At 49.7% G+C, this 115,236-nt stretch overlaps 2 protein-coding genes and 1 long non-coding RNA gene across 11 annotated transcripts; 1 reads left to right on the top strand and 2 right to left on the bottom strand.

Moving 5' to 3' along the window:
- Positions 1 to 2,004: 2,004 nt before the first annotated feature.
- CORO2A (coronin 2A) lies at positions 2,005 to 67,179 on the bottom strand. 4 transcript variants are annotated; one of them, XM_006063448.4, is made up of 13 exons: positions 66,067 to 66,114; positions 65,914 to 65,992; positions 27,206 to 27,406; positions 14,624 to 14,740; positions 13,535 to 13,684; positions 10,896 to 11,075; positions 10,085 to 10,201; positions 9,277 to 9,381; positions 8,455 to 8,551; positions 7,376 to 7,488; positions 6,965 to 7,055; positions 5,922 to 6,196; positions 2,005 to 4,899 (listed from the first exon to the last, which is right to left on the bottom strand). In XM_006063448.4, the coding sequence occupies exons 3-13, from the start codon at positions 27,404 to 27,406 to the stop codon at positions 4,768 to 4,770; spliced, it is 1,578 nt and encodes a 525-aa protein (XP_006063510.1). In that variant the 5' UTR covers positions 65,914 to 65,992; positions 66,067 to 66,114; the 3' UTR covers positions 2,005 to 4,767. The 4 variants fall into 4 exon arrangements, with proteins under 4 accessions (XP_006063510.1, XP_006063507.2, XP_006063509.1 ...); XM_006063445.4 differs by lacking the exon at positions 65,914 to 65,992 and having other exon boundaries at positions 66,067 to 67,179; XM_006063447.4 differs by lacking the exons at positions 65,914 to 65,992; positions 66,067 to 66,114 and adding an exon at positions 65,548 to 65,687.
- A 3,413-nt stretch (positions 67,180 to 70,592) lies between these two features.
- On the bottom strand, positions 70,593 to 113,294 carry TBC1D2 (TBC1 domain family member 2). 6 transcript variants are annotated; one of them, XM_006063439.4, is made up of 13 exons: positions 112,675 to 113,294; positions 109,892 to 110,033; positions 105,319 to 105,466; positions 99,879 to 100,012; positions 95,835 to 96,019; positions 87,535 to 87,909; positions 82,882 to 82,992; positions 81,070 to 81,263; positions 79,234 to 79,710; positions 74,849 to 74,969; positions 72,553 to 72,738; positions 71,704 to 71,825; positions 70,593 to 71,121 (listed from the first exon to the last, which is right to left on the bottom strand). In XM_006063439.4, the coding sequence occupies exons 1-13, from the start codon at positions 113,047 to 113,049 to the stop codon at positions 70,914 to 70,916; spliced, it is 2,778 nt and encodes a 925-aa protein (XP_006063501.3). In that variant the 5' UTR covers positions 113,050 to 113,294; the 3' UTR covers positions 70,593 to 70,913. The 6 variants fall into 6 exon arrangements, with proteins under 6 accessions (XP_006063501.3, XP_006063503.3, XP_044796007.2 ...); XM_006063441.4 differs by lacking the exon at positions 87,535 to 87,909 and having other exon boundaries at positions 112,675 to 113,288; XM_044940072.2 differs by lacking the exon at positions 79,234 to 79,710 and having other exon boundaries at positions 112,675 to 113,281.
- On the top strand, positions 94,367 to 101,019 carry LOC123332869. Its single transcript, XR_006550003.2, has 3 exons — positions 94,367 to 94,493; positions 96,430 to 96,522; positions 100,775 to 101,019. It is a non-coding gene; the product is annotated as an uncharacterized LOC123332869 (long non-coding RNA).
- Positions 113,295 to 115,236: the final 1,942 nt, after the last annotated feature.

Here is a 115,236-nt window from a genome sequence, read left to right on the forward strand (position 1 = left end):
GCCCCATGGCATGTGAGAATACTCCAGGATCAGGATTGAACCTATGGCAGGCAGATTCTTACCCTCTGGACCACTAGGGAAGTCCCCCTTGGCTCTTAGTACCCATGATCTCTGCCCTGTCTATGCTACCCTTTGCTTGTTTCCAGACCAGAGAGTAGGTACTTTTCTCTGTGTGGAACACTGTTTTCCTCAAATGCCCTTTGCCTTGTTTACTCCTATTTATCCTTCAGGTTTCTGCCTAAATATCGTTTCCTCCAGGAAGCCTTCCTTGCTTCCCTTCCAAAAGCAGCCTGCAATGTCCCCTACCTTGGCCCTCCCTTTCCTTCCAACCACAACAGAGGACTCTTTGGAGGCCAGGAACCAAATCTGTCTTGCCTGTTTCCCAGGGTGGTTTCTGGCCCAAACAAGTAGGTGGTGGTGGTGTTGTTGTTTGTTGTTTAGTTGCTAAGTCGGGTCTGACTCTTTGCAACTCCCATGGACTATAGTCCACCAGGCTCCCCTGTCCAGGGGATTTCCCAAGCAAGAATACTGAAGCGGATTGCCACTTCCTCCTCCAGGGGGATCTTCCTGACCCAGGGACTGAACCTACGTACTTCCCTGGTGGCTCAGACGGTAAAGTGTCTGCCTACAATGTGGGAGGCCTGGGTTTGATTCCTGGGTTGGGAAGATCCTCTGCAGAAGGAAATGGCAACCCACTCCAGTACTCTTGCCTGGAAAATTCTGTGGACGGAGGAGCCTGGTAGTCTACAATCCATGGGGTCACAAAGAGTCGGACACGACTGAGCGACTAAACTTTCCAAATTTCTCCTGCATTAGCAGACGGATTCTGTACCTCTGAGCCACCAGGGAAGTCCCACCTGTCCTCTAGTCTCCCATAATTCCCCATCTACCAGTCTCAATAACACAACATGGTTAACACAGGGATTCTCTACATAACCTTGCACTTGGTTCCTGGAAGGCCAAGATCACATTTCTTCATTTCTGCACCTCTAAGTCCTTGTGCATGCAGATGGCTCTCAGCAAAAGTTGGTTGTTTGAAAGAATGAAAGGATTTATTTTGGCTGTATGAAACAGTTTCTGAGGCTGTTGGCTTAGCTGATTCTAAACTCTGAGAAAGCAATGACTGTCTTGCCTACCTGATATTATTCCCAGAACTTTGCCTGGAACCTGGCACTTAGTGGGTAAGTACAAGGGCAGATGAGAATTCCAGGGAGAGCCCATTCAGTATAAGGAGAAGCACTCCTTGTTGCCAGAAGTGGGTGAACCTCACTGGTCCTCTTTCCTCTGGACTGTGGGGGGCAATTGGCGCTACTCATCACATCTCCCTGAAACACACTTTTCTCTAACCTTCCAAGATCCCACATCCCCTGGATTTCCTTGCACCCATAGCCACTCCTCTGATGTCATCTCATCCTCCTCAATCTCAAACTGTCCAAAGAGCTCATAGTCATCTCTGCAGGACACTCCCTAGGCACTGCACCTCTCCATCCAACTGCTTTCCTGGCTTTTCAAAACAGATCTCTCCTGCATCTGTCCCTACAAAATATACTCCTCTCCCAGGCTCCCTCCAAAAGTTCACTGTATGCCATCTTGCTTTCACAAAAGACCTACATTAGTATTTGTTTTCACTAACAGAAAACTGAAGCAGATTTTCGCTTTTATTAAAAAAAAAAAAAAAGGCAAAAAAGCAAAAAAAAAGAAATTCAGCATTTGTTTTGCGGAGTGATTATAGAGGCATCAGGCACCTCCTAGCACCCCAGGCAGTGAGTGCGGCATTGGCAAACTCCTGCGGGAATGACACTCAGCATTCTTAACATTAACTGTCTTAGCTTTGAGCTGTGTCTGTGAACATCTGTGCTTCCCCTTGACTTATTTTGCATTAAGATAATTGCTTCTTCACTTTTTAGCCATTTTGGCTTATGAAAGGTTTCATGAGCACCTTCTCCTTTCAGATAGCGAGCGAAACCTGTATTTGTGAAACAAGTCAAAGAAAACTCCATGTACTAAAATGTATAGGCAGATGTTTATTATTTTGTTACCTTCTTTCCATTGCACAATTCCACATCTACTTATTTGCACTTTTAGTTTTTTTTTTTTATAAAGGTACAAGGAATTTCAGAAACAATATTAAAACAATCAAAGGATTTCAGGCACGGTTTTGTATTAAAAGCATAGCTCAATTTCTGACTTCCTGCTTCCCTCTATGATACAATCTCAAATGATTGTAGATACACCCCAGAGCTCATCTCCCAGTGCTGTCTTCACTCTCAGAAAGTTCCTGAGTCAAGAGTCGGGGGTTCTTAGGGTATGGAGTAAGGAGATGAGTACACAGTCTGCTTGTCCTGAGCCTGAGGGCCCTGCAAATGCTGGGCAAGTCCTACTTCATCAGCCAAGAACAAAAACAATTTTTTTAAAATGGCTTAAAAAAATATCTGATAAAAATTACCTATCCCTCTCCCTTGCTGTGAAATAATTTAAATAATTTATTGTAGATGTAAAAAAAAAAGGAAAAGAAGTTTGTTCATGGATACCTTCATATTGTTTTTAAGCACGAGGTACGGGTCCCTTAGGGGTGGGAAGAGCTTGAGCAGGAAGGCTCCGTGTGGAGGAGGCATGTGGGCAGCTCCCCAGACAGGACCTCACCTTCCTGTCTTTCAGCTTGTGCCTTGGGCTTGATGATTCTTCATTCTCTGAGGCTAGGTATTCCCTTTTGAACTTGGGGATAACAGAGCCTAGCTCACCTGTTTAAAGAGTAGGACAGGTCAGTGAGTGGGGTGAGAGGGCTTTGTAAACTGTGAAGTGCTGGTCACAGATGAGGTGGGGGGAGATAACCCCATTCAGTGGAGCTCTGCTTCCCCGACAATGCCTGAGATTCGGCCTTTGGCAAGCTTGGCAGAACCCAGCAACTTAGTAAACACGACAGGGAACGTGGGCATGTGGTGTGTGTGTGGGCAAATGAGGGGACTCAGCCATGGCAAGGGGAAGGGGGCCATCAGGAGCACACAGCCTTCATCGTGCTGCAGTCAGGGGTCCCAGAGACCCCCAGGATGATGTTTCCTACTTTTTAGGAGCTTTCAGCCTGGACTTAGAAGATGGGGTTGGAGTCCCAGATCCTGTCTGGCACTCACTATCCTCATCTTCACTGAAAATAGGTACAGATGCACCAGTCCACTGGGTCTCTGTCCTGTGTTGCAGAATCATCTGGGAACTTAAAAAACATATACCAGGCCAGGCCCTACTCTGGAGATTCTGCATCAGTGGTCTGGGGTTGGGCCTGTACATCTGTGGTTCCTGAAGGCTCCCAAAGGAATTCAAAGGTACAGCCTGGGTTGAAACATACCAGGCCTGAGTGGCCTCCTGCAGTTCCCATCTTAGTTCCAGGATCACCCTGTGCTTTGGGCAAAACTCATGGCTGGCACAGCCTTGGTAAGGAGGGGCACATTTAACTTCCAGCATTCCCTGCCTCTAGCTGCATTGTTGTACTGACCACTGTGAGAGAGAGCACCTTAGAGAAAGGGCTTAGAATACACAATAGAGAGACACAGAAAAACTGTCAGTCTGGAAGGGAAGTCAGGGTCATCCTTCCCCAGAAGCCCTCCTGGGTGGGTGCCGATGGGGCTCTCCTGCCACACTTCCAGGGCGGGGGCTCCCCACCTCCTGGGGACCTCTTCTGTTACCTTGGGCTGAACTCTACCTACATCATCCTGGAGGAGGCAGGCTCTATGACCTCAGGGCTTTGGTGGTGGCAGTCAGTGGTCACGGGCACCACTCTGCTGTCTGCATCCCCACCTAAGGGACAGTGTCTACACATATTTGGCTGATTCTGGTTGAAGGGAGAGAGGATGGCCTTCTGTCTGTGTTCCACCATTAGGCGGAACCTTGACTTACTTCCTGGAAATTAAACTTCCTCTGCCCCTATGTCGTTTGAGTTCCTGCAGCAAACCCAGATCATCACCCTGCAAAGTAGCTTTCCTCAGGTCAAGGCCAAGGTTTTTTCATCTCAGGTGGCAGATCCTCTAAAGGACAGCACATTCCAGGGGCCTCCTTGCTCAGATGGAGAAAGTGAGACCAGAGAGCGAATGACTTCTGAGAGGTCACAGAGCAAGTCAGGGGCACAGATGAGGCCAAAACCAATGGATTCCTGCCCTGTGGGCTGAGAACAGCACATGTGCTGCCTCGCAAACAGCAGATGGACCCAGGAGAACAGGAGCTCAGCCCAGCCCAGCCATGGATTCTCTGGGGACCTTGATTACCTGCCTGTATCTGGGCCTCAGTTTCCCCACCTATGAAATAAAGAAGCTGGACCATGCCACTTCTTTGCAAACTTCTAATTTTTAGTAGGAGAATTATGTATTCCATAAAAGCCAATGTTACAAAACAAAACAGCCCTCCTGGCTTAATCTTCCCCACCCTGCCTTGCTATGAACCACAGCTTGAAAACCAGAGGCAGCTTCACCTCCTAGGTCCTTCCAGCTCTAACTTTGTACAGCATTGTTTTCCCCTTGAGAAATTATCGTGGACCCTTCAAAACAAGTAAACCGAAGGCAAGGTATCATCTAAAAAGAGTCAATTCAGACACCATTGTTTTAAGAAGGCAAATGGAAAATCGGCAGCAGGTCCCACTGGAATCTTTCAGCGACGAAGAGTTTCATTTCTGGTAAAAAATATAGAAATAGTAGCTGTTCTCGGAGGACCTGTGGTTTGATTCTGGACCTCCTCATGGAGCCGACTGGTGTCCCTGAGGGCGAGGAGGGCAGAGGACTCTGTTCAGAGCCTCGGTGAGCTCATACGCAAGTTTCTGATCTCCAGTTCCAATTGTTTGGCCTGGACCTCGCGCTGGGTCACCAGCTCCCGGAGCCTTCGGATCTCGTCTTGTTGCCGATAGAACATCTGCAGCAGCTGGGGCAGCACAGAGCAGAGCGGAGGGTCACTGGGCTGTCCTGGGATGCAAGGGTGCAGGACCCCAGCAGAAAGCACTGACATTGCCCCTTTGTCACTCAGAAAGGGGGGTGATGATATTAACATGGCTGAGACCTGAGGGGGCAGCCACAGTAGATCTTTTACAAAAACCTTGTTGTCTTCACCCAGGAAATGAAATTCAAAAAAGAACTGACGTTTTAGGTATTTCTTGTTTCCTTAGATTTCCCCATGGGTGGAGAAAAGGGTACTTGACCCTGAAGTTCCAGAGACTGGAGTTTTCACCACCACTAAACTGTGTGACCTTGGACAGGTTACTTACCCCTCTGAATTTCAGTTTCTTCCCCTGGAAACTGGGGGTCAGAAAACTAACCTCAGCATTATTACAATTGCTGCCAGTGTACAGGATGGCACTAGATGTTGGGTGTTTCCCCTAAGGATCTCTGTTATTCCACTGAATGCTGACAATACCCCATGAAGGCGGGAAGTAGTATTAATGCTCCCACGTCACCACTGTGGAAACTGAGGCTGGGGGGGATTCAGCCCCTGAGTCGCAGAATTAGCGCTCAGGAGAGCCAGACTCAGAATCCCTCCATGAGACACCAGCCCTTGTATCTGTTAGATGCTACTTACTCCCGGGGCTGTTGAGAAAACACAATCAGATGATACGAGTGCCTATCTAACTGGGACCCGGCACACGGTAGGCACTTAATAAAAGTTGACTCTAAGAGCACAGAAAATCCTAGAGAGTCAGAACCGGAGGGACTTTAATACCCAAGTCAAACCCTTGTCTTTTTACAGATGGTTCCTCACCATCTGTAAGTAAACCCACCATATCTTGGCATGTGGATGGTGCTTATGACGTGCTTGTTAAGTGAACCAGCAAGGTGAGTTAAGTGGCCAGGCCAGGCCACACCGTGGGTCTTTTTTCTCACCCTCACTTTCTCCCTCCCCTCCCCAGCTGCTCCCCTCCCTTGGTAGACCCAGCCCCGCCATGTTCGCACCTCATTCTCTGTCTTTGGTGGGGGGCATTCGAAGATGTCAAAGCCATCGGAAAGCCAGGTTTTCTTCTCCTCCTGTCTGTGTTCTGCCGCCCACCTTGGCGCCTTCTCCTCTAGCAGGGAGAAGGGCCTCCGGCCATCCTCTGCAACCAGGCTTTCTGTCTGGTTGAAGAGATGAGGCGAGGTGGGGGCCGTGGGCACGGAGAGGGTTCTCTCTGAGGGCAGAGGCTGCGGGCTCAGAGGCTCGGCACCAGGCCTAAGGGACATCAGGACGGGCTCTGGGAGGGAAGCAGAGGGCTGTGAGAGGCTGGAGAGCCCCTGAACAGACGGGCCTGAGGGGTGCTGACACACACGGAGCCGCACACAGACACAAAGATACATGCCACACGTGTGCCCCATGCAGACAGGCACAAGCCCACAGGCTAGAGTGGAGTGCAAGTGCACACTCATGTGATTAAGCAAGGCTTGGTTTGCAGGGGCTGCCCCAGAACACCATGAGCTCCTCCCTCCTGTGCTGCACTCTGCCATCTACCAGTTCACAAATTCTCCCAACACCCGCCTCCCACTGTGCAGGCCCTTGTGTTGGCAGACCCAGGAGGGAGGGGCAGGGCAGGCAGAGGGGGCAGAAGGGCCCGTGCAGGGGCCACTGCCTACAGGGTCTCTGGGGTTAAAGAGTAATTGCAGAAGTGGTGGGAGGATGGGCAGGGGATCCAGCTGGGACTGTCCAGTCACTCTACACGGCCCAGGGTATAAAGACATTTTCCATGGAGCAAAATTCCTTGAATTGGGGGGAGTTTCCTGAGCCACTGGGGGCAAGCCCCTTCCTGCCTCGATCCACGTATATGCATCCTAATGGCCAGAGTCTCACCAACTGGACCCCCAGGAAAGGCCCCTAGTCGCTCTTAACCAACTGTCAACCACCAATCCTCTGGGGTTATGGGTTACGGGAAGACACAAATATCAGCCAGACCCTCTCAGCCACTTGGGGCCACTGGACACTCCAGTGTCCCCCACATTCACCTGGGCCTTTTCCCTGCCTTCCTCACCTTTATTCATCCCACTGAGCCACTCCTGGGCTGTCAGAGAGGGCTGGGCACTGGCCGTGGGCGGGTAGATGTCCTCTTGGTAAGATTCTGACTGCAGGAGCAATCAGGACAGTGAGAGTGGGGATGGTTGGGGGAACCTCTTAGAGAGCCTGGGGTGCAGACTCTCCCCCCGACCCCTGTGAGTGGAGGAAACTGAGGCCCAGAGCAAAGGGACGTGCCCCAGGTCGCGGAGCAACTCAAGAGCAGCAGTAGGTGGAGGGCACACTGCCCATGAGAAAGGCTTCCCTTTGAGGGGGGCCATCAGCCTCCCGGTGGCTCCCAGGGGCATGGGCTCCAGCCTCCAGGTCCCAGGCTCCTCCTCCTCCAGGAGGGGTTCCTCCCTCCCTTGGAGATGGCTCCTACCGCCCTTACCCGTCGGGGTACAATCATGGATACGGGCTCGATGAGGCTTTTGGTTGTGATCAACTTGTAGAAACGGAAGATCTCACAGGAGGACACGTCGAGACCTCTCTTTGGCATAACACCTGTGGGTAGATGACGGAAGAGGGCCAAGGGATTCCTCAGCTGGGGCCTGGGGCAGCAGGGCCCCAGGGTGAGTGGCAAAGCCAGGCTGCACACCTGGATGTGAACAGAGACCACCCTCCTCCCACTGTTCTTCCCTCAACAAAGCGTCCTACATTGGGTCAGGCCCTGTGCTGGGGAGATGGGGTTGGAACCATCAGACTTTGCCTCCCATCTTCAAGGATTTTAGCCAGACTTTTACAGGAAGTGTGCTCTGCTCTAGGCCCTCCATCACTATCCCCACAGCTCCCAACCCAGATGGTCTTTATTAAAAAAAAAAAAAATTATTTATTTAGGTTGTGCCACTTTAAAAAAAAATTTAGGTTGCGCTGAGTCTCAATTGCAGCATATAGACACTTAGTTGCGGCACGTGGGGCCCGACCAGGGATTGAACCCAGGCCCCCTGCAGTGGGAGTGTGGCGCGTGACCCGCTGGACCACCAGGGAATTCCCCTAGATGCCCTTACTACAGCGACTCCAGCTTCCCTTTGATTAATGTCAGCACGCTCTTATCTTTCTCCATTTACTTTTAATCTAGCTGTGTCTTTATGTATAAGTGGGTTTCTTGCAGAGGGCGCAGAGGTGCATCCTGTCTTGTTTCTTACCCCTAAACACACTTAAAAACTAGGGCCTCTCTTAGGTCAGTGTCCCCCATCTTCTTGCTACTGTTGTAACTGCTCAACTTTCAGCTACGACACCTTCATACTCTCCCCATGCCTTGCTCGGCTTCCCTTTTGGCTCCTCAAGTCTTGCCTCCTCCAGGAAGCCCTCCCTGGCTTCTTCCTGTGTGCTCCCAGAGAACATCCCACATACCTCAAGTAGAGCTCCCATTGACTCAGAGTGTTGACCTGCCCTGCTTTTAGGGCAGGGCCTGCAGCTGACTCATCCCTGTCTCCCAGGCCCCCCGTGGCCTCCGTGTCCCACACTCACCGATCCCCTTCTGTGGATTATAGGACTGGTATTCCGTCAGGTAGTTCAGGTGAGGTTTGTTGGCACTGATCTCATAGTAGTGGATGTTCCTGTCTCCCTGCGGAAGAGAGGGTACCATTCATGGCCGGGTCCCACAAGCCCCCTGCCTGGCCCCACTGCCACACCTCAGAAACCTGATGCACACTATGAGTGATGAGTCGGCAGAGCCACCTCACACAGGGCACACCAGGGAACGGTCACCAAGGCAGCAGGGGGTCCTCACTTTAACACTCAATCCCCCCAACCATGACCCAAAGCCCACCCATGTGTCTCCAAGGCAGAGGCTTGAGGAGCACAGACCTGAACCCCACTCCATCCAAGAGCTGCACACGAAGGTCAAAAGTGCAGTGTCCTGAGACCATTCAGCGGGTCTTACCCCTGGGGCACTTCGGGTGGTCGTTGTCATAATGACTGGGTGGGCGGGTGGCTGCTGTGCCTGACACTGGGGTGAGGGGCCAGGGATGCCAAGTACAGGACAGTCCTACCCGGTGAAGACCCCCCTCTGCCCCAAATTTGAAGGTGCCCCTGTCAAGAAACACCAACTGGTCCCTCCTCATCTGGACCCAGAATTGCGGGGTGAGGGGGAGGTCAACTAGCTCAGGGTGTCCGGCCAAAGCCCTGGCCCCAGGTGTTCCTGTGGAGCCAGGAAGGTGGGAGAGGGCTGGGGGCTCACCACAGGGGTAGAGGATCCAGCCACTCTTGCCTGGCCCTGCCCCTGCCTTGCACTCCAAGGGCCCCAGGCCAGTGGGACCAGGCAGCGCCTCCCTCCTGTGCCAGACTGACCTTTCCCACCACGTAGAGCATGTTGGTGTCCGCATCATAGAAGGGAAATAGCACACCTGAGGAGCCATCGAGGTCCACCTCTGTGACAGGCACAGAGAGGTCATCCTGCAAATGAAGGAAGACCAGGAAGGCCTGTGGGTCACTCATGGAGGACCTTGGTGGTGCTAACATAAGAATTCCTGCCCCAGGGCTCTGTGTGTGTGTATGTGTGTATGTGTGTGTGAGAGACAGACCACCTCCTTTTGCCTTGCTGGCATTTTGCCTTTAACAAATCACTTCTCATATGCATGATGTCATTCCAGCCTTCCTCCTCCTGTATTATATCTACTATGAGGCAAGGAGATTCAGAGATAAAGAAGAAGTCTGTTCAACTCTGGACAAGAGCTCCTTGAAATCACTACTACTTGGCCCGGTCTTCACCCCCTTCCTCACCCCCACCCACGTTGAACAGGCAGCTCTTCTTGTTCACATGCCTCCCTATTTCATCCTAAGTCCTTGCTCCAGCTGTTCCCCCCATCCAGAAGGCCCTTTGCTTCTCCGACCCCACCCCGAGTCCTGGTCCCAGGCCCAGCCACCTCCCCTCCCTGACTTCAAGGCTTCTCCTAAGCCCTAACCCCTCCCCCTCCTCGAATGACAAGATGCACAAGGTCTGGGTGAGTGCCATCAGGCTGCTGGCACCTCCCTGGTTGTCATCAATCAGTTTGGTCAGTGAGTGAATGCATGAATGAATAGATGAAGCAGCACTCGGCTAAGGGGTACTGGGGAGGGTGCAGCGAGGGGCGCTGGTAGGGCTGCTCTGGTGACTCACCTGGTCCCAAAGGGCCATCTGCCGGTTGTTCCACCGGGATGTGCCTGTGGACAGCAGCTTCTTCAGGTTTCCCAGAAACAGCACTTTGTTGGCCCGGTGCCCTTTATAGTTGGCTTCCTGGAGTGACATGTGTGGTCAGGGACTCCTTGGCTTCCACCCAAAATGCCTTCTTTTCTCATCCCAGCTTTGCCTGGGGGAATCCTTCCAGAGGCACCATCTCCAGGAAGCCTTCCTGGATCTTTCCCATCCACATAAAGTTTCTCCCACTATTTTTGTTGCGGGTTCTTTTTTAAATTAAGACAGAGGCAGACTTCAGCCCAGCTCCATGTTTTTGCTAAGATTATTATTGAGCATTCACTACATGCAAGTGGGTACTGTCACCTGGGTTATTTCATTTAAACTTCCCAGAGGAAGGACTAATGTCCTATTGTTGCAGATGAGAAAATAAAGCCTCAGAGAGCAGAAAGCGCTTGTCTAAGGCCACACAGTGGTACCTTATGGTCTCCTGACTCCATGTCATGCCTCTTGACAGAGCCGAGGCATATTGACAGCTTTGGAGTTAGACCAGGTTCAAGTCTCCGCTTTCAGTGTGGGCAAGTCCCTTAGCCTTTCTTAAGTCTTACTTTTCTCATCTGAAAAATGGGTATGATATATTCAACACCTCCCAACAGATGGGGATAACATGCATAAAGACTTTGGCTAGAACACTGACAGCCTTACTGCTCTGTTCTCAGAAGCCCCTATGCTCCCCCCGTGCCCACTCCACTCCTTGCTCCTCCGGCCCCAGGCTGGACCCCAGGCTAGCACTAACCTGAAGGACAGTCCCTGCTCGGGGGTCTAGAACCCGAATCTTGCGGTCTTTACAGGCAGTGGCCAGCAGGCTGCCGTTGGTGTTGAAGGACATGGAGAGGATCACATCTTGGTGACAGTTAATTGTCTTCACGGGGCTCATGATTACAGACTCCTTTGAATCCAGGTTCCAGACCATCACCTGCACAGCAGAGAGCCAGCTCTGAACCCAGCCCCACCCCCAGCCCCGTCCCAGTCCCCACAGTCACACGCCAGCCAGGCTGCAGTGAAACATGGTATCCCCAGAGGGAAGCCACAGATGGCAGTCTGGCCAAAAGGCCTCGGGTGAGAGGATGGATCTGCCCGCTGAAGTGGCCACGTGGCAGGAGGGGGAAGTCAGCAGTCAGCCTGTCTAGCAGTGAAAAGAAAACACCATCTGCTTGGAGCAATGAAACATCCATGCTGGGAGGACCCCAGGGAATCAGCTAATCCAGGGGGTTTCAAACAGTCATTAGGAACAGTTTCCACCGCACAGTTAATAAGGGATGCTGTGTTTAGCTGCACACGCTGTGCAGTGCACAGCTCCAGGGCAACCCATTCCCATAGTCCAAGATGTGAACAGAGCCCCCTGGAGTTGTGTACAGATAAAACTGTACAACCATAAGCAGTGAAGTGAAAGGCGCTCAGTCATGTCTGATTCTTTGCACCCTATGGACTATAAGTCCATGGAATTCTCCAGGCCAGAATACTGGAGTGGGTAGCCTTTCCCTTCTCCGGGGGATCTTCCCAACCCAGGTCTCTCACATTGCAGGCAGATTCTTTACCAGCTAAGCCACAAGGGAAGCCCATAAGCAGCAGCACACCCTATCTAAACAGATAACAGAGCACTTCTGATCAGAATGGTGTAGAGGACCTTTCAACCACTCCCATCCCACCCTCTTATCCATCACAGAGGCTTCTGAGGTGCCTCTGTAAAGCCTTATAGAGTTGTGAAAGGAAGAGTTTAGAAGTTATGATGGTATAAACCCCATTTATGTACAGACTGAGGCCCAGAGAAGAACAAGGACTTTCCCAGGTCACACTGCAAGTCAGAGACTGAGTGGGAACAGAATCAAGATCTCCTATGCTGTGAATTTTCTCATTCCACAGGGCCCACAGCTTGCTAACTTGACAGTCAATGAAGGAGGGTGAGGCATCTCTGAGCAGGGTCCAGCTCACCCCCTCCAGGAAGACTAATGAATTGAATAGTGTCCCACACCAAAACTTATGTCTACCTGAAACCTCAGAATATGACCTTATTTGGAAATAGGGTTTTCACAGATTTAATGAGGTCTTGAGAAACCTATATGCAGGTCAGGAAACAACAGTTAGAACTGGACATGGAACAACAGACTGGTTCCAAATAGGAAAAGGAGTACGTCAAGGCTGTATATTGTCACCCTGCTTATTTAACTTACATGCAGAGTACATCATGAGAAATGCTGGGCTGGAAGAAGCACAACCTGGAATCAAGATTGCCAGGAGAAATATCAATAACCTCAGATATGCAGATGACACCACCCTTATGGCAGAAAGTGAAGAGGAACTAAAAAGCCTCTTGATGAAAGTTGAAAGTGGAGAGTGAAAAAGTTGGCTTAAAGCTCAACATTCAGAAAACGAAGATCATGACATCCGGTCCCATCACTTCATGGGAAATAGATGGGGAAACAGTGGAAACAGTATCAGACTTTATTTTTGGGGGCTCCAAAATCACTGCAGATGGTGATTGCAGCCCTGAAATTAAAAGACGCTTACTCCTTGGAAGGAAAGTTATGACCAACCTAGATAGCATATTCAAAAGCAGAGACATTACTTTGCCAACAAAGGTTCACCTAGTCAAGGCTATGGTTTTTCCAGTGGTCATGTATGGATGTGACAGTTGGACTGTGAAGAAAGCTGAGTGCTGAAGAATTGATGCTTTTGAACTGTGGTGTTGGAGAAGACTCTTGAGAGTCCCTTGGACAACCAGTCCATTCTGAAGGAGATCAGCTCTGGGATTTCTTTGGAAGGAATGATGCTAAAGCTGAAACTCCAGTACTTTGGCCACCTCATGTGAAGAGTTGACTCATTGGAAAAGACTCTGATGCTGGGAGGGACTGGGGGCAGGAGGAGAAGGGGACGACAGAGGATGAGATAGCTGGATGGCATCACCGATTCAATGGACGTGAGTTTGAGTGAACTCCGGGAGTTGGTGATGGACAGGGAGGCCTGGCATGCTGCAATTCATGGGGTCACAAAGAGTCGGACATGACTGAGCGACTGAACTGAACTGAACTGAAAGAAGTATCAATACAAGGAGGCTATACTGGATTTGGGTGGGTCCTACAATGACCGATGTCCTTATAAGAAGAGAAGACACATAGATACACAGAGAAGAAGACAGAAGATGGAGGCAGAATGCAGTGATGCAGCTATGAACCAAGGAATGCTTGGAGCCCCTAGAAGCTAGAAGAAGCACAGAAGGACTCTTCCCTATAGCCTTTGGAGAAAGCATGGCCCTCCTAACATCTTGACTTTGGATTTCTGGCCTTCAGAACTGTGGGAATACATTTCTGTTGTCTTAACCCACCCAGTGTGGTTCTATGTCAGGGTAGCCCCAGGAGACTAAATACACAAACCCACCTTGTAGTCGTAGCCAGAGCTGAAGAGGATGTTGGCAGCTGTGGGATGCCACTCCACCAGGCCCACTTTGCGGGCGTGGCTCACCAGCTCCTTCCTGAAGGCTGTGAGGTTCTTGGTCAGCAGCTGCTTGGGGATGTCCCAGATTTTAATCTGTCAGGAGAGACATGGCCCAAGGGGAGTATTAGCTGGGGTCCCCTCACACCCCGACAACCCTGAGCAACAACATTGGCACTGCCCCGCAGAAGGGCCAGGGCAAGTCTCTCTGTATCTACCTGTCATTCAGTGGAGAGGCAGCTGGGGCTCCTCAGAGGGACAGGGGCTTTCCCAAGGTCCTCCAGCCCAAGCAGGGGCTGGAGATGAGCCCAGGCTTCTGGGAACCTGTGCCATCCTAACCAGTAGGTGAGTGGATGGGCCATAGACCTGATTCCCAGGCTGGAGATCACAGCAAGTCCACCTCTCAGCCTATAGAGAATATCCCTCAGAGTACAGTGGTCCCAAAGGCTCAGGGGAGAGCTCTGAATGCCAAGAGGAAGGGTTTATGCTATATCCTCAGGGTACTGGGAAGCCAGCGCAGTCTCTGGAGCAGGACAGGGCAGGGACAACCCCCAACCCCTTCTGTGAGAGAGGCCCCCTTGGATGGCCCAGAAGAGGAAGACTAAAGATGAGAAGGTGGCATTTAATGCTCCCAGTCTTATCCTTTTAAATCTTCCATCTAAGTAAGATCTTCCTTCCCCACTGTCTATGAGATTATATGGCATAATATTTTCAAGCCACAGTAAAAAATGCCCTTCACAGCATTTTATAGTTTCCCCAGAAGATGTGCATTCCCATCAGGAAATGACACTGATCCGATTGGACAGTTGGGAGCTATTAGGCCCATTTTATAGATGGGGAGACCGAGGCCCATAGAGAGGAGGGGTGGCACCCCAAGTCCCATGGAGCCCAGAACTTCTATCTAATTCATGCCTTCCTCACACAGTGACCTCACCTTGTCAAGGATGGAGGAGTCAGGAGCGTCAGAGATGCATCCAGATGCCATTCTATCTCCCTCTACCCCAGCCCCACTCCTTTCAGGAAAGGGGCACTCACCGTGGCATCTTCAGAACAGGAGGCGATCTCAAAATCATTGAAAGGGTTCCATTTGACATCTAAGACATTCCCTCTGTGCCCGCAGACCTTCGGGTAGTGGGGGTCCAACTTTCCTGTCTGTAAAACAGTACCCAGGGAGGCTGAGGAGAGGATGCGGCTAATTCCACTTTAGCATCTGGAGGACGGTCACTAGGGCAGCCATCAATCACTGAGTGGACAGGAAGACGTAGAGGGCAGAGCTAGTAGTGAATCCAGGACTTACCACTAATCCCTGTGTGATCCTGGGGGAGTCACGACACCTCTCGGAGCCTCAGGAAAATGGAGGTAGTAATATATTTCAGAGAGTTCGAGTGAGGGTCATAGGAGGTGAGGGATGGGAAGGGTCTAGCTCAAATGTCTAGCACACAGTAGGTGTTTAATAAAAGGACATTTCTCTTCATATACTGCTGGCAGGAATGCATAAATGGTACAGCCACGGAGGAAAACAGTCTGGCAGCTCCTCAAAAGGTTAAACAGAGTTACTGTATGACCCCATAATTCACTCCTAGGTACAGCCCCAAGAGAAATAAAAACATAGGTCTACAAAAAAACGGTACACCAATGTTCACAGCAGCATTATTCAAAATAGCCCAAAGGTGGAAACAACCCAATTGTCCATAAATGGATAAATGGATATATAAAACCGTAGTGTATTCATACAATGCAATATTTTTCAAAAAAGGGAATGAAGTCATGTCCAACTCTTTCTGACCCCGTGGACTATAGCCCACTAGGCCCCTCTGTCCATGGGATTCTCCAGGGAAGAGTACTGGAGTGGGTTGTCATTTCCTCCTCCAGGGGATCTTCCCGACCCAGGGATAAGAACCTGCATCTCCTGCATTGCAGGCAGATTCTTTTATTGCTGAGCCACCCAGGAAGCCCCAGTATATTCATAAAATGAAATACGTTCAAAAAAGGGAAGGAAGTACGGACACATGCTACAACGTGGGTGAACACTGAAAACATCATGCTAGCTGATAGACACCAGACATAAAAAGCCACATATTGCATGATCTGCTTAGATGATCTACCAGATGTGGTTCTGCTGCTTGAGCAAAGAAGCACACTTCCTGGTACCTAGAATTCTGAACCCTGACTGATACATGTGAGAAGTCCAAGATAGCGGTAATTCCCTGGCTGTCCAGTGGTCAGGACTCTGCGTTTTCACTGCTGGGGGCCTGGGCATGTCTCAAGTTGGGGAACTAAGATCCCAGAAGCTTCTAGGTGTGACAACAATAACAAAAATCCAAAATAGTTAATCCATAGAGACTGAAAGCAGACTAGTGGTTGCCTAGGGCATGGGGAGTGACTGCTAATGGGTATGGGGTTTCTGGGGGTGATGAAGTTATTTTCAAATTAGTGGTGATGGTTAGACAGCATGTGAATATCTAAAACCCACTGAATTATACAGTTAAATGGTGAATTTTACAGTATGTGAGTTATGAAAGTGAAAGTCGCTCAGTCATGTCCGACTCTTTGGCGACCCCATGGACTATACAGTCCATGGAATTATCTAGTCCAGAATACTGGAGTGGGTACCCTTTCCCTTCTCCAGGGGATCTTTCCAACCCAGGGATCGAACCCAGGTCTCCCAGATTGCAGGTGGATTCTTTATCAGCTGAGCCACAGGGGAAGCATATGAGTTATACTTCAATTAAAAAGAAAGGGTGGGTTTTTCCTGGGGCACAGTGGATAAGAATCCACCTGCCAATGCAGGAGACACAGGTTCAATCCCTGATCCGGGAAGATCCCATATGCCATGGAGCAACTGAGGCCGTGCACGACAACTACTGAGCTGGTGCTTTAGGGCCAGGGAGCTCCAACTACTAAAGCCTGTGCACCCTTAGAGCCTGTGCTCCACAACCAGAGAAGCCACCACAATGAGAAGCCTGCGTACTGCAACTACAGAGTAGCCCCCATTCACCGCAGAAAAGCCTGCGCAGCAACGAAGACCCAGCACAGCCAAAAATAAATAAATCAAAAAAAAGAAAAAAGAAAGGGCATTTCCTCCCTTCCCCTCTTTGCTGCTGAGAATTCCTGTCTAGGGGCTGGGAGGACACACAAGTTTCACGGCCCTGCAGCTGAGAACTCCTGGGTCATAAGAAAACTACACCAGTTCAAGCACAGAAGCTGGCAGCTGGCAGGGACCAAGACACTGATTTTACGCATCACACTGCATGGCCCTGGCAGTACAGGGCCCAGAACGCCCTCTGCCTGCCAACGCAGACACCGCCCACATCCGCTACCCAGCCTCAGGTGTTAGAGCCCGCCTACCGGAAGGCTCCACCCTTATATCTAAGTGAAGGAGACAGGGGAGAAGAAAACTGGCTGACACCCACCCATCTGGCAGATCATTACAAGGAGCCTGGAGGACAGGCCCAATGCAAAGTGCTGGGTGAACATGAGACGCAGTACTTGACCTCACATAACTAATAGTCTCTGGGATATTTAAAAATGTATTTTCAAGGACAGAGTGAACTCAGGGAACATCCACAGGCTCTTCTTCCCTCACCTGCCCAACTCTGCAGAGCCCCCTGCACTCTTGTGGGATGTCCTGAGACCATGCCCAAGGGAGAGGAAGCAAAGACCAGGGACGCTCTATGGCTTTGCCTCCTAGGGCTACAGAGAGGGCAGCTGCCGTGACTACAGACATAGGACATCCTATTACCTCTGGCAAACTAGGAGACAGACACCTGAGCCTCTGGTTCATGCAGCTTAGCTCTGAAAATAGGCCATGGTCCCAGGCTCCCCTTCAGAAATCCTCTGCCCAATTCTGATCTCATTCCTTGGGAAAGGGTCTTAGACATCTCTCCCTAGACTGGATCCCTTCCAGGAGAGGGAACTCTATAAAGCACATTATTTGACAAATTGGGACTTGAATGGTAGACAAAAGTATTGTAAAGCTCAACTGAGTGAATTTGACAATGTACTGTGGGTATGTAAGAAAAAATTCCCATTTTTAGGAAACATACTAGTATTTAAGGATAAAGGGAAAAGATATAGGTAACTTACCATCAAAGAGTTTAGAAAATAAAAAAATACTTTCACATACATTGGAAAAGACCCTGAGGCTGGGAAAGATTGAAGGCAATAGGAGAAAGGTGGCAGAGGATGAGATGTTTGGATAGCATCACCAACTCAATGGACATTAATCTGAAAAAACTCTGGGAAATAGTAAAAGAGAGGGGAGCCTGGCATGCTGCAGTCCATGGGGCTGCAAAGAAGTGGACATTGCTGAGCGACTAAACAACAACAGACATTCAGAGACAGAGAGAGAAAATAAAAACTTTGGATGTGTCATTTGATAGTGCTGTGTGAGGAGGTGAGCAAAAGATCAATTTCTTTCAGATGGTTTAGCCTTCTTCTTGGATGAAGAAAACGGGCCCCTGGGCAGGCAAGAGAGCAGCAAGGCAGCACCTGGAGGGAGGGCCCTGCAAAGAGATCTCCGCACCCACAGGCCCAGCTCAGGTCTCCATGGGACCATCGCTCCAGCCACTACGTCATTCTCTACTGTCCTAAAATATGACTAATAATCTCTTCCTTGCAGGGTGATGAGGGTAAAATGATGTACTGTAGCTGAAAAGTCCAACAGTGATCTCCTATAGTAAGTGCTCAAATAAGAGCTTTTATTATATGTGCATGTGTGTGTACACGCACATGCATGAGTGCTAAGTTGCTTCAGTTGTGTCCGATTCTTTGTGACCCTAGGTACTGTAGCCTGCCAGGCTACTCTGTCCATGGGATTCTCCAGGCAAGAATACTGGAGTGGGTTGCCAACATACACATACATCTACATATGTGTATATATACATGTGTGTGTGTATATATATATATATATATTTTTTTTTTATAAAAGTTTTTGGTTGTGCCTCTTGGAATGAGGGATCTTAGTTCCTCCCTGACTAGAGATGGAACCCACATCCCCTGCATTGGAAGCACAGAGTCCTAACCATTGGACGGCCAGGGAAGTCCCACACATGTACACTAAAGTTGAGAAAAAAAGACTGGAAGGAAATGCATCAAACTGTTATTCATGGTTATCTCTATATGGTGAGCTAAATGGGTGTGGCTTTTTAAAAATCATCCTCTGTATCTTAAAATTTTTTTTTCTAAACTATAAAAACTGTGTAAAATTTTGCAATAAAAAGGTATTTAAGAGGGAGGTTCAAGAGGGAGGGGACGTGTATACCTATGGCTGATTCATGTTGATATATGGCAGAAACCAACACAACATTGTAAAGCAATTATCCTTCAATTAAAAATAAATAATTTTTTTTAAAAAAGATATTTAAGACAAGACTACAGACTTTCTGAAAAGATAAGGTCCTTGCAGGATTAGCTAAAAATTTCTGATAAAACTGCAGTGTCTGAGGGGCTCTGCGATCAGGAATGGTAAAAAACACAGCAAAGCTCAACTAGCATGCACCTATGGCAGGCATTACTAATGGATCACTGACCACCCCCACCCCCACGCCCAGGCTGGAGGAGGAACTTGCCCAGGGTCATGGGGAAGGTGAAGGGCAGAGTTGGGCTGGAGCCCAGGGTGAGCCTGTGGCATACTCACTGTGGTCTGAGGGAGCACCAGCCCTGTCTGAGTCAGTGTCCTGACCCCCTTCCTGCACACAGCCTTTCCCTTCTCTTGGATCATTTCCTGGGCCAAAGGGCCAAAGCAGTCAGCAGCACTGTCTTTGGCTGTGGCCTACCCAGGTGCTCTCAAGGCCTTGATCTCTGCACTCTGGCCCAGGCCAAGCCCCAGTTTCTGCCCTGAGAAAGGTTTCTCGAGAGAGCTGATTGTCCCTGGCCTTGGCTGACTGGAGGCAATGTGCCCAGGAGCCCTGTTCAGACTCCAGACTCCAGCTCTGTGAGCCTCAGACTCGGAGGTACCTGAGAGCCAGGCCTGGCTCTGGTGGGCACTCCTTCCAGGCCTCCAAGAGCAGAGGCCCCAGCCTCACACAGCTTCTCTTCCTTCTTAGTAAACAAAGGATGGCAGGTGGTCCCCAGAGGCTGGTCGGCCCTGTGCCTAAGAGGGTTTCTGTGGGAGGACCCACATTAATAGACATTAGCCAGTCTGATGGGCTATTGACCAGGCTGCTAAAAGCCCTGTCAGGACAGGGATATTTATAATCCAGAGGCCATTGCTGCCTTTCAGCCCATTAGGCCAGCAGTCAGCCAAGGACAGGACTCTGATTTATGGATGTGCGTGCGTGTGTGTGTGTGTGTGTGTAGGCTCTAAATGGAGGCTTCCCAGGTGGTGCTAGGGGTAAAGAACCTGCCTGCCAATGCAGGAGATGTAAGAGATGTGGGTTCGATCCCTTAGGAAGATCCCCTGGAGGAGGGCATGGCAACCCACCCTAGTATTCTTGCCTAGAGAATTCCCATGGACAGAGGACCCTGGAGGGCTATGGTCCATAGGGTTGCAGAGAGTCGGACACGACTGAAGTCACTTAGTGCACACAGCACAGACTAAATCAGAGGAGACACACCTGTCCCCCTCCTAGACGCCAGGGAGCTGCTCAGCCTGGAGAGACAGCACCTCCGAGTCTCTGAGGGGCTGTCCCGGGGCAGATGGGGTGGACGGGACTGTAGGACCCAGAAGGCAGGAGCCAGGTGGGGTGGGACAGGAGAGGCTGTGGGGTTACTGTCGTGACCTTAGGGCTCACAGGGAACCTGCCTCTCGGTCAGGTTCCTCATCTACTAAGTGGCAACAGTAGTAGAATCTCAGGGTGGATGTGAGGATTAAATGAGTTCATACACATACAGTGCTTAAGACTCTGTCTCGGGAATTCCCTGGTGGTCCAGTGAAGGACTCAGAGCTTTCATGGCCAAGGCCTGGGTTTGTTTCCTGGTCGGGAAACTAAGATCCCACAAGCTGTGTGGCATGACCAAATGAAAAAAAAAAAAAGACTCTACCTGGTACATGGTGAGCTTTCAGGAAATTCACTAATATAAGTTCATCAGAACTAATCACAATTACCCAGCTTTATTGTTGCTCAGTACTTTGCAGGGGCCAGGATGTACTTAGTGAGGCCAAGGGGTCCTCAGTGAATGCACTCAAGCACATTATTACATCTATAAGGAACATGTTTGCAAGTATTTTTCTTTAGGAACCATAATTTCAGGAGTCATTTATGTGCCAGGCCCTGTGCTAGGGGCTCTGCTCAATTATTTAATTTCCCTCCAGCCACCCCAGGAAGCAGTGCAAGAATCCCCATTGAGAACGCAGAAGCTGGGGATAGCAAGGGTTGATAATCAGAGCCACTCCAACCACGGCAGAGCCGTGAGAACTGGGAATGCTTTCTCTCACTCATGGTCTGTCTCTTGCTATCCTCACATCATAGTTATCATCACATCATGCAGGCCTTTCAGTGAGGACCTACTATGTGCCAGATCTTATGTCCCATGCAAGTGGCGGCAGAAGATGAATTACTCATGATCTGTGCCCTCCAGGAGCCGCCAACTTGTGGAGGAGGCAAGATATAGTTGTACTCAGGGCTCATAGGCAGAAGAAATGCCCTGGGGGGTCAATCAAAGAAGGCTTCCTGGAGGAGGATGCCTTTGAACTGGGCCTTAAAGACTTTGACCAAACTAGGATGAAGGGGAAGCATTGCAAGTCAGAAAGGCTGGGCCATACACAGATAGGTTTCAAGTAGAGAGATGGTAAAGCAAACAGGAGGAAAGGTAGACTGATGGGTAGGAAGGTAGAGAAGTCCAGACAAGAGGGGACAGGTCACCTTGCATAGAGAGAGATGCACATGGAGAGATGGACAAGTGGACAGATGAGACATGTCCTAACTAGAGTCGGTGAGACATAGCCAGAGGGCTGCCCAGAGGAAACAGCTGAGCAGGGAAAAGATGACAGGAGTGTTCCCTAATCTTGCGAATACACGTGCTGCTAAAATGCAAATCATGTTCCCAGGAGGATTTAGGGAACGCATCATTCAACAGCCCTCCTCTCACATGCACAGATGAGCCTGGGGAGGGTCCACTGTAGAACCCCACACCCAGGACTGGAAGTGGTGAACAGCGGAGGCTATCTGGTAACCTAGCTTGGTCACCTCCAGAGGTGGGGAGCCCATGTCCCCGCTAGGTGGCTTATTTCACTTTCAGACCTTGTTACAAACTGTGAGCAAACACTTCTTACTTGGAACTTAGTATAGCCTCCCTGTGGCCCTCCCCACTCCCCTTACTCTCCACTTCTGGTTCCAGCTCTGTCCTTTGGACCCCAAAGGACACCTCCACCCCACGCCACCTCCCTGGTCCCAGGCCAGCTCTGTTCCAGGCTGAACAGACTCTTAGAACTGGAAGAGACTTTCTCCCCCAAAGAAAAACAGTAAAACAGTCTAGCACACACCCTGCATCTCTACATCTCTAGAAGGGGAACCTGAGTATGGAGGGAACAGGTGTATGCTGTGGAGGGCTCTGAGGTTTACAGCGTCAACTGGGATGTGGATCAAGAGTTCTGGTGAGAAAGGCAGGACTTTGTGTGCAGGCAATGGGAGAGGGGGTGGGTCCTAGGAGTGACATGGCATGACACAGACTTAAGCAGGGTCTGGCTGGCCTTCAAGAGCACAGCAGTGAAGTGCTCCCCTCCCCCTGCTCCCAGGCACCTGTTCACCATGCGTCCCTTTGGCCCCCCAAGCCCATGCCCTCCTCTGGCCTGGTCTACTCCCAGCGATGCTGCAGGGCTTGACCCCAGAGCTCTGCCTGTTCTTACTGGCATTCTTCCCGACCTCCACACCTCATAGCAAAGTCCACCTCCCATCTGATCAGGTGGGTCTGCCATAGGCCTGGTGCCAGGGTCCAAAGCCCAACCTGGCATGTCCCCCAGGCTCAGGGCGGGCGTGTCCCCAGACCTCCCTCCCCACTGAGCCTTTGTTCCCTGAGCGCAGCCCTTGGTTGCCTAGGCTGCCAGCGCCACCCTGCAATGGGTTCACCCTGGGTCACAGGGTGGAAGAGAAAGGGACTGTGGAGTCACTCCCTTCGGGACACCTGACACCACATGGGGCAGCCTGGCCCTTCTGAGAATAAATCCCATACATGGTGGTAAAGCCAGGAATCTTCCAATCCTGTGCTAAAATAAGGAATTCGCTAGCTTGTCCCTTCCTTTCTTCCTTTACTGACATTCTCTGTGCCTGGATGGGACTTAAACCCTGGTAACTGACAAGGAACCGATGTAAACCAGAGCCAAAACTCAGGCGTGCAGGTCGGCTGAATGAGAGTGGGGCTCCAAGACCATGTCCAGGTCTGGGTCCACACCGTTCCTGCTCAGGGTCCTTCAGACAGTCAGCTCCCTGAGCCTCGGCATCCTTATCCATATAATGGGGCAATACGTCCCATAAAATGGGCTAATAAAGGTGCAGCATAAGCTCTGGTCCTGCTGACCACATGGAAAAGGGCCTGCAGGCCTGTCTGCCCAGGTAAGCACTGCACCATGGGACCAGCAAGGGTCCTTTTCCTCTCTCAGCCTCTCCCTCCTGCTCCGTCACACTGGATGTGGTTACTTAAGAAAATGTCAACCAGATGCAACGTGTGGACCTTCTTGATGCTGATTCAAACAAACCAGGAGCAAAGAGGCATTTATGAGGCAATCAGAGGCTTTTTCACATAATAGGAAATTGCTGTGATCCTGGCATTGTGGCATCATAACCACATTTGTTATGTCACATTCCGTTATGTCAATAACAGAAAATGTTATTATTTTATAGAATTGCAAACTGAACTCTGTGGGGGTAAAATGACAGTCTGGGCTTTGCTTTAAAATATTTCAGGAAAAAAAGGGATGGATGAAGCAAGCATGGCAAAGTCTTCAAAATTCTTGAATCTGGGTGTGAAGAGTTCACGATATTGTTTTTACCTACCTTTGTGTTCGAAAATTCTTTTTGTAATTATAAAAAAAAAGAACTGGAATAGAGCATAGCTGCTGAAAAACAGCAGCATTGGCATCACCTGGGAGTAGAGACGCCAGATTTAACAAATAAAAAGATGATCCCTGGTAAAATTTGAATTTCAGATAAACAGCAAAGGACTTTTTAGAAGTTATGTTCCATGTAATACTTTACTTATGCTATAAAACTATTTGTGAAAATAGCTTGGCAGTTTCCTATAAAATGGAACATGTAACTACTTTATGATCCAGAGATTGCACTCCTAGGCATTTATCCCAGAAAAATGGAATTTACTTATGTGCACACAGAAACCTGTACACAAATGTTTATAGCAGTTTCATTCCTAACAGCTCCAAACTGGAAACAGTCCAGATGGCCTTCAACAGCCAAGGGTTCAACAAACTGTGCAACCACACCACAGAATACTGTTGCTGCTGCTGCTAAGTTGCTTCAGTCGTGTCTGACTCTGTGCGACCCCTGAGACGGCAGCCCACCAGGCTCTCCCGTTCCTGGGATTCTCCAGGCAAGAACACTGGAGTGGGTTGCCATTTCCTTCTACAGTGCATGAAACTGAAAAGTGAAAGTGAAGTCGCTCAGTCATATTCAACAATTCGCAACTACAGAATACTACTCCGCAATAAAAAAGAACAAGCAATTGATACATACAACAACCTGGATGGATCTCCAGAGAATTCACTGAATGAAAAAAGTTAAGCCTGAAAGGCTACATACTGTATGGTTCCATTTGTATGATATTCTTAAAAAGCAAATGTATAGAAACAGAACAGATTTGTTCGATCAATGAAAATGTGTAAGTATCAACTGTGTGTGCCCACCGGGTGATATATGGGTAAGCAAAGAACTGGTTCTCCCCAACTCCTCCCACATTGCAAGTACATTAAGAAGTACTACCAGAAGAACACGTGACTCTAATTCAAAGCACTCAGGGCATGGTATCCTAAGAAAGCAATGTGCTATGGAATATATAATAAAAAGGAGAATGCTCTGGACATTTGGAGGAGGGGGGAAAAGTGACTATTCATGAACAGGGCACACATTTCCATTTACTTAGATCATCTTCATTATTAGCCTGTCAATGATGCTCTGTAATTTTCTTCTATTCAGTTTTGCTTATTAATTCCTGGGTATCTATTCTTTTCATTCTACTGGAAATATTTACATTTTTCTAAGCACTCTTGTTATGTAAAAATGCAATTCTGACTTGGATTCTGATTTTTCATCCAGTCACCTTCCAAACACTGATTATTTTTTCTAGTAATTTGACTCTATGTTCTTCTGGTTTTCTATGTAGACAATCACATCAGTAAATAATATCTTATTTTATCTCTTCCTTTTCAATCCTTATACCTTTAACTTATTTTTCTAGTCTTACTATGCAGGCCAGCACCTTTTATATTCTTTTTTTTTGGGGAGGGGGAGGTGTTAGTTCCCTGACCATGGGTCATACGGCATAATGAACTGAGGATACAACATCACTTATTTAATATTCTTGCCAAAAACATATGACATGAATCTAATCACAAGAAAACAATAGGTCAAATTCAATTTTAGCAACATCCTTCAAAACAGCTGGGCTTTACAGCTTTAAAATGTCAATATTATGAAATGAAGTAGACTAGTCTAATGAGTAAACTGACAACTAAATATAATGCATGATCCTGGGTTAGACTTGACCAGAAATAAAATTTTTTTATACACACATACAGAGAGAAAGATATTAAAAAAAGACAAAAAGTAAATTTGGCAGAATCTTAACAACCAGTGAATCTTGGTGAAGGATAATCATTTATTCAACTATTTTTGCAACTTTTCTGTAGGGTTGAGAGTCTTTCAAAACAAAACGTTTAAAAAATTCTGTTTTCTAGAAGACAAGAGCCAGGTGGGGTGGGACAGGAGAGGCTGTGGCGCTACTTCCCTAGTGGCTCAGTGGTCAAGAATCCACCTGCCAGTGCAGGAGATACGGGTTTGATCCCTGATCTGGGAAGATCCCACATGCTGCAGAGCAACTAAGCCAATGCAGCACAACCATTGAGCCTGTGCGCCTTAGAGCCCGTGCTCTGCAACAAGTGAGGCCACTGCAACGAGAAGTCCGAGCACCGTGACTAGAGAGAAGCCCATGCACGGCAACTGAGCACAGCAGAAAATACATAAATTAAAAAAAAAAATTCTGTTTCCTATGTTAGTGAAGATCCCTTTTCCTAGTTTGCAAAGAATTTTTATTTTGCTCATGAATGGGTACTGAATTCTGTGTGTGTGCTTGCTCAGTTACTTTAGTCATGTCTGACTCTTTGCGACCCCAAGGACTGTAGCCCGCCAGGCTCCTCTGTCCGTGGGATTCTCCAGGCAAGAATACTGGAGTGGATTGCCATTTCCTCCTCCTGGGGAACTTCCCAACTCAGGGATCAAACCCACGTCTCCTGAGACTCTTGCATTGGCAGGCAGATTCTTTACCACTGAACTACCTGGGAAGCCCAATATAAGCATTAGTACTGCAAATTTCCCTTGAAGCACCACTTCCCTGCATCCCCATAATTTTACTGATATATTTCATTTTCATTCATGTCCAAGTATTTTTAAATTTCCATTTTGATTTCTTATTTGATCTAGAAGTTGTTTAGAAAGGTGTTTTTATTTATTATTATTATTTTTTTTGGCCAGGCTGATCGGCTTGTGGAATCTTAGTTCCCTGACCAGTGACTGAACCTGTGCCCCCTGAAGTGGAAACATGGAGTCTTAACCAATGGATCACCAGGGAAGTCCCTAGAAAGGTGTTTTTAAACTTCTAAATGAATGAGAGTTTAAAATTTCTCTTTTGTTATTTATTTCTAACTCAACTGCATTGGGATCAGAAAACCTGATCTATGAATCCATTTTGTGTGGTTTTAACTTCTAAAGTCCTTTAGGGCTCTAAGTCTGTGGTTTGTTTCTTCAGCTGATGCTTACTCATGCTTACTTACATGCTTGGTAGCTCTCAGCTTATGAACTTGCCTAATCTTAATCTGTGGGAGTCCTGTTGACACTGAGATACTTTTCTCTGGAGAAACTTTCTATCCAAAAACCAGCCCTCCAAGTCCCTTCAGAGATGCTGCCTCAAGGCAGAGACTCAGGATCCTGAAAAGATCTGCTGTTAAATTAATCTATATGAAACTGCCATTTTGGGAATCAAAGTCTGTTAAATATCAGCAATTGCATACGTCCCAACTTTTGCTGTCAACGATTGCCACAAGACAAGCCTGTTCTTCCTGTTCACCTGCTGCTTACCTCTCCTACTTAGATTCCGCCTCAAGGTTCTTTTCTCTCTTGGAGAGAGGAGCTGGCTTTGGAGACTTCCCCAATGTCTTGTGAGCCCGGCAATGCATTTAATGTTATTCAGGAATGAATTTGCAGTGGAGTCCTAAACGTAAGACTCCCCATAGGAGTCCTAAACAATTGCAAGAAGCTGAAATCCCAGGAGAGGAATACTTTTCCAATGAAGAAACCAAGACTGAAAGGGGTGAAATGACTTATTCATGGTCACACAGCAGGGCTAGGACTTGAACCCATGTATGGAATCCAAACTGAGGCTCTTTCTACTTTCCCTCTGTCCTGTGCTGCCTCCAGAGAGCTGTTTGGGTCTGGGCCTAGCAGGCGTCCTTACCTGGTTCAAGGGGATGACGAGGAAGGCACCCCCACCAGTACACTCAGTCACGACTGCAATGAAGTGGGGGTTCACAGCGCAGAAATGATTGTCTTGGACGCTGTGGGTGATGGGTACAGAGTCGTAGCAGTTCTCCTTGCTGGCTGGTTTGCCAAAGACGTGGCGGAACTTGGAGCTCCGGTACTGGGGGTGCCATGACATCTGTGAGAGACACGTGGGACAGAAGAGACATGAGGTTCACCAACTGAGAACAGGACATATGGAGTCTCACCTCCTCTCAAGGTGAGGGTGTGAGCAGAACAGTGGTCAGTTCTATGAGGACAGTGGCATGCTAGGAAAGGTGCCCCGGTGAAAAGGCTAGAATTGTGGCTATTTGGAAGGGCCTGGTGAGATGGTGTACAGTTTGCTTTTCATTCCTTCGAGTGCAAACACAAAAAAGCAGAAAAACTGGAGAGAACTCACCCCACCCCTTTCCTTATCCAGCACCTTACCAGACAGCCCAGCCTCCCTACCAAGCCCAGCCCAGCTAAGTGGGTTAACACTGCATCCTCTGGAGCCAGCCTGCCCGAGGTTCCAATTCCAGTTCTGTGCTTACCAGTTGGGTGGGCAAATAACAATTTCTGAAGTCTTGGTTTGCTTATTTATAAAATGGAGATAAAGAAAGTATCTGTCTCAGATGCATCATGAGATTAAATGAGATGATACACTAAGATCCCTTGCTCAATAGTAATAATTACTACCACTATTATCATCCAGGCATCTTGACCTTCCCTCACTCCTCATCCAGCCTTCTATTTGTTCACTCAATGTGTACTGAGCACCACAGTGCGACTAGGCCCTGTGCCAGACACTGGGGGTTTGGAGAGAGCAAGCCTGAGCCCAGCCTTACAGGAGAGAAGAGTCCCATGAGTGAGGCCATTAGGGGAGTCTGAGCCACTGGGACCCAGTGTATCATAGGTAATAATGGAGGTTTGTACATGGCAGTCAGGGAGGACTTGCTGCCCTCAGAGGAAGTGACACGTGAGCTGTGATTTGAAGGATGGGTAGGAATTGGCCATGTAAGCTAGACCAGGGTAAGCTGGGGAAAAGGTGTCCTAGGCAGATGGAACAGCCTCAGCAAAGGCCCTGAAACAGAGGCCAAAATGGAATGTTTGGAGAACTATATATGCTATATATGTAAGATTAGCAAGATGCTAAAAAGAAAAATAAATACACACACACGTATCCATGTAAACTGGATGATGTGAATGAGGAGAACAGAAGCTGGAGGGGTAAGCAGGGCTATATCATGAATGGCCTTAAGAGGACCCAGGGCTCATTAGTGGCCAAATCTATGGTGCCATGTGGCCTCCTCTTGCCCCTGCTGCTGCTCAGTTCAAACCCCTTCCTCTTGGTCTTGTTGACCCACTGGGCCCTCCCACCCTCTCTCCCCATGCAGCCAGAAGGACTGTTCTGCACAGCAAGCCTGGCTGTATTCCTCCAACCTAGGCCCTAACCTCAGAGCTCCCTTTGATGCTCCCCATTCACTGCTGCTTTATAGGATCAAGGCCAAACTCAGCTTGGGTCCCACCTCATATTCCAAGATTCCCTTTTTCTTGCTCATCTTCTAAACGGCACCTTCCAGATAAAGAACACTACCCAGTCTCCCTGGTACCTAGTGCATTTTCAGTCCTCTGGGCCTTCATTCTTGTCTTTCCCTCTGCTTGGCTTGCTCTTCCCAGGCCCTGGTTGTCTGTACTCGTCTCTCCTCTACCCCAGCTCCCAGGCGGCCTCCACCAAAGCCAAACCGAGTAGCAGAGATCTCATTCTTCTGTCTCTCCTCCCTGCTCTGAATTGGAGTTTGGTGTCAGGGCTCCTCTACCAGCTTGCAGGTTCCTCAACGGAAGGCCTGGGGCTGCCCCAAGAATGCCCAGCACAGTGCTTTGCCCACCCCATGCTCCCAGGCACTTCTCAGGAAAAGGCATGTTTGACTGAGAGGTAAAGACAGGGCTGGTGCTGACCCAGCCTGGGTGGTCTGCCCTGAGGCTCTTCTCTGTGCTCAGTCCAAAGGCACAAAATTAGGCAGTTGACCTCAGGAGGTCACAGTGATCAGGGGCCTGACACATGAGCCAAGCCCCTTATACAGCACCAGGTAGCCCATCAGCCTCATGGCAGCAGGTCTGTCCTGTGAAGCTCAGACATTTCAACCCTCCTTTTGGGAGCTTTGCCCAAAACCCTGGTGGCATTTGCCAGAGCTACGGGAAGCAGCACAGAATGCAGGGGCTGCTTAATTAATGCCCATTTGATCCCAGAAAGGATGCGAGAAGCCTTACAGAAATAGAGAGAACACAGATAGAAGGAAATAAAAAGAAAAAGCCCTGGTGAGGAAATAGGGACAGAGGGAAAATCAGGAAAAAAGAGATCACTAGGAATGTAGAGGGAGCAAAGCTATGAATGTGGGTTGCCCGATCCTGTACACAGAGGAGGTGGGCCTGGGGGATTTGTGTCTGAGCTTCCTAGCTGTCAATTCAACACGGGCAACAAATCAAAAAGGGATTTATGTACTCAGTGCCTGTAAGACAAATGCCACCATTTGCTAAGGAGCCACATGGCTCTTCTCTACACCAGGTCCTGAGAGAAATAAGTCCTATAGATTGTCTTAGGAAAGAGGAGCAAAGATAATGGTCTCCCTTCAGTTCAGTTCAGTCCCTTAGTCGTGTCCGACTCTTTGCGACCCCACAGACTGCAGCACGCCAGGCTTCCCTGTCCATCACCAACTCCCGGAGCTTGCTCAAACTCATGTCCATCAAGTTGGTGATGCCATCCAACCATTTCATCCTCTGTCATCCCCTTCTCCTCCCACCTTCAGTTTTTCCCAGCATCAGGGTCTTTTCCAATGAGTCCGTTCTTCGCATCAGGTGGCCAAAGTATTGGAGTTTCAGCTTCAGCATCAGTCCTTCCAATGCATATTCAGGACTGATCTCCTTTAGGATGGACTGGTTGGATCTCCTTGCAGTCCAAGGGACTCTAAAGAGTCTTCTCCAACACCACAGTTCAAAAGCATCAATAGATTCAAGGGATTAGATCTGATACAGTGCCTGAAAAACTATGGACAGAGTTTTGTGACATTGAACAGGAGGCAGGTATCAAGACCATCCCCAAGAAAAAGAAATGCAAAAAAGCAAAATGGTTGTCTGAGGAGACCTTACTAATAGCTGTGAAAAGAGGAGAAGCGAAAAGCAAAGGAGAAAAGGAAAGATATATCCATTTGAATGCAGAGTTCCAAAGAATAGCAAGGAGAGATAAGAAAGCATCCTCAGTGCTCAGTGCAAAGAAATAGAGGAAAACAATAGAATGGGAAAGACTAGAGATCTCTTCAAGAAAATCAAAGATACCAAGGGGATATTTCATGCAAAAATGGGCTCAATACAGGACAGAAATGGTATGGACCTAACAGAAGCAGAAGATATGAAGAAGAGGTGGCAAGAATACACAGAAGAACTATGCAAAAAAGATATTCATGACCCAGATAATCACGATGGTGTGATCGCTCACCTAGAGCCAGACATCCTGGAATGCGAAGTCAAGTGGGCCTTAGGAAGCATCACTACGAACAAAGCTAGTGGAGGTGATGGAATTCCAGTTGGGTTATTTCAAATCCTGAAAGATGATGCTGTGAAAGTGCTGCACTCAATATGCCAGCAAATTTGCAAAACTCAGCAGTGGGCATAGGACTGGAAAAGGTCAGTTTTCATTCCAATCCCAAAGAAAGGCAATGCCAAAGAATGCTCAAACTACGGCACAATTGCACTCATCCCACATGCTAGTAAAGTAATGCTCAAAATTCTCCAAGCCAGGCTTCAGCAATACGTGAACCGTGAACTTCCTGATGTTCAAGCTGGTTTTAGAAAAGGCAGAGGAACCAGAGATCAAATTGCTAACATCCGCTGGATCATGGAAAAAGCAAGAGAGCTCTAGAAAAACATCTATTTCTGCTTTATTGACTATGCCAAAGCCTTTGACTGTGTGGATCACAATAAACTGTGGAAAATTCTGAAAGAGATGGGAATACCAGACCACCTGACCTGCCTCTTGAGAAATCTGTATGCAGGTCAGGAAGCAACAGTTCGAACTGGACATGGAACAACAGACTGGTTCCAAATAGGAAAAAGAGTACGTCAAGGCTGTATATTGTCACCCTACTTATTTAACTTATATGCAGAGTACATCATGAGAAACGCTGGACTGGAAGAAGCACAAGCTGGAATCAAGATTGGCGGGAGAAATATCAATAACCTCAGATATGCAGATGACACCACCCTTATGGCAGAAAGTGAAGAGGAACTAAAAAGCCTCTTGATGAAAGTGAAAGTGGAGAGTGAAAAAGTGGGCTTAAAGCTCAGCATTCAGAAAACGAAGATCATGGCATCCCGTCCCATCACTTCATGGGAAATAGATGGGGAAACAGTGGAAACAGTGTCGGACTATTTTTCTGGGCTCCAAAATCACTACAGATGGTGAGTGCAGCCATGAAATTAAAAGACGCTTACTCCTTGGAAGGAAAGTTATGACCAACCTAGAGAGCATATTCAAAAGCAGAGACATTACTTTGCCAACAAAGGTCCGTTTAGTCAAGGCTATGGTTTTTCCTGTGGTCATGTATGGATGTGAGAGTTGGACTGTGAAGAAGGCTGAGTGCCGAAGAATTGATGCTTTTGAACTGTGGTATTGGAGAAGACTCTTGAGAGTCCCTTGGACTGCAAGGAGATCCAACCAGTCCATTCTGAAGGACATCAGCCCTGGGATTTCTTTGGAAGGAATGATGCTAAAGCTGAAACTCCAGTACTTTGGCCACCTCATGTGAAGAGTTGACTCATTGGAAAAGACTCTGATGCTGGGAGGGATTGGGGGCAGGAGGAGAAGGCGATGACAGAGGATGAGATGGCTGGATGGCATCACTGACTTGATGGATGTGAGTCTGAATGACTCCGGGAGTTGGCGATGGACAGGGAGGCCTGGTGTGCTGGGATTCATGGGGTTGCAGAGTCAGATATGACTGAGCGACTGAACTGAACTGAACTGAATGAAGATAACGGTGACCTCCTTCAAAAGGTCCCATGCAGGCACTGCTGCTCGCAGTGCCCCCAACCCTGCAGCAGGCCACACCTCCACCAGGGACTCCTGGACACTCATGGGCAAGTCTGGGTCAGTCTCTTGTGGGGTCACTGCTCCTTTCTCCTGGGTCCTGGTGCGTACAAGGTTTGTTTGTGTCCTCCAAGAGTCTTTTTTCCCAGTCCTGTGTAAGTTCTGGGGGCTCTTTGGTGGGGTTAATTGTGACCTCCTCCTAGAGGCCTTATACCATACGCAGGTGTATTGCACCCAGAGCCCCTGCCCCTGCAGCAGTCCACTGCTGACCCATACCTCTGTAGGAGACACTAAAACACAGTTGTGTCTCAGTCTCTGTGGGGTCTCTGGGTCCTGGTGCGCACAGGGTTTGTTTGAGCCCTCTTAGCGTCTCTGGCGGGTATGGGGTTTGATTCTAAACGCTATTTCGCCCCTCCTACCTTCTTGCTGGGGTTTCTCTTTTGCCCTGGAACCTGCGGTATCACCTTAAAGTTGCTCTAGCACCATGCAGCCACTGCTCCAGTGCCCTGAAGCTGCCACTTTGGCAACCTGCAGGTAATTAGTGGCAGCTGAGGAGTTGCCTGGGGCCTGGGCTGGGGTTAGCAAGTCAGCAGGCTCAGCTCCTGGCCCACACCCCTGTCTTGAGCAGCAGTATCCACTCCAGCGTTCTTGCCTGGAGAATCCCAGGGACGGCGGAGCCTGGTGGGCTGCTGTCTACGGGGTCGCACAGAGTTGGACACGACTGAAGTGACTTAGCAGCAATAGCAGCAGCAGGGGAGGGAGGGGCATCTGTCTGTGGCCCTGATGCTCCAGACACTCCATCACTCCCCTTATATCCCAGCCGCCCTACAGTTAGTCCTAGCCTAGGCTTCCCAGGTGGCTCAGTGGTAAAGAATCTGTCTGCCAGCGCAGGAGAGGCAAGAAACTCCAGTTCGATCCTTGGATCAGGAAGATCTCCTGGAGAAGGGAATGCAACCCACTACAGTATTCTTGCCTGGGAAATTCCATGGCCAGAGGAGCCTGGTGGGCTATAGTCCTTGGGGTGGCAAAGAGTCGGACGCGACTGAACACATTAGTCCTAGCCAGTGCATCGTGGGCAGGCGTGATATGTCACCTGCCTGTGGCCCTCCAGAACTCTCGTCCTCGGCTGGAGGGATGAGCAGGCCACAGGTTCCAGATGGTGCAGATTCCCTCATCCTGAGTCCCCCAGGCACTCTGTGAACACAGTACCTCTTGCCAACTGACTCATGTTGGACACACAGCGTGACAGAGAATTACATTTGTGTAGTGAACCACTGAGAAACAGCAGAGGTATTTGTCACCCAGCAGACCCTACCCCCGGTGGCTCTTGGGCTTCCCTGGTGTCTCAGCTGGGAAAGAATCCACCTGCAATGCAGGAGACCTGGGTTTGATCCCTGGGTTGGGAAGATCCTCTGGAGAAGGGAAAAGCTACCCACTCCAGTATTCTGGAGAATTCCACGCTGTATAGTCCATGGGGCCAAAAAGAGTTGGACACGACTGAGTGACTTTCACTTTCACTATCGCTTACCACTCCTGACTAACGCAGAGTTGGATATGACTTAGTGACCGAACAACATGCACTGCTCCTGCGTGCATGTATTTATCAGTTCACGAGTGAGTTTCAGGACTCAGCAACTCAGAAAGCAGGAGCTTTACGTTCCCCACAAGCAGGTATTTGCCTGGAAATGAGTACTATAGTGGGCCCTTAGCACTGTGAGGCCTTGCCCACAGGCTGGGCCAGAGCACAGATCTGGGCCAGGTCTACCCCATGTCACTTGTCCCATCCTGCCTGGTCCCATCCAGCTGGGCCCACATCAAAGCCATGGCAGGCCTTCTCAGGTGGAGCAGGCCAGCTCCCTGGGGCACAAAGCAGAGGGTGGCTCCTTCTGCTGCTGCTATCCCAAGGGTGCTTAGCGGGCCAGATGCCACAGGATTAGGCTCTTTGGGCTGAGAATTCCCTGCCCTGCAAAAAGATTAGTCATCACCGGGTTTAACATCCTATTGAGGGTTTTTTTAAAAAAACAACAACAAACTTTTTATTTTTTGGCTGGCCACTTAGCATGCAGGATCTTAGTTCCCTGGCCAGGGATTGAACCCACACCCTCCCCCGTATTGGGAGCACGGAGTCCTAACCATTGGACCACCCGGGAGTCTCCATTGGGTTTCTTTCTTACTGCCTGACAGTGGACTAGCTCGATGCCCCTACAACCCTCCTGAGGCCTGTTGTCCTCATTCGGTGCCGAGGGAGCGACTTGAGCAAGATCACAGGAGTAGGAGCAGCGGAGCGGGTAAGCAGAAGCCACTACCTGGTCTAGACGCCCCTCTTCCCAACTCCTGCTCCCCTGGGACTTTTGAGAGAGATGGAGACATAGATAGGGCACAGAGACTCAGACATTGTCCTGCCTGGCCCCAAGGGCCTGTCCTCCTAGCCCAGCCCTGCATCATTGCAGGACAAGGGTTAGTTGCAGGGTGGCTGAAACCGAATCCAAACTGGGTGTGGTACAAAGCAGCATAGCAGATTATTCATTAATGGTGCTGATCCTGGCTGCAGAGAGAGAATGAAATTACCTGATTTGGTCTTCGAATGTCAGGGGTGGGGAGGGTTATCCACCGATTCCAGGCTACTATTGTCCCCTTAGTAAGCTTGTGTTCCACATCTAATATTTGGAATTACACTTTATTCTTTCCCTTAAAACCCAACTTTGTGGTCATCAAGCTGCCTCCAGACACACCTCCTGGGAGGGTATGAATCACCACACTTAACTTCAGCCACAGTTAATAGAAGATTAGAATCAAAAGTTTCTTAGCTTCACAAAGTAAAAAAAGATGATCATAACTGTATTTAAAGGTGATCTACAAAGACCAAGAATTAACACTAATTATGGATAGGTCCCAGATCTTGACTTCAATCCTGGGTTGACAGTTATGGAACAGGAAGGAAGAGGGCAGGGCACAACCTTTGAAATTATGTCATAGCCCAAGGGCACAACGTAAACTGATTAGATAGAACCAAACTTGTTCAAGGCAAGTCAACCTGACTAGACCTTGATCCTCAGGATACTCTCACTAACACATCAGCTAGCTGACACACCCAGAGGTGCCATGACAGTTCCAAGGTCAATCGTCAAAGACCAAAAAGTGGGCAGTGGCCCAACCCCGGAAATCCACACCCTTTCCCCAAAATAGTTGGAATAATCCTCCCACTCATCAACCTATGAAATTACTCAGCCCATAAAAGCTAACCACACTGTATCTCGAGGCTGCACTCACCCTCTGCAACGGCCCACACTCTGTGGAGCGTGTTTCTCTCTGAATAAAAGCCACTTCTCACCTACCAGTTTGTCTCTCACTGAATTGTTTCTGAGATGAGACATCAAGAACCTGAGCTTCATTTGGCTCTGAAACCAGGCCTGTGATCGCAGTTGGAAGACCATGGGTTTTGACTGGGTTCAAGTCCCATATATTGAGTTTTGGCTGGGTTGGAATCCCAGCACATGGGTTCAAGTCCCAGTCTGAGGTAAACGGTTTCAGCTTTCCATCACAGAGTTTATTTTGATCCTGGCTTTGACCCTAAACTTGACAGGAAGTTTCTAATTCCTTTCTAATTCACCCTCTCAGATCCCCCACCCTCACCCCCAGGACCGGGTGAGATATCTGGTTCAGGAAGCCTAGGCCCAGTTGAGGTCGAGGCCCCCCCTTGCTATCAAGACAGGTCTCTGCCTAACCACAGAGCCCTCCTTTATTACCAGGCAGAAAGAAGAAACCACAGGTCTCAGCTACTTCTGAAGTCAGGCCCTGGCTTAGCTGCCACTTCTTGGCACTAGGTGTCTTTATTTTTGCCTCCAACAGGCCAGTGACAGGGTCTGAAGTGATGGGGGAGGGGGGTGGGGATGGGGCAGAATCCAGGGAACTGGGACCTCAGGGTCTCACCCCACAGGCTTAGTTTTCTTCCCTCTTTCGAAACAAGGAGAGTCCTTGTTGCCCCCCACAGAAGCAGTGACACCAATTGTTCCAGTTTGTCCAGGTTGGGGTGTGGGGTCGGTATTCCTGGGATGCAGGACTCTCAGTGCTAACATCAGGAAACTTTTGGACAAACAGGGAAAAGTTGGTCACCTTGCCACCTACCGTAGAGGCCTCCAGAAAACTTTTATCCTATTCACATGCAACAATTCTACCATAAATCATGAGTAGCCTTGACTCTGACAACTTGCCTATGAGATGGAAGGCTCCAGAACGACTTCTTAAAGAGCCCATCATACTGAATCAAAGAACAGAACATCTCTAAGCAGAAAAAGCCAAGGTCTGTAAAGTGAAAGTGATGTCGCTCAGTCGTGTCCGACTCTTTGCAACCCCATGGACTGTATGTAGTCTACCAGGCTCCTCTATCCATGGGATTTTCCAGGCAAGAATACTGGAGTGGGTTGCCATTACCTTCTCCAGGAAATCTTTTCAACCCAGGGACCGAACCCTGGTCTCCCACATTATAGGCAGATGCTTTACCATCTGAGCCACCAGGGAAGTCCCAAGGTCTGTAAAGAGAGGTGAATATGGGTACATGCTGTATACTCAGTTGTGTTCCCACTCTTTAGCACCCCATGGACTGTAGCTCCTCTGTCCATGGGATTTCCCAGGCAAGAATACTGGAATGGGTTGCCATTTTCTTCTCCAGGGGATCTTTCTGACTCAGGGATGGAACCTGAGTCGCCTGCATTGGCAGGCAGGTTCTTTACCACCGAGCATCAGGGAATAATTTAATTCAATCAGCAGATTTATCCACTACTGACTTAGTGCTTATTCTGTGCCAATCCAAGGGCTGAGTGCTGGGGTAAGGGGGCAGTTCAGTCACTGTTCTCCACCTATGTGTACTTCTCAGGGACGTGGCTGAGAGCAGGAAAGGATGAGATGCCACGATCTTAAAAGGATGCTAGAGCACAGAGCAGTGGTTTGCAATTTTGAATGCACATCAGACTCACTTAGATCATCCATTAAGGGACCCAGGCACCAGCTCTGTCCAACATGGGAGTCTCTAATCACACATGGCTTCTAAATTAAAGTTAAAATCAATTAAAATGAATTAAAATATAAAATTGGCTCCTCAGTTGCACCAGCAACATTTCAATTGCTCAGCAGTCACACATGGCTACCAGGTACTCAACTGAACAATATAACTACAGAACATGTCCACTGTGCCTTTGTGACCTGGGGCCAGTTACTTAACATGTCTATTTCTCACTAGTAAAATCAAGCATAATAACAAATAACAGCTCACACATTGCTTACTATATGTGAAGTATGTTCCAGGTACTAACTTGATCCTCACCAGGTAAGTATAGCTGTTAGGGAACTATTGACTGAAGCTGCCCTCCCTGGCCAGGCACAATATTGACCGCTTTCAATAGTTATCTCACAACAGGAGGGCCCAATAAGGAACATGTTATCTCCAGACTGAAGAAATCGGGAGGGGCCAAAAGGAGGGCGCAGACGCCAGTCCCTAATATATCCTACCAACTTCCCAGAAACCTTTGCACATTTGGTTTCCATCTTGGCTGAGAGATGCACGTGACACTAGGAAGGATCTTGAGTCAGACCAAATATGGGCACAAGGAAGATGACTGCCCGGAGACAACCCAGAAAGTAACCATTACCATAAACCCTGAGACTGCCATCCATGTGGCAGAGCAGTTCTCCTGGGTTCCTTCACCCCACTGCTCTCCCTTCAGGTGCCCTTTTCCAATAAAGTCTTCCGCTTTCTCAGCACATGTGTTTCCTTGGACAATTCATCTTTGAGTGTTAGACAAGAGCCCACTCTTGGGCTCTGGAAGGAGTCCCAGAGCAACATTATTATCACTACATTATTACAGATGAGAAAACTGGTAGGTTAAGTAACGTGCCCAAAATCATGCAGCAAGTACACAGATGAGCTGGAATCCAGAACCCAGGAGTTTAGTCCTGGGTCGACACTCTCCTATGGGGCTGCCCTGACAATTAGAAGAAATAATCCATAGAGTACATGGACCAATGCCAGTGCACATTGTTCCCAACAAATGTTTGCTGTGAATGTCAGGGGAACCATTGACTGAAACCGCCCACACTGGCTAGGTTCCATAGTAACCACTTGCATGAGTTGTCTTAAACAGGAGGTCCTGGTAAGGAATGTGGAACTAACAAACTACTACCAAGTGGAAGAATTCAGGAAAGGTCAAAAGGAGAGAGGAGACGCCAGTCCTACCAACCTCCCAGAATTATTTCACTGGAATTTATCTTGGCTGGCAGATGTGCAAATTGAGACTGTTCACCTGATGCGAAGAACTGACTCGTTGGAAAAGACTCTGATGCTGGGAAAGATCAAAAGCAGGAGGAGAAGGTGATGACAGAGGATGAGACGGTGGGATGGCATCACTGACTCAAGGGACATGAACTTGGGCAAACTCCAGGAGATGGTGAAGGACAGGGAAGCCTGGCGTGCTGCAGACCATGCAGTCGCAAAGAGTCGGACACGACTGAGCAACTGAACAACAAAATGTGATTTAGTACATGACAGGGACGTGTTGAGGGCCCAACATTTTGGGGATGTGAGTAAAAATCCCAAACCAGAAAGGGCAAAGCAGCCTGCTAGGTGCAGAACTCTGACCCTCAGTAATCATCACATTGATGAGCCACATGAAAAACTAACAACCCCCGTGGATCCAGAAGAACCTGGAGACGAAAGGCATATATTCGTGCATGTCTCTGGCGGCGCTCTCTAGGGTACAAAAGCCTGCAGCTTCCTAGACTTCCCCTTAGCTCCAAAGGGCAGATTCAAACACTTATTAATCTTGGAGGTGAGGGAATGCAGAAAGAAAGGAGAGGCAGTCAAACAATAGCACAGTGATAAAGCAGAGTTCTGGTTCATCCTTAAGGGATATACGTAACAATATATCTTTGAGCTCTCCTACAGGAACTAAGGCCCCCCTACCTGGTTGAACCAACTTTTAGGCTGAGCACAAGATTCCTGGAACACCACTCAAGTGCCTCACCACCAACCAATCAGAAGAAAGTCACGCACCCTGAAGCCCTCACCCTAAATGTTGCCTATAAAAACTCTTCCCTAAACACCACTAGGGAGTTTGGGTCTTCTGAGCAAGGACCACCCATTCTCCTTGCTTGCCCCTGTAAGAAACCTTTCTCTGCTCCAAATTCTGACTTCTCGGTATGTCTGGCCTCACTGTGCATTGGGCACATTGACTTGGGTCTGGTAGCAGAGGCCAGCAGCCTAGTTTGCCCCTGTGCTGAGGGGACTGAGGGTCTTGGTGGGAGTGGGAGGGGAGGGTGGCAGGGCAGAGGAAGCCCTTTGGTTCTCTCCATGGGCACAGCCAGGGCTTCCCTGGTGTGGTTCAGCAGTAACGCATCTGCCTGCAGTGCAGGAGACCCAGGTTTGATCCCTAGGTAGGGTAGATCCCCTGGAGAAGGGAATGGCAACCCATCCCAGTATTCTTGCCAGGAGAATTCCATGGACAGAGGAACCTGGCGGGACTACAGTTCATGGGGTTGCAGAGTCAGACACGAGTGAATTACTAACACTTTCACTTTCACACGGGCACAGCCCAGGCCGGAAAGCAGAAAGAAGCTGCCTGGGGACGATTCCCTCATCAGCCAGTCCTCAGCTGCCTGTGTTCAACAGCAGCGGAGGCTGCGGAGCCCTGCAGCCAGCATGTAGACACAGTGCTGTCCCCGGGTCCGCTCTGCCTCAGTACCCTCCCGCCTCTGCCTTTGTCACCCCTCCTCCAGCTCTACGGTTCTTCTGGTCCACACAGATGCCTCCCCGCAGGCCCACAGGAAATGCAGATTGAGTCCGAGAGAGCCAAGGCCTTTTTCCTCTTGATGAGATTAGGCCTGAGCGAGTGCCTCCTCTGGACATCTGACACTGCCCAGAGCCAGGTCCCTGGGCCCCAGGGGGGAGCAGGGCATCTCCTGAGATGACCCAGCCTCCTGGCCCCACGGTGCCCTTACTCTTGACCCTTCGCTTAAGCTGTGCAAGGCCTGGTCAGCCTTTTTTCTCATTGACTCTGTTTCTCCTTCACCCCAGCCCAGGCTTCCTACTCTGCCCCGACCTTAACCCTGTCATTTCCCTTAAGAGCTCCCCCTATCCCCGCCTCACAGATCACCTCTGTCCTCAGGATAAAGCCCTCTGCTAGACTTGTGTTTTGAGGCCCCTGCTCATTTCCTGATAGCCTTCCCCTCTGCTCCACACACTGCCCTTTGAGCCACACTGATTTATCTGAGCTCCCCTCAAAGTGTTGGCTTTCCCAGACACCCCATCTTTGCTCACAGCCCTTCTCTCGGCCTAGACCCAAGTCAGCCCAGGTAATGCCAAGGTTGGCCCTCAGCTGGGTTCCTAGGATGCCCCCTCCTCTCATTCCACCTTTCTGGGCTGGTTCAAATAGGACTGCCCCCAGGGAGCCTCCCAAGCTCCAAGGCCTGGGCAGTATCTCTAGCCCATGAAGTACCCCATCCTGCTACTCAGGGAGGGGAAGAGGAGGCACCTGGTTCAAATCCTGGATCCCCATTTGTCTCTGGGTCTGCCTGCAATGTGAGAGACTCTGGTTTGATCCCTGGTTTGGGAAGATCCCCTGGAGAAGGGAATGGCAACCCTCTCCAGTATTCTTGCCTGGAGAATTCCATGGACAGAGGAGCCTGGTGGGCTACAGTCCATGGGGTCGCAAAGAGTTGGACATGACTGAGTGACTAACACACATGTCTCCCTCACGGGGCCTTATCTAGGATTAAAGGAGGTAACAGATGTAAAATGCCTTGCCCGTGTCTGGTACTGTAATTGGATACAAGTTCATGTGCCCGATGCATGGTGAAGCTAAACCAATGCAAAGTACGGAAACACTGGAGTTTAGAAGAGAGAAAGTTTTACTGCAGGGCCAAGCAAGGTGCTCATGCTCAAAAATCCCAAACTCCCCGATGGTTTTGGGGGAGAAGTTTTTAATAGGAAAAATTTGGGGTGAGGGCTGCAAGGTGTGTGACTTTTTTCTGATTGACTGGTGGTGAGGTAACAGGGAGGTGTTCCAGGAATCTTGGGTCCAGCCTGAAGATTCCATCCTCCCCCTGGGTGGGGGCCTTAGTTCCCACAGAAGAGCACAAAGGCATTGTTTTAGATATCCCTTGAGGAGGAACTTGGATCCTGCTTTAGCTACATGACAGCTAATTTTTCTTTTTTAAATATTTATTTATTTGGCTGTGCCAGGTCTTAGTTACTATACCCAGGATCTTCGATCTTCATTGCAGCTTGTGGGGTTTGTAGGTGCGGCATGAGGAAGCTTTAGTTGCAGCCCACGTGATCTAATTCCCTTACCAGGCCCCCTGCATTGGGAGCTGGGAGTCTAAACCACTGCACTCTAGTTTCTTGATCGTTTCTCCTTTGTTTCTGAATTCCTTATTTCCCTAACTAATAGCTTTTTGCATTTGCCCTTTGGAACTCTGGGAAGATCTAGGAGACTGAAGCCTTTATCCTACGAATAAGAAATGGGAGAGCCAGAAAGGCTTTTTGTGAGACCCGGGGGGCCTCACAGGGTCCTGCTTGGTTTCAGTACTAAGTAGAAGTTCAGTTGATGGATGTTTCATTCCATTTCTCCTGTCCTGTTCCCTGTGTCCCTTCCTTCTTTCATCCAAGCCATCCAAGCCCAAGTGGTCCTCTCCCTTCAGCTTTGGCCACCCACAGGCCAGACCCCACAGGCAGGTACCCAGAAGGAGACTGCCCTAGCTGCTCTTCTGAGCTTTCACTCACTCCACAGACCTCTCCTGAACACCCTCTCTCTGGGTACCAGGAGCCAGGGACTGGGCCTCTCACTTCCACAGGAGGTCAGGTTGGAGAGTCCTAATTCTGATGCCAATCTGCTACATGACCTTGGACAAACTTGTCCCCTCTTGGGTTCTGTTTGTCTACTCATAAAACGTAATGCCTTTGCCCTACCCACCTGTTAGAACCATCCGTTGAGGGTTCTGCAGCCTGCAGGCGCCAGACCCTGGGGCCACAAGGGCAGTGGGACTGTGAGCCTGGCAGCCACCCCAGTCCCCAGAGCTGTTCCTACCTTGACCTCCGGAGAAACAGAGCAGGGCTTCTTCCTGTCTATGCCCCCTGACCAGGCCCTGACCAAAACTCCACAAAGATTTATTGCCCCACAATTTCCTTATCTGGGAGTTTCGAGAGACAAGGGTCACAGAGACTTTTTAAAGATGCCTCCTGGAGGTTGAAAATCTGGTAGCTTCACTTCCTGCTCAACCATCCACTCTCTGGCACAGCCTCTGGATCTGTCTTTGGAAAGAGAGGGACACTGAGACCCCGAAAGGGAAAATGCCTCATTTAGAGCCCCAAGGTGACCCTGGGGGAGGACTGAAGCAGCCCTGGGATGGGCACCCAGCCAGGGGGCCTAAACTCTGTTGTCAGTGGACCCACACATCACCCTGCCCAGCTGCAGGGACCTGGGGCCCAGAGTGAGTCCAGGTAGCATCCCTGGGACCCTCTCTGAGCCCTGCCTGCACCAGATGCTGTAGGGCAGAGGCAGGAACAATCCTTACCCCCTGGGAGCCCAGATTGAAGGGAAAGGCCAGCGAGCTCAGTTCAGGGCAGTAGGGAGATTGAAACCCAGTGAGTGGGTGAAGACCACCAGGAGGCTCTGTTTGATCTCAGCCTTCAAGGCCGAGCAGAGTGAGCCCAGGACAGAGCAGGGCCAGCACTGCAGGGGGAGGGCTCAGTGAAGGCAGACAAGGGGCTCATGGTGGGGGGATGGGCAGGCAAAGGCATATTCAGGGCACCCAAGGGTCCAGTTCAGCTGGGGCCTGAGCAAATGCAGAGGAGCAATGAGGGCTGAGGGCTTCCCAGGTGGTGCAGTGGTGGAGAATCCGCCTGCTGACGCAAGAGACGCGGGTTTGATCCCTGGGTTGGGAAGATCCCCTGGAGAAAGAAATGGGAACCCATTCCAGTATTCTTGCCTGGAGAATTCCATGGACAGAGGAGCCTGGTGGGCTACAGTCCATGGGGTGACAAAGAGTCGGACATGACTGAGCAACCAACTGACTGAATGAGGGTCAGAAGCTGGCTGGGCGAGGCTCTGAACACCCGCTGAGCTGGCACTTGAGTCCATGGAGGGTCAGGTGTCAAAGTCTGTAACCAAGGTGTGGCCTGTTGGGGCTGAGGCAGATTAGGAGGGCAAGAATTTGCTTTCCTCAACTACGGGCTGTGTTCAAGGAAGAAATAAGTGAGTTCATTTCATGCCCGGCTCCTATCTGCTGGAGGGGCTGTGGAGCACGTTGAGATGAGGAGGATTCTGGACTCAGGAGGAGACGAGCCTCACTGACCAGAGAAGAGCTGGCAGGCAGTTGACCAGGGGTCAAGGCCTGACTGCCCCGCCGCCACCCCCTAGACCTCAGCTCTTTGAGAGAAACACTGAGTCAGGAGACCCTGCCTCCAGGTCCATTCCTGGGCCACTTCTCAGCAGCTAGAGTTTTAAATCAGAAAAATAGCTTCCTTTCATCATTTAACCCATCTCCCTGTGGAAAGAGTCCCCAGGTACGACTGAGGGCTGCTTGCTCCTGCCTGAGCCTGGGCAGCCCAATATTTCATTTCCTGGTCAAGCCACATACACACACACACAGGAGGGTGATGGGAAATTCCTACCTGCTTCTCCCCCACTTGCTTATCCACCTGGAGGTAAATGCCCCTGCACAGCCTTAATCAATTCCCCAGGCATTGTCTGCAACAGACACCAGGAGAGGATGGTGAGGCCTTCTCCCCATTTCCAGCCTCCCTGGACTCTGCCCACACCTGTTCAGGCTGGTCCTGCAGGCCAAGGAGGGAAGGAGGGTGGGATATCCAGTGTAGGACAAAGAGTAGAGGAGAGATGTCAGCACCTCTGGCTGAGGAGGCCCTTCTGCTCCGGGACTGACTCTGCCAGGACCTGTGACAGTATCTCATTTACACTTTGTAAGAATCTCTCCAGAGAAGGAAATGGCAACCCACTCCAGTGTTCTTGCCTTGAGAATCCTAGGGACGGGGGAGCCTGGTGGGCTGCCATCTATGGGGTCGCACAGAGTCGGACATGACATTTCCCTGGTGGTCCAGTGGCTGAGAGTCCACCTGCAGCACAGAGGACACAGGTTCAATCCCTGTTCCAGGAAGATCCCAAGGGCCAGGGAGAAACTGGACCCATGTGCTACAGCTACTGAAGCCCACAGGCCTAGAACCCGTGGGCCTGCAATGAGAGAAGACGACATCGCAATGAAAAGCCAGAGCACCGCAACAAAGACCAATCTCTCTTACAGTGGTTCTCAAGTTTGAGAGCACATCAGGGTTTCCTGGAAAGCTGATTACTACCCAGACCGCTGGGCCCATCCTTGAGTTTCTGATTCAGCAAGTCTGGGGTGGATCCTGAGAATCCTGCATTTCTAGCAAGTTCCCAGGCAGCACTGATGCAGCTGGTTCAGGGGCCACTGTGAGAACCACCGCTTTACAGCCCTGCTCTGTGATTTACAGAGACCTTCCCATTCACTGTTTAATTCACTCCTCACAACCACCTGGGGTGGGGAGAACTAGCCCCACTTCCTGGATGGAGCAAGCTGCACTCAGCTGGGAGCGATGAAGGCACTTTCCTGAGGTTACACAACAAGAGGGAACCTGATCTCCAATGACTCTGTGAGCACACAGCCACATCCTAACTCAGGGCTACTGGGGGCCGTGGTCCTGGGCTTTCTTTCTCCAGTATTCTTTCAATACACAAATGCAGTTCAGGCCAGCATTAAGAATTGGACAGGTGTTCTCACGACAGCTTCTGAACAGCTATCTGAATAACAGGCATCGAGGGCAGGTGGTCAAGACATTGGCTTCAGAGTCAGAGACCTAGCCACCAACCCAACTCACCTTCCCTGTGTCTCAGCACTACATGGCACCTCCCAACAGCCAGGCTGCTGTGAGATGAGGCAAGTAGTGGGACAGAGACCCTAGCCTTGGCACACAGTGAGGCCTCAATGAACCAGTGGGCACAGACAAGAGCAGTGAGGGATGTAAGGAAGATCCAAAATCTCTCTGTGTTTCAGTTTCCTTAACTGTAGACTAGGGTCAAAAACAAAAACTACCTTATAGGGGAATCATAAGGATTCCATGCATTTATCCATTCATGTTGCCTTAGAACAGTACCTGACCCAGGGCAAACTGCGTTAGTGTCCTACGTATGGTCCCTCTGCTAAGCATGATAGTTTAGCACTGAGCGCTCACTTTTCATCCACACATGGAAGCAAACCATTCAAGAATAGAACACAAAACAAAAAAGAAAACATTAAAAATCAAATCAAAACCAAACAAACAAACAGAGTAGGCTGTGAGTGCAGGCGTGCTAAGTTGCTTCAGTCGTGTCTGACTCTGTGGGACCCTATAGACTGTAGCCCATCAAGCCCCTGTGTCCATGCAATTCTCCAGGCAAGAATACTGGAGTGGGTTGCCATGCCCTCCTCCAGGGGGATCTTCCCCACCCAGGGATCAAACCTGCATCTCTTGTCTCCTGCATTAACAGAAGGATTCTCTACCACTAGTGCCACCTGGGAAGCAGGCTGCTGTTGCTGCTAAGTCGCGTCAGTCATGTCTGACTCTGTGTGACCCCATAGATGGCAGCCCAACAGGCTCCGCCATCCCTGGGGTTCTCCAGGCAAGAACACTGGAGTGGGTTGCCATTTCCTTCTCCAATGCATGAAAGTGAAAAGTGAAAGTGAAGTCGCTCAGTCGTGACCGACTCTTCTTGACCCCATGGACTGCAGCCCACCAGGCTCCTCCGTCCATGGGATTTTCCAGGCAAGAGTACTGGAGTGGGGTGCCATTGCCTTCTCCGCCAGAGCAGGCTATGTGCAGTCAAATGAATGTGCTTCATGACACACAACAGTACACTTAAAAATGGTTAAAACGATACATTTGATGTTTTGTGTATTTTACCACAATAATAATAATAATAATATAAAAAGAAACAGCAGCCCCATATTAGAGTGCCCAGCTCTCCTGCACTCCTCCACTGTCTCTGCCCCTGCTTCCATGCTTGTTTTCCCAGGGAGCTCCTGCTTCTTTCAACCCTCCCTGAACTCTGTCCTTAGAGTTAGTCCCTGGTGTGACTTCAGGGGGTGCAGGACAGGTTGGTTCCCCCCTCACCTTTTCATTCTGGGCTAGTCAGGGGCTCCTCTGCCTAGGCCTCCCGCAGAAGGGGCCCTGTGGGGGACGATCCTTACTACTCTTCCAGGCAGGTGCCTTCAGGACAGCCTTGCTCTGCTCCCAGGAAGAGGGTGGATCTTCCATCGACCTCCCTCTGGCTTGCTGACCCTCTCTGTGGAGCTGGCTCTGCTCCTCATGGTGAAGGAAGGGGCCCCTTGAGGGAGCAGTGCCCTCAGTGACCAGCACATGCTCCCACCGGCTTCGGCTGGAGCCCTGCTCTGTGCAGGGAAGGTACACAGTTACTGAGACCAGGGCTTGGGCTCCAGTCTGCTCTGCCGTCTTTTGCTGTGTGACCCTGCTCAAGTCATTGTCCCTCTCTGGGCCCCAATGCCCCAGCCATAAAATGCAAATGTGCATCCCTGCCTGAGACCCTCCTAAGGCTTTAGGGAAGCACTGAAGGGAGAATAGAGGCAAAGGTGCTTTCTTTCTTTATTATACGACATGACCATGTTGAAAGGTGGCAGAGCAGTGGTTACAGACACGGTTGGGAGCCCGTCTACTGGGGTTGAATAGCAGCACCTCCTCATACCAGCTGGAAGACCTTGGACAGGTTAGTCAATCTCTCTAGGCCTCAGGCTTTCCATCTATAAAATGGGGTGGTAATTAATAAACGAATTCATATCTGACAAGCACTTATAGTACTGCCTGGCACACGATAGTTAGTCACTAAGTCGTGTCCAGCTCTTTGTGACCCCATGGACTGTAGCCTGCCAGGCTCCTCTGTCCATGGAATTTCTCCAGGCAAGAATGCTGGAGTGGGTTGCCATTTCCTACTCCAGGGGATCTTCCCAACCCAGGGATCGAGCCTGGGTCTCCTTCATTGCAGGCAGTTTCTTTACCGGTAGTCTGAGCCACCAGAGAAGTCAAAAAAGTGCTAGTCGCTCAGTCAAATGCAAGATAAATTCAAAATAATTAACAGCAGCTCCACCGTGGGACAGATCTAGAGTACTATGCTAAAACACAAGAATGTATGTAACAAAACAGAAGCAGATTCACAGACATAGAGAACAAGCTAGTGATTTCCAGTGGGGAGAGGGAATGGGGAGATGGGGCATGGGATTAAGAGACACAAACTACTATGGATAACATAAATAAGTACCAGGGATATATTGCACAACACAGGGAGATATAGCCATTAGTTTTTAATAACTTTATCTGGAGTATAATCTATATAAACATATTGAATCACTATGTTGTACACCTGAAACTAATAAAATATTTTAAGGTGCATATACTCAATAAAAATAATTTAAAAAATAAGTAATAACTTCTATAGACTACTCACTGTGAGGAGGCACGGTTTTAAACTGTTTACCTGTATTAATGGATTGAAATGAACATTTAGCAAAAATGAGTCAGGACTTTGAACAGGGCTTACAGATTAAACCAGAAGCACAAAGAGCCCATGTTCCTTTTCTCTTCAAAGAGGCGACACCTAAAGACCTAAAGATCCAGGGATGGGAGGGGTCATCTGTGCTCAGAGCCAGGAAAATCTCCTTAACTGGAGGAAAACAGAGGAAGCCTTGCACCCCTCCCCCACCCTCAGCAAAGATTTCGAATCTAAAGCTCTAATTCTTATCTAATCTAATTCTTAGCCAGGCCCACTAACTCCCTCTGTCAAATGATCTTATTACATCTGGAGGCAAGAAACAGACGCAGCATCCCAGGACTGCCCAGGGTCAGGGACCCAGAGGGGCACGCAGCCCACATCTCCGCTCTCCTTTTCCACACCATTCCATCTGAAAAGTCTGCAGATCTAGGCTTGCCCCATTCTACTGTGGAGAAGCTCACCCCTTCCAGGGACAGAAGAGCTCAACGATTAGACTTCCTCCTTTTACGAAGCGGAAATCTACAGTTTCCTCCACGGCCCTGTCTCCATCCCTGGAGCCCCACCAACCACATCCGTTTCTCTGCCCCACAGTGGCCCTTCCAGAGACCTGAGGCACCTGATCACCTGTCCCCAGGGTGGCTCTTCTCCAGGTTGGGAGTTTCTTGGGTGACTTAGTTTCCCATCTCCCCATTTTAGTTACCTCCCAGTAATGCTCCAAGCTGTCCCCATCTCTTACCCAGTTTGGAAGGATCATAGCCAAACCCTCCAGATGGAGGCTAAGAACCACTCAGCAGAGCAGGTCTCCAAAAATAACCCAGATTTTGCATCTCAGAGAAGCAGAACTGGCCAGACCCCACAGAGATCATGAGGTACAGATGGGGAAACTGACTTACTGTGCCCAGGGCCACCCACACAGGGCAGAACCAGGAACAGGATCCAGGTCTCCAGCCCTCAAGCCTAGGAGAGTCCTCTAAGATGGGGAACAAAGTTTCCTTTGATCCTGCGTCTGGATACAGCATCAAATATTTTATTTCTTATCTGTGTTGCTGTTCTTGAAGGAACAAATTCCAAGGATAGCTGGGGAAGAAGGTCTTCTAATTAGAAGGCCGAGGGTCATATCCCATAGCTAGGGTCTCCCAAGGCTTAGCCCTTTGGAAGGTGGGCTGTCTTTCTCCAGAGTAAGGTTCAGACTGGGGGAGATGGGGCTCCTTAGGAGAAGGAGAGGAGACAGACCCCAAGTCTTTGCTGCTAGAAAGTCCAGCAGAGCATGAAGGGTAAACTAAAGCACATCAACTCAACTCATATTTTCTAAGTTCCTAGTTGGAGACAGGCCCTTATGTTGGGCTCTGTGGGCCCAGAGGGAGTCTCGGAGTCTCTGCCCCGACACAGGAAGAAAAATGAACAAATCGCATCCCACTCAAACAAAGGACGATCACAAACGTGGTGGTATGTCAGAAGTGGCAGCAGCAACGAAAAGACCAGGAAGTTAGAGCAGTGGCACCCAAAATGTTTTGATCATTTACTACTTTCAAAGGGAAAAAGATTGAGCTCACCCACCCAAATATATTACATACAAGTAAACATGGGCTTCCCTGTAACTCAGATGGTTAAGAATCTGCCTGCAAAGTGGGAGATGTGGGTTCGACCCCTGGGTAGGGAAGATCCCCTGGAGAAGGGAATGGCTACTCACTCCAGTATTCTTGCCTGGAGAATTCCATGAACAGAGAAGGCTGGTAAGCTATAGTCCATGGGGTCCCAAAGAGTTGGACACGACTGAGTGACTAACACTTATGCACTAACAGACATAAGGCACAATCTATACAAGAGGCAAGATTTAATATTAACCAGAGTGACTAAATCTCTACTTCAAATAGGGTCCTCCCCCTCAAAAAATCTTGGACTAACTTCTTGCCTCATGGTTGTTTTTTTTTTTCCCTTTCCTTGTGGGTGATGAACTGATTGTGCTAAAAATCCAAGTGTTCATTCTCCCATTCTCTTATCCTCATGCACTAGCATTATCAGAATTACTAACAATTCAGTGACCTGGTAGGAATCTTTTAAAATCGCTTGTCCATTTATTGAGGGTTAGTTTAGTTAAAACTAGTCAATATAATCCACAAATCCAATCTGGATTAATTAATCTAGATTGACCTGAACTGACGGACCAGGTTAATTAGTTGAGATAACCTGCCTAAAATGAACGAAAGAGTGGGGTATCCTTATCACCCCTTTCTCAGAGACTTCTGGAGACATGAGACATGAGGCTGCCTGACCCCTTCCTGGAGAGGGGGTCAGTGTGTCTACACCTGGCAAATGATGGCAAACTTGAATTATTTTCTTGTTTAGATAATATTTTTTCCTGCACTGCACTGAGCATTTTGCGTACCTTCTTGGATGCCATCAGAATAGAAAACAGGGAGATGCTCAGAGAAGATATTCAGGCTGCAAGGGCCGGTAGGGATGAACCAGTTTAACCCCTCATTTTGCAGGTGAAGAAACAAAGACCCAGGAAGGGCTATAACTGGTCCAAGGTCACCAGGCTAGTCAGTGGCCGATCCCAGAGGGATTGCAAATCTCTAGTTGTTGATGGTAACACCTCTCTGTTCTGGCCACAGTCAGCCCCTTCTGGCCTCTCTCATTGGGCCATAGGCAGCTCCTTGACCTCTCACCCTTGGGGCTGCCTCTCTTGTGATGTAAGATCACCTGCTGGGCGGCAGGGAGATGTGCATCTCAGCAAAGGTTACAAGTGCTACCAGGATGGAGGACATGGTGTCTCAGTAGGCCACGGTTCTGAGAGTCACTCTGAAGCCTCGCTTTTGTTATCTGTGAAATGGGACTAATCAGGTTCAGCTGTTGTCTGAGTGCCCATGTGGTCCTGGCAACATGTCTATACAGGGAAGTAACCCCAAAGGCTATTACTACTGTCCTTATTACTACCGCACAATTGCACTCATCTCACACGCTAGGAGAGTAATGCTCAAAATTCTCCAAGCCAGGCTTCAGCAATACGTGAACCGTGAACTTCCTGATGTTCAAGCTGGTTTTAGAAAAGGCAGAGGAACCAGAGATCAAATTGCCAACATCTGCTGGATCATGGAAAAAGCAAGAGAGTTCCAGAAAAACATCTATTTCTGCTTTATTTACCATGCCAAAGCCTTTGACTGTGTGGATCACAATAAACTGTGGAAAATTCTGAAAGAGATGGGAATACCAGACCACCTGATGTGCCTCTTGAGAAACCTATATGCAGGTCAGGAAGCAACAGTTCGAACTGGACATGGAACAACAGACTGGTTCCAAATAGGAAAAGGAGTACGTCAAGGCTGTATATTGTCACCCTGCTTATTTAACTTATATGCAGAGTACATCATGAGAAACGCTGGACTGGAAGAAACACAAGCTGGAATCAAGATTGGCGGGAGAAATATCAATAACCTCAGATATGCAGATGACACCACCCTTATGGCAGAAAGTGAAGAGGAACTAAAAAGCCTCTTGATGAAAGTGAAAGAGGAGAGTGAAAAAAGTTGGCTTAAAGCTCAACATTCAGAAAACAAAGAGCATGGCATCCGGTCCCATCACTTCCTGGGAAATAGATGGGGAAACAGTGGAAACAGTGTCAGACTTTATTTTGGGGGGCTCCAAAATCACTGCAGATGGTGACTGCAGCCATGAAATTAAAAGACGCTTACTCCTTGGAAGGAAAGTTATGACCAACCTAGATAGCATATTCAAAAGCAGACATTACTTTGCCAACAAAGGTTCGTCTAGTCAAGGCTATGGTTTTTCCTGTGGTCATGTATGGATGTGAGAGTTGGACTGTGAAGAAGGCTGAGTGCCGAAGAATTGACGCTTTTGAACTGTGGTGTTGGAGAAGACTCTTGAGAGTCCCTTGGACTGCAAGGAGATCCAACCAGTTCCTTCTGAAGGAGATCAGCCCTGGGATTTCTTTGGAGGGAATGATGCTAAAGCTGAAACTCCAGTACTTTGGCCACCTCACGCGAAGAGCTGACTCATTGGAAAAGACTCTGATGCTGGGAGGGATTGGGGGCAGGAGGAGAAGGGGACGACAGAGGATGAGATGGCTGGATGGCATCACTGACTCGATGGATGTGAGTCTGAGTGAACTCTGGGAGTTTGTGATGGACAGGAAGGCCTGATGTGTTGCGATTCATGGGGTTGCAAAGAGTCAGACACAACTGAGCGACTGAACTGAACTTAACTATTACTCTGGAAGGCTCTGTTTAGGAGGGTGAGATCTGGGGTGCCCTTAGAGCCCAAGCATTCTGTCTCTGACCACCAACTGCAGCCCAGAACACCACAGGACCTGGAGTTCTACAGCACAGTGGTCCCCAGGGTGTGTCAACCCAGGCCTGGTAAAGTGGTGGGCATTTGTAGGCATGGATCCTGGGCCTTCTGAGGTATTGGCTAGAATCCTGCTCCTGTCTCTAGGGCTCTCTTCCCTCCTGCTGTGAAGGGGAAGCTGGGGGTGGGGAGACAAAGGCAGTAGGGAGCTGAGCAGTCAGCTGGGTGCAGAAAGTAAGAGGGGCTTTTTCTATAGAGAGCTTAAAAACAATAATAAAATCAACAAAAAGCCTGGCTTCATTATCATGATGTGCCTACAGTTCTAAACAATGTCAGTGATAAAACATTCCTTCCTGCCAGGGTAGGCTGCTCCCACCTCTCTGCCCTTGGTGTCTGGCCAGCATCTGATACTATTCCCTTTAGATTGAGCCAGACCAGACTGTATGTTCACCACATCCCAAACAGGCTCAGTGTGCTTCCCGTGCCAGCCCTTGGCTTCTGCTGTTCCTTTGCCAACATCTCCCTCCTTACCACTCTGTATGTCCAGCTGCTACAAGGCCCAGCTTAGATGCTTACTCTTCCAGGAAGTCTTCCCACATGCAGTTCCAGCCATCCCCTAGCTGGCTCTGACTATCCTCCCAAGATGCAGACTAAATGGTGCCATGTTCTCAGCTCGAGATCAAGATAAGTGAAAGGGATTACCCTCTGAAATCTGGAATCCACAGCACAGAAAACCATACCAGGGAGTCACTTCTCAGCTGTGTGACTTCAGACGAGCCCCACGACTGAAACAGTCTGACCCGCTTCCAGAGTCACTAGTTCAAGCACCCCTTGCTGACCACACCCTCCCTGCTTCCAGCTTACTGGCACTTCCAGATGTGATCCACCCTCTGTCATCACCCCTGAAAAGTGAAAGTGAAGTCGTGTCTGACTCTTTGCGACCCTGTGAACTGTAGCCTACCAGGCTCCTCTGTCCATGGGATTTTCCAGGCAATAATACTAGAGTGGATTGCCATTTCCTTCTCTAGGGGATCTTCCCAACCGAGGGATTGAACCCGGGTCTCCCACATTGTAGACAGACGCTTTACCATCTGAGCCACCAGGGAAGTCTCACCCCTGATGGATCAATAAAAAACAGGTTCAGGCTCAAGGAGCGAGCTTTGGACCAGAGACCCCTCTCCAGGACAACATAATCCCTCAGGCTTGGATCCAGTTTTTCTGAAAGGCCAGCTTGTAGGATGGTGTCTGGGCCATGTGATATTTGCATACCATGATGCCCATTCCTTGTCCCAGCAACCCAGGAGATCAGGCCAGGCTTCACCCACTGCAGACACCTTCCCCCGTGAGAACTTCCACCACTGGCTTCCTCTGCCTTCTCTCCCCTACCTGCCCATTCTCTCTTCACTCTCTTTCTTCCAGCCAGTTCTGTGGTCTGTTGTCTCACTCTTAAGAACACCATAAAATCTTTCTTCCTCCTGACTTCTCTCATTATTATCTGGCAAAACCCTGATGCTGGATGAACCAGGATATCTAAACACTTTGGGGGAAAAAAATTGACGGAAACCCACAGGGTGAGATCCTTTTCCGCTACTGCCTGTATCCCCCCAGCACCCTTCCCTCTGTGAGTCAGGCCTTGCGAAAGGCACAGTGGGCAAGTGAGATCCCAGCCGTGTGCTCCACGTGTGTGCGTGTGCAGTCGCTCAGTCGTGTATGACTCTTAGTGACTCTGTGGACTGTAGCTTGCCAGGCTCCTCTGTCCACGGGCTCCCCCGCCCAGGGGATTCTTCAGGCAGGAATACTGGAGTGGGTTGCCGTTTCCTCCTCCAGGGGATCTTTCCGACCAGGGATCCAACCCACTTATCCTGCATTGGCAGGCGGATTCTTTAACACTAAGCCATCTGGGAAGCCCCTTTCTCCTTGTATCTAAAGCCAATCCATCATTCACCCCTCCCTCCTCTATGTCCTAAATATCTCTTAAACCATGCACATTGGCTACTGTTCCCACAGCTACCACCGTGTTCTTACCTGGTCACATAGTCTTCGATAGCAAACACCTTGCCCCTGATCTTTTCAAAAGATGGAAATTCAAACTTCCCTGGTGATTCAGTGGTTTAAGAATCTGCCTTCCAATGAAAGGGACATGGGTTTGACCCCTGGTTGGGAAACTAAGATCCCATATGCCACAGAGCAAATAAAGCCTGTGTGACATACCTAGAGAGCCTGTGTGCCACAACCAAGACGAGGCCCAACCGAAAAGAAAAAAAAAGATGGAAGTCTGCCCACGCCACTCCAGTCCATTGCTGCAAGGTCTGAAGGGTCTGGCCCACTCTTATCTCTCCAGATTCACCTTGGGCAGGGATCTGAGCTACAGACACTTGGGGCTTTGAATTCCTCAACAGCCCATTTCCTCCAGCCTCAGGGCCTCTGCACAGGCTGTTACTCTGGTCTAGAATGTTCCATTCTCATGGAGCATATTCCACCCTCACCCAGCTACTCCCCTGCTTATCTTTCAGATCTCAGCTCAAAAGTCCTTCCCTTTACAACAGCCTTCTGCAGTGATCCTGGACTAGGAACATTTCTCCTCTCTGCCTGCTCCATATGCCCTCTCTTTTCCAGGTTTTGTGGGACTCTCTGGGTACTGCACAACTCTCCTTTGATCTGTGAGCTCACTGAGGCAACCCCTAGATTATCTGTTTTGCTCCGTTTGATATCCCTAGCACTGAGCTGTGTGATGCGGAAAGTGATCAATGTGTGAACAAAGGTCTTGTTCAAATAACTCAATTGAAGAATTACTTATTTAGGGAATGAATGAGTGGGCCAGTCTAGGTGAGGTTGTAGGATTATCTGTGCTGGACAGGCCTCTGCAGTCTCTCTCCAGGGCAGGCCATGGGCCAACCTACTCTTGGAAATGGTCATAACAAGGATGAGATTAATGACTCAGCCAGTAAGCTCTCAAGACTCCCTCCTGTCCATGAGCTCCTCAGCCCTCCTCCAGGCCCCCCATTACTCAGAGCACCTGGCATTTAATGGCCAGTCCACCGGGGCATTTCTGCACTGACAATATGTTTACGCTGCTGAACATTATTCCCAAGAGTCAGAGCTCAGGAGCTGGTCTTTGGAGTTGGATTAGGAGCAAGTGGTGGAATCCAGTGAAAACAGGGTTCGAATCCTAGCTTTACCTCTGGCTGACTGTGTGATCTTGCAAGCCACTTCGCTGGGCCCTGGTTTCCTCATCTGTAGAAAGAGGCCAAGAATATCTAGCCACAAGGTTGCTGCACATATTAAATGAGTGGATATACAGTAAATTAAGAATCTAGGTAGGGGCTGGTCACATGTCATATTTAGCTGATTCTAAGACACAGTTTTTAACATCTTTGAAACTGGGATGCAGCTTACAGTTTAATTGCTTGCCCTTTTTCTTCCTAATGGATTATAAAATAGTGGTATATCTTACAACAGGCGGTGCTCTGCATTCCATGAAATAGCACTGCGGCTGCTGCTAAGTTGCTTTAGTCGTGTCCGACTCTGTGCGACCCCATAGACGGCAGCCCACCAGGCTCTCCTGTTCCTGGGATTCTCCAGGCAAGAACACTGGAGTGGGTTGCCATTTCCTTCTCCAATGCATGAAAGTCAAAAGTGAAAGTGAAGTCATTCAGTCGTGTCCGACTCTTAGCGACCCCATGGACTGCAGCCCACCAGGCTCCTCCGTCCATGGGATTTTCCAGGCAAGAGTACTGGAGTGGGGTGCCATTGCCTTCTCTGTGAAATAGCACAGTAACTCGATTTTTCTAGTCTCTTTGCAAAGAGGTGGGACAATTTGTGAGAGTCCCAGGGACCAAAGACTGAGAATCCACATCGCTGAGGATGAAGGGTCTTCTGGGGTCTGGCACGCTGAGGTGGAAGCCTGAAGCATCACAGAATCTGAAAGCACAGGCTCCTCCCCAGCCTGGCGGCCTCTGGACCACTTGCAGCTGCCCCAGTCCCACTTGGGGGGGGAGGGTGCGGCCCAAACTCCAGCAGGACCCTCACTTCTCTGGATCTGACTCTATGCTTCTGCTGATGTTGCCCGGGGTCCCTGGCTTTGGGCAGTTAGTCATAATGCTGACTGCTTACCTAAACTTCTAGTCTTTGTCCCAAAAGAGAGCTCTGGGAACCCCTCTGAAGACCCCTGGAGACCTCTCCTCCCATGTGATACCTACATCAAGCCATCCGTGGCCCCTGCCCTCAACTGTTCTGGAAGACCAGCACTGAGGATCCACTCCCCAGGCTTTACCCAAGTCCTCACGCTGTGGGTATCTCCTTAAACCATCCAGCCTGGTGACAGGAGACTGGCTGGATTACTACACCATCTACATTCCATTTTAACACACATTACATACAGCCACCTCTTTACGGAAATAAAATGTCTATCACAAAAAAAATTCAAAATTCAGAAAAAAGAAAACAAAATTTTGTCATCTAGAGATAATCAACCAGCTTGATGTGTGTTGGCCTGAAAATTTTTCTGTATTTACCTGTGTGTAGATCTAGTCTTTCTTCATATTCCAAACCAAATTCCATAACCAAAATGGGCTCACTCCGTACACTGCTCTTTTCCTTGATTTTCCAGGTAAGACAAATTTGCAGACCTCTCACTACACAAGCTGGTTTCTTCCTGGTGACCTCACGGTGCCCCTCATCCTCTCCATCCCTTCACCTGGAAGGTCCCTAGAGCCCCCCTTGGTCAGGTCCTTGAGGCCTGGCCTGGGTGCCCAGCCTCTAGCAGGGTGCAGGGCTTATGGCCTGAGAGGTTCCTAGGGACACTTGCCCTGCTTCCTCAGGACAGGACTGTGACTGGATCGCGCTCACCCTCGGGGCCTCCTCAAAGCACAGCTGCACCCCAGCACAGATACACTCTAGAACCCTTAAATCAAGGGGTGCGAAGTGATTCGTGGCTGTCTGTCCCTGCTGGGCTTGACCACAGACCTTTCAGAACAGACCGAATGTTCTCCTGGACTCAGATGCTGCCTTGATATTTCCCTAAGCCCTGGGGACTTAAGATAGCACAGTAAACAACAGAGAACAGGTGCCTGGCATCCACAGTTCATTGAGTGTTTGCATGCTCTCTGTCCAGTTTTGGAACTCACAACCACCATATTCATTAAGCAAAGCAAGTGTTTATTATCCCCATTTTACAGATGAGGAGACAGAGGCTCAGAGGTGGGGCAATTTACCCATTGACCTTTCTTGCTTCTCTCCCCTTCAGAGTTTGGCCAACTTCAAATCCCACTAACAACCTGGCCCAAGCATTACTTCCTCCAGGCAGCCTCCCCACTCTACCTGCCTCCCCAGGCTGCATTAGATGCTCCTCCTTAAGGGCCCATAGCTCTGGGGTTTCCCTATCTGAACTGAGCCCCTCACCAGAATGCGTGCCCTTGAAGGTACTGATGGATCTGGCTTATTCCCATTCTTACTCCCCAGGCACAGTAAAACCTCAATAAATGGCTGCTGAGGGATAACAGATCCCAATAGATGGAATGAAGATGGTTACGATTATTAAGGCAGGAAATGCCCTCCCCACTTTACAGAAGAGGACAAGGGGTAAAAAGAAGGGACAGGACTTGCCTACAGAGCATGTCATTGACCAGGACAGGTCTCCCTCTTCAGAAGGCTCTTTTGTTCCACTGTGTTCCTTGTTGCTTGCCATCTTAGATGCCAAGCCTCTGCTTGGGGTTCATTTCCATCTCCTCCTGCACTGGCTAGGCCTCCCTGGCCAAGCAGGTGTGAAAGTGAGCACTGAGGAGGGGGCTCTGGCTGGGAAGGCTTAGTCCCCCAGCCTGGGCCAACACCCTGGGGTAGCCCTAGGAACAGCAAGAGCAGTTGGCTCTCTATTGAGCTCTTCCATGAGCTATGCCCTGTGCCAGAACTTTCCATCTCCATTTCCTTCGTCCTGCAGCTAGTAGGTTGGGAGAGAAGGATCCCAGCCTGAAGCTCACCCAGTGGCAGTGCTGGAATGGGAAGCCAGGGCTGCATCCCTGGTAGCAGGTGGCCCAGGGAGTTTGCTGGCACCAGCGCCAGAAACAAATGCACAGTCAGAGTACCAGAGACAACTCCCAGGGGGTCTGCAGGCTTGGCAAGGCCCCAAACTCTCCCTCCCTACCCTAGTCACCTCCCAGCAAGGCTGCTGGAGGGCTGAGATTCTTGGGCCCAGGGAAGACAGGCCCGCCCTGGAAATGCCCAGCACTCTGTATGTGTAGGTCATGGCACCTGCCAGCCTCCTGCAAGCTCTGGGCTCAAGGCCAAGCTGGAAGCAGCTGTCATATCAACTCTACAAATCCTCAGCTCCCTGTTTCTTAGAATGAGATCGCACATATCTGCCCCCAACTGGCTGAGAGATGCTAACTAAACAAGGCCTCACCTTTCACTGGGCCTTAACTTCCCTGTCTATGAAATGATGCTGGGGGTGGGGTGAGTGGAGGCTGTGTGTCTCAATAAACTTACCAATGGACATTCTAGTTTGCCTACAGGCAACGTAGCTCAGTGATTAAGACCCTGAACACTGGAGTCAGATGATATGGGTCCAAATGTATGACCCTGGGCAAGCTGCCCAACCACTCTGGGCCTCAGTGTCCTTATCTGCGAAATGGGGATAACAGTAGAAAAAGAGACAAAGTAGACATTACTAAAATGTTTATATTGATTATCTGAGATAAAAAGAGAAGACTGAGTGATTTATTTTGTTTTCCTCTCTTTTTTCTAAATTCTCTATTATCATCAAATATTTATAACAGAAAAAACAAATATACTTTCTTGGCAAATTAACTTCATTGAGACATAATTCACATATAATCTAATACACCCATTAAAAATAATAAGTAATAGTAACTTATTCTATAGATTGTTTTGAAGATTGACTGGGCCAGTTAAAATCTTAGATGGCATCTGAAACAAAAGAGGTGCTATTAAGAATTTGTTAATACCGAAATCAGATTGATTATATTCTTTGCAGCCAAAGATGGAGAAGCTCTATACAGTCAGCAAAAACAAGACCAGGAGCTGACTGTGGCTGAGGTCATGAACTCCTTATTGCCAAATTCAGACTTAAAATGAAGAAAGTAGTAAGGAAAATCACTAGACCATTCAGATATGACCTAAATCAAATCCCTTATGATATACAGCAGAAGTGAGAAATAGGTTCAAGGGATTATATCTGATAGAGTGTCTGAAGAACTATGGATGGAGGTTCGTGACAAAGAACTATTGACGGAGGGATCAAGACCATCCCCAAGAAAAAGAAATGCAAAAAGGCAAACTGCTGTCTGAGGAGGCCTTACAAATAGCTGTGAAAAGAAGAGAAACGAAAAGCAAAGGAGAAAAGGAAAGATATAAGCATCTGAATGCAGAGTTCCAAGGAATAGCAAGAAGAGATAAGAAAGCCTTCCTCAGCAATCAATGCAAAGAAATAGAGGAAAACAACAGAATGGGAAAGACTAGAGATCTCTTCAAGAAAATTAGAGATACCAAGGGGACATTTCATGTGAAGATGGGCTCGATAAAGGACAGAAATGGTATGGACCTAACAGAAGCAGAAGATATGAAGAAGAGGTGGCAAGAATACACAGAAGAACTACCCAAAAAAGATCTTCATGAGCCAGATAATCACGATGGTGTGATCACTCATCTACAGCCAGACATCCTGGAATGTGAAGTCAAGAGGGCCTTAGAAAGCATCACTACGAACAAAGCTAGTGGAGGTGATGGAATTCCAGTTGAGCTATTCCAAATCCTAAAAGATGATGATGTGAAAGTGCTGCACTCAATATGCCAGCAAATTTTCAAAACTCAGCAGTGGCCACAGGACTGGACAAGGTCAGTGTTCATTCCAATCCCAAAGAAAGGCAATGCCAAAGAATGCTCAAACTACCACACAATTGCACTTATCTCACACGCTAGTAAAGTAATGCTCAAAATTCTCCAAGCCAGGCTTCAGCAATATGTGAACCGTGAACTTCCTGATGTTCAAGCTGGTTTTAGAAAAGACAGAGGAACCAGAGATCAAATTGCCAACATCCACTGGATCATGGAAAAAGCAAGAGAGTTCCAGAAAAACATCTATTTCTGCTTTGTTGACTATGCCAAAGCCTTTGACTGTGTGGATCACAATAAACTGTGGAAAATTCTGAAAGAGATGGGAATACCAGACCACCTGACCTGCCTCTTGAGAAATCTGTATGCAGGTCAGGAAGCAACAGTTAGAACTGGACATGGAACAACAGACTGGTTCCAAATAGGCAAAGGAGTACGTCAAGGCTATATATTGTCACCCTGCTTATTTAACTTATGTGCAGAATACATCATGAGAAATGCTGGACTGGAAGAAACACAAGCTGGAATCAAGATTGCTGGGAGAAATATCAATTAACCTCAGATACGCAGATGACACCACCCTTATGGCAGAAAGTGAAGAGGAACTAAAAAGCCTCTTGATGAAAGTGAAAGTGGAGAGTGAAAAAGTGGGCTTAAACAACATTCAGAAAACGAAGAGCATGGCATCCGGTCCCATCACTTCATGGGAAATAGATGGGGAAACAGTGGAAACAGTGTCAGACTTTATTTTTGGGGGCTCCAAAATCACTGCAGATGGTGACTGCAGCCATGAAATTAAAAGACGCTTACTCCTTGGAAGGAAAGTTATGACCAACCTAGATAGCATATTCAAAAGCAGAGACATTACTTTGCCAACAAAGGTCCGTCTAGTCAAGGCTATGGTTTTTTCTGTGGTCATGTATAGATGTGAGAGTTGGACTGTGAAGAAGGCTGAGCACCGAAGAATTGATGCTTTTGAACTGTGGGGTTGGAGAAGACTCTTGAGAGTCCCTTGGACTGCAAGGAGATCCAACCAGTCCATTCTAAAGGTGATCGGTCCTGGGATTTCTTTGGAAGGAATGATGCTAAAGCTGAAACTCCAGTACTTTGGCCACCTCATGCGAAGAGCTGACTCATTGGAAAAAACTCTGATGCTGGGAGGGATTGGGGGCAAGAGGAGAAGGGGACGACAGAGGATGAGATGGCTGGATGGCATCACTGACTCGATGGACTTGAGTCTGAGTGAACTCCGGGAGTTGGTGATGGACAGGGAGGCCTGGCGTGCTGCGATTCATGGGGTCGCAAAGAGTTGGACACGACTGAGCGGCTGATCTCATCTGATCTGATCTGAGCGACTGAACTGAACTGACTGAAATAAATAAGGCCCAAAGCCAGCATGGCTTCCTCCTCCTCTGGCTTGGATTCCTATTTCACCCCAAGGACCAAGCTCAGCAGATCCTCTGCCCCCATGTTCAATGGTTCACGCTGCCCTGGTCCAGCTTCATCATTCCAGCCCTAGACTCTTTCCACAGCCTTCTCTCTGTACAGCAAAAGAATTGCAGTAACACTCAAATGTGGCCATGTTCTTTCCTTGTTCAAAGCTTTCCATGGCTCCTACTAGGCTTGACCAAAAGCCCTAGCTCCTCTATGAGACAATGTTTCACCAAGTTACTGAAACTCTCTGTATCTCTGTTCCTTTAAATGAAAAAGAGAAAAATCGTACCTCCCTCAAACTTACAGAATTCCATACTGCATGAGACGGGGTACACAATCTGACCACGGGCCTCCCTCACCTGTATCCTCTTCCCTCTTACCACTACTCTAGTCTGCTCTTCCTGAAGGTGCCAAGCATGGTCCTACCTTAGGGCTTTTGCACTGGTCATTCCTTCTACTTGGACAGCTCTTCCCCCAGGAATCAGCCAAGCCTTCTTCCAAAGGTCACCTTCTCAGTGATTCTCCCCAACAACTATTTGAAACCACAACTCTTCCCTTTCATTCTCCCTCACACACATGAAATATCCTTTTATGTTTTATTTGGTCCATCTCATTTATCACCACCTATTTTATTTGTCTGTCTTCTTTTCCTATGAGACTGTAAGCTCCTTTAAGATAGATTTTTTTTTTTTAGTCTATTTTGTTTACTGTCAAGAACCCCTCCTCACCATACCTAGAAAATAACCTAGTGCAGTGAAGGTGTTTAATAAATGAAAAGTTGAATGATCAAATGTGAAGCCCTTAGGAAAATCGGGCAGGTGGTAACTACTCAATAAATATTAGCTTATTATTATTGTTATTGATAATTCAAGGCAAGGCTCCCATGTTCTTCCTCCACGACTTTTCTGAGCTTACACAGTAATCTAATCACTCTTTCCCCCACAGCACCCTGCCAATCTCTCAATTGTATGGTAAGGAACACAGTGCTTTTTAATTATATCTTTTTCCATTCAGGCTGAACCAAATAAAATGGCCATTTCTTGTTAAGTCAAAAGTAGCCAGATATTGGCCTTTTCACATAGTTTAACTTAATACGTTTCCCATGGTGGCCTGCAGGCCCCCGGGAGGCACCTCAAGGTCTAACACAGTAGGTGTCCAGTAAATGTTTGCTCCAACTCCTGGCCCTTCATAATAGGTGTGATTGCTAAACACCTATAATCTGTTCTGAAGGAGGCAACATAAAACAATACATGGAGAATCTTGGTGAATTATTTTCTGATCCTCCTGGAAAATCTCTGTCCCCTAAAATAATCCAGGTTCTGGCCATTTCGAGATAACAAAGCTCTAAGGCTGAGGGAAACCCCTTCCCTAGAAGAAAAATGCTAGCTAGTTGTTTGCCTCTAAGAGGATTTATTTAATGATGGGGTCATGGGGTAGGGAGGCTGGAACATTCTTTGGTTATCCTTGTGTTCCCTGCTCCTCCTAATAAAGGCTTCTGCTACAGAGATTTGCTCAGTCTAGAACGTGAGTTGTCCAGAGCTCAAGGAAATTCAGCAATCACTGAATCTACCCCACTTCACAGGTAGGGGAAGTGAGGTACAGAAGAGGGCAGGAATTGACCTGAGATCACAGGATGGGGTGAGGAAGAATCTTCGCCGAATCTATGCTGACATGAGTCTTGGGGCTTTCCCTCTGGACCACACTGCTCCTGTGTTAGCCAGACTCTGGTAATGGAAACTTCAGTATCATTATTTTAAAAGCTGTACTTTTTAAATGAAATGCTTATTCAGCCGTAGTAAAACACCAAGCGCTTCTTTACCATAAGATAACTTCTTGTAAATAACAGCACTACACTCATCTCTCCTATAATTACTTCCTTAGGGCAAAGTCCTCAAAGTAGAAGGCTAGGGGCAAACAGAAGTTAGGACCATTTTCATGGACTTTTGGAACAAGCTGCCAGATTGCCCTGCAAAATTAAACGCTACTGGAGAATCCCTATAGCTTTACCAGCATAGAGTTTTATCCTTTTACATTTATTTCTGCTAATTTTATAGGAATAAATAGAGTGCTTTCATTTACTATATGGTATGTGTTTTCAGACACACACACACACAAGTCCTGGGGTTGCTTGTCTGCTGTGTGATCTTTGACAAGTCACATCCCCTCCAGGGACAGAGGATATCTATCTGTAAAATGACGGGGTTGAATGAGATGATTTTTTAAGATTCCTTTCAGCTTAGATATTTCATAATTCCATGGTGCATTTTAAAATTATTGACCTAGGATGACTGTTTAATACCCAGGATCTGCCATACCTTTAAATCAAGGTCCAAACAGCTTGGACTAGTGGAACAGGAAAACAGAGCCCGGATTATACGCAGGTAGAGATGACAGGAGACATAGGTAGTGCTTAAGCCTGTGCGAGGGAGCTACACTTGAGTGACAGTACAGATACTTAGTCTGCTTTTATGAGGGAATAATAACACTCATCTGTGGTCTGGCCTCAAGTCCCGTGCAGCTCCACCATGCCCAGAAGGTGAGGTCCTGGTCACTCTACTTCAGCCTGAGAGTCCCAGACTTGCAGTCAAAGGTACCTCACCCTCAGCAAGTGCTTGGCCAACCTCTGCTCACACACCTGTGAGGACCCAGCGGGCACCCCCTGCCCCAGGAGCCTCGCCCTTTTTTTGTCTGTAAGAAAGCTCCCAGGTGAGGGACAGGTCTCGCAGGAGGACAAGGGAGACTAGAAGGCTCAGACCTGATGCTCTGAACCTGCCCCCTCAATCAGGGTGGGTGACAGGAGAGGATACGGTCTAGAGAGAGGCTCCTCTGGCTCCTCTCACTCCAGACCTAAGGCAGCTCACCTGCAGGTAAAGTTGTGAACAAGCCCCAGGCTGACTACTGCCCTCTCTGGGGCAGACACCTCAGCTCCCTGGTCCCGCCTTTGCTCTCTTCAGCTTCAACAGGAGAAACAATGCTGGATGTGGTGGTGTTTATCTCTGAGGAGTCCAGATAACTACCCCAGGGTGGGAGGCAGGGAGGAGTCAGATGTTGTCTGTGTGCTCAGAGCAGGACTAGCAGATCCTAGCTCTGTTTACAGCTAGTGAGATTCCCATAATACGGGGTGTGCAACTGGGCAGCAAGACCTTCCAGAGGGCATCTGACCAAGGGGCTGGGCCAGATGCCAGGATTCTTCTTTACACAGAGAGTCTGGAGCCACACACAGTCCCTCGGACACCTGCTCTGTCCCAGACCCAACCCCACCCAGACATGGCTCTCCCGGTGCTGGAGCCCCTCTGGGGTCCATGCATGGACCTAGCCCTATCACAGCAGGCTGGGACACTGAGCTGGGCGTCAGCACCTGGTGGGGAAAGGAAGGGAAGGGGAGGGCAGGTTCCACACCATTCCCTAAATCCAGGTGCCTGCACAGGTCTGGTCTAGGCAAGTCTGGGGCCGAGGGCCCCACTACCTCCAACCCAAGGCTCTCGCCGCCCCAGACCGCGAGGTAGACTTGGCTGGCAGACTCTGATGGCCCCACCCTGCATGCCCAGGCCAGCTCCACAGGGACCTGCGGGGTGTCCGCTCCCCCTGCCTATTTCTCGTGCCCGGAAGCTGAGGCCCAGCAGGTTTCTTAGCCAAGAGAGGGTAGAGTACCACACGGGTCCCGCGGGGCACCCAGGCCGCTAGCGGGGGCCGGGAGGGAGGCTGACGGGCACGACCAGCCACACCCAGCATGAGCCGCGCTCATTCCGGGTGGGCTGTGCAGACAGTGCCCATGCGAGCTCCGCGCCGTCGGGAGGCTGGAGCCTGCGGCGGCCCCTACTCTAACAGTCAGGCGAGGAACGTGCCACCACTGCGCCCGCTATTCCGACGGGGAAACTGAGGCCTGGAAAGGAACAGTGCTTTGTGCAAGGTCACGCGGAGGGGCTGGAAGCCAGGTCCCCCGCGCCCCGCCAGGTCCCCCGCGGTGCGCCGAGCCCCAGCATCCCTCCCCAGGCGCTGCAGCCCAGAGGCGCAGCGCGCACACATCGCACAAACCGGGAAGGTATGGCCGGCGGCCCGGGGCCGCCCTACCTTGATGACTGCCGCGCAGGTGGCGGTGGCGGTGACGGCGGCGGCGGCGTCCAGCTCCGACTCCGCGCTCTTCGCCGCCGCCGAGTCCCGGAGCCCAGCGCCGCCGCCTCCTCCTCCCCACCGAAGTCTGCGGGCGGGGCCGGTGGGCGGGGCAAGGGCCAGGCACATGCCCCGCCCTCGCGCCCCGCGAGTTCGCGGGGCCACCCCTCCTTTCTCCAGCCCTCGGCCGCGCTCCTGGCCCCCGGGGCTGGTCCCGGGGCGCGCACACGCGCGCAGAACGGGCGCGCACACGGGCGTGCACACGCCGCAGTGATTGGGGCGGGCTACCGGGCTAACCGAGCCGAGGCTGGGGACAGTCACACTCGCCTGCCTTCGCGTCCCGCCGCTCCCTCGCCGAGTGGCTTGGAACAAGGGACTCGACCTTCCGGGAGCCTCAGTTTCTCCCCTGGTGAAAGGGAAACAGTAACTGTGTCTGCCTCAGAGAGCTGTTTGAAAATTAAATGAGAAGATCTAATTTACCCGCCTGGTGAAGTGCGTGCGCAGAGCCGGCCTCAGGAGCAGCGCTCGTTGAACCTGGGCTGGTGGAGTAATTCCTGAGGCTTCTCTGTCCGCCTGCAGGAAGAGGGCGGGGAGGACCCGGAGGACGCCCTTCTTTCTCTCTGCAGCCAGGAGGGGGCGCTGCTGCCCGTTCTCGCCTGCTATGGGGTTTTGCATGCTAGGCACTGGGACAGAGATGGGGGTGGTCCAGCCTTTTAGGAATACCGTCAGCCAGCCCTTAATGAGCCGGGCACAGTTCTAGGCACCTTCAATGCATCACCATAGTTTACGTCACACAAACCCATGAGGTTACCTGTTACTCATCTATTTTACACATGAGGAAGCTAAGGCACAGAGAGGTTAAGTAGTTTGCCTAAGATCACACAGGTAGTAATTCAACCCTAGGCAGAGTGGCTCCCAAGCCCAAGCTTCTAACTACACTACCACACCACCTCTCTTGTGAAGAGCTCTTTGTTTAGTGGTGTATCTCTAGGAGCTAGAACAGTACGTGGGTCAGTAAGTGTTAATTCACCTCAACGTTTTAATTCACCTAATGCCAGGGCCAGTAACTGGTGCATCCCCCACCCCCTTGCACTGTCACACGTCTGTGCCTTTGTTCATGCTGTCCCCTCTGCCTGGAGTTCTCTTCCCTCACCTCCTACTGTCCTTCCTTCCAGGGCCGGTACCGACGTCCCTCTCTGGGAAGTCTTCCCAGATTCCAGTGGCTGTGCCCTCCCAGCCGTGTATCTGCCTTTTACCCCTCTGTGCCATGATAGTGGGTGGCTGGGACCACGTTTGGGGACAGGCAGGTTGCCAGGGACCTTTCTGGGGGGCCTAGACATATGACCAGTGGGGAGGCCATTGGAGGGCTCTGCAATAGACACACCCTGGGACTCTGCCTAGAGATGCTGTGTAGGTGTGCTTATCCCCCTGCCCCTTCCATCCCCCTAACGCTGACCCATTTGATGAAGACTACCTGCCCAGTAGTCACGTACTGTTGTAGAGCTGAACTGTGAAGAAGGCAAAGCGCCAAAGAATTGATGGCTTCGAATTGTGGTGCTGGAGAAGACTCCTGAGAGTTCCTTGGGCAGCGAGGAGAGCAAACCAGTCAATCTTAAGGGAAATCAACCCTGAATACTCACTAGAAGGACTGATGCTGAAGCTGAGGCTCCAGTATTTTGGTCATCTGATGTGAACAGCTGACTCATTGGAAAAGCCCCTGATGCTGGGAAAGACTGAGGGCAGAAGGAGAGGGTGTTAGAGGATAAGACAGCTGGCTGGATGGCATCATGGATGCAATAGATGTGAACTTGTGAGGGACAGGGAGGCCTGGCATGGTGCAGTCCATGGCGTAGCAGAGTCGGACACGACTGGGCAACTGAACATCAACAACACCCGCTGACTATCTGAATTGCACACATGGGGAAACTGAGGCCAGAACGGGAATGACCTATCCAGGGGTCTCTAGCTAGGAAACACACAATAGGTCTGGTCCCAAAGTTGGGTCCATCTGCTAGGACCTTCTATTGAGCCTTATTGCTGATTGAGATAGGCCAGAAATCCAACACCTTCCTGTGTCAGCATGGCCTTTGTTTAATTTGCTGTGTGTTGGGACTTTGCTGGTGGTCCAGTGGTTAAGACTCTGTACTTTGAAGGCAGAGGGTACAAGTTTCAACCGGTGGTTGGGGAACTAAGATCCTATATGTTGTGCGGTATGGCCAAAATTTCCTTTTTTAAAAAATTAACCTGCCACATGTAGGTAAATGTCTTCTGGGTGACCAGAACCTGTTTTTGCATGTGTGTGAGGGAAAGTGGCAAGTTCTCCCCTATCTGCCCACATGTGGTCCTGTGCTCATGGCAGGGTGAGCTGAGGAAGGAGGGGACCTGTGCCTGGGAGGATCAGAGTTAGGGGGAGGTTCTGAACATGAGGGAGAGCACCCTGAACACAGGCATCCTGTAGAAGTTAACATGTATCTCCCACTTCAGGGTTCGGATCTTCCACAGTGGCCCCCTGCTGTTTTGAGGAGCCCCTTTATTCTTAGGGATATTGCCCAGGAAGGTTCCCCGGGTAACTCCTTTCCCTCACCTGTAGAATGGAGCGTGTCCTGATTGCTGGGGGCCTCGTGTCTGGGAGAAGGATGCTCTGAGCTAGGGGGCCCACCCCTGGGGTAGGGAGGTGGGGCTGTGAGGGATCAGATCCTCCAGCCGGGAAGGCAACAATCCCTGGGGATGGTGGGGGCGACAGCTGTGGTGCGGGGCCAGGAACCTGACACTGGGGCTGCGCCCCAAATGCCTTTCAGGAAGAGCTGAGGGAGGGTGGGCAGGCTCCCAAGGAGCAGCAGCCGCCCCGGAGATTCTCGGAGTTCGGCCCCACCCGCCCCAAGTCCCTGCTACAGCCTCCCTTGTCAGGTAGATGGTTCTTCCTTCCATTTTCCTTTGCCTGGGGTACCCCATGGCCCTCACGGCTCAGGGGGCCATAGGCCAAGCTTGCCCTTTCTCCTGGGTTCTTGGGGGAGGTGTTCTAGCTTGGAGGAGCTCTCCCTGGATTTTCCAGTTAGCAGCCTCTAAGGCTTAAGCATGGCTTAAACACTTGTGGCTTTTGTGACTTTGGGCAAGTTGGCTAACCTCTCTGAGCTGTCTCCTCATCTGTAAACCGAGCTCTGTCTGGATGAGTGGGTGCTCTAGGACAGGCAGTTCACATTCCTGGCTCTTGCTCCAGCTCCCCGATACAGGGCCGGAGGCCCCACTAGTCAGTCCTCGTTGCCTGTGGTCCCCAACCCTGTCGCTGTACCGTAACACCCATGCCCCACAACAGGCTCTGACCCAGCACCCAGGTGGTACTGTGGGGCAGCCAGGTAGGAACCAGAGGTGACACAGTGCTGGGTCAGCTGCATAGTACCACCCCTCCCAGTGAAGGAGGAGGAGGGGACGGACACTCAACTTTGGGCAGAACTTCTTTGCCCGGGCGTGGCATGTGTGTATGTGTGTGTGGCGGGGGCGGGCGGGGAGAGAAGCAGAGGGAAGACAAGTGAAGACAAAGGATGAGGGAAGGAGGAAAGGGAGGTGGGAGCAGAGGCGGGTGGCAGACGGGAGGGGAGGGGTGGGGGTGCGTTATCCAGCAGCCCTGGTCTGAGCTGGGGTCACGTGCTGTATTTTTGCCAAGGAGGGAATCTGGTTTTAAAGGCTGGAGTCAGAGGGACCAGCTGGACCCAGTCTCTCCTGGAATGGCGGGCCTTTTCTGGCCCTTAGGGCCTTCCCGGTGATGCCTTCTTTATGAAAAGGCCATTCACTGCCGAGGCTGTGTGCTTCACTCTGTGCCCGGCAAGCAGACGCAGCACCAGCGTCATCTCCTTTAACCCTCCCGGCATTCCAGGAGGCCAGACCCCCCAGTCTTCCTGGTGATGGCCCTGAGGGATACAGCCTGCAACCTGCTGGGGGTGCAGCCAGGACCCCCCCACCCCAGGCTGCCCTCAGACCACCATCATGCTTCACAGTTACTGTTTGGTGGTGAAAGGACCTCAGCAGACGAATAAGTCTGGCAAATATGAAAAGGCCGTCAAGCCTTGGTGTAGTGTTCACAGCCGCCCTGATGAATGTGGGAGGAAAGGAACCCTGAGGGTCCTCTCCCTGGGGCTGGTGGGGGTGGTGATGGGAGGGAACAAGGGGTCTGGTGCGCCAACCCCTCCAAGTTCACGCTGGTGGGTGAGAAAAGGGCCTGTCCCTTGTCCCCAGCAATGGGTGTGGCCTCCCTCCCAAGCCTCGAAAAGAACCTTGGATCAGAGCAGGAGGCTTTTCTGTGAGAAGCCCTACCCTAGTCCCTCATAGCAAAGATTGCTGAGCCCAAGGCTAGCCTGGCAGACAGTCACAGGCTTTGCTGAGGAATGAGCTGCTCACATCACTTGTGCAGCCTCGACCCCCTGCACGGAGGGGGATGGGGGAAGCCTGTCTGCTGAGGAAGGGCCTGGAAGAGCCCAGAAGAACTGGAGCTGAGTTCTGCACAAGCTAGCCCTGACCTGGCTGCAGGCTCTGTCTGTCTCACCACCTTTTTCTCTCTCTCTCCCAACCACCCAGTTTTCAAAGAGGTGACCCTTCTTGCCCCTGACTATGAAGTTGGTGGTGGGAGATCAGACTTTGGCCAGCTAACCAGGGCTCTCTGTTCAATCCCCACACCAAGTTTCTCTTGGTGGTGGACAAGGGTTTCCCTAGAAACCCCCCAACACCCAAGATGGGCTGTGAGGAGAAAGGAGAGGGCAGGTGCAAGGCTCAGGAAATGGGTGGGTGGGAGCTGGGCCTGGATCAAAAGCCTAACCAGTATTTGAGAGATGCTGTCGCCCACAAAGATGGGAGCTGTAAATGCATATGGACCCAGCTCCTCCAGGAACCAGGACTGGCCCTGCAGAGACACCATGAGAAACAGCAGCCAGAGACGTCCTAGGCTGAGAAGGCCCTGGTGGTGCGGCATCCTGGAGCCCCAGGCCCACCCAGGAACAACCAGTTACTGAGAACTGTTTAGGTTCCAGAGCTTGTGAACTATTTCCAGTATTTACACTGTTATACACAGATAAAACTTAGAGAATGTTCAAGGTTAACCCTATAAAGACAGCACTCTTGCTTGTCTGGGTGCTAAAGTGCTCTGTGGAGGAAGTGAGAAGGGGTGCTCATGAGGAGAAAACCCAGTCAGTGGCTTCAGAAGCCAATGTTTCAATGGGGAGACTGAGTCCCAGAGAGGAGAAGGGACTTGCCCAGGGTCACACATCGCTGCATGGCCATCCTTCTCTGGGCCTGCCAGCCCAGGGCGAGAAAGGGCTTGGGGAGGGCAGGCAACCATGTCAGGGCTCTGCCTCCCCCTCATCCTCGCTCGGGGAACCCTCAGGCACCGCGGGGCCCTGGGCTGCCCGGGTCTCCAGGTACTCGGCCTTGAGCTGCTCCAGTTCGTTCAGCTCGGCCTCCAGCCGCTCCCGGTGGGCCGCCCGCAGCTGGCGCAGCTGTTTCATGGGAAAGGGGTTCATGTCGTTGAAGGCGATGTGCATCAGCTTCCTGGGGAGAAAGCAGAGTCAGAGTCAGTAGGCATCCTGGGCACCCCTGCCCATTCACTCCGCTCAGGCAGCCAAGGCCCCTTCCTGAGAGGAAACAGTGACTGAGAAGACAGTTTCCACTCGAAGTGATAAGTACTGAGGCAGGAGGAAATTTAGGGCTGAGGGACCTCTAACCTTGGAAGAGCAAGTTGGTCAGGGAAGGCTTCCTGGAGGAGGGGACTGTGAGCTGAGTTTTGAGGAAAAAGCACAGGTGGGCGAGACAAACACGGTGCTGGTGGGAGTGCAGGGAGGCATTCTTAGCAGAAGAGCCTGCAGGGCCAGAAGCCCAGAGATGGAGGCTGTCCTGGGAACTCAGACAGCTCTGTTGGGCAGGATCCTAGGGCATGGGTGTTGGGGGCAGGATAAGCTGGGCAAGAAACGAAACTGCGTGGGGTCCTTGAATGCCATGTTAAGGGGACAGATTCTGAGGCAGTGGGATGTCCCTAAAGATTTCTAAGCTGTGATGGAGGGTCAGTGCTCTGCTCTGTGTCCTGGGGTCGTGCTTATGGGGGTGGTGGAGGGGCGGGGGAAGAGCGGGTCTCACCGGCTGTCACAGATGGTCTTGGTGAAGAAATGCAGGTACTGGTAGATTTCCAGGCTATCCTGTAGCCTCAGGAGTGCCTCCTCATTGTACTTGAAGATGGCCAGGGCATAGCGGAACACCACCTGGGGGGCAGAGTCGGGTGCAGGGTGGGGATAGGGAGCCAGGCAGGGAAGCCCCAGAACCCACACCCCCCAGGCGGTGTGGACGGCCCTGGACAGGCTGCAGAGATGGGAGGGTTGGAAGAAACATGTGGGGCAAAGCCAAGGCGGGGGTGGCTGGAAACCACATGGGGAGCTCAGCTGGCAATCTGGGGATTGGGAGCCTGACTGTCCTGGGAGCCGGGGCAAGGTGTTGCCCCTGTTGGATCTAATGAGGGCAACCCTGTCTTTACATGGAGTGCTAGCAGGAATTGCATGGAGAGATGGATCCGAGGGTGCTTGGTGAACTGTGAGGTCTACCACCATGGGGAAACGTGGCAGAGGCCAGGGGAGGGCCTGCCTAGGGTCTCCTCGCAAGGAAAAGGGCAGAGCTGGGAGAAGCTGCCTCGTCTAGGGCTCGGTCTGAACAGGAGGAGGAGGAGGCAGCAGTGATGTGCCTTCTGGGCAGGCTGAAGCCCCCTGTTCAGGGGAAGGGAATCCTCCCAGCTCTAGGATGGTCTTCAGAGGCAGAAGCGCCACTTCCTCTCAGGGGTGCAGAGCACTTGAGCTAATGAAGCCAGGCTCCCTAGAGAGGTCCCCCAGAGCCCCACTGGGTGGACTCCATCCTCCCATTATCCAGGGGCAGAATCAAGACCCAGAGGAGGCAGGGACTTGCTCAGGACCCTCCCGCTCGCCCTCTGCAGTGCCCTACCTTGATGCCCTCGTAGAGGAAGGCGTCCCAGACCTGGAGGAGGATGTTGCTGATGAGACTGTCTGCAAAGACCACAAGGAACCAGTTGAAGGTGATGAAGGACAGGTCTACGTGGCGCTGCCCCAGGTGGGCCATCAGCCTGGGCAGCTTCTCCAAGAGGAGGTCCTGTAGCACCCGCTGGTCCACCTGCAGCCAAGAGAGAACCTGTCGGCTGCTACCCTGCAGGAGGGGCTGCCTGCTTCCCATCTACCCCTCACGCCCAGCCGGTCCACACACAGCCCTGGGGCTGCTCCCAGTGGGTCCTGCCGTCTGGGGTCACACAGTGTCCAGAGGAGCTGGTGCCCAGCCTGACAGGGAGACACGTCACTCCATAGGTGAGTAGCCTTCCAGGTTGGGAGCTCTGATGCAGAGGTCTCTGTAGATCAGAAGTTCTTAGCCCGTGGAGTTTGGGCCCCTTTGTCCTGAACCCCAAGCCAAGCAGGAGCTGAGGCTTGGATCGGTTGATACCACAGCCTCAACTTTGCACCTATTTTGGGTCTGATGCACAAGATACTCAGGGCAAGGTCGTGGGGCCCAGAGGTGATGGTGCTGAGCGTGGTCACTGTCATGCCTCTGTCCTTGTTTCACTGGACTCGGTTGATCACTCCCAGCAGTGGCTTCTTCCCTGCCCTAGGACGTGGTTGTTCTGTGGCTGCTCCTATCTCAGTGATGAGCTCATTTTAGGGTCCTCTTGCTCTTTCTTTCTTGAACTGCTGGTTTCTCAGCCCTCTCCCCATTTCAGTCTTCTTCCAGACTTAGCTCTCAGCTGTGGTGAACACCCTCTTCCCTCCTTCCTCACCCTGAACTCCAGGTCCGCTGTGGCGCTCAAAGCCTAGGGTAACCCACTAAATCTAAGATGCTACTGAACCCACTGAAGGATGCATGGATGGACTGATGATGTCTGAGATTTACTTCAGGGTCATCAAAGTAGGGGGAATGGTGTGAGTATAGGTGAGAATAGTACTAACCTCCCTGTGTTGGTAATTATTGAAGCTAGGTAATGAATACATGGAGGTTCATTACACTTTCTCTCTGTTTTTGTACATTTGAAATTTTCTGTATTTCAGAAAATACATGACCAGAGATGGTGTGGCCATCCTCTGATCATAACAGACAGCAAGAAGGAGCCTTTAGCTTTCTCATTATCTGTGAAAAATAATCCTCCATTTAAGCCACTATTAGGAGAGATTAGCTCAAGTTGGAGGAGTAGAAGGAAGTGAACTCACCCCTTCTTATGAAAACAATAAAATCACAACTAACTGCTGAACAGCCATCATCAAAAAAATCCCTGGAACCTACCAAAAAAGGCACTATTAAGTTGGGCCTCCCTGCCACACAGCAGAACACAATCCTCACCTGGTTTACCACCTATTTCCTGATGACTACTAAGTCTTCCTCTCCATCCCTGATCTCTCTCCTCACCTCTCCACCCAGAATGAGAAAACAGTGCGGGTGCCTGAAGTAGGAAAGGGGAACAGGATGGGGGGCGGGGGGTGGTGCAGGTAATGGCTTGGTAGGTTTCGATGGGGAGTGAGAAGGTTCCCGCTGAGTAGCATCCCTCTCTTCATCAGGCAGATGCACCGATGCAGCAAGTATAGGACAAGGGGTGAGGAGGGAGAGGCTGGAGGGAGGAGGTGTGAGATGGCCTCGCATTTACACCCCTCAACAATCCCAGGAAGCAGTGCTACGCCCATTGGGAAGCAGGCAGGCCTGAGGTTCGGAGAGGTGATGCCACCTGCCAAGGGCAAAAGGCTGCTTTCCGAGGGGCTGGTTCTGACCCTAGCTCTGCCTGACCCCAGGGCTGACCTGCGCTCAGAGGGCAGCGGAGGGGCTGTGAGAGGACAGAGGCAGCTGTGCTTCTCAGTGGGCGATTATGGGAGCGTGTGAAGCATCCCAGTCATCCCGCCCTCCCAAGTCCCAGCTTCCTTGTTACCTGACCTCTCTTTTGAAACTCTTAGCTGGCAAACACCAAGTGACACTAGATTTCCTCCTCCTCCCTTCCCTAGGATATCTCATAACATAATGTCCTCCCTGGAGTAACAACCACCTATGGTGTGGGCAGGGCCCTGACAATTCTCAAGGCCATCAGCTCACTGGAATATCACAGCAGTCCCAGAGCAGGGTTTATTGGCCCATTGTACAGAGGGAGAAATGGAGATTCAGAGATTCATTGGCTTTTCAGAGATTCATTGGCTCCTAGGAACAATTCCATGGCACCATCCTGCATGGCCCCCAGTCCTCTCCCTGACCGGCTCACCTGGGATGCCAAGAGCGTCTTGCTGTAGTAGTCCGCTGGCATGATGGTCTCCACAATGGCCACCAGACACCAGAAGGCACTCTCCTCCTCATCCAGGACCAGCAGAGCGATGGCCGCCAGTCTGGAGTGGGAGGAAAGGAGGCCGGGAGTGACCCGCGGCAGTTACAACCAGGCAGCCTGGGGCAGGTGCGGCTCCCTGGGGCGTGTCCTCCCCACCACACTCCCTAACCAGGCTGGTGTTCCTGGAAACTGGGGCGAGATGAACGTGCTTTTGAAGAGGACTACCTAGGGGATTTATGGAGCAATGGGGATCATCTTAGAGCAGGGCCTCTGGAGTCCTGTAGCTTCCTTACTGGGTGACTGTGAGCAAGGTCCTTAACCTCTCTGAGCTTCAGCCTCATAATAATCACAGGACTGTTTCAAGGACGAATGAAGTAAATACACGCTAACTGCCAGCACAGTGCCTAATGGGCTTCCCAAGTGGCGCTAGTGGTAAAGAACCCACCTGCCAACGTGGCAGACATGAGACGCGGGTTCGATCCTTGGGTTGGGAAGATCCCCTGGAGGAGGGCATGGCAACCCACCCCAGTATTCTTGCCTGGAGAATTCCATGGACGGAGGAGTCTGGCGGGCTGTAGTCCATGGGGTCGCAGAGTCTGGCGCAACTGAAGTGACTTAGCATGCATGCACAGTGGCTAACATGCAGTGAGATCTCGTTATAAAGTTTAGCTGCCCTCATCTTAATATTCATGGGCTTTGAGACCTTGGCAAGCGTGTTAGTCTCTCTCAGCCTCACTCTCATTACCTGTCCAGTGGGGTTAACAATATCCCTCTCCCAGGCCTGTGACACACGAAGGCGACAGACACACAGCATCTTGCTCACTGTCTAGCACCTACCAGGCACTCAGTACTCAGAGTCCTTTTCTCCTTTGCTTCCCCTCTCCCCCAGACTTATCACGACGCTCTAGAGATCATGGATAAAAAAGAAGAAAACCCCACAGTGCTGAGCAGGGATGTCTGCCTTGAAGAAGCACTATTTTCTCTCCTTCCCTGGCAGATTTCATCCAGCATCTTTTTTTTTTTTCTTTTTGGTTGTGCCAAACAGCATTCAGGATCTTGGTTCCTGACCAGGGATCGAACCTGTGTCCCCTGCAGTGGAAGCACAGAGTCTTAACCACTGGATCACCAGGGAAGTCCCCAGGGTGAATCTGAGAATACATTGCCCAGGAATGTTCACGGCATTATTCATAATAGCCAAAAGGTAGAAACAATCCAAATGCCCATCAGCTGGTTAGTGGATACTCAAAGTATGGTACATCCATGCAGTGGAATGTAGCTCGGTAAAAAAAGAACAAAACATATGCTACGACAAGGATGAACCTCAACAACATGCTAAGGGGAAGAAGCCTGATGCAAATGACCACACATCATATGACTGGCATATGAAATGTCCACAAGAGCGCTCACAGAAACAGAAGGAAGATTTGTCATTGTCCAGGGCTGCAAGTGGGAATGGAGAGTGACTGCGAATTGGTACATGATGTCTTTTAGGGGTGATGGAAATGCTCTAAAGTTGAATTGTGGTGAAGCTACACAAGTCCGTGAGTTTTCCATATCACTGAGTTGCACACTTAAAACCGGTGGGGAAAAATGGTCAGTGATGAGAGGCTGCTGGCATTCACTAGGGGCCTATCAACCTCTTGGGGCTACAGCCAGACTTCAGCTAAATATATTCAGGCCTGAGAAGGTCTGCAAAGGAGGGTGATGTGGGAAAGAAAACACTATTAATACTTTAAATAACTCTACTTATATATTAGAGAGAAATGAACTTTAAAATTTTGCTCTGAACTAGTATTAAATCATTACTATGATATGTGTCTTGCTCTAAACAGGCTGGGTTTGTTGCATAAAAGCAGGTTCTGTCCTCTTGAGACACCACACATGCAGTTCTAATGGCTGCCACTGGAAGGCAGCACTCAGACAAGTGAAAGGGGCTGGGTTTGAAGGGCCTTTGAAAGAATACAGAGCACTCTCCACATTTCAACAGGCTCTATTACAAATGTGTGTGTGTGTGCGCGTGTGTGTGTGCACACGTGCTCAGTCATGCCCGACTCTTTGGTATCCCATGGACTGTACGAATAACCTTCTATTTAAAGCAATAGTATGAATATCTGCCTAAATGCCAATAAATACAGCATTCAAAGAAAGAAGTAAAGAAATACCCCAGCTGCTCGTCTACAGCCTTCAGCAGCCTTTGTGCAGCCTCTTCCCACCCCGGGAGAAGCTTCTTTCTTTCTACAAGCCTTCCACAAGGCTTACCTCCAGACACTGTCTTGCTATGGGAATTTCCCCCTGCTCCTTCAGCATAGATTCGACTCCAAAGCTCATATGTGGCTAACCCCATTCTTGCTCCCCAAAAAGTTATATCAGGAAAAAAAGTTTCTGAGTGCTCTCAGCACACTCTCCGCCACACAGCTCCCATTGTGAGTGTGTGGGCACACGGTAGGAAGGACCAGGTCTGGGGACTGGAGACCAGGGTTAGCAGTTGGCTTAGCCCCTATGCAGAGTGAGGCCCAGGTCAGGTTCCTTAGCTTCTCAGACACTCTGTTGTGTCAGCTGGGCAATGTGGGCACCAGTGCCCACCTCTCAGGGCTTTCCTGAGGATTAGATGACATCAGGTATGTACCTGGCATCCAGGAGGCTCTCCTTAAGTCTTAGCTCCTACCTGACCTTTGCGTGAAATATACAAACCATTCATACTAATCTCATAGCTTTCAGTTCCCTTCAAATCTCATCTTAAAGAGGATTCAGAAGTTTTGTCCTTTCTGAATTTTAACATGTTCAAACAGATAAGTGTGCACGTTTCTGCTCAACTGCTGAATGAATAAATGTATAAATTTCTTCAGACACCCCCTATAGCAGATGTTTAGAGTAGTGTGAAATCTGAACAAGTTTCCAAAGAGGCATAGACTGAGAGGCATTACTGTTCAGGTTTAACTCTGAATTCCCAGAAACTGTACATGTATAGGGCTTCCCTGATGGCTCAGTGGTAAAGAATTAGCCTGCCAATGCAGGAAATGTAGGTTCAATTCCTGGGTCAAGAAGATCCCATGGAAAAGGAAATGGCACCCCACTCCAGTATTCTTGCCTGGGAAATCCCATGGACAGAGGAGCCGGGTGGGCTACAGTCCACTGGGTCGCAAAGAGTGGGACGTGACTTAGCAACTAAACAACAAGTGCTCAGTTTCACCCAATTTGAGCTGGAAAAAGGTATTAAAAACAGCTACGTTTGGGAACCATTCCAATTTGAGTAGGGACACTCTGAATATTTATTCTGTGTTAAGTAAATGCCATATACTCCCTATTCTGAAAAAAGAGCTTCTATATGAATGGCTTATGTAAATTTTGTCTGAGTATATATGTGTTTAAATTAAGTTGAACCAAAACTTGCTTTGGGATATATTTGAGATTAGGCCACCTCTATGGGGGCAGCCTTGAGAGCTCCCCATAGTACTGGAAAGGCACCTCTCTGTCTCTTTCAAGCCTCCCAAGAAGTCAGAGAAGTCAAACAGATGGGGACAAGCAGTCAAAAGGACATGTTGAAGACAGAGCTGGGCCAGAGTCCCAGCCCTACCAAGTCACCCCATCCCAGCTCCCCCCTATCATCCCTTGTCTCCTGCTGTTGAACCAGAAGTAAAAATGAATCCAGGATGGGCCAGACTCCTTCCTTTGGGAATTTAGGCCTGCAACATGAGGGTGTCAACAAGTGGGTTGCTGAAAGCCTTGACTCAGGGGCTAAGGTCTCTATTCTGACAGTCCTGATGGGCCGGAAATATCCACAGAATGACAGTAAGATTGGTCTGCTGAGAGAGAAGGAAGCAGCCATGTATTATGAGAGGTCAGAGACCTCCACAGAGGGCTGTAAAGTCTCAGGGAACAGCATCTCCTTGGAATATGGCACGAATGGGACCCCCTGGGGTTGTGCCGTGGCCCCACTAGAGACAGCAGTTGCCTCGGCTTGCAATGACCATCTGCCCCCAGCCCTACTTCCTTTCCCAACTTTCGGGAGCCTCCTCTGTCACATTTACAAATTCTCTTTCCCTTGGGCTCCTCCGAGTGGATTTTGTTTAAAGCAATGATCCCTGACCCAGGCAGTGGGCTACACGACCCTAGTGGCCCTCTTGTGTGCTCTCTGTGGGAGCGGCACCACCCTGCGGACACATCACAGGGGAGGGCACGGGACGAGGAGCCTGGGGCTCTGACCCAACTCTGTTTTCAGTGTGATCTTTCACCTGCTTGTGCCCATCTGGTTGACCTCCCTGGCTTCTTGGGTGGCTCCAAAGGGACAGAGAGGTGCCCTGGAAGGTCGAGGCTGCGTAGCTTACCTGTTTAGGCCCTGGCAGTAGCCAATGGTGGGGTTCTGCCAGGAGAAGGCCAGCAGCACCCGGCGGAGCTTGTCAGGGAAGCTGGAGGTGGGACAAGTGAAGTGCTTGTTATTGGGGAAGGTCCGGTTCAGGTCCAGCTCAATCTGGCGGGCAGCGGAGTGCTTGCAGGCCTGGCCCCGGCTCAGCAGCGCCTGGTAGCAGCCAGGGGCCTGCAGGTGCTGGACGCGGAGGCGGATCAGCCACCTCCAAACACGTGGCCGGTGCTCGTGGGGCACGCCCGCCCGCAGCAGCTGCTTCAGTTCTGCTGAGGGGGCCAGCTCGCCCAGAGTGGCCCAGCGCTCCCGCAGTGGCCGCTCCACGGCCTCGTGGGCCAGCAGGTGGTGGGAGTGCACTTCCAGTGCCTGGATCTTGGCCAGCAGCCTCAGGTCCTCCACCTCGTAGTTGGGCACCGTCAGGAAGCCGTACTCGTCATACTCACTGCCAGCAAAAGTCCGTGTCAGCAACACTTTGCAAGGCCCTTCCCCAGATAAGGGGCAGTGAGGAGAGGGTGAGGCCTGGGCAGGGAGCCTGAGGGGCTTTGTTGTAGGTAGGCCATGTGGCTCCGGGCAGGTCACTTCAGTGCTCTGGACCTCAGTTTGCTCTGTACAGTGGGTACAGGAGCTCCTGCACTGCCTCACGAAGACCCAGTGAAATCCTCGGATGTAAACTGCTAGGGGCTAGACTAGACAGTGCCTGGTACATAGCAAGTGCTAAAAGAGATATGCTCATTCATTCTGTGCAAACATAAAGGACCCTCGGGACTTCCCTGGTGGTCCAGTGGTTAAGAACTTGCCTTATTATGCAGGGGACGTGGGTTCAATCCCTGCTTGGGAAACTAAGATCCCACAGGCTGTGGAACAACTAAGCTTATGTGCTGCGGCTAATGAAGCCTGTGCCCTCTGGGGCATGTGGGCCACAACTAGAGTCTGTGCGACACAATGCAAGATCTTGCATAACGCAACAAAGATCCTGCATGCTGCAAGTAAGACCTGATGCAGCCAAACAAATAAGTATTAAAAAAAGAAAAAAGAACCCTCTTATTACTCCATGAAGCCTTAGGTCCTAGGAGGCTTGTACTACCATTGGACAGCCACACTTCCGCAGCCAGGAAGCCCAAGGCCAGAAGGGGAGCAGGCAGCACCAACAACACGCAGGACCGGGCAGTGGAGACCCATTCCGCACAGCCTTTCAGCAGTCAGCATTCATTTGCCCCTATTATGTGCTCTGCCTGTGCTATCTCATTTAATCCTCATGATCCTGCGAAGCTGGTGATCTCAGCCTACGTCTTAGGGAGGCTGAGTAGGAGGCTCAGAAAGGTAAAGTGACTTGTCCAAGGTTACACAGTGAGAAAGCCAAGTCCGGCTCCAAAGCCTGGGTGCTTGGCCACTGGATCACCCAGCCTCTAGGGACCTTTGACCCCAGCCACAGCCCATTCTGTTTTATTTAACTGCCGGGGTCCACTGTCCTCAGCAAAGGCTTGGCTCAGAGGAGGCAGGTGGCTTGTGTCCCCTCCTCCCCTCTCTGACAAACACCTCTGGGAGACAGTCTGGGGCAGCGGGACAAAACAGAACTTGGGAGGCAGGCCCATGGCAGCTACACTAGTGTGCTGTGTGGCCTTGGGCAGGGGCCTGCCGCACCTCTCGGCTATAAAATGGGGTTCATCCCAACCACATGCTCATCCGTCTGAAGGTCCAAGGAGGTAAGGGATGGGCAGCACTCACACACGGTCAGCAGCACTGGCAGCAGGGTGGCTGGCGGCACCCGGGGCCTGCAGACCCAGCCCTGCTTCGGGCTCACCTGATGGTGCTGGGGCTGAGCACGACGCTGTCGGCTGAGGCCTCCCTGGCTTCCCACTGCAGTGCCTCCTGGATGAGCTGCCTCAGGAGCTCCGAGCACTCGCCGGCCTCCACCCCCAAGGCCTCCTGCAGCCTCCGCAGCCCTGCCAGGTACTTGCTCTCCACCCGACAGTTCTGGGCTTGGAGGTAGGCGCACTGTGGGAGGGAGAGGTCGGGGGTGGTCAGGCCACCTGGTTGGGCTTGGGCCAGAGGCCTGAACAGCTTTAGGCAGTCCAGCCCTTCCAGCTGTCATCTCCCATCCCCCCAGCCCCAGCCATTCATATGAAGAAAAGGAGAGGAGCTCCGAATGCAAGAGTTTACAGTAAGGCAGAAAGGGCCCCAGGCTAGAGAACCAGGCCCAGGGCTGGAGCTAGATTCAGAAACAAGAGGGGCGAAGTGGGCAGGGGCAGCACAGGCTCTTGCGTGGCCTGCAGTCCCATCCTGTTCAGCCACTACAGGCTGGGTGACCTACAGCAAAATTTCTTAACCTCTCTGTGCTTTAATGTCTTCATCTGAACATTGGGGATAATAGTGTCTGCCTCAGAATTCTTGTGTGACTCAGATGAGCCAAAGCCCTTGCAGGGCACTTGGCCCAGAGCAAGCTCCCTGTAGGGGGCATACCCAAGCAGTGCCCAGGGGATGGACATGGAGCTCTGGACACTGCCCTTGTGCCTTCTAATGTCACCTGGGGGGGCTTTTCCTGTTCCTCCAGCACACCATGTCTCTCCCACCTCGTGGGGCACACACTGCACATTCCCCATCTGCCTGCCCCCATATCTTCCTGTTTCTTTGTATGCCTCATGATATTTTGTTGAAAATGGAACATCTGAACCTAATAAGGTGGGGTGGAATTAATTAAAGAAAGCTCAGCGAAGAAAAGAGTCCTGTCAGGCCTGTTTGGGGACCTCTCAGGTCCTGTCCCCTGCAACACTAACTGCTCCAAGCAGGAAGAAGTGTACACCTACATCTCTGATGGGAAGGTGCCTCCACTTCATTCTCCAGCAGGAAAAGCAGAGACTTCAGCAGTCCAAACAATGAGAAGCCTCCATACCTCTAGTGGACTTTCTGGTTATCACAGTCCCTCCTAACCCTTCCCTTTTCCCTATAAAAAGCAAGTTTCCCTTCCCTGTTCCTTGAATTTGCCTGCGGTTCACCACAGTTCATGGATCCCAAGTTGTAATTCCTCTGGTTAGTCCCAAATAAACTTGCTTTTGCTTGTAAAATAACTAGCCACTGTATTATTAAAACTGACAGTGGTAACTCTGGGAATCAGGTTCTCCCTCTTACTCTAGGGTTTGCTGTTTTTGATTGTTTATACCTCAAGGATAAACAATAAGGTATAAACTTAAGTTCTTAAGTCTTTTCTGTGCCTTTCCCTGGGCACATGTGGTCACTTTCTAATTTCCCCCACATCTGCAGTTGTTTTGGAATATATAGTTAATACCTGGCTCCCAAAAGGGGGAAAAGAGAAGTATGAAGTTGGCAGGGGGTTGGGGGGAAGGGTGCTGGCCCTTTAAATCCAGGGGGCCCTGGGCTTGCTACAAAGTGGGGAGGTAGGACAACAGTGGCTGCCTGCCTCTTCCTCTCACCCCTGTGATCAGAAGCAGCAGCCAGCAGAGCAGATCTCTGACATGTGGATGAAGTTCACGAAGGGCACAGTCTGGAGGGCGAGCAGTCGGGTCAAGAGGAGAGAGTGAGACAGTGGTGAGGGGGTGAGTGGACTGGAAGGGTGGCTGGAGACAGAGATGGCCAGACCTGGGCTCCTGACCCTCACCTTCATCAGGAGGGCCTTCTCCTTCTCAGCCACCTTCCTCCAGATCTTTGTGACCTGGTGGATCTCAGAGTTGAGAAAGCGGTTCTGAGTCCGGTATGCTTCCATGTCATCCTGAAGAAGAGAGCAAAGCATTTAATGGGCTGCACCAGAACCATCTCCCTGGTCCTCACTCTCAGATGTGCTGCCAACACTTCCTTCAGAAATATCCAATAATTCCCAATATTGGCAAACAGAAAAGGAACTCTGATAGAAAAAAAAAATATTGATAGTCCCCTTCTCTAATCTTGATACCAGTGTGATATGGTAGAGAGAGCATTAAGCCTAGAGTTCAAATCCTGGCTCTGATTTCTGGACGGGAGGCCCACTGAGTCACTCTGACTCTGCTTCCTCTTCTGTAAAAGGGGCAAGTTTCAACAAACTCACTTGGCAGCTGGAGACTAAGTGAGCTAATGTGTACACTGCTACAAGGAGCAAAATAGCAACCATCCCAGTAGTGTTTGTTTTTTAAATAAACATATTTTATCACACATTGGTGATCATATTGAGCAATTTTGGGTGAAAATTTTTTATGTAGTGTCACTTTGTAAATATTTTTCTGTTTCTACAGAAGCTTCCTAAAGATGATTTTTGACGTCTGATGACTATTCTATGAAGTCATAGATGACATGATCTAATAGTCATAGATGACTATTCTATGAATTTACCATAACTTAGATATAATCGTTCTCCTGTTGCTGTTTTTTCATTTGAGTCCTAGATGTTTTTGGTTTGTCTCTCTTATGAATAAATCTGTGAGGCCTATCTCTAAGCCTAGAGTTCTCCTTTTTGCAAGCTGTCCAGTGGAGGGAGCATGAATCCTCCTGTCTGGGGCAAGGAGAAGCTGACCACCCCTGAGGCGGGTGAAGCAGGAGCCTGAAACAGCGACCACAGCCACCACAGCCGTGGCTCCGTCTTTATTCTGCTTGGAAGGACTCTGCAGAAGCAGTGGACAACACATGTTCACGTGATTCCAGGGCATTTACTAGCTGAAACTCAATCCCTTTCTCTTGCGTTCAAACAATTGTACTGGGCTGGCTGTAGGTGAGTGTGAGAGACTGCTGCAGGTGTGACTAGATAGGACTGATAGGGGCAGAGTAAGTAGGTGATTAAATAATTCATAACTCAGGGAACTCACACTGGGGCTCTGTAACAACCTAGAGGGGTGGGAAAGGGTGGGAGGTGCGAGGGAGCTTTAACAGGGAGAGGACATATGTATACCTATGGCTGATTCATACTGATGTATGGCAGAAACAAAACCAATATTGTAAAACAATCATCTTTCAATTAAAAATAAATAAATTGAAAAAATAGCAAATCCCACTAGGGGATTATAAATAGAAAAATCATAGCAGACCCTTGTAAGTTAACGATTACTTGAAAAAGGTTTGCCTAACCGCAAAACCAAGCAGGCTTGCTTAGCAACCAACCCAAGCAATAGAAGCACTAGACACGCCCCCAGGTAATAAAACAATGGTGGCCTGAGACCACATCCTGCCCAGTGAGCTCAGTAAGTTAGGACACGTTCTCTGCACACATAAAAAACAATAATTTGTGGACCTAGCTTGACCATGGAAGGACAAGAAAACTCCCCTGCTCAACTTGGAGAAGCTGATGATGGAAGCAGGATGTCTACTCAAGAAAGACAAAGAAGGTCTTCTCGCCGTCCCTACTTTTCTTTTGATTATGAAACTGTAGCCCAGTAAGCTCTCTAGCATGGCACTCTCTCACCTGGCCTCTTGTAAGCCTCACAAACGTCCTATTTCAATAGATCACTCCTTATCTATCACTCTGCATCTCGTTGAATTCTTTCTGTGCTGAGACATAAAAGACTACGGTACTGGAGCTCCTCGGAACCCCCTGAAATGCCACCCATCTCTTTCAGGCCCTGGTTAAGAACAGCACACCTTGCCTGTGGCACTTCAACAACGGGGATGAGTCACTTGCGCATGGCTGACAGGCCATCCTGACCCTCTCCATTAGATCCCTCCCAGCCCAGAAGCTCCAGTTCACGTCCAGGGGCTCTCCAAGGCTTGGGACATGTTGCACAGGGTGCCCTGCTTGCAGCCCAGACAAAGAGGGCAGGGACGAGTGCCCCGTGGAGCAGCTGTGGGCCTGGTGGCGTCCGGGGGTGGCGTCCGGGCAGTGCCTTCCCGTTCACTCACTGCCCTACCCTGAGTGTTCTTCTTGGCTCAGAACTGTAGGAAGGAAAAAGAGAGACCTCAGAGAAGAGAAAAGCCACGTGACTGTCACCAGGAAAGCAAATGAGGAAAACACAACTGGAGAGAGGGGACAGGGAAGAAGTGTCTGCCCACCTGCTCTCACAGGGACGAGGGAGCCGGGAACCCTCTTTGGAAAATGGTGTGTAGAGCGGCCCTGGTGCTAGTGGGGAGGGAGCAGATGGGACATGGGGAGAGCCAGGGTCTGGCTGCCATTTCTGCTGTGTTACCCTGGATCAGTGCTTCCTCCTCTCCAGGACGTGGCTGGCCCTGCCAGCCAAGCTCTGTATTCAAGAGGTCAGTGATTCTGTTCTCACACTGACAGTTTGGACAACAAGGGGCGATTTCCTCAAAGTTGAGTGTCCTCAACCACAAGGGCAAGCAGGAGATGTGAACACGTTCTGTCCCCAAACCTACAAACAGTGGAGTTTTGATATGGATCTTCTATTTTCTCCTGGATCAAAGACCCAAAGGCTAAAAGTAAGGGAGTCTAGTATATTCAACTCTTTCTAGCACAAAACACCTCCACGGTGTCAGCTGAAGGACGGATGGCTTTCTAACAACCTCGGGGGAGCAGCTGTCAATGTAAGCATGGGTGATGTGAATCGTACCCAGAGTCTCTTCATCTCTGAGCTCACTGAAAAATTCCTGGACATGCAAATTCAGGGGCACATTCAGTCTCCTAGGTGAGTCCATGCTTGTGCAAGTCCATTTCTCTCACCCCCATGCTGCTTCACTGGGTCTTCAACAGTGGGTTCCAGCAGAATGGCACAGAAAGGAGAAAGACACTTAGCAGGCGGAGCAGAGTAGGAAAGCAATCTGATGGAAGCAATCTTCACCGCTTTGTGAGGGACTCAGAGCTTCCCTTATGGCTCAGCTGGTAAAGAATCCACCTGCAGTTCGGGAGACCTGGGTTTGATCCCTGGGTTGGGAAGGTGCCCTGGAGAAGGGAAAGGCTACCCACTCCAATATTCTGGCCTGGAGAATTCCATGGACTGTATAGTCCACGGGGTCAAAAAGAGTTGGACATGACTAAGCAACTTTCACTTCAGAGCTTTCTAACAACCTAGCTGCATCTGCATTTGAAAGATTCTGTTTTCCTTTTGAACTCAAAAGAATTTCTGATTTTAGACCAAATAAGGGAAAAGGTTCAGAGACTAGTTATGTGCTTTTTCCTGCTGAAAAAGAAAGGGAAAGAAATTTGGGTTTCGTGTCATCTTTTATCCTTCTAACAACTAGGACTGGCTAGGCCGTGTAATGTAAAGGCAAGATAACTTGCCCAAGGTCACACAGCTAGCAAGAGGCAGTCTGCCTGACTTCAGAGCTTGGGGAGTGGCTATTGCACCACACTGCCCACTGGTTTCTCAAAAGCTCCTGCATTCCTTTATCTCTTTTTTCCTTCCCCCCGCCCCCACGACCCCCAGCAATAGCAGTTCTTTGATATAGCGGTTTGGGATTCCCATGGTAATCCGAAGTATATTTATGTGGCTGTGAGTGCCAGGGTTGGGGCAGGACTGACTGGGGCTATATGGCTGCCTGTAGGGACGGTGCAGGCTGAAAGCACCTGTCCCCAGCTCCTGTCACCATCCTCCAGGGAGGAGGTTGCAGCCTGTGGCAGGCATCACACCTTTAATAAAGTCCTCACCTCCTGAGCAGTAACTGGTCCCTGGGAGATGGGTGAGAGCCACGGCCTGCACGAGGGTGAGAAAGGGATGACAGTGGTGGCTAGAAGCACTGGGAAGGCAGCAAAGCAGACAGAATGGTCAGAGAAGGGAGCTGGAACCCAGGTCCAGTCCCCTCACTTCCTCCACACACAGCCCTGGGCAAGCAACTTCACCTTTCACAGCCCTGGCATCCTCATCTGTAGTGGGGAGCACATAAGTGGCTGCCTTCCAGGGCTGGTGCAAGGATTAAATGAAGTGATGTAGAAAGAGCACTTAGGATGGTGGACGCCTCACCATCAACAATCTGTATGTAGGGCTACCGATTATTATCGTCATCATGACCAAGTCACAGCAGCACAGGTCACCACTTGTGTGCAGAACTGCTGAAGAGGGCCACTGGGCACCTCGGTGGCTTCCAAGGACATCAATGTGGCACTGAAGGAAGCTGACCGGGCCGGCCCCAAAACGCTTAGGAGTTCTGACTCCAACTTGGGCTTTTCCATCTCTACTCTGATAATTTAGAGATACGTTCACTTTTCAGCTTAGAGTATCATGAAAACGTCAAGCTGCATTGGGTCCTCTGGATAAGAAAGTGAGGGAGTGTGCAGCAACGCTTCCACCAACATCTGTTTCAAATATGAAATTCTCCAGATTAAAGATCATCCCAGTTCTACCTAGAAAACCCCTGGGGTCAAGATCAGTGTCCTCCCCAAGGGCCCAGGGCCCCTACCTACCTTTAGGTGCTCCATCTTCTCCTGTTGGCTCAGGAAGTCCTTGTCGGCCTCCTCTGGGGCCTTTATGAAGTCCTGGGTGACCTTCTCAGAGAGCTTGCAGATGACCTGCTGCTTGGCCTGATTCTTGTCCAGGAGCAGCTGCACGTGCTGCTGCAGTTCCCCTATCTCCTGCTCCTGCAGGCTTGCTGTCTGCGCCAGGCTCTCCCGCTCCCGCTCCAGGGCCTCCACCCGCCGGCTCAGCTCCGCAATCTGCCGCACTTTGTGACGCACCAGCTCCAGCCGGTCCTTGTCCTGGGCCGCTGCCAGGTATGCGATGGACACCCTCTTCTCCTGCTGGGCTGCCTCTAGCGCCTTGTGCAGGATCTTTACAAGATCCTGGGAAAGGAGAAGCGCCCACTAAACTCAGGGAAGGCCTGTGAGGTGCCAGAGGCAAGCCGAATGCTGTCATCAGTTCTCCTACAAGCCCTGGGAGGTGGTGGGTATCATCTCCTGCATGCACGCCAAGTCGCTTCAGTCATGTCCGACTCTGGGCTGTAGCCTGCCAGACTCCTTGGTCCATGGGATTCTCCAGGCAAGAGTACTGGAGTGGGTTGCCGTGCCCTCCTTCAGGGGATCATCCCGACACAGGGATCGAACCCGTGTCTTTTATATCTCCTGCACCGGCAGGCGGGTTCTTTACTACTAGAACCACCTGAGAAGACCATCATCTCTTGGGCTATCTCATTCTAGCACCCACATTCTCTCTTTCTGTTTAAAAGAGCTTTAGGGACTTCCCTGCTGGTGCAGTGGCTAAGACTCTGAGCTCCCAGTGCAGGTTTGATCCCTGGTCAGGGAACTAGATCCTGCAAGCTGCAGCTAAAGATCCAGCAAGCCACAACAAAGATCCAAGATCCTGCAAGCTGCAACTAAGATCTGGCGCAGCCAAGTGAAAAAAATTAACGTGTGTGTGTGTGTGTGTGTGTGTGTGTGTGTGCGCGCGCGCTCAGTCATGTCCGACTCTTTGCAACCCCAGGTAGGAATACTGGAGTGGGTTGCCATTCCCTTCTCCAGGAGATCTTCCCAACCCAGGGATCAAACCTGAGTCTCCCACACTGAAGGCATATTCTTTACCGTCTGAGCCACCAGGGAAGCCATAAAAAAAATTAATAAATATTAAGAAAAAAGAGAGAGTTTTAGTTAGACACATGGATCCCCAGCAAAGGATTACATCGCCCAGCCAAGCTCACAGCTAGATGTGGCCAAGTGATTATTCTGCCTAAATGGGATATGAGAAATGCTGTGGGCAGCTTCTGGGTCATACCTTCCAAACCACTGCACACACACTGCCCTGGCCCAGTTCCCTTTCCTTCTGCCTGGGAAATGGCAAGAACTGAAGTAGCCACGTTGGGCTCACAAGCAGAACTTGCATGTTGAAGATGACACAGTTGTCCTGCCAGCTCAGAACTTCACTCTGGATTCCTCAATGTCAGAGAGAAATTAACTCCCAATATGTTATAGGCTTTAAGGCTTTAAGCTTTATAATACTTTAAGGCTTTTGCCCGTACTCTAATACATGTCTGTTTCAGAAATGAACAAACGGAGGCCCAGCAGAGTGGAATTTAATCCCAAGTCATTCAGCCACTGAGCTGCCTGTGCTTGGTCAGTATTGAAGGTGGAGTGGCAGCGGTGTGGCATGGCTCTTCCCTCTCACTCCTGAGGCAGACGTTCATAATCAATCTCAGTAATACTTCCTGCTAACCCTAGCTGAGGCCTCAGAATCCTTCTGAATATGGCATCCACGCAGTCACTACCAATCAAGTTGAGGCGGCATTAGAGAGAAAACATGCTGGCAATCCTCACACCAAGCCACAACACCTGGGGCTTCATTCAATCCATCTATGTCCACGCCTCTGCCTACCAAACGATGCCTGTGAGGCTGGTACAAGCAAGCAGCAGGGAGTTCAGAAGCAACAGACCTTGATTTAGTTCTTCGCAGGGCCACCTGATTCATTCAAGTAAACTGAGCGTTCAAGGTTTGGTTCCCTGTGCCTTTGAGCTTCCAACGTTCCCAGCACTGGGGACCTGTTCTGCCCCAAAGCAGGGATATGAATTCATCTGGGGCCAGGACCAGGATATCAGAAATCAGGCAGCTCAGCAGCCAGTCTCATGTGAACCTCAGACCTGCAGGTGGGGTCTTTAGGTCACACTGCCATGCTCCATGCCAGTCTCATCTGGAAAAATGTGGTTCCCTGGAGACACATTAACTGTATGTATGCCAAAGCATTAAAATAAATGATTGGCTGGATAGGGTGGTTTGCTAAGAACAATTCCATTTTGGAGGAGAACTGCCCCAAATCATAACTTCATTTGAGAAGCTAATGATAAGACCAAGTTAGCATACAACTTCTGAAACCTTGGTACTAGTGACTGTCCCTTTTCTGGTTCTTTCTCTTCTATCCATCCATCTAACCTGTATCAAGTGCTCACTCAGTGCCAGGCCCCATGCCAGGCCCTGGGACCCAGAGAGGGACCAGTCACCATTCCCACCCTCAAGGGCCACAGAGGCTGGTGGGAGCAAAGGTGAACCACTGCTGAGGAGTGATTTACTGCAAGAGACGGAAGCAGGGGTGTCTGTCGGGGCACAGGGCAGTGGGCAATGACTTTCGTCTGGGGTGGAGGCAGGGGTGCCAGGGGGCGGGGCGATCAGTACACTTCATAGAAAGGTGGAGCAGCTTAAACTGATCCTGAAGAATGAGGAGGGCCAGAGATGGTCAAGCAGCAGGTGGGAGACATGGGGCAGATGGAGGGAGCTGAGGATTGGGAGGACTTTGCAAATGGGGCTGAGCCAACTGCTTACGCAAAGGCTCAGTGGAGTGAAAGAACAGGTATGCAGCTGCAGGTCCTGGGTGTGGAGGGGAGGTGGGTGAGGAGGGCGGTTGAAAACCAAACCGGAATGTTGGGAATTTTTAGAACTCAGCTCTGCAGGGCTGTGCAAAGAGAGATTAGCATTCCTGTGGCTGCCGGTAACTGAGAAGCCCAGACCATTTTCTGCTTCAGCTGAGATTTGGAGGCCACCCTGGGTAACTGCCTGGTGAATTAACCCCACGCAGGCCACTGTTTGGACTTGCCCTAGCCTCAGAATTGGGTGGGTATCTGTCCCCCAGGCTTGGCACAGTCAACTCCGAGGCCCATTTCATTCCATCAGCTGTCTCCCTCTTCCCACATCTGGCTCTCAAAATCCAAGACCAAAACACCAGGCCAGGAGTCTGTCCTCTCAACCCAGGATCTGGGCACCAGAATGAGACAGGAAGAAAGGGACCCGGAGATAGTGGAGCCAGAGCAGCAAGTGAGAGGAGGAGCAGGAATGGATCATGGATTTGTGAAACCTGGAGGCTGGCCGGCCCCGGGAAACCACCTGGTCCAGTCACCCCACTGTCCCATGGGGACACTGAAGCTCAAGGAAGCAGAGAACTAAAGGGACCTGGTGGATCCTGAGTGGGGAAACTGCAGCTAGAGCAGAGGGCTCCCAACTCCAGTCCTAAGACCTTTGACTTCTCCATGATGTGTAGTTAATGGGTTTTGCATAGAAATGCTTCTTTTGATTTCTTTAAAAATAGAAATAACCCATATTCATAGCAGCATTATTCACAAAACCCAAGACGTGGAAACAACCCAAGTGTCTATTGATGGTGCATGGATAAATGAAATGTGGCATACGATGGAATATTGTTCGCTCTTAAAAATGAAGGAAATCCTATTACATGTTACAACATGGATGACCTTTGAGGACTTTATGCCAGGTGAAATAAAGCAGTCACCAAAACACATATAAACATCAAATAGAAATACTAAAAACAAAAAGCAAAGCTAGAACATCCCATTTTGAAGCTGCTTTTGTCCTTACAACACGTGAAAGCAGCTCTCCAGGTCAGTCATTATCGAACAACATGCATTTGCAACAGTTCAAGAGTATTCCTTGTATGGAGCACATGATAACCTTCATCCCATCCCCGAGGATGGACACCTGGCTTGTTTCCAGTTCCCACAATCCCCAGCAAGGCCTTAGGACCCAGGCTTAGAAAAGCTGGCTGAGTGATACTTTTAATATTTCTTAATCGAATCATTGTTTGGCCCACCTTAGATTTTAACAATGGGTAACAAGTTGTCATTTTAGTAAGTATTTTAAAAGTCAATAAATCATTTATCTTATGAACGAGTTGATATATTCACCACTCACTAAAATCAAGGTGGGTGGGTCCAACAGTGCTTGTGGGAGGAGCACTGGACTGGGCATCCTCTTACCCCTAAGGGGCTCAGGGCCAGCTGTGAGCAGGTGAAGGAGCCCTGGGTTCAGAGTTACAGAGGCCACGGTTCCCATTCCAGATCCAAGAAGGTGGACCTAATGTGCGTATTTCAGAAAATGGAATCTCAGCTTTCTCGTGTGTAAAATAGATAATGGTCCTATGCCACCAAGAGGCACCAAAACGATGACAGAGAAAGTGTGGCAAGCGTCCTTCCCCATGCTGAAATATCCCTCTCGATCTTTCAGTGCTGAAGGCGCCCTCTCAACCCTCCCTCTGTGACCCCAGGACCTGTATTCTTAAGTCTCTATTTGCAGTTCTGGGAAGTGAGGGCTTGCACTTTGCTCCAACCAAGTGTCCTAAGCGAGTTACACACCTTCACCAAGTAATCCTGAGTGCACTAAGCTGGCCACAGGCAGGGCCCAGGAGGAGTTCGTCCTGCTTAGAAGCCAAGAGATGGCCAACATTACCACAAAGGCCAGCCTTCCATCTGCTGGAGCAGACAGCCTTCAGGTTGGGTGCAAGGCTGTCGACTCTAAAAGCCTGACTGACCAGGCCAAAGCTGCCTGGTAAACTCTGGACACCTCCCAGAGTCCAGATCTCCTTTGCGGCTAGCACTGCAGGGGCCTAGGATGGGTAATGACCTCATGGGTATTGGAATCACAGGAAGTGCGTTCATTTCTCCTGAAGAGCAGTTGCGGTGCTTGTGACTGACATGGGGCTATCCTGTGAGACTACAGAGGAGGCGGCTGGGCTGTGAGGAGTCCTGTACTTGGGGAAGGATATCAGTGCCCAAGGCCTGGCTCTTCCAGCTGTGTGACCATGAGCAAGTCACCCACCTCCTCCGAGCCCCTTGAACAGGGTGCAGTGAAAAGGCAGACTCCAGAGCCTGATCCCTGGTTTGGTGCCCAGGAGGTCATGGGCATGCAGAACCTCCCAGGACTCTGGTGTCTGTCAGGAAAGGCGAGGATAACTGCTGTAAGTTAAGGAGACAGTGCATGAAGGGCGCCAGCCAGCACAGTGCCGGGGCCAGCCTGCACACCAGCAGTGACTTGTGCTCACATTTTCTCCATGTTCCGGGCAGTGGAGTCCCCACGTACCTCTGTGCCCTCCAGAGCAGCCAACAGAGCTTGAGATACGAGCTCTTTACTACTGGCAGTGTCTGCCTGGCTGACTGAGCCAGGACAAGACCCCCAGTTCCTGGATCCTTTTACAGCCTAAGGCAGGAAGGTGGTATCTTCCCACTGGAGAGACACAAGCAGGTATCTGTTAGCGCCAGGCCCAGGAAGCCCAGTGGACTCTTTCTGCAGCTGAAGCATTAGACTTAGATGGTCTCAGATGGAGAGCTGCTCTCTGACCAGCATTTCTGAGTGCCTAGGGTACCACTGGGCACCCCAAGATGGTGCCAGCCTCCTCTGTCTCATCTCTGGGTCAAGAGTCTACCTCTTCTCCTTCCTCTCTTTGATTTTGGTATTTGGGTTGCGGGCAAATCCCCAGTTGGTTAAACTGGGGTCCCCATTCCAAATGTGGAATAAAGGTAAGGACAGCCTCTGGCCCACAAGTAGAATTCCCAGAGGCCCTCGGGGTGTGTGCGGGAAGAAGTCAACAGGGAGGGCACAGAATGCCGAAGTCACAGCCAAGATGACCACACTTGCATGTCTGGGGCAGCTGCTGGGTGCCAGATACTGAGTTTTGTGAGTCTTGACACAGGCCTTTTCAGTAAAACATGATGATAGCCCTATTTGATGATAGCTCCATTTACAGAGGAGGAAGTGGAGGCTGAGAGAGGTTAGGGAACTTGCTCAGGGCCAGGACCGTCTTATTTAAAGGTCTGTGCATTGAATTGCCCACTAGACTGAAGTGCATTTGGGAGATGGGTCGGAGAGCAGGCAATTCACTCATTCCCTGAGGCAAAAGCTCAGCCCCAAGACAGTCTCTTCCCACTCTCTGTCCCAAGAAAGTGCACGAGTAAGAAAGTCCAGATTCTCTAATGCTTGAACAACTTCTCCCTGATGTTTTCAGGCTGACTGTAGGGGAGCTGTCAATAGCCTAGGTGGCCCTTACTAATGTCCAAGAGCTGGCCTCATTTAGTGAAGAATGAAGAATCCTCCAGGGTTGCACAACCACTAGGGGCAACCACTAGGTCTCCCAGGGCTTCTTCACTTGACAAGAAGGCAATGGCACCCCACTCCAGTACTCTTGCCTGGAGAATCCCATGGACGGAGGAGCCTGGTAGGCTGCAGTCCATGGGGTCTCTAAGAGTCGGACACGACCGAGCAACTTCACTTTCACTTTTCACTTTTATGCATTGGAGGAGGAAGTGGCAACCCACTCCAGTGTTCTTGCCTGGAGAATCCCAGGGATGGTGGGGCCTGGTGGGCTGCCGTCTATGGGGTTGCACAGAGTCGGACACGACTGAAGCGACTTAGCAGCAGCAGCAGCAACACCCTAAGAGGAAAGGCCACCCACACTTCCTAGAAAGAAGGGAGAAGATGCACAGAAAGGAGAGGAAGTGTCTGCATTCTACATTTCTCTTCCTTTCCAGGTCAGGTTTGGGACTTCAGCTGTCCTGGTCCAGGAATCAGGAAACTGCTACAGCTCAGCTTAATGCCCTTGGTTCTCAGGAGCAGCCTCATGACACTCACGACAGGAACACACCCTCACGACGGGAACACAAAGGTAAGGGGAGACAAGAGTGATGGCTGGGGTGCTAGGTGTCATCAGAGGAGACTTCATTTGCTGTAAGGATATATTTGGGTGCTGTAAGGGCTGTGTCTTTTCTCACTGTTTGTTCTCCAGTGCCTAGAATACGTGTGTCTGTAACAGGGCCTCAGAGAAGCCTGGGTGAATAAACAAATGAGCAGAGAACACAGGAATGGATGAGTTTCCTCCTTTGAGGACTCTAGTCACCTGCTGCTTCATTAAATGTAACCCCTGACCTGCCAGGTATGAAGGCTCTGCTGGTTCCCAAAATAACTGTTTAGGGTGAGAAAGGCAGAGAAAGGGCCAAAACAAGGTAGGGAGAGTGCTTTTCTGGACTGTGTTCTCCAAAAACAGAACAGAACGGAAAAGAAGAAACCAACAAAGGAGAGACTATTTAGAAGTAAATACAGTATACTCTTTACCTCCCCAGGAGCAAGAGCAGAAGTAATGCAGAAAGAGACTCAGGGTTTCATAATAATTTTCGTGTTGGGTTTTCTTAGCCAAGGCTCAAGCATGCGAGTGTAGGCCTTCCTCTCAGAGGAGAAGGAGCCTGGGACCTCAGCGGGGCCCATCTCTAGAGCACCACGGGCCCTGAGCTCAGGATTTTCGGTAGCAACTGTGCTGGTGTAATCATTCTTATTGTGCTAAAGAGAACCTACTGCCTCTGCTGCATCCCCCACTGCTGCTCTGCCACGTGACCCTGACTACTTCATGAGGTCACTGCCAGATGTGAACCTGATCTACTCTCTGGGTGGTAGGATTTTTGAAGGATTTGCACGTCTGTGTATGTGTGTGACCTGTTTTCTACAATGACCATGTAGCTCTTTCTTTTAACTGCTAGAATTAACTTCTCTCTCTACAACACTTGAACCTTCCTCCCTGTCACTGTCCTCTGTGCTTAGCCCTTGGGCCACACACAGAGACCTGTCTGCTTTTTCTGTCCCGTGACAGTCCTTCAGAAATCTATACCCAGTTACCAGCTGCCAGCTCAAAGATCCCCCAGTTCCTTCGGTGGCCCCTCCCAGGAGCTTGCATGCAGAGCACTCTCCTCCAAACACTGTCCCTCTTCAGGTGTGGGGTCAGGTCATGGACAGTCTCCCAGGGGAGATCTGAGAGACCCTGTCCTTGGTGGCCTTCGGCCACCTAGTCTGAGTGACAGCATGTCCCTGACTGATCAACAGCACAGTATTCCCAGCCACCTGCAGTTTGGCCGTTTAAGGACCTAGACTAGCGAACACACCATATCTGATTTGTCCAGGGGCACCAGACCCAGAGGGGAGCACCAGAGCCTGGGGCCTCTCTGGGGCCAGAGCTCACCTTCTGAGCCTTTAGCTCCTTGGTGAGCATCAGAACCTGCTGCTCCAAGGCCAGTATTTTCTCCTGGGCAGTTCGGTTCCGCATGAGCCCTTCACTGAAGAGCGGGAAGGTGTTGCTCTGGCTCTTGGCTTTCCGAATGAGACTGGTGGTCAGAGAGGACTTCAGAGAATTTGCTGGATCCTTCCCTGCTCAAAAGGAGAAACACCGAGGTTGTGATCAGCGGCCTCAGTAGTTCTCAACCTTGGGGTTGCTGCAGAAGCCCTGGAAGGCCTGGTAAAATGTAGACTGGGGACCCAACTCCCAGAGTTTTTCCATCAATAGGCCTGGGGAGGGGCTTGAGAATTTGCATTTTTAACCGTTCCTAGGGGATACTGATATAACTTGTGCAGGGATCACATTCTGAGAATCAAGAAATTAAATCAACATTGTTTACACTGTGCTGGCTGGCTCATCCAGCCCATCCTCCAAACCGTGCCTGTTCCCTACTCTCTGATCTCAACCTGCAGGTGCTACCTCCTATGACCCTGCTGGTGTCTGCCAGGTGGCCATCTCCTCAGCCACAGGCCCAGGCTGGATGTACTTTTTCTTATTTCAGGATTCCTCCTCTACACTCCGGGCAATTTTCAAAGCACACAGATCTGTCCACTGACAGGAGCACAGAAGATCCATACTCTGCCTTCTCGTCCCAGTGAGTAATGGAAACCTTCATTTGATTCTAATTACAAGCTAAATTAGGAGAGACATACTTTCCATAGCTGAATGTCTCAAGGCTATATCCTTTTATTTCCTCTAGAGCCTGGGTCAGCAACCAATGGCCCATAGGCCAAATCAGGCCCTGGCCTGCTTTTGTAAATAAAGTTTTATTGGAACCCAGCCCTGCTCATTTATGTGTGCATTGTCTGCACTGCTCTCACACCACAAAGGCAGAGTTGAGTACTTGCCATAGAGACTGCATGGCCTACAAAGACTCAAATATTTGCTATTCTGGCTCTTTGCAGAAAATGTTTGCTGACCCATGCTAAATTTTATTCTTAAATCAAATCTAGAGTTTGAAAAATCAATTGCCCAGACCTTGTCCCATCCTACTCCCAGCCTGTGCTTTAGAGCTCTGCCATCAGCCTGCATACAGGGCTATGCAATGGTCTCAAGGTCAAGAGATCTTCAGAATTTTGACTGCATGGCATACACCATGTCTGTTATGAGGCCCCAACAGAAATTCTTCTCAGCTCTTAGTGCCAGAAAAATCTTTGCTTCTTTCAAGAAAATATGTGTTTATAGTTTTATGGACATTGAAAAATAATCTAACTGCTTACATTTCCCTCTTTGCCTTGGCTGCTGAAAAGCTCAGAGCCACATTTGCTGCCTACTTTGGTACAGTGTAGGATTTTTTTCTTGAGCCATCTAAATTTTCTAACTCAATTTACTCATTTATCTTCCCCCAATATACATCTTAGGGAGTCATACCTAGTCCTTTTAGGACTATGATGTTAAAACTAAGGATGAGATATGAGATCCCAGGGGAGAGGACAGATAGGACTCGCAAAATGAGCCAGATGACTTTAGCAACTTTCTTCAGGGGCCAGGCCAAGGGACAACCAGATAGTCTGGAACAGATGAAAAACAACTCCTTGGCCTTGTTGAAGGTAGGAACAAAATGGTCTTTTTCTAGACTTGAAAGAAACCTGATTGTTGTTGTTGAGTCACATGGTTGTGTTCGACTCTTTGTGAACCCATGGATTGTAGCTTGCCAGGCTCCTCTGTCCAGGGATTTCCCAAGCAAGAATACTGGAGTGGGCTGCCATTTCTTTCTCCAGGGGATCTTCCCAACCCAGAGATCGAACCCTCATCTCCTGCTTTGTAGGCCGATTCTTTACCACTGAGCCACCAGGGAAGCCAGGGTTGCCACGGAAGCCCAAAAGAAATCTGGTTGGGCCAGGTACAAAGCAGCCTGCAGTGCTCAGATGAATGCAATGCTTCTCTCTCTTGCCATGGGGTCTAAGACAGCAGCGAGGCTCCCTGGAGCCCTGCTACCCTCTAATAACACTGCTGTCCAGCAGCCCTGAGGGCAGGCAGGGTAGTATCACTGTGCCTATCTTACAGTTGAGGAAAAGTAGGCCTAAGGCAGTGGTTTTCAATCAGTGCCCTAAGATTTCACGGGAGTGCCTCAAAGGCTGACTAAGGAGAGGCTCTGAGAGAGCCTAGACTCCCAGTTCTGCTTTTATCTGCTTTGTGTATCAGATTTTGCTTGTGGGGACAAGGTTTCATGACAATAAAGAGGTAGATTTCAAAGGCAAGACTTAGAAATGAGGCTTCAGGCAGCAGTATGGGGCCAGATTGTTGGGCCTGAATCTTATTCTGTATTCACTGTGCAGCCATGAGCCAGTCACTTCACACAACCGTCCCCAGTCCACTTGGTTATTAAATGAGGACAACAGTATTTACTGCTCAGGTAGTTGTAAAGACTAAACGGATTAATGGACTGTAAAGCCTTTCATGTATGTGGATGAAACTTGAAAAGATCCTGCTTTAGTAAAAGACACCCATCACAAAGGACTATATGTGGTAGATTCCATTTCTATGTAATGTCCAGAAAAAGTCAATCTATAGAGGCAGAAAGAAGATTAACGTTTGCCTAGAGCTGGAGGAAGATGGAGACTGAGACTGATGATTGAGCAGTACAGGGTTCCTGCTGAGGGTAATAAAAATGTTTTACGGATTTCTCAGTTCAGGAGCCTTGGGTTCAATCCCTGGTTGGGGAACCATATTCCACATGCCACAACTCAAGAATTCATAAGCTGCAACTAAAAGAGTCTGCATGCTGCAACTGGCACAGCCAAGTAAATAAAATAAGAAAAAAGAAAAGTTTTTAAATTGATTATGGTGATGGGTTGCACAACTCTGTGAACATACTGAAAGCCACTGAATTGTATGGTTCAAAAGAGTGAATTGCATGGTATGTGAATTACTGGCAATTTGATCTCTGGTTCTTCTGTCTTTTCTAAATTCAGCTGGTACACCTGAAAGTTCTTGGATATCTTAATGAAACTGTGACCACCGCCCCCCACGTTCCCCACCCCCCCCCCAAAAAAAAGGAAAAATGTTTAGAGTAGCCCTGGCACAAAGAACCTGCTATTGATTTGATATAGTACTGATTTTCTCTTGGGCTGTTGGTTCACCAGACAGTGCTCCACAGCAGTGCTTTCTAAAGTCACTTCTGTGCAGCCCAGGGGTTCTCTCTACCATAAGACTTAGCTAGTTTTTTCCCAATTGTTTCCAAGTTAAAATATGTCCTAAGGGTATGAATGCCCATTCAAAGATGCCAACCCACCCTGATGGGTCACTCATATTTTGAAAAACAAATAATAAAGTGCCATATCATGGTAGGAAAGAATACTTTGAAGTCACTTGTTCTGCTTCTTCAGGCTGATCTGATTTTAATCATCCCAGAAAAGCATTTTCATATCCTTTCCTTACAAATTGAAAAAAAAAAGAAAGAGAGAAAAAGTGAGAGATATTTTCCTTTATTACTTCAAGAATCATTGCTTGGTGTTTCAGTTTGGGAAAATGAAAGGTGTTCTGGAAATGGATGGTAGTGATGGAAAGTGATGGTAGCACAAGAAATGTGCAAGTACCCTATACTTAAAATTGGTTAAAGTGGTAAATTTTGTTATGTATTTTTACCACAATTTAAAAATAAAAGTGGGTGGGGGGACTTCCCTGGTGGTCCAGTGGCCAAGGCCCTGCATTCCCAATACAGGGGACCCAGGTTCAATCGCTGGTTGGGGAACTAGATCCCACATGTCGCAACTAACAGTTTGCATGCCGCACCTAAAGATCCTGCCTGTTGCAAAGGAGATTCAGCACAGCTAAATAAATTCAATTAAGAAAAAAAAAAAATCGTTACTGCTGCTAGACCCATGGAAGCCCAGGAGGACTGATCTGGATCGTTCCATCTTTGACATAAAAGCAGGGATGCTGGTTTAGGGGAAGACAGAGGACACCCACTTAGTCTCTGAAGGCAGCTTGGGGGGGGGCAGAGCTCACCTGGGGCGCCAGGGCCAGTGGGAGAGGGCTGCTCCTCTCTCTGCGTCTCCTCGCTCAGTGGAGAATCTTCTCCGGGGGGTCTGTGGTTTGCTCCTTGGGTCTGCTTGTTACCCCGGATGTTACACATTGTGTTTCTGAAAGGAAAATAGAGGGTCACGAGGCTGATGGCCTTGCTGTGCTGCCCGCTGCCCCTGCTGGTGCTCAGGCTACATCCCCAACCCCGATCACGGCCTGATCAGCCTGCCTGACTCCAGGCTCCCTGCAGGATGCACCCCATCTGAGCCTCTCCCAATACCCTCATCCTTCTCCTTCCGCTTTTTCATCATACACATCATCTTCCGTACATAACGTTCCTTGTAAGCAATACAAGCTTGACTCCTCTGCCTCCAACTCCACTGCTGGAATGTAAGCTCCATGAGGGCAGGGGTGTTTGTCTGCTTTGTTCACTGAAACAGACCTGTCGGATTAACTTTCCTGAAACCTTCACCTGGTCTTATAACGACTTGGCTTAAAAAGCACTAGTGGCTCCCGACTTCCGCTGAGAGAAGCTCCAAGCAACTTCCAGCCTCCTGCTCCCTTTGCTTTCTTTCCCTGCTCAGACCTGTTCTCTCGGCAGCCTTCACTGATCACCTCACAGCCTCCAAGGCGCTTACTGCACTTCAGGGGTGGGCCTCCCTTTGACCAAGCACTTGCCTAGGCTAAGTAATGGTGTCTTTTCTTCAAGAACTGGGCACTAACCTACCTGCATGCCTGTGGGTACCTGGCACTGGGTCACATGCGCCCAGAGTGCAGACTCAACAGATTTTTTTTTCCAACGTGGGCCATTTTTAAAAAAGTCTTTATTCAATTTGTTACAATATTGCTTCTGCTTTATGTTTTGTTTTTTTGGCCACTAGGCATGTGGGATCTTGGCTCTCCCACCAGGCATCAAACCTACACTCCCTGCATTGGAAGGAGGAGTCTTAACCAGGGAAGTTCCCTCATCAGTGTTTGCTCTGCAGGAAGGAACTCGGTATCACCAAAAGCTAACCAGGCACTACAGACCACAGAGAAATTCACAGTAAGTTGAAATGGATGAAAAGGCAGTTTAACTGAGTTTATTTTCCCTCTGCAAAGCGATAAAAGCAGATATATTCCAAAATATAAACAAGGAAGAAAAAAATGAAGAGTTCACTACATCCATGTTTTTTAAACAGGATATGAACCATTGTACAAGCTGCTCACTTGTGTCCGACTCTTTGTGATCCCAGGGACTGTAGCTCTCCAGGCTCCTCTGTCCATGGGACAAGAATACTGGAATATTGGAGTGGGATTGCCATTTCCTTCTCCAGGGGATCTTCCCGACCCAGGGATCGAACCCGGGTTTCCTGCATCACTGGCAGATTCTTTACCATTTGAACACCAGGGAAGCCCATGGTAGACTGAAAAATCAGTTTGCTATCATGAGAAACATCTAAAAAATGGAATAGAAAATATCAGAATGCATCCCACTTAGAAAGGGTTTTCTTTTGTGAATTACATATATGCATACTGAGCTATAAAATAAGATGGTCCTCTGTGTGTGTAAGTTTTTGATAACTAATTCAATCTCTTTACTTGTTATAGGTCTACTTAGATTTTCTATTTTTGAGTCAGTTTCAGTAATTTGTTTTACTCGGTATTTGTCCATTTCATCTGAGTTATCTAATTTGTTAGCATATAATTGTTTATGGTATTTCTGGAAGGAAAGTTATGACCAACCTAGATAGCATATTCAAAAGCAGAGACATTATTTTGCCAACAAAGGTCCGTCTAGTCAAGGCTATGGTTTTTCCTGTGGTCATGTATGGATGTGAGAGTTGGACTGTGAAGAAGGCTGAGTGCCAAAGAATTGATGCTTTTGAACTGTGATATTGGAGAATACTCTTGAGAGTCCCTTGGACTGCAGGGAGATCCAACCAGTCCATTCTGAAGGAGATCAGTCCTGGGATTTCTTTGGAAGGAATGATGCTAAAGCTGAAACTCCAGTACTTTGGCCACCTCATGCGAAGAGTTGACTCATTGGAAAAGACTCTGATGCTGGGAGGGATTGGGGGCAGGAGGAGAAAGGGACTACAGAAGATGAAATGGCTGGATGGCATTACTGACTCGATGGACGTGAGTCTGGGTGAACTCTGGAAGTTGGTGATAGACAGGGAGGCCTGGCGTGCTGCGATTCAGGGGGTCACAAAGAGTCGGACACGACTGAGCCACTGAACTGAACTGAAAACTGAACTGAAACTGAATAAATCTTTATATTTTTGTAAGGTTGGTAGTAATGTAGCCCTCTCGTTTTTGACTTTAGTCATTTTAGTCTTTTATTTTCTTGGTCTTTCTAGCTAAATGTATGTCAATTTTGTTAACCTTTTCAAAGGACTATCATTTGATCTTAAACTTGTTTTTAAAACAAAATCCAGCCTTTTGGTGTAGATGAGTCCAGAATAGGAAAAGAATGAGATTGTTCTCTTATGGCGAGTACAGCTGACTGATAGAAGGTAAAATTAATCAATTAAATTAAGAACAGAGAAGAAATTAGAACTCAGCACTCCTAACACCTGAACTTGAATAAGGTACCCTTGACTCCCTGGGCTAGACATTTCCTCCTCCTAGTTCTTACTATGAAAGTATTAGTTGCTCACTTGTGTCTGACTCTTTGCAACTCCATGGATTATATAGCCCGTCAGGCTCTTCTGTCCATGGAATTCTCCAGGCAAGAATACTGGAGTGGATAGCCATTCCCTTCTCCAAGGGATCTTTGCAACCCAGGGATTGATCCTAGAGGAGCACTATTACCGATTATCACTCTGTGCTGGTCTTGTACTGAGCCCCATGACATGAATCTCACACATGATTTGGCGAAGACCCTGGGGAACATCCTGTAGCCAGAGGCACGGTCTGGTGGGGTGACTGCAGCCTCCCCACCATGTCCAGGGTCTCACAAGTAGTCACTCCTGGCATATGGGAAGGCATAAAAACCCCAACTTTGTTCAGTAAAGATCGTTCTAAGCCCTTGCATATGTCTCTGCTGGGGACAGGAGGCTCACTAACTACTGTCACAGACCAGGTGGCCACAACCCACCCAAACTACTGTGCTTGGAAGAGGCATCTCCACTCTATTGACTTTGCTTAGAGCAGTTTGTGGATCATTTTCTGGGTAGGTTTAACTAGGTCTGAAAGGCCTGGTTGAGCATGGCAGCAGTGGTCATAAAGCCTTGTTCTGGAAGGACAGATAACCCTGGGCAGGTCATTTATCCTCTCTGAGCCTGGGTTTTCTCATGGGCAATGAGATGAGGGATATATCCACAACCAACAATGACCTGGCCCTTGCATGGGCCAGGTCCAAGAGAAACACTAGGAATTCACTCATCTCATCCTCACCTACACAGACTCAACTCATTTACTCCCCACAGGAGCCCAACAAGGTAAGTCCTGTTATAACCTCCACTAGACAGGAAGAATTGAGACTTGGAAAGGTTAAGGAGTCAAAGCCACAGAGCGAACAAGTGGTGGAACTGAGCCACAGATGTGGATGTCTAACCCATGTCTGAGAACTTAACCATTAGATGCTACTTTTCAAGTTTGTCCAGACATCTCAGTGAGAGCATAAAGCACTGAGCACAGTGTCCTTCCTTGAGTATGACTGGGGCTCATGGCATTGCCAAGAGCAAATACCAAGCCCAGTCAGGCAAGGGCGTGCAGGAGACAAGGGTCTTTCCAGGGCTGTGAGGCAGACAGGGCACTTGCAACACCATCTCACATTTTCTGTGGGTTATTTCAAGTAACTGAGTGATCCTCGGAAACTTCCTTTTTTGCATGTTCTTGGTTCCGTTTCTCTTGTTTGGTGGCCGTCAGTAGGCATGATCCTGGTTTGATCTTCGTGACACCACTCTGGACACACACTGGCTGGGTGTTTGGGTTCCTCAGGCTCCCTCTCCCCACAGCAGGCTCACCCCCTGTACCCAGCTCCTTCCTGCTTCACCCAAGGGAAGATCCTCTGCAGGGTGCCCTCCTTGTCCACTCATCCTGGGGGGCTCAATCATGCCGCATACCCCCAAGTCTCTCTCTCCAGATCAGATCTCTCTCCTGAGTTCTAGGCCTTTCCATCCAAATACCTGTGGTGGTAGTTCCATCTCTAGCCAGTAGGCCCTAAAGGACACTCATCGTTATTTTCCCTAAAATCTGTTCCTCTCCTGGGAACAGCACCACTCCCCTACTAGTTACCCAAGCAAATTCAAACACTGAAGTCGACAGAGAGGAATGCTATATTTGAGTCACACAGAACCAAGGTCTCTAATTCAAGTCCAGCAAACAATCTATTCTGCTTTCTAAGAGGCCCCAGCTCATCTGACGTCCACAGAGAAAACAAGCACCCAAACAGGATCAGTAGTGGGTATCGTCTGAATTCCCCAAAGCTTCCACCCCTTCAATTAGAGCAACAATAAAAGCAGCAGATAATATTCAATATTTAAGTGCTCACTGATACCCAAGCACAATTCTAAAGCAGTTTACCTTTAAACTTCTTGCCCCAAACACACATGAGGCAAACATTACTGCATTTACATTTACTAACAATCTGAGTGAAGCACAGAGAATTCAAACCTCTTGCCAAGGGTGGAATAGCCTATGACTGGTGGGGCCAGGATACAAATGCAGGCAGTGTGGTCTGAGAGCCAGGCTATAGTGCTGTCTTCTTATAAGCTGTTTAAAACAAAGCCTGCCAGTAGGAAATATAAATTATATATACCACACATGAGTAAATGAAAAAGAAGCTGAGACATAATCGACATACAGTAAATTACACATGCAAAAAGTGAATAATGATGCATTTGACATTTGTAGAAAACTGTGAAGCCATCACTCCGTTACACTGAATAGATCTCAATTATGCGCATATGTATGGATTTCCCTGGAGCTCAGTGGTAAAGAATCTGCCTGCCAATATAGGAGATAAGAGTTCTGTCCCTGGGTTGGGAAGATCCCCTGGGGAAGGAAATGGCAACCCACTCCAGTATTCTTGCCTGAAAAAATCCCATGGACAGAGAAGCCTGGTGGGCTACAGTATATAGGGGTCGCAAGAGAGCTGGACACGACTGAGCAACTAAACAACAACAACAATGCGCATGTGTGTACGGAAAATGTGAGGAAGGAGGTGCTAAGAATGCTTGCCTGGGTAAAAGGACTATGGGTAATTCTAAAATTTATACCTTTCTGGGTGTTTCTAATTTCTTACAGACAACGTGTACTATTTTAAAAATCAGAACAAATGTAGTATTTTAAAGTAATGATGGCATGAATTGGAAATAAAGAGCCTAACCCCCAACCCAGGTCCACCTCCCCGCAGGGAAGTCATACCAGATTGCTGTAAGCTCTGAAGGAGGGGCTGCCTGCAGCTTGGCAGGCCCCTCAGCTGCATGGCACTTACTGTATTTCAGTTCCCAGGTGCTTGAGGGAAATATTCTGAAGGGCCGAGGGCTTGGCATGGACTGGCTGCCAGGCAGCTGCCACACCCACAAGATCAGTGGGTGTTTTCACGGGACACAGGAACGCCTCCTCCTCCTCCTCCTCTTGCCCTGGGGAACAAAGAAAAGGGAAATCATCCATGCTCTAAGTCACTGCACTTAGGAAGACAAGCCGGGCAGTGTTATGATTGGGAGCAAGTGAGAGTCTGTGAGCTGCAGAGCAAGGCTTCCCTTTAGGTTAACAGCAGCCAGAGGCAGGCTTTTCGCCAAAGGTTTTGCTGGGACAACCTTCCTGGAAACCCCCTTAAAAATCTGCAGAACTGTGGATATTTCTACACCTGAGAATTCATCCCAAAGAAGTTCTAGGAGATGCAGACAAAGCTTTATGAGCCAGGAGGTTCATCCTGGCACTGTTTGGCCTCACACTAGAAATAACATTAAGGATCTGGGGAGAGGTTAAACACATCATGATGCCTTCAGGCAATGGACTATCACTCAACCATTGAGAACAATGCTAATAAAGAATGCTTAGGAATATGGGAAATATCCACAGGATATAAAGTGGAAAAAGTTGAGATTCTAGTATGATCTCAACTGTCCAGAAAAAGTCTCAAAGAAGTACACTCTGCAATCTTAACAGAGGTCAGAACTGCATGATGGGGTTAGAAGTGGGCAGGTTATGCTCATTATAGTTTACTTCTCCCCCCACCCCAAAATTTTCTACAGTAAACATGGATTCTTTTTATAAACAGAAAATATATATTTATCAAAAGCAGATGTTAATAACAAGATTTTATAACACAGGGAAATTTTAGGGACACAATACTGAGTGCCAAAAAAGCTAAGTAGGGCCTTTTGTATTATTATATGATCAGAGATATGTTTAAATAAAAGGCAGGCAGGAGTCCATGACATTACATTAACATTGGCTGTCTCTGGGTGATAAGCTTATGGTTACTTTTTCTTCTAGTATTCTATGTTTCCAGTATGTTCTGCTTCCTCCAAAATGTTTAATAGTAAGGTAGGTTTCAAGGCTAGGAAGCATTATTTGAAGTATAAAAGAGAGGGAGGCAAAATATTTCAAGGTCAGTTTTGAGTGTTACAAAAAGTGGGAGAGAACTCAGGCCACTGGAGGGGTGGCATGACCCTGATCAGGCAGCCCCTGAGGACGACAGGATAGCAGACACTCTTCGTTTGGAGCCCTCTCACTGAGAGAGTACAAGATTGCAGGGGTAGAGGAAATTTATTTTTGCACTACATCTACACAGAGGGCATGGGTGCAAAAACATAAAAAACACAAGCACGCCTCTGAAGGGCTAAGGGCTTGGCATGGATTGTTTTATGGGTTCAGTTCCAGACAGATGCCCCCATAGAAAACAGAACTGATATGACCCAAGGCTCTGGTGTGGGGTCTCTGGGCCCCTCTCCAGCCTAGAGAGGGAGGTATACATGCCCTCAGGGAGGTGCCCACACAAAAAGCTTTCAGCAGCATTTCTTGTAATTCTCCTTTTGCCTGAACTGTAGGGGCTGCCACATCACCAGTCTGAAGAAATCAGCACAATGAAATTGCCTAGCCAGAAGGCCGCTGCTTCCCCAAAGGGCCCTGAACACATGGCCAGTTGCCCCCACAGCCTGAGGGGTGTCGGGGGTGTGTGTGTGTGAATCTGAAGACTAGGGTTCAAATTTCAGTGCTGACATTTTCTTGCTGTGTGACCTTGGACAGGTCTCTTGACCCCTTCGAGCCTCAGTTTCCTCTTCTGCAAAACGGGAATAACTACCTACCTATGATCTCTGTGAGGATTAGGGAATGTGAGGCACGTCAAGTGTGAGAACAGAGTCAGTAAGTGGTATATGTATTTCTATGATGATATACATAAAAGTCCTTCTTAAACTGTGTCCTACTTTGGCAAAATGTTATTATTATTATTATTATAGATCTGCTGACTCCCCCTTGATCCTCCATGGCTCTTATAGAGACCAGTGTTTACGGCAACTATAAAATAAAGGTGTTTAAAATAAAGGTGTATAAAATAAACACTTAAAGGCCGCAGAGAACATGCCTTGCAGATTGCTCAAGGACATGATTAAACACTTTTGTAGAAGATGAAGTGTCCGTGACTCAAAGTCAGATGCAAGCCTGTTGGTTTTTGCTCCCCTAGGAGCATGCCTCTGCTTCCTCCCAGGAAGGGTGGAGGCTGGAGAGGTGGGGCAGTCTGCTCTAGCGGGGTCTGCCAACTTGCTCAAGACTCCGGAAATGTCTTTCTGGGGGAGGTTCCTCAGGGCCCTTGTGTCCAGGAGGGTGGAGGCTGCTGTGGGATGAGAAAGGCTTCAGAGGAGAAGCCTACATCCTGGCTTCCTGCATCTTACCCCCACCCCACTCCCCAACCCACCCCCCCCCACCTCCCCAACCCACCCCCCCCCCACTCCCCAACCCACCCCTCCCACTCCCCAACCCACCCCCTCCCCCACCATGCCCCGCCCCCGGACCCCTGCAGGAGACTGGTGCCTGTTCATTAAGGCAACTCCTCTCCCCCCACATCCACTGCAGGGGCAGGCCCAGAAGAGGCCCACTGAGTGTGCTGAACCAAAGGCATTCTTCTGACAACCTGGTTCTTTGGACACTTGGGAATCCTGTCAACGGAAGGCTTCCTTGGTACTCCTAGTCTGAGGTTGATCTGGCAACTGTGTCATTCAGCTACAGGTTCTGGCGTAGTCAGGGCTATTGGCTCTCCCAGAGATGGGAGAGGAGGGAGAGAAGCGCAGAAGCAAAAGCAAACACACCCTTCCCCAAAGAAAGTGCTTAGCAGCATAAAACACACAGAAGGTTCTCTGGGGAAATTATGAATGATTATCATAAACCATTAAAAAGAAGTATTTACCATGGCAGTGTACAGACACATTCAGTAACTGCATTATTAGGGCAGTTCTCAAGCACTGAGCATTCACTATGTATCCAGCATTATGCTAAGGGCTATATATTCCTTTTCTCACTTAATGATAAAATTCAATGTACTTACTGACACATTCATTCAGTAGATACCCAATGTGCCTGGCAGGGCATCAGGTACTGAGGATACAGGTGACAGAGACATGGAACCCACCCTTGGAGGGTAGGGAGCAGAGACTGACAAGCACACTGTGATTAGAACATAATGTTAACTGTCTGCAAAAAGCGTTGAGGGCTCACAGAATCCAGCTGGCAAAGTCCTGGAAGGCTGCCAAGAGGAAGTTAGCAAGGAGGTGACAGTGGAGTGTGGCTGGAGAGTATAAGCAGGAATGTGTCAGGTGAACAAAAGTAGGCAGGGATGCCTCTGGTGCTGCTGAAGTGCACAGCACAAGGTGGGCACTGGGCGCACAGGCAGAGGTGAGACCAGGAAGGACAAGGCCTGAATCTGGTGCTAAAAAGCTGGGCCTGGGACATGGAGGGCGGCCATGGAAGGGGGTGCGGCTCAGGCTCTCATTTGAGAAAGCTCGCTTGGGCTACAGTGAAGAGGTGGGGTCTGCGGTGGCAGGCTGGGACACGCGGACACTGGAGAGGAGGCTGCTGTGGTTGTCCAGCTAAGAGTGGAGGCCTGACCCAAGACAATAGCAGTGAGGGCCTGGATCTGATGTGCACGCCAGAAAGCAGACATCGCCGGCCCAGGCGACTGACTGGACTGGCTATCTGAGATTCAGGAAGGGGCAAATGGTAAATGAAGGCCATTGGCTGAGGGAAGGAAAAGTGGGGAGAAGGATAAAGGCAGATGAGCTCGGTCTGTAATGCATCTGGGTACTAGGGTCTAGGAGGTGGCTGGCCACAGGTCCTGCCCTCGCCCACGGGGGTCCCTGTCAACTGATGGTGAAGCATAATGGACACGCTACAGCCCTGTGGGTGGTTTTCTGTCTCAGTTCTAAAACCTGCCAGTCACAGTCCTGGCTGCAATATGGGTGTGGGAGGGTATGAGCTCCAGGACTCCTCCATGCTGAGACGTTTTAGGATTTGGGTTCTTATGGGTCACCTGGGGGTGAAGGTTCTGCCTTATAGAAACATGGGATAAGATCACAGATCTACTCGACTCACAGCACAAAAGCATTTATGTCAGAAGCAACAACAATAACTGCATTTTCTCATTAACCTTCCTCACAGGTTGTGAAATTTCTTGAAATCTTCGCATAATTGCCATCATCATAATATTAGCTGACGTCTACTGAACTCTGACAATGCTCAGACGTCATTCCAACCACTTAAGCTGCGTAGATTCATTTAATCCTTATAATAACCCTAAGAAGTAGGTATAGTTTATTAACCTCATTTTACAGGGAAGGAAATTGAAGCTCAGAAAGGTTAAGCAACTTGCCTAAGATTACACACGATGAGGATCTAAAGCCAGCCAGCATGGCCTCAGAGCCAGCCATCCCTGCCATGGATGCTATACTGTTGCCCTAGCTGATCCTGAGTCACATCCCTGACTCCTCCCATTCACTCCCAACAGGAGGGTAGAGGCTTGGTCACCAAAAGCCCTGGGTGTGTGAATAGAAGGCAAGCCTGTTGGGTACCTAGCTCAAGGCGCAGGGTAGGCCCATTCCCAGCCAGGGCAGCGTCGGGGGCAGCAGGAGGTGCAGGCAGGCTGTTGTGGAACTCCCAGCGCTTCATCTGCAGCTGCTGCAGCCAGTACAGCATCACTTGCTTGGTGGCAGCCTGAGAAGCACAAGGGTTAGTTGGCAAGGTCCTGTGCCCACACGGTGGGACTGGGTGAGGGATGTGAGAAGGTCATGGGAAGTTTGGCAACTCTCTCCTTCCTGAGAAAACAAAAAACTGCCACTGTGGATAGGTGTCCATCTTTGAAACACCACATGCTCCTCGGTCATAGAAGATAACGAGGCTCTGATCTTCCACTCAGAGATATCTTAACCTTTCTGGGCCTCAGTTTTTTCATCTGTACTATGGTGATGATAACACTCGGTCCATAAGGTGGTTATGAGGGTGAAATGAGGGAAGGAAAGTGTCCAGCAGAGTTCCTGACATGCAGCAGGAGCTCCAAATGTGCTCACTGGATAAAAGAGTTTGGAGACATTGAGAGAGAGGGAGAGAGCTTTGAAATTCTCACTTGGCTGGGGCCCGGGTAGCATCACTACCTTCTTGTGTGACATCTCAGTGTCCTAGTCAACTTTGTGGAGTGAGGAGAATCCCTCACTTTCTGAGGATGATACGACTGGGACCTGGAAAGTCATATGCGCTCAACAACAATTCAGTGGCACCTCCAGGCAGCCCACACAAGGTACGCCTGACACTGGTCATCAGTCCCCCAGTACTGGATGGTCCACACACCTACTCTCACATCCATTACGTTGCCTGATCCTCCACTGGGGAAGCAGGGTAGGAGTGCTTGGCCCCTTCTATAGATGGAGAAACTTGGAGAAACTAAGGCTGTGAGGTGGCCCAGGCAGGTGGTGGTAGAGCTGGTCCCAGAACCCGGGTCTCCCACTTCTAAGCCAGAGACCTGTTATAATTTATGGCCAGGAGATTGTGACTTACAGAGAGAAGGCCTGGGATCAGATGGGCTGCAGAAGCTGGGCGGCTCGCTAGGATTGGTAAGCCTCACAGAGATGACCACAGTCAAGGCCATGTGAGAATATAAGCAAGCAACCAGGGCAAGCCCTCTTCTCAAGAGGGCCAGGGGTGAGGTGTGCAGAAGGCTGGAGGCTCCATGAAAGGGGCCCTCAGCCTGCCATGGAGGGATCAAATCAGATAAAATGCTGTCCACCATTCTCTTTCTATATATCAACGCTTTCCATGAGAGACCTCAGCTTCTTCCAGGGCTTCACCATGACCTTGTGCTCACAAACTCCCACTCATACCCAAACATCCAATTTTATTAATTCTCTGGACATGTGTATATTGAGCATCTATGGTATGTGTCAGGGACTGTGGTAGGCAGTGGAGACACTGGTGAGCCCACATGGCCCCTCTCCTCTTAAAACTTAAGAATCTACCAAGGGGACATATGACTGCATGTCCTGTTGTTTCCTCATCTGGGGTTCCCTCCTGTCAGTGACTGGCCCAACCAGGCAGTCAGCCAGTTACACAAGCCATCCTTGACTCCTCTCTCATATCCATAGCCACCTGCATATGTCTCCTTTCCCAGTGCTACAACTCAGCCATCATTTTCTCCTGATGGACTCTCACCCACCCCCCACTGCAGCCTGGTCACAAGACTGGCCTAGTCATTAAAGTGCAACTAAAAGCTGTGAGCTATATCCAGGGGGCTCAATAGATTCTCCATTGGCTGGAAGTAGGGGTGGGAGGGAAGCAGTCTACTGGCACACTCCTCTTTGAGTGTGAATTCCAGAACTCCTAGCCCACACCAATCTTTCTTTCCAGTTAAGTTCTAGGCACTTTCACTGGACAAGAACTTTCTGATCTTGGTTCTGTCACTATGTGTGCTCAGTCAACAAATACGTGTTGCGCACCCACTAGATGCCAGCAGTGGTCTAGGCTGAGATTAATTCAGCAACTTGTGATGTGCCAGGTGCTCACATACCTTGTTTTAGTCTCACAAACTATCTCGGTACTAAGAGGTTAACTTGGCCAGAGTCACACAGTTAGTAAGTAGCTGATACAGAATTTGAATCCAAGCCTGTCTGATTTCAAAGCGCATGGCCTTTGCAATGCTTCAGGCTTTTCCAGTTAAATATGATAATAAAACAGAACTTACTGATGAGAAAACAGGTTTGGCTATGCTTCAATGAACAATGTAGGTTGATCAGTGAAACCTAAGCGTTTATCTCCCAATCTCTGCCAACGTTTTCTCAGCATTCACTCCCCTTGGCTACAACATCAAGAAAAGTAATTCAGAATCCAGGCCTTGAAAGAGGATTGCAAAGCTCGAATCTTGACTATACTTCAGCCCTAAGTAAGAAAGTTATGGTAACTGCCTAGTTTTTTGTTGTTAAGCTGGTTAAGTTTTGTCTGACTGTTTTGCAACCCAATGGACTGTATCCTAAAAGTTTTGATAGGGTACTGAGAAGTAGGGAAGCTATGAGATTCCAAGTGTGGGCTACACTACTTTTACTGGTGTGACTCAAACCAGTCCCTTTACCCCTTTATGACTCAGTTTTTTGATCCGTAATATAGGTCCATCATCCCGGCCTTTACTGCAGGAACCTAATGAGGAAATGGGTGTGAATGCGCTTTGAAAAACACAAAACCCTGGGCACCCAGGTTCACTGAGGTGATCGGGGTCGGTGATTATGATAGGTTTATTGTGACCACCCACCTGTGCTCGGCGGTGCCCTGGGATCCCATCCCGGCCAAAAAGGGAAAACAGTGCTCCATTTACCTTCAAGGTAATTATCCGGTTGGGAGTCTTGATTTCGAAAGTCCCCTCCTCGGCGTCCGCCTTGCAATCAAACACCGCACTGGAGAGGTCGATGCTGTCCAACGGATTCGCATCCTGCGCGGTCCGCGAATAATACAGGTGACATTTCCTCTCGTCGAAGAAGAACCAGCGGGATTTCCAGCCCCGAATGGGCCCCTTGCCACCAAACTTACTTAAATATCCACAAAGCTTTTGGGGGGTCGCCTCCAGGGGCCGGGTACAGCCCTCCGACTCCTCCGAGAGAGACACCTCGGGAACCTTGGCCGAGCCAGCAGGCTCTTCGGACCACAGGACGGAGGAACCAGACTCCGCGGGGTTCTCCTGCACGTCCTCCATCGCAGAGGGACTGGAGGTTAGTGGCCCAACCCCACTCAAATCTTGAAAACTCAGGTGATAACCTTCCAAAAGGGAGTGATCGGACGGGGGCGGGGCCAGTGGCGACCCGCCTCCAGGAGACGACGGAGGGACTCGGTTGGCTGCAGCTTGTGAGCCTCATAGATCGAAAGCCCGGTGGGGGCGGATGGCCACGCCCATTCGGGCCTCGGCCGCCAGGACGCGCCCCGGCACGCCCTCTGCCGGCTCCTCCTTTCCCGCCTACTTCAGGCTTTTCCTCATTGCCTGTGCGCCATCTTTACTGGGGGCAGCTTCCGGCATGAGGCAGTCCACAGGTTGAAGGCGTGGTGTCTCTGAATTAGTTAACCCGCGGAAGGGAAACTGAAAGAGACGCGGGTCCTCCGGTACACTGCTCTGGTAACTCTCGTAATGGCGTGGAAGGCTGGTCCTTTCTCGCGCCTCATGGGCCTCTTGCCTTTTCTCCCCAGGTACCGCTCCGGTCACCGTCGGACGGCGGACCGCGCGGCCATTGGCTGAAAGGGACGCCCTGCTCAGTGTCGCCACATCCGGCACCGCTCTCGGCGTGTGGGGCTCGTTGGCTCATTACCCGCGGCTGTTTATTCGTGATTCACCCCTGACCGCGGCGGCCTCTCCGCCCTCCGTCCCAGCCTCCTTTTCTGGCTGCTTGCGTTACCTGGGGCGCCTGGTCCGGCTGCTACCCTGAAGGAACCCGGTGCCTGACTGGGGTTGGACTCAGCATATTGTGTACACAGACAAATGTGTACCTAGGCCCTGACTAACTCGCTCAACTTCATGTCTCATTCTACCACTTGACCTTAAGTTTTTCCCCTAATCTCCTGTCTTAGGCGCATCTCTTCTCTTGGGCTGTAGAACCCATTTCTGTCAACCTCTTTCGAGGCATCACGGTGCCCTAGCCCTTTCTTAGCTCCTCTCCCTTTAGCTTCTCTTTCTCTCCTGCTGCTAAGTCGCTTCAGTCGTGTCCAACTCTGTGCCCAACAGGCTCCTCTGTCCCTGGGAGTCTCCAGGCAAGAATACTGGAGTGCGTTGCCATTTCCTTCTCCAATGCATGAAAGTGAAAAGTGAAAGTGAAGTCGCTCAGTCGTCCTCGACTCTTAGCGACCCCATGGACTGCAGCCTACCAGGCTCCTCCATCCATGGGATTTTCCAGGCAAGAGTACTGGAGTGGGGTGCCATTGCCTTCTCCAGTCCTTAACAAAATTCTCGTTTCCGGGTAAATTATGACCAGAGACTGAGATTGTCTTTGCCAGTACAGTAATTTTTTAAATACAGGTTCACTGCAGAAATTATAATAACAGTATTTCCCAAGTCCCTAGTATATGGGATAATGTCTCTTAATAAGCTAATGAAAAGAAGTAACATCCTCCAAACTGTAAAAGGGCCACAAGGTTAAAACTGTTTTGATAGATGATTTCTAAAACTGTTTTTCCTATCTTCCCCTTGTGTTGCTGGGAACTAAATTTGCATTCTTTGTTACTGATTAATGCTGGCGGGCCTTCTTGCTAGTTTTGCTTGTTCCTTTTAACCCCAGTCTCAAGACTTTCCTTAAATACTCCTGGTTTCTCCCAGAAAGCAGGACAGTAATTTTCAGGAAGTTAGTCTGCTACTGTCCTCATTTGCTGTCAAATCAATATATTTCATTTTCCTTTATCCTTAGAACCTTCTTATTATCCTCAGTCTGTATTGGGAAGGAGGACCGAATTTTCAGTTACAAAATCAGTGATATGTTAATTATACTGTTGTTCCAGCCAAAGAGGGGTTTGAAAGCAATAAAATCCAAATTTAGTTCAGGTGTACCTTTCTATGAGTTGGTTCCTGGTATAGTCAGTCATTCCTTCCAGTTGGGTATCAGGGTTAGGACCCATTACCAATGTTGGTAGAGGTTGCTCCCGAGGTTATTCCTCCAGGGACCCTTACATGGCTTGTGCCACTGCCTACAAGGACTAGCACTGCCAGGTTAGGAACAGATCTCCCTTCTTTTCTGAGTTTAGTTCAGTTTAGATGCTCAGTTGTTTCTGACTCTTTGTGACTCCATGAACCGCAGCACACCAGGCCTCCCTGTCCATCACCAACTCCTGGAGTTCACCCAAACTCATGTCCATCAAGTCGGTGATGCTATCCAACCATCTCATCCTCTGTCATCCCCTTCTC

The sequence above is a fragment of the Bubalus bubalis genome, chromosome 3 (genome assembly GCF_019923935.1).
Source record: "Bubalus bubalis isolate 160015118507 breed Murrah chromosome 3, NDDB_SH_1, whole genome shotgun sequence".
NCBI classification, from domain to species: domain Eukaryota; kingdom Metazoa; phylum Chordata; class Mammalia; order Artiodactyla; family Bovidae; genus Bubalus; species Bubalus bubalis.

What these genes read in the sequence shown, in the direction of transcription:
- TBC1D2 (XM_006063439.4), bottom strand. Translation starts at nt 113,049, where the DNA reads ATGGAGGACGTGCAGGAGAACCCCGCGGAGTCTGGTTCCTCCGTCCTG. An exon ending in TACCCTGCGCCTTGAGCTAG is followed by an intron (nt 105,467 to 109,891) that starts GTACCCAACAGG and finishes TTTGTTCCCCAG; the next exon opens with GGCAAGAGGAGGAGGAGGAG. An exon ending in AAGACCATCTGTGACAGCCG is followed by an intron (nt 71,122 to 71,703) that starts GTGAGACCCGCT and finishes CTTTCTCCCCAG; the next exon opens with GAAGCTGATGCACATCGCCT.
- CORO2A (XM_006063445.4), bottom strand. Translation starts at nt 66,261, where the DNA reads ATGCAAAACCCCATAGCAGGCGAGAACGGGCAGCAGCGCCCCCTCCTG. An exon ending in GAGCAGGGACTGTCCTTCAG is followed by an intron (nt 10,202 to 10,895) that starts GTTAGTGCTAGC and finishes ATGTCACTCCAG; the next exon opens with GAAGCCAACTATAAAGGGCA. An exon ending in AGATGGCCCTTTGGGACCAG is followed by an intron (nt 9,382 to 10,084) that starts GTGAGTCACCAG and finishes CTTCATTTGCAG; the next exon opens with GATGACCTCTCTGTGCCTGT.